The sequence below is a fragment of the Cervus canadensis genome, chromosome 29, assembly GCF_019320065.1.
Source record: "Cervus canadensis isolate Bull #8, Minnesota chromosome 29, ASM1932006v1, whole genome shotgun sequence".
Classification (NCBI taxonomy): domain Eukaryota; kingdom Metazoa; phylum Chordata; class Mammalia; order Artiodactyla; family Cervidae; genus Cervus; species Cervus canadensis.
Window position 1 is genome coordinate 25,673,518 of NC_057414.1, and position 144,179 is coordinate 25,817,696.

The following is a 144,179-nucleotide window of genomic DNA, read 5'->3' on the forward strand; positions in this document are numbered from 1 at the left end:
CCCAGGAAAGGAATCAGTTTCCCCTGGATTGCATTTGGATTCTTTACCAGCTGGGCTACCAGGGAATCCCAATAAACTGGCCTATCAATGACACTTATAGGAAAAATGTTTCCTCTGAGATTTTCTAATCCATCAATTCTCTACACAGTCTAGAAAATAATTCTTATTAAAGGAGTAAAGGAACACTGGGTCTTCAGGTGAAAGCTTTCTTATAATTTAAAAGGTTCTGAAATAACAATTTTCTTCTATATCAGAACTTGAACAGTGCAAAAAACAGGTTTGTGAGTATCCTCACCATTTTTGGTTTCTACACCAGGGTAGAGTTTATAGTGAGACTGTATCTCAGCCTGTTCTATCGACCTCAGTGTGGCCTTTTTCTCACCTTACAAGGTGAAGAAAGTGCTCAGCAAGTTTTCAAATCTTTTTCAGATACGATCGTTTCATATATAGCTGTAGAATCACTGCATTCATGGAGGGAGGTGAGCTCAGGATCTTCCTATGTCACCATCTTGAACCATGTTCCCTAAAACTGGTCTTCTCTGATAGCTCAGTTGGTAAAGAATCTGCCTGCAATGCAGGAGACCCCAGTTCAATTCCTGGGTCAGCAAGATCTGCTGGAGAAGTGATAAGCTACTAACGCCAGTACCCTTTGGCTTCCCTTGTGGCTCAGCTGGTAAATACCCACCTGCAATGCAGGAGACCTGTGTTCGGTCCCTGGGTTGGGAAGATCCCCTGGTGAAGGGAAAGGCTACCCACTCCAGCATTCTGGCCTGGAGAATTCCATGGGCTGTATAGTCCCTGGGGTTGCAAAGAGTCGGACATGACTGATCAACTTTCACTTTCACTAAATGTATACAGTCAATTTTTTCTCAATAAAACTACAAAAGTATGAAAAAGTTACCAAATAAGATATTTTATTTTTAAATGACAGAAAATGTATGGCCATTGGACTTCCCTGTTGGTCCAGTAGTAAAGAATCCACCTGCCAATGCAGTAGACATGGGTACAATTCCTGATACAGGAAGATTTCACATGTCCTGGTACAACTAAGTCCATTCACCACAACTACTGAGCCCTCGGGCCAGAACAACTGAAGCCCATGCCCTAGAGTCCAAGTGCGGCAACTACTGAGCTCTCAAGCCACAGCTTGAGAGCAACCCTCACTCGCCACAACTAGAGACAGCCCAGATACATGTTTGGAACAACTTAAGTATGGGACTCTATCTCTTCAATTGTAAATTTAATGAAATCTAAACAGAGATCAAGTCCTCTTAATATTAAAAATTTGGTGCTACATTGATCTGGGCTGTTCTGAGAACACTTTGAAGGCTTAGCACAATAAAAGGTAAAAATGTCTTAATTTTTATATTGGTTGCATGATGAAGTGATAATATTTTGGGTCTATTGAGATACAGGAAACATTATTGTAATTAATGTCACATCTTTCTCTTTTATCTTTTTAATTTGGCTAACAGAAAATTTGAAATCACATATAAAAAGACTTGAAGTATATTTAAATTGGATATTGTTATAATCATACTTTTTTTTTTTATTTCCATCCCATTTACGTCACTACAGAGAATTGAATAGAGGTTTTTGTGCTATACAAGCAGTTCGCATTACTTATCTATATTATACATAGTAGTGTTTATATGTCGGTCCCAATATCCTAATCCATCCCACCTCCTCTTCTTTTTTTTGTTGTTGTTCAGTTTCCCAGTCTTGTCTGACACTTTGCGACCCCATGGACTATAGCACGCCAGGCTTCCCTAACCTTCACTATCTCCCAGAGTTTGCTCAAACTCATGTTCATTGAGTTGACGATGCCATCCAACCAGCTCATCCTCTATCGCCCCCTTGTCCCCCTGCCCTCAGTCTTTCCCAGCATCAGGGTCTTTTCTAATGAGCTCATTCTTTGCATCAAGTGGCCAAAGTTTTGGAGTTTCAGCTTCAGCATCAGTCCTTCCAATGAGTAGTCAGGGTTAATTTCCTTTAGGATTGAGTGGTTTCATCTCCTTTCTGTCCAAGGGATTCTCTGTGACCCCATGAGCTATAGCCCACCAGGTTCTTATGTCCATAGGGATTCTCCAGGCAAGAATACTGGAGTGGGTAGCCATTCCCTCTCCAGGGGATCTTCCCGACTCAGGGATAGAACCCAGGTCTTCCATGTTACAGGATGATTCCTTACCTGTCTGAGCCACCTGGGAAGCCTCTTCCCTTCTTAGTACCCATAAGTTTGTTCTCCACATCTGTGACTCTCTTTCTGCTTTACCATTTTAACTAATGATCATTAATCTCTACCATTTTTCAGGATGTAATTTAGGAACTTTCTGGTCTGTGATTCAGAGGACCATTTTTGTTAAAACTAGAAAACCAGAGTTTTCAGCTCTGTTTAGTACATAAGTACAGTCACATTCCATGGTTTACCTGATGGACTCTCAGTTGCGATAATTTCAACAGTTTCCCTTGTTACTCATCAGCTACATTCATGTACATTAAAAAAGCAAAAACAACTAAGAATAGCTATGCTGTGCAAGTAAAATACCCTAACTTGATTTCCCTCTTTTGAAAGAAGTACAAATAGATAGACACAGTACTTATTTCTAACTAAAATGTGTTCAAATTGCCCAACTCTCTGCTAAGTTATCTCGTTAGAAATGTCACCACTCTTTATTATAACAATTACTATTTAAATAATTTTATTAATTTTTTCCAATTAGTCAAAGACAAATTACTTTCAAGGAAACTTTCTGTTTTCTGTAAATAAAGCACATTTCATTTGCATTTTGATGTTCATGAAAGATTAGTAACTGGGTGTGGCCACCTCAAATTATGATAGAACATATAACCTAGTGGACACACCTCTGTGATGTCCACAGATTTCCAAATACCACTTGGATATTATTTATACCTGCTTATATATACTTTTCTTTCAGCAAAGAAAACAAGTTTTTCAAAATGAAGAGTAAGTAAAAGAAAGGGGAAAAAGCAGAAAGCTTCAGCCGAGATCAAATATTTCACATTATTAGAACTTGTGAAGTTAAAATAAATTGTGCTAATATTGGGATCAGGGGAAGGGAATGAGTGGTCTTTTTAAACTAAGAAAGGATTTAACAATCACAACACCCAAAAAACTAACAAACAAACCAGTTATGCTGAATTTTAAAAAAGTTGAACAGTGAGTGGAGACTAAGAATGTGGCAAATGGTGAATATCATCAAAGGCATCCTAGAAAATATTTAAATTCTCACTTGATACATTCAGTTGAGGATTTTTAGAGTTGCCTTTTTTAACCTTTTTTCCCCCAAAATGATAATAATTCAGGATTCCTTCCAGAAGTCATAGTCACACTTGGTTCATTCATCCAATATTTTTTTTTAATTTCTTTAATTTCTCATTGCTATACCAACTGGGGTTCAAGGTTTTCATACCTAAATATCCAAATGGGAATAGCATATGGAAGCCAACAAGAAGGTGCTATTTAGTCATTTCCAAGTCCTCCAGTCCTGTGGGTTTAGTTTATTTTTTCTTTTAATTCAAGTAAATTATGCTTTTATCATCCAAATAAATTATGTGACCTCCGCAATATATCTAGGGCCTTCCAGAATGGAGAAAGCAATAGGTAAGAGCTTCCATTATCTGCCATTCTTTGTTCTAAATTCCTTTTTCTTAAACTGAGTTCCAGTTATCCCTAGCTATTTTATCTCCTGGGGCTTCCCAGGTGGCTCAGTGGTAAAGAATCTGCCTGTCAGTGCGGGAGACAAAGGTTCAATCCCCAGGTTGGGAAGATCCCCTGGAGAAGGGAGTGGCTACCCACTCCAGTATTCTTGCCTGGAAAATCCCATGGACAAAGGTGCCTGGCAGGCTAGAGTCCATCGGTTCACAGAGTTGGATGTAACTTAAGCTATTGAACAATTTTATCTCCTGAAGAGCTGTCCTCTCTCAACCTGCTTCCCAAAACATGGCTATAACTTTTCCACCTTCATTTCCAAACACCAACAATTTATGGACATTGTGCATTATAATTTTATCAAGGCCTTACGGACACCAGAATGTATTTACAATACTCAGTGGGATATAAATTCAGATTGAAATTGTATCACGACCACTCCCAAAGGGGACCTCTTATTTACTGCCCATGTGTCTGTCTCGGTCCTGACATATTGCATGATTTAGGCTCCTTTTTCTAGCATTCTTTTTCTCACATACTGTTCCTGAATTACAGATAGTTGCAAACCTTCTAAATTCAATTCTTTAAATTTTTTTTTTCAGAAAAACTAACTTCCTTGTTTGAACCAATCTGCTCCCCAATATATTAACCCAAAAGTTTTCCTAGGTCCCAACAAAAGGAACAATCAAGCTATTTTTCTACAAAATAACTTTAAAAAGTGATAGCCACATTGAGAGAAATTCATTTATCATCTTGGGACAAGGCAGAGTCACTTTTGAAATTAGCAGTGTTTCCTCATATTCTACTATTACTGAAATAAAAGTAATATAAGAAAGTAACAGCAAAATAGATTACAAAGAAGCAAACTTGAAATCAGGTTTTTTTTGTAAAGTTAGGTGACTGAAGTAAATCTAACCACTCTAAACTTAACTTTTCCATGCATACAATAAATATAGTTTGATGAACTGTTATGCCTATGCTTGACTGTACAAAGGTTAAAAAAAAAAAAAACTCTTTGCCAAAAGAAGCTTGAAGCATAACATTTATATATGTAAAATGGATTATCCTTGATAGTCACCACAGAACCTTTAAACTCTGGCGTTCTTGAAAAGAGCATGAAAAGAGTAGAAATATTTAATTCATGCTTTTAATAGCAAGTGGTAGATAAAAACACCCTCGATGATACAAAGTCACTCTGTTGTTATAGAATGCCATTATTTGTAAACCATGCATAATGTTCCAAAGGAAAAAAAAAGAGTTCCGAAGTGACAATAAAAAGACGGAGATAATGTTATGATTTAATTAATGCTATTACTAAACAGGAACAAAAAGGGCAGAGAAGATATTTTGGTAATTGTGAGAAAAAAAGACCTACTCCAAAAAGACTAGAAATTACTTATTAAAAAAGACTCAAATTTCCTTTATCAAGTTAAGGAAAAAACAGGATTAAAAGGCTGCCATAAATAATATATAATTGCAGCACAGAATCTCCTCGTCATATAACCAACTGCACAGACAGATACTTTTGATCAAAACTCTCTCGTACTCAGGGTTTTTTCCAGAGCAAGTATAATGTCTTTGTTCCTCAAGCTATAAATTAAGCACTACAGCAAGGGAATGGTATTGATATAAAAGATAGAAGAAATTTTTCCCTCACCCTTCGGCCCAGCAGATGGTTTGAGATTCACAAATGCACCTGATCCAAAGAACAGGGAAACAGCAATTATGTGGGAACTGCAGGTGCTGAGGGCTTTGGATCTTCCTTCCATGGGCTTGATGTGGAGGATGCTGGAGAAGATGAGACCATAAGAGACAAAGATGATATTGATGCCCACCACAATGGAAAGTACCAGCTCATTGACAGGAGTACTTATGCAAAAGAGCTGGAGAAGAGGGAGCATGTCACAGAAAAAAAGGCTAATGATATTTGCATCACAGAAAGTCAGTGTCAACATAGAGTGTGAGCCATGGCACCAGAAAATGCCATCAAGTAGGAACCAAGGAAAAGGCTGGAACACACTTTAGGGGACATGATAACATTCTACAAAATAACATGATAACATTTTTCATAACCCACAAAAGTGGGTTACAGATGGCCACATAGTGGTCATAGGCCATTGATGTCAGTACATAGATTTCAGAAATAGCAAAAAAACACAAGTAAAGTTGTGTCATGCACCCCATGTAAGAAATAATGTTATTCTTTGACATGAAGGCAACCAGCATTTTTGGTGTAAACACAGAAGAATAACAGAGATCTATGAAGGACAAGTTAAAGAGGAAAAAGCACATGGGGGTGTGTAGATGTGAATTCATCCCAATTAAAGTTATCATGCCCAAGTTTCCCAACACAGTGACTGTTACATGTTAATAGGAACAGGAAGAACAAGAGGAGTTGGAGATCTGGTTGGTCTGTTAATCCCAATAGAAGGAAATCGGTCCCAAATGAACCATTTCCAGAAGCCATTCTTCTCTAAGAGAATCTGTGGACAGAGGAGAAAGAATTACGCAGAGAAAAATTCAACTTTCCCACAACATTTGTTCTCAAAAGAATGTTGCATGCACTGGCAAGATCTGAGATCTGACCAATGTGGACCATGGTCTATTTTATCATTATCATGAAACTGAGTGACATGGGCATTCCCTTGTTAGTCTTTATGAGCTATATGAGCAAAAAGTATCAAAACTTAGCCTGCAGCATGAAGCACTTTGCTTTCCTATGCAAACGACTGCTGTAAAAACCACAGGATTGTGGAGAAGTTTGGACCAGGACATAGTCACCCTTCTCTCTTTCATCAATTCTTCTTTCACATGACCCCTCTCTTCACCAGTAAAACTGGAGGCAGCAACCCCACCAACTTGGTACTGACCTCCAACACAGATTAGACTTGGTGGAGGGGCAATCAAGAAGATTTTCTAAACCAAAACTAAGGGACCAGAATCTAGGAGGGATTAACTTACTGCTCCATGTCACAAAGTAGAAACCATAAATACAGAAGAGTGAGATGTCCATGATGGAACTGATTGAGATAATGCATTCTCTGAGCGAAATAATGTCTTTAAACTTTCCCAGCACCCGTCTTTTAATGTCTTCTTTTGTCAGTTTCACTGAATCACAGGACTACAAAAATGAAAAAGAAAGTCATCTGTCTTAGCTCCCTGAACACTCATCACAAAAGGAGGGTATTAATATAAGTGAAATTCAGAAACTCACCTTCCTTAGGCCATCAAACCATGAAACTTCCTTATCTGAGTTCTTACCCCCATGTCTTGGAAGAGCAACTTCAGGCTCTGAGACTTTCTTTCCTTTGCTTCTAAGAGGATGTAGCCTACACTTAATTTCTGATATGTACCATAAATCTTTCAGAACTACAGCTCATAATTTTTGAGCAAAATTGAGTTTTTATTATTGTCATCTTTGCCACTTGGTAAGCCACAGAACTCGATGAACATGGGCTTGAGTAAACTCCAGGAGTTGGTGATGGACAGGGAGGCCTGGCGTGTTGTGATTCATGGGGTCACAAAGAGCCAGACACGACTGAGCGACTGAACTGAACTGAACTGAACTGAACTGAAGCCACAGAAGACTTAATGTGAGTGTAATGATGTCATACACCCAATTATCCCAGGGCAGAAGCTTGATCAGACACTTCCTCAGGACAACATTCTAGGTGTAATAGGGACCTGAAGGGATTTTATTTGCAAAAATGACCATTATGTGTTTTTCGTCACTTAGGGATTCAAATGTTTACTCAAGTTTTCCCTTCACTGACTTCCCTGGCAGTCCAGTCGTTAAGACTCTGAGCTTCCAATGCAGGGGGCCGAGTTCGATCCCTGGTCGGGGAACTAAGATCCCACATGCCACATGGTGCAGACAAAATATATTTTGAGTTTCCCTGGTGGCTCAGCTGGTAAAGAATTTGTCTGCAGTGTGGGAGACCTGGGTTCAATCCCTGGGTTGGGAAGATCACCTGGAGAAAGGAATGGATACCCATTCCAGTATTCTGCCCTGGAGAATTCCATGGACTGTATAGTCCATGGGGTTGAAAAGAGTCAGACACAACTGAGTGAGTTTCACTTTCATAGAGATTATACATCCACCAAGGAAAAGCTGAAAATAAATTCCTATTACCTATTCAGCAAGATGACAGAAAAGGAAGCCATAGAACCATCTAACCGCCCCCCCACACCACCCCACCCCATGAACACACTGATTCAGAAACATTTCAGGTACAGATTTCCTTTGTAAGACATCCAGAGAGTCATTAAAAAGGTCCAGCTCCTAGTAATATGTGAAACCAGTTATACAGAAACTGTTAGAGAAATTCAGAAAATCCTCTTTTCAAAGTACTTATTCTTCCAAAGAACCTTCAGGTTGGGACCAGCTCCCCAGTTCTAGCTTCTCCCTGGGGAAGGAAAGGTATGCACTATGTGTCCAATGCCCCAAGTCCAGAAGACAGGCTTCATTCAAGACTGTGTCAGAAAGCATAGGGGACACAGGATACAGAATTCTGTGGCTATCCTGGGTGAGAGAGAACCACCCAGGGCTGGAAGTCACTATAGCTCCCCCTCACCAGATCAGCATAGAACAAAATATTGAAAACCCCTCTCTTATAGCTTTTCCCTGGAGAGGAAAGAAGTGCACCATGCATCTCAGGACACAGCATATCTGGGGGCTGCATGTAGACTTGGCTTCCGTCTTGCTTGTTTTAGAGCACTGAGGGAACCACGCATACTTGGAATACCTGGAAGCCCACTAAGAACAAAGAGAGAAGACTGAACTGACACAGAGGTTGAGCGGTCCACACTGGCCAGGCTTATTAGTGTTTTCTCCAGCACAAGGTCAACCCATGAAAATCAGGACAGGTGGGTGTTCCATGTAACATGCAGACACCAAAGCAGAGAGTCAATGAAGATGAAAACTAGTTGAAATATTTTCCAAAAGAGATTAAGATAAAGCACTCCAAACTGACTTTAATAGAATGGATATGTAAATTACCTGACATAGAATTCAAAAATGTATCACGCTTACTGTAATCAGAGAATAATACATAAACAAAGTGAGAATTTCACAAAGATACAGAAAACTTAAAAATACTAAGCAGAAATCATGGAGCTAAAGAACAGAATAGAGAGAACAGTCACTCAGTTCTGTCCAACTCTTTGTGACCCCATTGACTATAGTCTGCCAGGCTCCTCTGTCCATGGAATTCTCCAGGCAAGAATAATGGAACGGGTTTCTCCTTCTCCAGGGTATCTTAACAACCTAGGGATTGAACCCACACCTCTTTCACTGCAGGAGGATTCTTTACTGTCTGAGCCACGAGGGAAGCCTAAAGAATACATGCACATTTATTTACACACACACATCGTCTGAGCCACCAAGGAAGCCTAAAGAATACATACACATTTATTTACACACACACATCGTCTGAGCCACCAAGGAAGCCTAACGAATACATACACATTTATTTATATACACACACATATTTAGTAGGGCTACCCTAGTGGCTCAGTGGCAAGGATCCAACTACAAAGGAAATGTGGGTTCAATCCCAGGGTCAGGAAGATACGCTGGAGCAGAAACTGGCAACCCACTCCAGCATTCTTTCCTGGGAAATCCCATGGACAGAGGAGTCTGCTGGGCTACAGTCCATGGGGTCACAGAAGAGTCAGACACATCTTAGCAAATAAACAACATTTATAGGGAAAAACAGTATCATTTTTACCTATATAGCAGGGTCCCCTTAGTAGTAAAAGAAAGTACCAGACTCTCTGAAATTTGTCAAACTGCACAGAATAAGAAGTGCTCACAATTCAAAACCCAGAACAATGACCTGTGCTACCACAATTATGGGATATTTTTTGCAAGGCAACTCTAAAGGGAGAAATATTGAAAAGGTTAAAAGACATTGTATGAAATAAATAAAAAATATAATAAAATAAATCTGGGGCTTCCCTGATGGCTTAGATGTTAAAGTATCTGCCTATAATGCAGGAAACCCAGGTTCGAGCCCTGGGTTGAGAGGATCCCCTGGAGAAAGGAATATCAACCCACTCCAGTATTCTCACCTGGAGAATTCCATGGGAATTCAGGACAGAGTAGCCTGGTGGTTCCAGCCCACAGGATGGCAAAGAGTCAGACATGATTGAGAACTAACACACACACACACACACACACACAGTAAAATCTACAGATTGGGGTACTTATAAAAAACCCAAGTGTATTTCTCAAAGTTCTGGATCCAAGGAAGTCCATGATCAAGGGGTTGGAAGATTCAGAGTCTGGTGAGGTCCCTCTGCCTGGTTCACGGCCTGCCATTTCTTGCTATATCCTCTCAGGACCAAAGAGAAAGGAGACCTCTCTGCTGTCTCTTTTATAAAAGCACTGATCCCATCCATGAGAGCTCTATCCTTATAATGTGATCAACTACCACAGTTCTCACCTCCTAAGGCCACCACGTTGAGGATTAGGTTTCAACATATGAATTTCAGGAGGACACAAACATTCAGTCTATAGTAATCTTCACTCAAAGATTACACATTTTGACATTTTAATTTTAGGTTTCACTTTGAATTTTTTCCTTCATTCTTTGTATCTACAACCTAAGATCTATGTTTAGGATCATTACAGTATATCACATCAGATTTTGAAAATGCTATCCTCACACAGTTAGGTAGAATTGGGAAAATCATGATGTAGCATTTTGGAAAAGAATCCAAATAAATAGAAAATTATTAATTATGTGAATTGCTATTAGATATCCTGCTAGGAAACTCCAGAAATGTTTAGTCCATGGCTGATTCATGTCAATGTATGGCAAAAACCACTACAATATTGTAAAGTAATTAGCCTCCAAGTAATAAAAATAAATGAAAAAAAAAGAGAGAGAGAGACAGAGACACCAGGCTCTCTTCACAAGAATCATTTTAACAACCAAAACTCCCCATTTCAAAGCAAGTAGCCATGATTGAGGGATATTCTTTTAGTCAAATCTTGTCATATTTTGAATTTTTAAACAAACAAAAAGAATAGAAATCCTGGCTGCAAAGGCAATGGATAATTGCATTTCTGGACAACAGAACTTAGAAATGTGTCCTAGCAAATCCCACAATGTTACCGTACATGTATTATTAGAAGAGAAGTGCAATTATCTGGGGTTTACCCTACTATGCGTATCAACAGTCCTATCAGTGACTTATAGGAAAAAGGTTTTCTCTTAGATTTACTAGTTCATATAGATAAATTGTCTACATAGTCTAAAACATAACTCTTGGCAAAGGAAAGAGAGAACCCTGGGTTTTAGGGGACAGGTTTCTTAAAATTTCAAGTATCCTAAAATAAGCTTTCCTTCTGTATCAGAACTACAACCTTGTGTGAAAAAAAATAATGTGCTAATTGTCCCTGTGTATTAAGGAATAGAGTTATGAGGTATGAAACAGTTCCTATCAGTGAAGAGAATTAGTCTCAGTTGGAAATTGTTTCAGCAATAATCTAAGTAAACAGCTCCCTCTGATGGGGACTTCTGTCTTAAATAATATTGGAACTAACTTAAAAGAAAAAAAATTGCTTTAAGAAATATACCAAGAGTATAGAAGAGATTTTCCTAGAAACACACAACCTACCAAAAATGAATCAAATAAAGATCTGTGGCAAACAAAAGAGTAAAATTGGACCATTATCTTACACCAAACACAAAAATTAATTCAAAATAGATTAAAGAATTAAGTGAAAGACATGAAACCATAAAATTTCTAGAAGAAAACACAGGCGGTAACCTCCAATCCTAGAAATGTTTTTTAATTAATTTATCAATTTTTAATGAAAGCATAGTTGATTTACATTGTTATATTAATCTCACATTAGTTATATTAACAGCATAGTTATTCATTCATTTAAATTGTTATATTTCATTTATAAGTGAAAAATGTAGAATTTATCTTTCTCTATATGACTTATTTCACTAAGCATAATAACTTCCCAAGTCCACCAGTCTTGCAAATAGCAAACTTTTTTTTGACTGATTAGTACCTACTGCATATATATTCCAAATCTACTTCATACCCATTCATTTACTAATGAACACAGGTTGCTTCCACATCTTGGCAGTTATAAATAATGCTGCTATGAACAATGGGGTTGGAATTAGTGTTTTCATTTTCTTCAGATATATACCCAGAGTAGGAATTGCTGGATCATACAGTGATTCTATTTTTACTCTTCTGAGGAACCTCCATAATGTTTCACATAATGACTGTATCAGTTTACATTCCAACCAGACTCCATGTGGATCTCTCTTTACAGCCTTGGGTGTGAACAGCTGTTCTGCTTGTCCCCAGGCTGATTTCAGCAAGAGTTGCTCTATATGTGGTTGTAGTCTGATATCTTCTTCAGGGAAGGTGAACCCACTGTCTTCCTACTGTGCTATCTTGATCTCCCTTTTTATATTTGTAGTTTTGATTGTTATAGGCAACCTCTGTGCTGAGGGTCAGGCTTAAGCAAAACAAGTTCTTCTCTGGTCTTTCTGAGCCTGCACTTCTCACTGTACATGCATGAAGACTTTCTAATTTTTTGTGTGTATGCTTCTTAAAAGTCCCAGTCTTTAATGTCTGGCTCCCAAAAGACCAAAAAAAAAAAAAAAATGAAGATGGGAGGGATACAAGGTACTGGTCTTTAAATTTCCTGGAACTCACTTCAGCTGGGCTGGGGAGGCAGGGAGGGAGGGGCAAAGTCATGGTGGGGAGATGCACCAATTATGGCTGCTCTTCTCTCTGCACCTCTGATTCAGAAGCAACAATCAATAATCAGAGAACAGACACTGGATATTTGTAGGAAAATGTCCTATTTACCACCTGGCTCCCATAAGAATTCTTACAAAGTTCAACTGGAACTTATGCAGGTGGGTTAGCCGTAGAGTTGTGTGGGGGCATGGGTAGTTGCACTGCAGTGAAATGACTGAAATCAACCATAATTAACTGTTCAAGTTTCCTGGAAGTTGTGAGGCTTCAATAGACTACACAACTCCAAAATAGTTCTATAAGAGATTCTGGCAGTGCAATTGTTTTTAAGTGGGGAAATATTTGCAGTGCTTCCTATTTGCCCTCTTCCCAGGATCCTCCTCCTTCCCCTTTTACATAGCAATCTGTTTCCTTTCACAGCTACCCTCCAGCTCATCAACCCAGTTACACATGTTTAAACCTGGCATACCCTCTCATATTTTCTTACTTGTTCTATATACTCAAATACATTGAGAGGGGCTATGTCCTTTATTTAAAAGAAATATCATTTGAAAGAGTATCTGACCTCTTGTTTTTGAAGAGCATTTCTGATCATTTAAAACAACTTCATCAAAACATCTTCAGTGTTCTATACTGTAAACATAATTTATCCAACCATCTCACATAGACAGATTTTTATATACTTCTAGTTTTTATCATCAAAAGCAATGACAAAATAAACACCAGTATACATACATCATTTTATGCCAGTTCTTTTACTTCAATAACATCCCAGAAGGTTGTCTTTCTGCGTGTTATATAAACCAAATATTTTTCTGAAGTGAGTCAGTCAGTCAGTTCAGTCACTAAGCCTTGGACTCTTTGGAACCCCATGGATGGCAGCACACCAGGCTTCCCTGTCCATCACCAGATCCCAGAGTTTGCTCAAACTCATGTCCACAGAGTCAATGATGCCATCCAACCATCCCATCCTCTGTGTCCCCTTCTCCTCCTGCCTTCAATCTTTCCCAACATCATGGTCTTTTCAAATGAGTCAGTCCTTCACATCAGGTGGCCAAAGTATTGGAGTTTCACCTTCAGTATCAGGCCCTTCCAATGGATATTCAGGACTAATTTCCTTTAGGATTGACTGGTTGGATCTCCTTGTCATCCAAGGGACTCTGAAGAGTCTTCAACACCACAGTTCAAAAGCATCAGTTCTTCAGCACTCAGCTTTCTTTATGGTCCAACTCTCACATCCATACATGATCACTGGAAAAATCACAGCTTTGACTAGACGGACATTTGTCGGCAATGTCTCTGCATTTTAATATGCTGTCTAGGTTGGTCATAGCTTTTCTTCCAAGGGGCAAGCATCTTTTAATTTCCATTAATTTTAATTAATGGCTGCAGTCACCATCTGCAGTGATTTTGGAGCCCAAAAAAATAAAGTCCATCACTGTTTCCAGTGTCTCCCCAATATTTGCCATGAACTGATGGGACTGGATGTCATGATCTTAGCTTTCTGAATGTTGAGGTGTTTTTTTTTTGTTTGTTTTTAATTTATTTCCAATTGAAGGATAATTGCTTTACAGAATTTTTTTTTTTTTTGCTTTACAGAATTTTGTTGTTTTCTGCCAAACCTCAACATGAATCAGCCATAGATATACATATATCCCCTCCCTTCTGAAACTCCCTCCCATCTCCCTCCTCATCCCAACCCTCTAGGTTGATTCAGAGCCCCTGTTTGAGTTTCCTGAGCCAAATTACCATTGGCTATCTATTTTATGTATGGTAATGTAAGTTTCCACATTACTCTTTCCATATATCTCACCCTCTCCTCCCCTCTCCCCATGTCCATAAGTCTATTCTCTATGTCTGTTTTTCCACTGCTGCCCTATAAATAAATTCTTCAGTACCATTTTTCTAGATTCCATATATATGTGTTAGAATACAATATTTCCCTTTCTCTTTCTGACTTACTTCACTCTGTATAATAGGCTCTAGGTTTCATCTCATTAGAACTGACTCAAATGTGTTCCTTTTTATGGCTGAGTAATATTCCATTGTGTATATGTACCACAACTTCTTTATCAATTCATCTGTCGATGGACATCTAGGTTGTTTCCATGTTCTAGCTACTGTAAATAGTGCTGTAATGAACAATGGGATACATGTGTCTTTTTCAATTTTGGTTTCTTCAGGGTATATGACTAGGAGCTGGGTAAGATGGTGGTTTTATTCCTAGTTTTTAAAAGAATCTCCATACTATCTTCCATAGTGGCTGTATCAATTTACATTCCCACCTACAGTTCTCCACATCCTCTCCAGACTTTTTGATGATGGTCATTCTGACTAATGTCAGGTGATATCTCATTGTAGTTTTGATTTGCATTTCTCTAATAATGAGAGATGTCGAGAATCTTTTCATGTGTTTGTTAGCCATCTGCATGTCTTCTTTGGAGAAATGTCTGTTTAGGTCTTTCCCCTATTTTTTGATTGGGTTGTTTGTTTTTCTGGTATTGAGTTGTATGAGCTGCTTGTATATTTTGGAAGTTAATATTTTGTCAGTTGTTTCATTTGCTATTATTTTCTCCCATTCTGAGGGTTGTCTTTTCACCTTGTGTATAGTTATGTCATCTTTGATTTCTTTCATCAGTGTCTTATAATTTTCTGTGTACAGTTCTTTTGTCTTCTTAGGTAAGTTTCTTCCTGGATATTTTATTCTTTTTGTTGCAATGGTGAATGGGATTGATTTCTTAATTTCTCTGATTTTTCATTGTTAGTATATAGAAATGCAGGTGATTTCTGTGTGTTGATTTTATGCCCTGCAAGTTTGTTTAATTCACTGATTAGCTCTAGTAATTTTCTGATACTATCTTTAGGGTTTTCTATGTACAGTACCATGTCATCTGCAAACACTGAGAGCTTTATGCCTTCTTTTTTGATCTGGACTCCTTTTATTTCTTTTTCTTCTCTGATTGCTGTAGCTATGACTTCCAGAAATGTGTTGAATAATAGTGGTGAAAGTGGGCACCCTTGTCTTGCTCCTTATCTTAGGGAGAATGTTTTCAGTTTTTAACCATTGAAAATAATGTTTGCTGTAGGCTTATCATATATGGCCTTTACTATGTTGAGATAGGTTCCTTCTATGGCCATTTTTGAAGTTTTAATCATAAGTGTGTGCTGAATATTGTCAAAGGCTTTTTCTGCCTCTATTGAGATCATCATATGGTTTTTATCTTTCACTTTGTTAATAATATGGTGTATCACATTGACTGATTTGTGTATATTGAAGAATGCTTGCGTTTCTGGAAAAAAACCAAACTTGATCATGGCGTATGAGCTTTGTGATGTGCTGCTGAATTCTGTTTGCTAAAATTTTGTTGAAGATTTTTGCATCAGTGTTAAAAAGTGATATTGGCCGGTAGTTTTCTTTTTTCGTGGTGTCTTTTTCTGGTTTTGGTATCAGGATGGTGGTGGACTCATAGAATGAGTTTGGAAGTGTTCCTTTCTCTGAAATTTTTTGAAAGAGTTTTAGAAGGATAGGCATTAGATCTTCTCTAAATGTTTGATAGAATTCTATGAAGCCCTCTGGTCCTAGGCTTTTGTTTTTTGGAACATTTTGATCACAGCTTCAATTTCAGTGCTTGGAATTGGCTTGCTCATAATTTCTATTTCTTCCTGATTCAGTCTCGAAAGATTGAACTTTTCTAAGGATCTGTCCATTTCTTCCAGGCTATACATTTTATTGCCATATAGTTTTCCATAGTAGTCTCATAATTCTTTGTATTTCTGCATTGTCTCTTGTAACCTCTCCTTTTTCATTTTTAATTTTGTTGATTTGATTCTTCTTTTTTTCTTGATGAGTCTGGCTAAATGTTTGTTAATTTTGTTTATTTTCTCAAAGAATCAGCTTTTAGTTCTATTAATCTTTACTATTGTTTCTTTCATTTATTTTTTAATTATTTCTGCTCTGATAATTATGATTACTTTCCATCTACTAATTTTGGGGCTTCTTCTTTTTCCAGTTGTTTTAGGTGTAAAGTTAGGTAGTCTACTTGATGTTTTTCTTGCTTTTTGAGGTATGATTGCATTGATATAAACTTCCTACTTAGATCTGTTTTGCTGCATCCCATAGGTTTTGAGTTATCATGTTTCATTGTCATTTGTTTCTAGAAACTTTTTGAGTTCCCTTTTGATTTCTTCAGTAACTTGTTGGCTATTTAGAAATGTATTCTTTAATCTCCATGTGTGTGTGTTTTTGCAATTTTTTTTTCTTGTAATCAATATATAGTCTCATAGCTTTGTAGTCAGAGAAGATAGTTGATACAATTTCAATTTTTTTAAATTTACTGAGGTTTGATTTGTGACCCATAATGTGGTCTATCCTGGAGAATGTTTAATGTGCACTTGAGAAAAAGGCGTATTCTTCTGCATTTGGATGTATGTCCTGAAGATATCAATAAAATCCATCTCATTTAATGTATCATTTAAGACTTGTGTTTCCTTAGTAATGTTCTGTTTTTATTATATGTCCATTGGTGTGAGTGGGGTGTTAAAATCTCCTACTATCATTGTGTTACTGCCAATTACTCCTTTTATGTCTGTTAGTGTTTGTTTTATGTGTTGAGATGCTTCTATATGGGTGCATACATATTTACAATTCTTATGTCTTCCTCTTGGATTGAGCCCCTGATCATTATGAAGAGTCCTTCCTTATCTCTTACAATACTCTTTATTTTAAGGTCTATTTTGTCTGACATGAGTATTGCTACTCCAACTTTCTTTTGCTTCCCATTTGAATGGAATAAATTTTTCTATCCTCTCACTTTTAGTCTACATGTGTCTTTAGGTCTGAAGTGGGTTTCTTGTAGACAGCATATATATGGGTCTTATTTTTTTATCCATTCAGCCAGTCTGTGTCTTTTGGTTGGATCATTTAATCCATTTATATTTAAAGTAATTATTGATATGCATATTCTTATTGCCATTTTCTTAATTGTCTGGGGTTGATTTTGTAGATCCTTTTCTTCTCTTGTATTTCTTGACTATATAAGTTCATTTAGCATTTGTTGTGAAGCTGGTTTGGTGGTACTGAATTCTCTTAACTTTTGCTTGTCTGAAAAGTTTTTTATTTCTCCATCAATTTTGAATGAGATCCTTTCCAGGTGCAGTAATTTTGGTTGTAGATTTTTCACTTTCAATACTTTAAATATATCCTGACATTCCCTTCTGGCCCACAGAGTTTCTGCTGAAAGATCAGTTGTTAAACCTATGGGGTTTACCCTGTATGTTAATTGTTTCTTTTCCCTTGCTGTTTTTTAAAATATTTTTTTCTTTCTGTTCAGTCTTTTTAGTTTGAATAGTATGTGTCTTGGCATGTTTCTCCTTGGGTTTATCCTCTATGGGACCCTTTGTGCCACTTGGACTTGATTGACTATTTCCTTTTCCATGTTGGGGAAATTTTCAACTACAGTCTCTTCAAAAATATTCTCATACTTTTTCTTTTTCTCTTCTTCTGGGGCCCCTATAATTCGAATGTTGGTGCATTAGATAATGTTGCAGAAATCTCTGAGACTATTCTCAGTTCTTTTCATTCTTTTTACTTTTTCTGCTCTTCAGAAATTATTTCCACCATTTTATCTTCCAGCTCACTGATTCATTCTTCTGCTTCAGATATTCTGCTATTGATTCCTTCTAGAGTATTTTTATTTTCAGTGATTGTGTTGTTTGTCTCTGTATGTTTATTATTTGATTCTTCTAGGTCTTTGTTCATTGATTTTTCATTTTCTCCATTCTGTTTTCAAGGTTTTGATCATCCTTACTATCATTATTCTGAATTATTTTTCAAGTAGTTTGCCAAGTCCTCTTCGTTTATTTGAACTTCTGTGTTTCTAGTTTTTTCCTTCATTTGTGTTGTATTTCTCTGCATTTTCTTTATTTTTTTTTTTAACTTATTATGTTTGAGGTCTCTTTTTCCCATGCTTCAAGGCTGAATTTTTTTCTTTCTTTTGGTTTCTGTCCTCCTAAGGTTGGCCCAGTGGTTTGTGTAAGCTTTGTATAGGTTTCTGTTGAGTTTCCCCACCGCCGCCGCACCTCTCCCCCCCACCATGGGCAAGGCTGAGTGAGGTGATAATCCTGTCTGCTGATCATTGGGTTTGTATTATTGTTTTGTTTAGTGTTTAGATGAGGCATCCCACACAAGGTGCTACTGGTGGTTGGGTGATGCCAGGTCTTGTATTCAACTGGTTTCCTTTGTGTGAGTTCTTACTTGATACTCCCTAGGGTTATACTCTCTCTGGCAGTCTAGGGTCTTGGAGTCAGTGCTCCCACTCCAAAGGTTCAGGGCTTGATATCTGGTCAGGAATGAAGATTCCACTAGTGGTTTGCTGTGGCATTAAGTGAGATTAAAACAAACAACCAAAAATGAATAACCAAAGACAAACTCCAGACAAGTGGCAGTTACAAACTCAGGCAAATAATAATTTTTTTTAAATATATGAAACACTTCACAACTTTGCATGCCATCCTAGCACAGTGGCCATACTATCTTCTCTGTAAGGTTCCAATTATAGTATATGTGCTGCCGAAGCAAGCAATGAAGTTTGTGTTTTAAGTAATCTTTTAAACTCTCCTTTTTCAATTTCATCAACAGTCTCTTTAGTTCTCTTTTGCTTTCTGCCTTAACGTTGGTGTCATCTGCATATCTGAGGTTATTGATATTTCTCCTGGCAATCTTGATTCCAGCTTGTGCTTCCTCCCACCCAGCATTTCGCATGATGTAGTCTAAATAGAAGTTAAATAAGCAGGGTGATAATATACAGCCTTAACGTACTCTTTTCCTGATTTGGAACCAGTCTATTGTTTCATGGCCAGTTCTAACTGTTGCTTCTTGACCTGCAGACAGATTTCTCAGGAGGCAGGTTACATGGTATGGTATTCTCATCTCCTTAAGAATTTTCCACAGTTTGTTGTGATCCACAAACAAAGGACTTGGCATAGTCCATGAAGCAGAAGTACATGCTTTTCTGGAACTCTCTTGCTTTCTGATGATCCAACAGATGTTGTAATTTGATCTCTGGTTCCTCTGCCTTTTCTAAATCCAGCTTGAACATCTGGAAGTTCATAGTTCACATACAGTTGAAGCCTGGCTTGGAGAATTTTAAGCATTACTTTACTAGCGTGTGAGATGAGTTCAATTGCACAGTAGTTTGGACATTCTTTGGCATTGCCTTTCTTTGGGATTGGAATGAAAACACATTTTCCAGTCCTGTGGCCACTGCTGAGTCTTCAGAATTTGCTGGCATACTGAGTGCAGCACTTTCATAGCATCATTTTTTAGGATTTGAAACACCTCAACTGGAATTTCATCACCTCCACTAGCTTTGTTCATCGTGAAGCTTCCTAAAGGCCACTTGACTTTGCATTCCAGGATGTCTGGCTCTAGGTGAGTGATCATGAAGATCTTTTTGTATAGTTCCTTTGTGTATTCTTGCTACCTCTTCTTAATATCTTCTGCTTCTGTTAGGTCCATACAGTTTCTATCCTCTATTGTGCCCATCCATGCATGAAATTTTCCCTTAGTATCTCGAATCTTCTTGAAGATATCTCTGGTCTTTTCCATTCTATTGTTTTCCTCTATCTCTTTGCACTGATCACTGAGGAAGACTTTCTTATCTCTCCTTGATATTCTTTGGAACTATGCATTCAGATGCTTATATCTTTCCTTTTCTCCTTTGCCTTTAGCTACTCTTCTTTTCTCAGCTATTTGAAAGGACTCCTCAGACAACCATTTTACCTTTTTGCATTTCTTTTTCTTAGGGATTTTTTTGTTTTTTGATCACTGCCTCTTGTTCAATGTCACAAACCTCTGTCCAAAGTTCTTCAGGCACTCTGTGTATCAGATCTAATCCCTTGAAATGATTTGTCACTTCCACTGTACAATCATAAGGGATTTGATTCAGGTCATACCTGAATGGCCTAGTGGTTTTCCATACTTTTTTTCAATTTAAGTCTGAATTTGACAATAAGGAGTCATGATCTGAGTCACAGTAGGCTCCTGGTCTTGTTTCTGCTGACTGTATAGAGCCTCTCCATCTTTGGCTGTAAATATAATCAATCTGACTTTTATATTGACCATCTGGTGATGTCCAAGTGTAGAGTCTTCTCTTGTGTTGTTGAAAGAGGGTGTTTGCTATGACCAGTGCATTCTTTTGGCAAATCTCCATTAGCGTTGGCTCTGCTTCATTCTGTACTCCAAGGCCAAATTTGCCTGTTACTCCAGGAGTTTCTTGACTTCCTACTTTTGCATTCCAGTCCCCATTATAATGAAAAGGACATCTTTTGGGGGTGTTAGTTCTAGAAGGTCCTGTAGGTCTTCATAGAACCATTCAACTTCAGCTTCTCCAACATTACTGGTTGGGGCATGACATGGAATATTGTGATGTTGAGTGGTTTGCCTTGGAAACGAACAGAGATCATTCCGTCATTTTTGAGATTGTACCAAGTACTGCATTTTGGACTCTTTTTATGACTATGAGGGCTATTCCATTTCTTGTAAGGGATTCTTGCCCACAGTAGTAGATATAATGGTCATCCGAGTTAAATTCATCCATTCCAGTCTATTTTACTTCTCTGATTCCTAAAATGTCTACGTTTACTCTTGCCATCTCCTGTTTGACCACTGCCAATTTACCTTGATTCATGGACCCAACATTCCAGGTTCCTCTGCAAAATTGTTCTTTACAGCATCGAACTTTACTTCCATCACCAGTCACATCCACAACTGGGCATTGTTTTGACTTTGACTCCATCTCTTCATTCTTTCTGGAGTTATTTCCCCACTGATCTCCAGTAGCACATTGAGCACCTATTGACCTGGGGTGTTCATCTTAAAGTGTCCTATCTTTTTCCTTTTCATACTGTTCATGGGTTTCTCAAGGCAAGAATACTGAAGTGGTTTGCCTTTCCCTTCTGCCATGAACCACATTTTGTCAGAACTCTCCACCATTTTCTCAAAGGCTATAACAATTCCTATTCTCACAGGGAATAAATGAAACTTGCCATTCTTCCCCAAACATTTCTAAATTACATTCCTCTATTATTCAACTTGAGAATCTTTTCATTAACTTCTAAATTGTTTGAATTTGCTTTACTGTGACTTACACTTATGTCCTCCCACCATTTTCCATGAGGTCAATTCTCATTTGTTGCTCAGTTACAGAGTACAATGGATAGTAATCCTATACTTGTTACTTGCAGTTAAATTCAATTTTTTTCCTAATCTATTATTGTCCACTGATTTACTTAGGGTATATTTTGACCAAAAAAAATTAAATTTAACTCAGTAAAACATGACTATATTTATATTTATTTTATATATATACATAAAATTAGACTTAGACAGTAAAGAATCTGCCTGCAAAGTGGGAGACCCAGGTTCGATCCCCTGGAGAAGGGATAGGCTACCCACTCCAGTGTTCTTGGGGCTTCCCTGGTGGCTCAGATGGTAAAGAGTCCACCTGCAATGTGGAAGACCTGAGTTTGATCCCTAGATTGGGAAGATGCCCTGGAGAAGGGAATAGCTACCCACTCCAGTATATTTGCCTGGAGAATTCCATGGACAGAGGAGCCTGGCGGGCTACAGTCCATGGAGTTGCAGAGAGTCAGACAGGAATGAATGACTAACACAACATTTACACAACAACATCATCCTGTATATCACATCTATGACACCACCAACTTGATTTGAGAACCATAGTCTGTTACTATTACTAGTGCTACTACAAACCTCTCCTAAGTAGATCTCTCATTTATTCATTGCCTTCTACAGTTTATTACTCCCATTAGAATCATGCTTAAAAACCTTAAATCAATTTACTTTTAATGTTCTGGACTCCATTTCACTCAAAGAAAAAGTTCGATTTTCACAGTAACCCATAAGATTCAAGGTGATCTTCCTCTTGTTACATCCCTGTCCTCATCTCCTTTAACTCTCTCCTTTACTCCATCTTTCAGTACAGTAGCCCTTATTATTTTTCAAACACATAAAAGCTCACCTTAGCGGTTTTGTATTGGCTATTAATCCCTCCAAAACTATTTTTGCAAATATCCACTTTAAACATCACTTTCTCAATGGGAAACAAGATTTATGTCTAATTTATCTTTGTATATTGATCTTTAACACATTTTGTTATCTAGGGGTTGTGATATAGTTGGATAAGTTTTCCTTCTTTCACATCACCTAAGCAGGGGTGGGGTTACTGTGAGGATCTCTTGAAATGCAAGGTTAATTTGACTGGCTTTAAAATATTCTGAAGTGAGTGAAAATATTCTAGTAGAATAATTCCTTTAACAGCCTTTAATAATTCATTTTTAAATTAATGACAAATTTTTCTAACAACCTTTAACAATTCCTAATAATTAATTAATTAATAATTCCTTTTTAAATTAATACATATTTTTATTTTGAAATTTGAGGAAAATGTATGTCATTTTTGTTGTTCAGTCGCTCAGTCATATCCAGCTCTTCACAACATCACGGACTGTAGCACATCAGACTTCCCTATCCTTCACTAGTTCCTGGAGCTTGCTCAAACTCACGTTCATTGAGTGGATGATACCATCCAACAGTCTCATCCTCTGTTGCCCCCTCTCCACCTGCCCTCAATCTTGCCCAGGATCAGGGTTTTTTCCAATGAGTTGGCTCTTCACTTCAGGTGGCCAAAGTATTGGAACTTCAGGTTCAGGATCAGTCCTTCCAAGGAATATTCAGGGTTGATTTCCTTTATGATTGACTGGTTTGACCTTGCTGTCCAAGGGTCTCTGGTCATAAAACAGATAGTCAAAAGTCAGGAGCAATGCTGATTATATAAGGTGAATTTTAGAATTCATTTCTGTGTAAGATATTATTTTATTGTGTTGCATTATCAAAATCTGTCATTTATCAGTCTCTTACATCATCATCTTAATGTCTCAAATACAGCATATTGCAACACATTACCAGGGACTCAGTGGGTTTAAAAAAAAAAAAAAAAAGGTTGCTATTGTTGGGTTTTTAATCTAAGCAAATTAATGTCTGAAGCAATAACTATACCTTCTGGTTAGATTCAGCAAGTATTTCTCACTCAGTCTGGGAGCTGGAGCAGGAACCATCTACCTGAATGTGCTTGAAAACATTAAAAGTGGGCTCCACAGCATGCAATAATAGTGATGTCATCAAATACAAGACTTGAAGACACTGTGTGTGTGTGTGTATGTGTGTAATCCCTGTGAAGGAAAATAGAGGATGAAATTCAATATAGTGCAGTTTCAGGAAATAAACAGATAAAGAACTCAAAATTCCTTTTACTTCTCATTTCCATCAACCCTTAACCACAGTGATCCTCATCACACTCATTCCAAACTTGATCTTGAGTAATTAATATCAGCTCTCTCAGAGAACATTTATATTGAACAAATTTGGGATGTAACCAGGGAACGAACTTTCTGCTCTTTAACTTGGAGGACCATTTTCTGTGAAACTTCAAACAAAGTTTTCACACTGACTCAGACACAGTTCTGTCCTTTTACAGCAGCACAGGGGAATCCCACAGCTCACCCAATTGATTCTCAGCTGTGGTAACTTCATTAGAACCATTCTGAGAGGGTAACAGGCAGGAAGGCTGCTACTGCTGCTGCTGCTAAGTCGCTTCAGTCGTGTCCGACTCTGTGTGACCCCATAGACAGCAGCCCACCAGGCTCCTCCCTCCCTGGAATTCTCCAGGCAAAATACGGAGTGGGTTGCCATTTCCTTCTCCACTCTTAAGCGGCAGGAGGAAGCAAACTATAAATGTTAGATTTTTTTTTCCCCCTTCTCTATACAAATGTTTAAAAAGGTTCCTTTAAAGTTCTGTGTTGCCTTGAGGACACCTGGTTCCACCTGAACTTAACTTTTCTTAAACTTTGACTTAACCAATGTGTTTTTCTATGGAAATGTTTGTTTTAATCTATGTTAATGAACCATGTATTTACCCTAGACTCTGTTTTCAAGTCAGTTCACCTAAGACTCCAAACCTACTTGACAAATCAGTATGTTTTACTCATGCAAATGTTCTCTTTGTTAATGAGACTGTATTTGCTTGGAAACCTGCCTTTCTTCAAGATTCTTGTCAATCATTTTATGGCCTGGGACAACTCACCTTGTGCCAATGCTATCTCAAAATGCATGTTGTTGATGAGGGGCCTGGTGCTAGTCTCTGAGCTCTGAGACATTTCCTTTCTCCAATTAGCAGACTGCTAGGAGAAGGAAATGGCAACCCACTCCAGTATTCTTGCCTGGAGACTCCTGTGGATGCAGGAGCCTGGTGGGCTGCTGTCCATGGGGTCACACAGAGTCAGACACGACTGAAGCGACTTGGCATACATGCATGCAGTGGAGAAGAAAATGGCAACCCACTCCAGTGTTCTTGCCTGGAGAATCCCAGTGACAGAGGAGCCTGGTGGGCTGCCGTCTATTGGGTTGCAGAGAGTCAGACACGACTGAAGCGACTTAGCAGCAGCAGCAGTAGCTATATAACATCTGGCTACAGACTAGCAGGGGGGCACTCTTTCTGCCCCTTTCTGATGTCTATGTCAGAAGCTTTCTCTATATCTTTTATACTTTAATAAAACTTTATTAAACAAAAGCTCTGAGCCATCTAGCCTCATCCCTGGCCCCGGATTGAATTCTTCTCCTCTAGAGGCCAAGAATCCCAGCATCTTTCATGGCTCAGCAGCAACCTTTCAATTCCTTCCCTCAAAAGATGTCAGTGTCATTCATATAACTCAATAAAGCAAAAATGATTAAGAAAAACTATGCTGTGCATGTAAAATACTCTAACTTGATTTCCCTCCTTTTGAAGGAAATCCAAATGATAGACAGGCTTATTGTTAAATAAAAAGTGCTTAAACTGATCAGCTATCAGCAAACTTGCCTCTCTTAAATTTAAATTGCCACCCTTAACGATTATAAACTGGAATTTTAAATATATTTATTCATTTTTTTCAAATAAGTCAAATATAAAATTAACTGTGAAGACAGTTTACCTTCTCTGAAAATGAACACATTTTATCTGAATTTTTAGGCACATGAAATTAAACATTAGTGACCACACTAACCCACCCTTTGTTTTTGTTGTTGCTCAGTTGCTAAGTTGTGCCAACTGTTTTGCAACCACACAGACTGTAGCCCGCCAGGCTCCATGACATTCTTCAGGCAAGAATACTGGAGTGGTTTGCTATTTCTTCCTTCAGGAGATCTTCCCGACCGAGGGATTGAACTCGAGTCTCCTGCATTGTCAGGTGGTTTCTTTATACTGAGCCACCAGGGAAGCTGTACCCTTGGGAGACCTCAAATATTTATAAAATACATAACAGAGTGAGTGGATGGAGATATGAAACGTTTCCAAATGACTCGACACACGAACTTGTTTAGACACACATTTGTTATTACAGGGGAAACAAGCTAGAAACAGAAAGTAAAAAAACAAAAGGAAACTCCAACCAAGATCAACTATTTTAAATAAATATAACCTTTTCAGTGAAAAGGAAGCATGTTGATATTAGAGGTCAGGAGATGGGAGATGAGTGGTCATTTTAACCGTAAGATAGGGATTTAGCTATGCCAAACAACTAAAAACAAAAATAATTCAACAAATCATCTATGCGAAATTTCACAACACCCAAATATTGGGTGGAGATTAGGAAAATGATATATAGTAATATTGTTAAAGTATCTTGGAAATTATTTTCATTATATTTTCACATATCATATTGAGGATTTTTAAGGTAGTATTTTTTCTTTAAAAAAAATTTGACATGCTTTTCAGTAAAGTCAGTGCCAAAATTTAGTGTTTTCGCCAAAGTGTTTTTCAAGTTATCATTATACTACCAGCAGGACTTTGAGGCTTAGCACCATAAAATGCATATGGAAGTAGCATTTGGAAGTCCATAGAAACAGGAGTGATTTCGTTGTTCTCAGGTTCTCCAGTTCTGTTGATTTCACTGTTTCAAAAAGTCCAATAATTTTAGATTTCATCCTATCCAGAGAAACCCTGTGAGCTCCATAATATATCTAGGCCCTTCGAGGAAGGAGAGGGGAATCATAGGTATAGACTTTCTTTATCCATCATTTTTCTTCTCTAAATTCCTATTTCCTAACTGAGTTTCAAATGCTCTTAACAATTTTATTACTTGTACCTGCTGCCTTCTTCTTTCCTGGTTCCAAATGTGACCACAGCTTTTTCACCTTTATTTCCCAAAGCACTATTAATTTAAAGTCATGTACATCATAGCTTTATCAAAGATCTATAGACAGTTAAATACATTTATAGTCCTGTACAGAAAGAAAGCATACATATTCAGAACAATATTTGCCTCCTAATGCACATGAATACTTCCCACACAAGACCTCTTATTTATTGAACATGTGTCTTGTTGAGGTCTGTCATAATGACATGATTCTGGACTCTTTTCGCACCCATGTCATATTCTCTTAATTAAAAAAATCTCAAATTCAGTTTTCTTAATTTTGCAAAAAAAAAAACAAAAAACTCCCTATTTGAGTCAATCATCTCACCAATACACTAGCCCGAAAGGCCTTCTTTACCCACCCAAATAAACCATGAAACTCTTTGCCTAAACAAGCAAACAACAAAAAAGCAACAAACAGCATGAGAGAAATTCATGTATTTCCCTGGAATAAACAAAAGTTAAGCTTCAGATTTTAAATGTCTTCTCAATAATGATCATACTGAAGGAAATAGAGTAGAATGAAGTGGATTTAAGCAGATTACAGAAGTAGCAGACTTGAAATTAGAAGGCTAACATTTTAGTCTAGATCTTTTCTTTATTTATCTGTGACATTAAATCATTAACCATTCTGAGCTTCATTTCACCATCTATAAAATAAATATATTTATATGATCTGTCACTTGCTGGTTTCATTGAACAAAAGTAAAAAGAAAACACTTGCCCAAAGAAGCTTGGTGTAAAATATTTAGAGATGCAAAATAAATTTATAGTCAACATCTTAAGGAAGGCTCCAATCTCTGACATTTAAAAGAGACATAGTCTTCCTAATCAGATAATAGAAAAATTGGAGTAAAAACACTAAAAACATCTGATACATGCTTGTAAAGCATGTGGAGAATACACACAACTCCAATAAAACAATGCTACTCTAGTGGTATCCAGCTGATTTTCATCATTGCTGTCTCATTATATCAAAGGTATCTCAAATTTGATCACTTGGAGACAATTTTTTTCAGTAAAAATTAAAACTTTGAAATGAAGCTAGAAAATAACAGAGTTACATTTATAATTAATATTATTAGCTAAAAGGAAAACTGGAGGAGATAGTGTGCAAATCATTTGGGGAAAAAAGAAGTCCCAGCCAGACAAAAAAATTGTAAATACATTATTGAGAGAAGTCTTAAATTTTCTTAGGCATGTTATTTTAAAAAATAGAAAAATAAGGCCATGACTAAAAATATTTAATTGAACACACAGAATCTCCTTGTCCTGTAACTATATGCACAGACAGATAATGTCTCTAATCAAAACTCTGCCACACGTAGAGTTTTTCTCAAAGCAAGTTTAACATCTTTGTTCCTCAAGCTGTATATTAAGGGATTCATCATGGAAATCACATTGGTGTAAAAGACAGAGGATATTTTTCCATCATCCGCAGACACAGAAGATGGTTTGAGATACACAAATGCACTTGATCCAAAGAACAGAGAAACAGCAATGATGTGGGAACTGCAGGTGCTGAAGGCTTTGGACCTGCCCTCTGTGGACTTGATGTGGAGGATGTTGGTGAGGATGAGGCCATAAGAGATGAAGATGGTGAGACTGGGCACAGTGATATTGATGCCTGACACAATGATAACTTCCAGTTCAATGATGTAGGTACCCGTGCAGGAGAGCTGGAGCAGAGGGTAGATGTCACACAAATAATGGTTGATGGTGTTTGCATCACAGAAGATCAGTCTCACCATGCATCCAATGAGGGTTGTTGCCTCAAAAAATGCCATCAAGTAGGAACCAAACATAAGGCTGAAACATACTTTAGGCGACATGGCAATGTTATACAATAGTGGGTTACAGATGGCCACATAGCGATCATAGGCCATTGATGTCAGCACATAACTTTCAGAAATACCAAAAAAACACAAAAAGTAAAGCTGGGTCATGCACCCCATGTAGGAGATAATCTTCTTCTCTGATATGATGTTGATCAGCATTTTAGGTGTAAAAACAGAAGAATAGCAGAGATCTATGAAGGACAAATTAAAGAGTAAAAAGTACATAGGTGTGTGCAGGTGTGAACTCAGCCCAATTAGGATGATCAAGCTCAAATTTCCCATCACAGTGACCATATACATTACTAGAAACAGGAGAAACAGGGGGAGTTGAAGAACTGATTGGTCTGTTAACCCCGCTAAAATGAACTGAGTCATGAAAGAGTCATTCCCTGGAGCCATTCTTCACTAAGGGTATCTGTGAAAACAGGGGAGAAGGGTCTCATAGAAGAAAAAGAGTATTTCTCACATCTCCTCACATAAGTGATATATGCACTGGGAATGACTTTGGGTAGTCCGAACTGAACCCATAGAATTTACTTACTGTTACCACGGAAATGAGTGACAAGAATTTCCTTTATAAATGCTTTATAAACTAAGTAGCAAAAAGCATCAAAATTTAGCTTTTTATCCAAAAGGATAATGGAAAAGAAGTTTGAACCAGGACAGAATCTTCATTCTCACATCTCACCATTATGTCATTCACTTGGACCTTCTTCTTACTTCTCCTCTTCTTTTGGCAGCAACCCCCGAAGCCTGGCTTTTGCCTCTAGTGCAGATAAGAATTTACAAGGTAGGAACCAAGAATATTGCTTCTAATTAAAAAAAAAGAAAAAGAAAGAAAGAAAAAGAAACACAAGAGCAACCAAAGTCTAGGAAAGGATAAGTCACTCCATGTATCACAGAATAAAAGCTATAAAAGTAGAAGAAAGAGTGTTCTATCTGTGGAAAGGGAACTTAGTAAGAAACTGTATCACCTTTATTCTTTAATATTTCTGAACATTCCCTGCTCTCCCTTCAAACAGTTTTCTCTGCAAGATTCAGTTGAATCTCAGGACGGCACAAATAGGAAATGAACTGTCATATCTGAGTCTCAATTGGGTCATATCTCAGTCTTCATCTTGGATAAGGAAAACATGAATATAAATGTAATTCGGAAACTCACTCTCTTAAGCCAGAATATCCCAGGCCTTTCTTCTTAGTGATTTTACCCCCATGGTCCTAGAAGGGCAATTTTAGGTTCTCAGGCTTTGGTTTCATTTTTTCTAAGAAAATGTCACCTGTAAATAATTTCTTTGGTTTCATTTTTTCTAAGAAAATGTCACCTGTAAATAATTTCTGATATACCTTAGAAATTTTGCAGAATTATAGATCATAATTTTGGTTATGATTTTTGTCCTATCCAGCAGCAGAAAACAATAAATGAACTCTAAAATCATTTTTGGTGCATACTAAGTCACAGAGGATTTTAGTGTGCATGTAATGATACAACGCACTCGGTTTTAGACATGGAAGCAGCTTGTTCAGTCTCTTCCCTAGGGAACAATTTCTAGGTGTAATAGGGAACTAAGGGGTTTGTCTTTACAGTCTGTCTTTAGTCCCTTTTAGCTTCAATATTTTACACAATTTTATCCTTCACTATCAGGATAGTGCATCCCCCAAGGAACAGCCAAAATTAACAACAATTTCCCATCAACAAGATTGCAGTACAGCAAGCCCTAGAATCTCCTTCCTGGCATGAACACACTGACTCAAAAACAATTTATGTCAGATTCTCTCTGTAAGAAATCCAAAACTTAGTTAAAAGGATCCTGAGCACAGTTCAATCATAGTACCAGTTATGTTGAAGCTGTTAAGATAATTCAAGATATGTCTTCCATATACCTATGGAGGTCCAAAACCATGTGACTGGGACAAAATCGCCATTTCCCAGGTTCTCCCTGGGAAGAGAAAGAGATGCACAATACATCCAAAGCTCCAGCTTTTCTAGGGGCCATCCAGGAGACTGGTTTCTGTATAGCCTGTGTCAGAAAGCAGGACAGGGACAGGAAATGACATAATCTAGCTGCCTGAGGTGAGAGAAGAGAGACAGCGGTTTATGCTAAAACTCCCTGTAGCCACCCTCCTCAACTTTGCTTTAACACAGCTAGAAGTAGAAAATACTTCTACAGCACCTCCTTACATAGGAAAAGGGGCCCTGTGCAGCCATTAACACAGCTTACCTAGGGGCTGCCAGAGGAATTGACTTTACTCTCCCACGTTAAGGGTGTGATGGAATTCTGACATTCTCCTGACTCCAGGGACCTACTAAAAACTAGGAAAGTGGATTGTACTATGACAAGATTGAGAGGTCTGCCTTTTATAACCAGGCTTATTAATAGGGTCAGGCCAGTTCATGAGGATTAAAATAGTTTGCTATTTTTGTCTGTGTGCAGATATGAGTGCAGAAAGTCAAGGAAAAATAAAGAAAAGTTCAATTACATTTAAAAAAGAAACATTCCAAGAAAATAAGCATACAAAGTGGACCTAAAGAAATGGAGATATATTACTTAAGTGACAGAGAATTCCTTTAACTGTCATAAAGATGCTCAATGTAGTCACAGAACAATGCATGAACAAAGTGTGACTTTTTTCTTCAAAGAGTACCAAACAGAAGTCATGAAGTCAAAAACATGATAATTTAACTGAAAAATTCAGTAGAAGGTCAAAACTACAGACTAAACAGACAAAGCAAAGGATTATAGAATTTGGGGAAAAAAGGACAATTCAAACAATTCAGTAAATGGAGTGAATAGATAAAAGAATGAAAAATAATGTCAAAAGTCTAAGATTTATGGAATGTATTACATCACATGACACACATGCATTACAGGGATCACCAAAAGAGAAAAATGTGAGTAATAGTCTAAAAGATTTCCCAAAGAAAAACTAGCTGAAAAAAAATCCCCAAATCTGTGCAAGGAACTGGACATCCCGAATGAGGAAACAAAAATATTCCAAATCCCAAAGAAATCCACTACAAGGGACATTACAATTATCAGAAGTCAAAGAAAGATTTTTTATTGAAGTATATTTGATTTAAATACTATGTCAATTTTAGGTGTACAACATAGTGATTCAATATTTTTATAGATTATAGTTCACTTAAAGCTATATAAAAATATTGGCTGTATTCATTGCATATCCTTCTTCTTTATATATTTTATATACAATGGTCTGTATATCTTAATGCCCTCCTCCTATATTTTCATTTACCCCATCCCTCTCCTCATTGATAACCACCAGTTTGGTCTCTATATCTGTGAGAATGTTTCTGTTCTGTTATATTCATTTTTTTCTTGTATTTTTTTATATTACACATATGACTAATAACATACCATACTGATCTTTGTGTTAGTTCCTTGAATATACTATTCTCTAGGACCAGATACATGACTGCAAATGGCAAGATTTCATTCTTTTCATGACGAATATAACATATATATTATTGAGCCATTAAATGTATGTGTATGATGTATGTACATATATCCATATATATATATATATATATATATATATATATATATATATATAATTAATCTGTTGATACACATTTAGGTGGCTTCCACATCTTTGCTATTGAAAATAATGCTGCTGTGAACACTGGTCGCATGTATTTGTTCACATTACTGTTTTTGTTTTCTTCAGATATATACTGATTGTTATTTTTAGTTTTGTGATGTACCTCTGTACCTTTTTCCAAGGGCTTCCCTGGTGGCTCAGAAGATAAAGAATCTACCCACAATGCAGGAGACCTGGGTTCAATCCCTGGTTCAAGAAGACCCCTGGAGAAGGGAATGGCTACCCACACCAGTATTCTTACCTGGAGAATCCCAGAGACAAAAGAACCTGGCTGGCTACAGTCCATGAGGTCACAGAAAGTCGGACCCGACTGAAGCAACATAAGTATATTAGGTCCATATACATTTCTGAACATTATATTCTCTTCTTGCATTGATCCTTTTAATGTCCTTCTTTGTCTTTTACTATTGACTTTGTTGTAATGACTTCTTTGTCTGATATGGGTATTGAATTCCCCAATTTCTTTTTTTCCACTTGACTTGAATATCTTTTACTATCCCTCATTTTAGTCTGTGTGTCTCTTTAGATCTGAAGTGAATCTCTTGTAGGCAGAGAAGGCTCTTTTTTTGTTTGTTTGTTTTGGTTTTTTTAATCCATTTAGCCACCCTATGTCTTCCTATTGGAGCATTTAGTCTATTGACACTTAAATATGTATCTACTTACTATCTTTTATTATTTGTTTTCTAGATGTTTCTGAATGTCTTCTCTGCTCTTTTTCTATTGGTCTCTTCCTTTGTGGTTTGATGATTTCTGTAGTGTTATGTTTGTGCTCCTTTCTCTCTAGTTTTTATAATATCTACTGCAGGTTGTTTATTATGATTACCACCAGTTTCATATATGTTGGCCTATATCTATAGCCACTCATTTTAAAATGCTAGTGATTTAAGTTCAAACAAATTCTAGTATGTTTACATTTTTACTTGCTTCCCCCACATTTTGTGTTTTAGATGTTGTATTTTACATTTTTATGTCTATCCCGTTTGTTGTAGTTATGACTGAATTTATAATTTTCACCTTTTTATGGAGGTTGATATCTAGCTACAATATTACATTAAGTTTCAGGTGTACAACAGAGTGATTCAAATTTTAAAGGTTATTTCTTTTATATTTATTATACACATTGGTTATAGTCCCTGTGTGTACAGGATATTCTTATGGCTTATTTACTTTATACATACTAGCTATATCTCTTAGTCCCCTACCCTTTTCTTACTCCTCCATCTTCTAATTCCTCATTGGTAACCATTAGTTTGTTTGCTATATCTATGAGTCTGATTCATTTTTATATTTACTAGTTTGCTGTATTTTTTAGATTAAAATATAAATGATATTATGTAGTGTTTGTCTTTCTCAGTGACATTTCATTTAGTATAATATCCTCCAAGTCCATTCAGTTATTGCTAATGGCAAAACTTCATTCTATTTAACAGCTGAGCAGTATTCCATTGTGTGTATTTACCACATCTTCATCCATTTGGTCTTTCATGGACATTTAGGTTTTTTCCATATCTTGGCATGATTTTACAACTTTCATTTTTAACCACTATATTAGCTTAAAGTGGTTGATCCACAGCCATTACTATATACTTGCCTTTACCAATAGAAATTTCCCTTCCTCTAATTTCTTATTCTTCTTGTAGTCTTTTTCAATAAAGAGATTTTTAACATTTCTTCTATAGTTGGTTTAGTATTGGTGAACCCTTTTAGTGCTTGCTGTCGGAGATGCTCTTTATTTTTACTTCAATTCTGAATGATAGACTTGGCTTGGAAGAGCATCCTAGGCTGCAGGGTTTTTTGGTTTGTTTTTGGTTTTGCTTTTCCCTTCAGCACTTTAAATATTGTGCTACTTCCTTCTGTCCTGCAGAAGCCCTTCAGAAAAATCAATTTATAATAGATTTATGTGGGTTATCACAAATGAGATTCTTTGTTTTCCTATTGCTGCCTTTAAAATTCTATTTTGATCTTTAACTTTTGCCATTTTAACTATGATATGCCACAGTGTATTTCACTTTGGGTTCATCTTGTTTGAGACTCTCCATAATTCCCAAACCTTGATAGCTGTTTACTTCAAATGTTTAGTGAAAATTTCATTAAATACATCTTTTACATGTTCTCTTTTTTCCTGCTGCTTCCACTAGAACATGAATGTTAATAAGCCTGATGTTGTCACAGAGGTCCATTAAACTACTCATATTTTTTAAATCTGTTGTTCTTTTTTGCTATTCTCATTGCGTGATTTCCATTATTCTGTCATCCATATCATTTAAGAATTCTTCTTTATCACTAAAATGCTGCTAATTCCTGCTAGTGTATTTTTCACTACAGTTATTGTACACTTGATCTATAACTGTTTTTTTCTAGTTCCTTGTTAAAATACTCATGGTGTTCATCTATTATTTCCCCCGGTTTCATTAGCATTCTTATTACTATTGCTTTAAATTCTTTATCAGGTAAATTAGTTATCTACTTTTCATTAGGGTTTTAATAAGGATTTTACTTGTTCTCATTCTTTGGTCTGAAACAAATTCTTATAACTTCTTATTTTTCTTAACTTTTTCTGTCTCTCTGACATTCAGTTCAATTCAGTTCAGTTCAGTCGCTCAGTCATGTCTGATTCTTTGCAATCCCATGAATCGCAGCACACCAGGCCTCCCTGTCCATCACCAACTCCCGGAGATTACTCAAACTCATGTCCATCGAGTTGGTGATGCCATCCAGCTATCTCATCCTCTGTTGTCCCCTTCTCCTCCTGACCCCAATCCCTCCCAGCATCAGGGTCTTTCCCAATGAGTCAACTCTTCGCATGAGGTGGCCAAAGTATTGGAATTTCAGCTTCAGCATCAGTCCTTCCAATGAATACCCAGGACTGATCTCCTTTAGGAATGGACTGGTTGGATCTCCTTGTAGACATTAGGTAACGCAATTACATATTCCAGTCTTGAAAGTGGTTTCTTGTATGGGAGTGTCCCTATGAAGTCTATGTATGTCCAATGGCTTTGGTGGGGGAACTGGATCTGAAGTAAGCATGTACTGTATCTTCCCCTGGGGTGTGATGGCAGCTATTGCATTGGTAGGATGTAGGGCTGGAGTTGGTGGGACCAGAGCCAGAGCCATGTGTGAGCAAGGGCTTCCCAGTTCTCAATGGTTTTCACCACCTTATCAGGGGATAGGCATGTGGGCGGAGGAGCTGGAACAAGAGCCTTAAGAAAGGGGCTTTTTCCTGTATGTGATGGCAGTTTCTGAATTATTCCAGGCCATGATCAAGGTATGAGAGCGTGGGGTTGCACTTCTGGGCTGGTTTTGCTTTTTTCGTAGTGTGCTAAAGGCTTCCTTGGTGGTTCAGTGGTTAAAAAAAAAAAAAAAGAAAAAGAAAAGTCTACCAGGGGCAGGAGACCCAGGTTTGACTCCTGGGTCAGGAAGGTCCTCTGAAGCAGGAAATGGAAACCCACTCCGGTATTCTTGCCTGGGAAATCCCATGAACAGAGGAGCCTTGTGGGCTACAGTCCATGGGGCCACAAAAGAGTCGGACACGACTTAACAACTAAATATCAACAACATCACCTAAGTTCGTGGCTAGGTAGTGGTGAGGGGTTGGTGCCACAGCACAGAGCTGACCCTGCCCCCTCCCAATATGGACAGGAATGTGCACTCTGCTGACAGTGTTCTCTCCCCTGGACCTAACGTCCCTCCTCCTGGAGTGCCTGCAGAGACTTGAGCTGACAGTGGCTCAGTTGCAGCCTCAGTGTCCAAGTCACCTCCCACCCCTCCAAGGCTGCACACTTTTGTTAGCAATGGAATCCATCCTCCCCTTTAGTGGGCAGCAACCGCAGGAACATGAGAGGTTGGGGCAGGAGCTCAGTTAGAGCTGGGGAAGAGGGGATGCTGGGGTAGTCCTTGCCAGCTGGCCGGAGTCCCAGACAGTTTTCAATCTGCTGCCTCCATGCTGTGATTGGGAGTGAGCAGGTCTGGCACATGCTCTTCAAGAGCAGGGTCTCAGTTACTTGCAGTACTCAGGTAAATCTCCACTGGTTTTCAAGCCAGAAAGGGGGCTTACTTCCTGTTTTTAAACCCCAGGGCTGGTGTGCCTAAACTCTGGCCCCAAATCCTTGCTCCTCCAGGAGTATTTCACAGCTTGTGACATCCCCTTCCTCTTCTCTGTCCCAGGTGAGAAGTATAGGTCCCAACCTTATCGCTTCTCTCCCCTTCCTGGCAGATTCCATACGAATCATTCTTTACAACCTTGGTTGTAGAAGAGCTGTTCTGCTCTTGCCCAGGTGGATTTCAGCAAGAGGTCTGTATATGTAGTGGTAATGTGATGTGTTCCTGAGGAGGGGTGAGCTTAGCATCCTACCAACCTGCCATCTAGAACTCCCTCCTCATTTTTGTAGTTTAGATTATTATAGGCAATCTCCGTGCAGAGGATCAGGCTCAGGAGAAAATTTAAATTATTTACTGGTCTTTTTGAGCATGTATCATTCAAGTACATGCACGGGGACATTCTCATTATCTCTATATAGGCTTCTTGCTTTTTAAAAGTCCTATCTTTAACATCTGGCTCGTGAAAGACCAAAAAGAGAAAATAATGATGACAGGGTAAAAGTGTGCTGGCCTTTAAATTCCCTGGAAGTCACTTCAGCTGGATTAGGAGCAGCTTGTAGCCACAGTGGAGAGGTGCACCAACAGTGGCTGCTCCCCCGGTGTCTGCACATCTGGTTCGGAAGCAACAATTAGAAATCAGAGTACAGACACTGGATATTGGAGGGGGAAAGGTCCTACTTTCCCAGCTTGGGTTCCATAAGCTCTATGGAAGCTTCTCATGGACATTTGCATGCCTGACATCCATGGAGAAAATATTTAAATTTTCCCTTGCCATATCATATTGAGGATTTTTAAGGTAGCACTTTTGCCTTTTAAAAAAAATTAAAAAGCAACATCTTTTCCAGTAAAGACAGTGAAAAAATTTGTGTATTCACAAAATATTTCCTTCAAGATGTCATTATACTGTCAGCTGCACTTTGAGGTTTAGTAATTTAAAATCTGTATGGAAGTACTAGGGGCTTTCCTGGTGGCTGAGACAGTAAAGAATCCACCTACAATGCAGGTTTGATCCCTGGGTCAGGAAGATCCTCTGGAGAAGGGAATCGCAACCCACTCCAGTATTCTTGCCTGGAGAATTCCATGGAAAGAGGAGTCTGGTGGGCTACAGTCCATGAAGTTGCAAAGAGTCAGACATGACTGAGCGACTAAGCACACACAAGGAAATATAAATAGATATGAAGGTCCACAAGAACAAAAATGATTTAGTTATTCCCAGGTTCTCGAGCTCTGTTGGTTTAACTGACAAAAATCAAATAACTTAAATTTGTGTCCTATCCAATGAAACACCGCTGAGCATCATAATATTTCTAGGGTCCTATAAAAAGAAGAGCGATGTCATAGGTAGGATCTTTCATTATCCATCAATTTACTCTCTAAATTTCTTCTTCCTAACTTGAGTTTCAAATGCCTGTAGTTATTTTATCACCTCCTTCCCTCTTTCTCCCATGTTCCAAATGTGACCATAGCAAATATGGCCATAGCATTTTCATCATTTCCCAATGCACTACTACTTTACAGTCATGCACATTACAACTTTATCAAAGATTCATGGACCATGAAATACACATACAGTTCTGTGTAGATGGACAGAATTTCAGAATAAAATTTGTTTCCTAAATCTCATGGCCACTTTCCACAAACAACCTCTTATTTGTTGTCTGTGCCTTGCTGAAGTATCTCCTAATGACATGATTCTGGATTCCTTTCTCACCCATATCCTGTCCTTTTAATTAAAAAGAAAAAAGAAACACTTTCAAACACCCCAAATTCAGTTCTTTTAATTTTTCAGAATTAGTAACTCCCTATTTGAATCAATCATCTCAACAATATACTAGTCCAAAAAGCATTCCTTTTCCCCCCAAAGAAAACCATGAAACACTTTGCCTAAACTAAAAAACATCAAAAGCAACACATAGTGTGAAGGAAATTCATATATCCCCCTTGAAAAAATAGCAGTCAATTTTCAAATTAAAAATATTTTCTCATAGTATGGTCTTAATGAAACAAATAGAATAGAGCAAAGTGAATATAAGTACAAAAGTCATAGACTTGAAATTAGAAGGCTAACAGTTAAGTCTAGATTTTTTTTTTATGAAGCTGTGAATTTAAATCATTAACCATTGTGAACTTCATTTTACCATTTATGAAATAAATATATTTATATGATCTGACATGTAATAGTTTCACTGTAAATAGTAAAAGGAAAACACTTGCCAAAAGCTAGATGCAAATATTTAGAGATGCAAACTGAATTATAATCTAAGCCTTTATAGAAACTTCAATCTCTGGCATTTAAAGGAGACATAGTCTTCCCAGTCAGAAAATGGAAAGACAGGAGTGAAACAGTATCTAATTCATGCTTCTGACAGCAAGTGGAGAATAAGCACAACTCCAATAGAATAACGTTACAATAGTGCTATCCAGCGGAGAAGGCAATGGCACCCCACTCCAGTACTCTCGCCTGGAGAATCCCATGGACGGAGGAGCCTGGTAGGCTGCAGTCCATGGGGTCGCTAAGAGTCAGCCACGACTGAGCGACTTCACTTTCCCTTTTCACTTTCATGCACTGGAGAAGGAAACGGAAACCCACTCCAGTGTTCTTACCTGGAGAATCCCAGGGACGGGGGAGCCTGGCGGGCTGCCGTGTATGGAGTCGCACAGAGTCGGACACGACTGAAGCCACGCGGCAGCAGCAGCAGCACCAGTGCTATCCAGTTCACTTTGATCACTGATCTCTTAGTATATCACAGGTATCTCAAATTTGATCACTTGGAGACCATTTTCTTTCAAAAACTTTTTTTTTAAGTTGGAAATGACAATAAAAAATAAGAGAGATATTACATATATCTTTTAAAGTTATCAAAAAACAGTTTAAAAATGTGAAAAAAGATAGTATGCAAATAGGGAAAAAGAAATCCCAGACTAAAAAACTGGAGAAAACTCTCAAATTTTCTTAATCATATTAAAAGAAAATATTCATAGGAATAAGGCTGAAACTAAAAGCAAGTAATCACACTGAATCTCCTTGTCCTGTAACTATATGCACAAACATCATTTCTGATCAAAACTTTCTCATCCTCAAAGTTTTTCTCAGAGCAAGCTTAACATCTTTGTTCCTCAAGCTGTAAATTAAGGGATTCATCATGGGAATCACATTGGTATAAAAGACAGAGGATATTTTCCCATCATCCACAGACACAGAAGATGGTCTGAGATACATAAATGCACTTGATCCAAAGAACAGAGAGACAGCAATGATGTGGGAACTGCAGGTGCTGAAGGCTTTGGACCTGCCCTCTGTGGACTTGATGTGGAAGATGCTGGTGAGGATGAGACCGTAAGAGACAAAGATGGTGAGACTGGGCACAATGATGTTGATGCCTCCCACAATGAACACTTCCAGTTCAATGATGTGGGTACTTGTGCATGAGAGCTGGAGCAGAGGGTGGATGTCACACAAATAATGGTTGATGGTGTTTGCATCACAGAAGGTCAGTCTCAGCATGCATGTAATAAGGGTCGTGGCATCCAAAACTGCCATCAAGTATGAACCAAGCATAAGGCTGGAACACACTTTAGGGGACATGGCAGCATTATACAAGAGTGGATCACAGATGGCCACATAGCGGTCATAGGCCATTGACGTCAGCACATAGCATTCAGAAATACCAAAAAAACTGAAAAAGTAAAGCTGGGTCATGCACCCCATGTAAGAGATAATCTTCTTCTTTGATATGATGTTAATCAGCATTTTGGGTGTAAACACAGAAGAATAACAGAGATCTACGAAGGACAAGTTAAAGAGGAAAAAGTACATGGGGGTGTGTAGGTGTGAACTCAGCCCAATAAGGATGATCAAGCCCAAATTTCCCATCACAGTGACCACATACATTGCTAGAAAGAGGAAGAAGAGCGGGAGCTGGAGATCTGGTTGGTCTGTCAATCCCATCAAAATAAACTGAGTCATGAAAGAACCATTCCCCAGAGCCATTCTTCCCTAAAGGAATCTGAGAGCACAGGAGAAAAGGGTCACAAAGAGGAAAAACAGGGTTTTGTATAACATCTCCTATACAAGACAGTGTATGTGCTGGGATGACTATGATAGCCTACCCTGCACTCATGGAACTTCCTTATCATTATCATGGAAATTAGTTTCAGGAACTTTCCCTTATAAACCCTTTTTTAACTAAGTAGCTAAAAGCATTAAAAGTTAGCCAATAGAGTGAAAGGAACTGCATATGCAAAGATAAGTATTGGAAAAAACCGAAGGATCATGAAAAAGAATTTTGAATGAGAACAGAATTTTTATTGCCTCTTCTCACAATTTCTTCATTCACTTGGTCTTCCCCTCACCAGTAAATTTAGAGGGAGTCATCCCAAAAGCCTAGTACTCACCTGCAGTGTAGATAAGATTTTAAAGGTAGGAACCAAGAAGATTATCTCTACATTAAAAAAAAAAAAAAAAAGGCGGTGGTGGGGGGAAGGGACCACAGTCTAAGAGAGGTTAAGTTAACTCACCATGTCACAAAATAAAACTTATAAATCTAGAAGAATGAATGTTCTATCCATGGAAAGGGAATTTACTGAGAAACTGCATCACCTGTGTCCCTTAGTAATTCTAACATTCCCTGCTCTCTCTTCAAACACATTTCCCTGCAAAATTCAGCTGAATCTTAGGACAGCAAAAACAGGAAATGAACTGTCATACTGTAGGTCCTCATTCTCCATCTCCAACAAAGGAAACATGGATATAAATAGAATTCAGAAACTCACCCTCTTTTAAGTCAGAATATCCCCAGGGTTTATTCTTTTTTTTTTTTTTTTTCCAGGGTTTATTCTTATTGTGTATAATCCCCCTGGTCCTTAAAGGGTAATTTCAGGTTCTGAGGCTTTAATTTCTTTGATTCTAACAAAATGTCACCTGTAACTAATTTCTGATATGCCCTCAAAAGCTTTCCTGAACTACAGATCATAATCATGATTATGACTTTGAGTCCTATCAAACTGCAAAAAACAATAAACAGCCTCTATTATTATCATTTTAGCCACACAGTAAGCCATAAAAGATTTAATTTGAGTGTAATGGTATAAGGCACTCCGTTATAGATGGCAGCAGCTTGTTCAGTCTCTTCCCCAGGGAACAGTTTCTACATGTAATAGGAACTAAGGGGACTGTATTTAAAATCTGTCTTTTAGTTCCTTATAGACTCAATCTTTTACTCAAGTTTTCCCTTCACTGTAGAGATTTTCATCATCCAAGGAAGAGCCAAAATTAACTCCCATTTCCTATCAGCAAGATGGCAGAACAGGAAATGCTAGAATCTCCTTCTCTGCATGAATACATGGACTCAAAAGCAATTTATGTACAGATTCCCTTGTAAGAAATCCAAAATTTGTTTAAGAGGATCTTGCACACAGTTCAAGTATGATACCAGTCATGTTGAATCTATTAAAAAAATTCAACATACATCTTGCCATATAGCTATGGTGGTTCAGAACCATGTGACTGGGACGAAATCACCAGTTCCCAGATTCTCCTCAGGAAGAGAAAGAGGTGCACAATGCATCCAAAACCCCAGCTTTCCTGGGGCCATTCACAAGATTGACTTCTGTATAGCCTGTGTCAGAAAACTGAAGGGACGTGGGATACGGCAGACTTTAGCTACCTGAGGTAAGGGAGAAGAGAGAGAGCAGTTTGGTCTAGAATTCATCACTATGAACCCTCCCCCTGACTTAACACAGCCAGCAGTAGGAAACGCTTTTCCGACAGCTTCTCCTTGGTGAAGGAAAAGACGCACTGTGCTCACCTGGACGCTGCCTGAGGAATTGATTCTAGTCTCCTTTTAGGAGCCTGACGGGACCCTGACATTCTCCAGATACCTGGAAGCTTCTAAGAACAAGGCAAGTGGATTGTACTATCGCCAGATTGAGAGGCCCACTTTTTCCAGTCAGGCTTATTAATGTTGGTCTTCTCCAGTACAAGGCCAGTTCATGAAGAGTAAAATATGTTGCTAGTTTGCCTATGTGCAGACACAAACACAGAAAGTCAAGGAAACATGAAAGAAAGTCCAATTAACACAAGCCCTCCGCTTTACAAGAAAGTGACACTACAAAGTGGCCCTAATGAAATTAAGATATATGATTTACCTGACAAAGGGCTCGTTTAATCATCATAAAGATGCTCACTCTAGTCTCCTGTAATGCAGGAGACACAGGTTCAATTTCTGGGTTGGGAAGATCCCCTAGAGAAGGAAATGGCAGCCCACTCCACTATTCTTGCCTGGAGAACCCCATGGACAGAGGAGCCTGGCAGGCTACAGTCAATGGGATAGCAAGAGTTAGGCATGACTTAGTGACTAAAGCATCACCTAGTCACAGAACAATACATGAACAAAGTGAGAATTTCAGCTTGAAAGAGTAACACATATAGCTGATTCAAGTCAATGTATGACAAAAACCACTGCAATGTTGTAAAGTAATTAGCCTCTAACTAATAAAAATAAATGGAAAAAAAAAAAGAGTACCACACAGAAATAATGAATCAAAAAGCACAATAACTGCACTGAAAAATTCACTAGATGGTCAAAGCAGCAGATTAAATAAAGGAAAGGATTATATAATTTGAAAAAAAGACATTTGAAATAATTTATTAAATGGAGCAAAAAGAAAAAAAATAAAATATACTGTTGAAATTCTAAGGAATTTATGGAAGTATCACATGGACCATATAGGCACTACAGAGACCCTAAAAGGACAAAAATATGAGAAATGATCCAAAAGTTTTCTCAAAGAAAAACTGACTGAAAAGTCCCCAAATCTGTCAAAGGATATGGACATCCAGAACCAGGAAACAGTAAAGATATCAAATACAGTAACTCCAAAGAAATCCACAGCAAGACACATTACAATCAAGTTACCAGAAGTCAGACAGAATTTCTTCCTGAAATACAGTTGATTTGCAGTATTATATTAATTTCAGGTATACAAATATAATGATTCAATTATTTTATAGATTATTCTCCACTTGAAACTACTATAAAACACTGGCTACATTCTTCACCTGCATAATATATCCTGGTTGTTTATTCATTTTATACATACCGGTCTGTATCTCTTTAATCACCTGCTCCTGCATTGACCCTCACTGCTTTCCTCTCCCCACCAGTATCAATACTTTGGGCTCTGTATCTGTGAGATTGTTTCTGTTTTGTTATATTCATTTTTCTTTTATTTTTTATATTCCATATAGTATTCATCTTTCTTTGTCTTATTTCACTAAATATAATATTCTCTGCTGCTGCTGCTAAGTTGTGTCCAATTCTGTGCTATCCCATAGACGGCAGCCCACCAGGCTCCCCCGTCTCTGGGATTCTCCAGGCAAGAATACTGGAGTGGGTTGCCATTGCCTTCTCCAATGCATGAAAGTGAAAAATGAAAGCAAAGTCGCTCAGTCGTGTCCGACTCTTAGCGACCCCATGTATAATATTCTCTAGGAACAACCATGTATTTGCAAATGGCAGAATTCCATTCTTTTTAATGGCCAGGTACTATAGTGTACCTGGGATTCCCAGGTGGTGCTAGTGGCAAGCAACCTGCCTTTCAGTGCAGGAAACATAAGAGACATGGGCTTGATCCCCAGGTTGGGAAGATACCTTGGAGCAGGGCATAGCAACCCACTCCAGTATTCTTGCCTGGAGAATCCCATGTACAGTGGAGACAGTCAGGCTACAGTTCACAGGGTTGCAAAGAGATGGACATGACTGAAGCAACTTTGCACCCACACATGCAATATACTGAACATATCACTGACCATTAAATATTACATATTTTTAATCTATTTAATCTTTGTTACTGAAAATAATTTTGCTATGAACACTCAGTGGCATTAATCTTTTCTGACTACTCTTTTCACTTTCTTCAGATATATACCCAACTGTTGGGTCATATGGTAGTTTTATTTTTAGTTTATTGAGGAACCTCTGTACTTCTTTCCATAGTGGTTTCACCTTTATATTCCTTCCAACAGTGTACGGGGGGGGGTTTCCTTTTCTCCACATTCTAACAACATCTGATATTTGTGGGGGTTTTTTGATGACTGCCATTCTAAAAAGTATGAAGTAATATCTCATTGTTCTGATTTGCATTTCTCTAATAATCACTGATGGTTGAGCATCTTCTCATGTGTCTGTTGTTACCTGTGTATATTCTTTGGAAAATTGTCTATTCAGTTCCTTTGTCCATTTTTTGATTGGGTTGTTTGGGTTTTTTGATACTGAGTTGTATGAGCTGTTTATCTATTTTGGATATTAACTCCCTTTGGTTATATCATTTGCAAATTTATCTCCCATCCAGTAAGATAGCTTTTTCATTTTGTTGATGATCTTTATGGTGCAAAACCTTTTAACTTTAATTAGGTCCCATTCATTCATTTTTGCTTTTCTTTCTTTTGCCTTAGAAGACCGATTCAAAAAAAAAAAAAAGGTTTATGCAGAAAGAGATTTCCCTATGTTATCTAGGAGTTTTGTGGTTTTAGATCTTACACTGAGGTATTTAAATAATTTTGAGTATATCTTTCTATGTAGTGTGAGGAAATGTTCATATCTCATTGTTTTATATGCACCTGTCCACTTCTCCCAGAACCACTTGCTGAAGAGACTGTCTTATCTTCACTGTATATTTTTATCTCCTTTGTCATAGATTAATTGGTCAAAGGAATGTGGGTTTATTTCTGAATTACTTATTCTGTTCCACTTATCTATGTATTTATTTTTTGTGCCTGGGCCATGCTGTTTTGATTGTAGCTTTATAGTATAATCTGAAGTCTGGGCATGTGATACATCCACCTGTGTTATTTTTTTCTCAATATTGTTTTGGATAATTGGGGTCTCCTGTGATTCCATATAAATTTTAGGATTATGAGTTCTACTTTTGTTGGAAATGCCATGGGTATTTTCTTAGGAATTGCGTTAAAACTGTAGATTACTACAGACTTCTAACAATAGTGATTCTTCCAATCCATAAACACAGAATATCTTTCCATTTAATTGTTTTAAAATTTTCAGAGTATAGGTTTTTCACTTATTTTACTAAGTTTATTCTTAGGTATTTTATTCTTTTTGATGCATCGTTAAACAGGACTGTTTTCCTGCTGTCTCTTCCTGATAGTTCATTTTTACTGTACAGAAAAATAACAGATTTTAGTATATCAATCTTGTATCCTTCAACTTTACTGAATTCATTTATTAGTTCTAATAGTTTTTTTGGTGGAGATATTAGGTTTTTTTATATATAGTATTATGTCAATCCACAAACAGAGACAGTGTTACTTCTTCCCTTCCAATTTGGGTGATTTTATTTCTTTTTCTCGTATGATTGCTGTGGCTAGGATCTCCAATACCATGTAAAATAGAAGTGGTGAAAGTGGGCATCCATATCTTGTTCCTGACTTTAAAGGAAAGTCTTTCAGTTTTTCACTGTTGAATACGATTGTTATCTGTGAGTTTATCATACATGGCATTTACTAAGTTATATTTTCTCTATACAAACATTGATAAGAAATTTTATCATGATTGGATGTTAAATTTCATCAAAAATTTTTGCGTCTGTGTAGATATCATTTGATTTTTATTCTTCCTTTTATTAATGTAGTGTATCTCATTGATTGATTTCTGGATATTGAATCATCCTTGCAGTCCTAGAATTAATCCCACTTGGTCATGATTTATGACCCATCACTTTAGTTTAAGAATCATTTGTTGAATATTTTTTACATCTATATTACTCAGACATATTGGCCTGTAATGTTCTTTTTTTGGTAGTGTCTTCCTGTGGTTTTGGAATGGGGAGGTGCTGGCCTTGTTGAATGAACCTGGGCATGTTCCCTGTTCTTCAATATTTTGGAATAGTTTGAGAAGTTAGGTATTAGCTCTTCTTTCTATGCTTGGTAGAACTCCCATTTGAATCTGTCCAATCCTAAACTTTTTTCCTTTGCTGGGATTTTTTTTTTAATTACAAATTCAAAATTAGTGATCAGTTGGTTCAGATTGCCTCTTACTTCCTGATTCAGTCTCCAGAGTTTCTATGCTTCAAAACGTTGTCCATTTTTCTAGGTTGCCAAATTGCTAGCATATAACTGCTTTTTGTATATATACCTTTATGATTTTTGGTATCTCTGCTGTTGGTTGTTATTTCTATTTCATTTTTTCATTTTACTTGGGTGCTCTCTGGGTAAAGATTTATTGAATTTTTTTTATCTTTTAAAAAAGCAGCTCTTGGTTTCATTGCTTTTTATACATTTTTAATCTCTAATTTATTTAGTCTCTGAATTTTATTATTTCCTTCCTTCCACTGACTTTGAACTTTATTTGTTCTTTTTTTATAATTTCTAGGTTATTTGAGATTCTTCTTCATTTTAAGGCATACCTGTACAGCTATAAAAATACCTCTTAGAACTGAAAAAAAAAAAAAAAAAGTTGCATTTTTATTTGCATTTGTCTTAAAGCATTTTCTGATTTCCTATTTAATTTCTTCTTTGACCCATTAGGTTTTTTAGTAGCAGGTTGTTTAGTCTGCATGTGTTTGTGGTTTTCCCATTTTTCTTCCTGTAGTTTCATACTGGAGTGCCCGAAATAGGTGTTTAATATAATTTTTATCCTCTTAAATTTGTTAAGATTAGTCCTGAGGCCTAGTATGTGATGTATCCTGGAGAAAGTTCCATCGCTACTTGAAGCTAGGGTGTGACTTCCCCTGAAGTGTGATGGCAGTCACTGCATTGGTGGGATGTAGGGCTGGAGTTGGTGGAGTTAGAGCGATCCAGGGGTGAGCAAGAGCTTCAATTCTCAGTGGCTTTCACCACCTTATCAGGGGTAGGGTGCAGCCTAGGTGCTGGAACAAGAGTCTTGAGAAACTGGGTTTCTCCTGTCTGTAACGGCAGTCTGATTTTTTCTGGGACAGGACCAAGGCCTGAGAGCTTGGGGTGGTGCTTCTGGGCTGGTTTCTCTTTTTCCCCGGTGTGTATGTCTCAGTGAGAATCTGGGCAGGACTGGAGGGTTGGGGCCATACCACTGAACTGGCCCTGCTCCCTCCTAAGTTCACAGAGGGATGTACGCTCTGTTGATAATGTTCTCCTCTCTGGAGCTAACTTCACTCCTCCTGGAGTGTGTGCAGAGACATATGAGCTGACAATGGCTCAGTTGCAAGCTCAGTGTCCAAGTCACCTCTGTTTTGTCCAAGAGTGCACACTTTCTTTGGCAATGGTGGCCTCCCCTTAGCAGGCAGCAGCCACAGGGACAAGAGGGACTGAGCAGAAGCTCAGTTAAGGCTTGGTGGGAGTGTTGGAGTGGCCCCTACCAGCTGCCCAGAGTCCCAGGCAGTTTTCAGTCTGCTGTCTCCGTGCTATGACTGGGAGTGAGCAGTGCTGGCAGAGGCCCTTCAAGAGCAGGGTCTCCGTTTCTTACAAACTCAGGTAAACCTCCACTGGTTGTCAAACCAGATATGGCGGCTCATCTTCCTGTTGTTAAACCCCAGGGCTGGTGTGCCTGAAATCTGGACGGAAATCTTCCCTCCTCGGGGAGGACTCCCTAGCCTGTGATATCCCCTTCCTCTTCTCTGTCCCAGGCTAGGGGTATGTGTTCTGACCTGATGACTTCCCTCCCCTTCCTGCAGATTCCATGTGGATCATTCATTACAGCCTTGGTTGTAGAACAGCTGTTCTGCTAGTGCCCAGGTTAATATCAGCAAGAGTTGCTCCATATGTAGTTGTACTTTGAGGTGTTCCCGAAGAGGGGTGAGCTTAGCATCCTGCCACTCTGCCATTTTGATCTCCTTTCTTATTTTCTGTAGTTTCAATTGTTATAGGCTACCTCTGTGTGGAAGATCAGGCTTAGGTAAAAATTTAAGTTCTTCCCTGGTCTTTCCGAGCCTGCATTATGTACAAGCATGGGGACTTTCTAATTACCTCTGGATGTGCTTCTTGCTTTTCAAAAGCCTTGGTCTTTGTGTCTGACTCCCACAAGACAAAAAAGAGAAAAACAAAGATGAGAAGGATAAAGGGTACTGGCCTTTAAAGCCCCTGGAAATCACTTCAGCTGTATCAGGCGGGGATTATAGCCATGGTGGGGAGGTGCACCAACAGTGGCTGTTCCCCCTGTGTCTGCATGTGTGATTCAGAAGCAACAACTAGTAATCAGGGGACAGACATGGGATATTTGAGGGGAAAAGCCCTACTTTCTCACTTTGGCTACCATTAAGCTTTGTGGAAGTTTCTCCTGAACATGTGCATGCCGGCCAGCCATGCAGAAAATATTTACATTATCCTTTGACACATTATACTGAGGACTTTTAAGGTAGAATATTTAACTAAGAAAAATAATAGTTCAGCATCCTTTTCAGTAAAGACAGGGCCAAAATTTGTGTATTCACAAAATATTTCTTTTAAGATGTCATTATACTGCCAGCTGCACTTTGCAGTTTAGTAACTTAAAATATTTATGGAAGCACACAAAATCAAGAGTGATTTAGTTGTTCCTAGGGCCTTAAGCTCTGTTGGCTTAACTTTGTTAAGTATCAAATAACAAGCTGGTGTCCTATCCAGAGAAACTCTGTGATAATGGAATAGGTAGTCATTCCCTTCTCAAGGGGATCTTCTCAAACCAGGGACTGAAGCCTAGTCTCTTGCATTGGCAGGCAGATTTTTTACCCTCTGAGCTATCAGGGAAGCTTGAAACCCCATGAGCTCTGAATGTTTCTAGGACCTTCCAGAAAGAAGAGGAGAGTAACAGGTAGGGGCTTTAATTATCCATCATTTTACTCTAAATTTCATCTTTCTAACTTGAATTCAAATTATTCTTAACTATTTTACTAGTTTATTTATTATTTTATTACTGCTGCCTTCTTTCTATGTGGTTCCAAATGTAACCACGGTGTTTTTCACCTTCATTTTCCCAAAGCGGTACTAATTTATGGTCATGTATTTTGTAGTTTTACCAAAAATTTAAAGACATTTACAGTCCTGTACAGAAAGGATACAGTTTCAAAATAAAATGTTTCCTGAGCCTCATGAACACTTCTCACACACGGTCTCTTTTTTGTTGACCATGTGCCTTGCTGAGGAGGTCTGTCCTAATGACATGATTCTGGGCACCTTTCTCACCCAGATCCTATTCTTTTAGTAACAGACACTTCCAAACATCCCAAATTCAGTTTTCTTAATTTTGCAGAAAAAGTAACCTCCCAATTTGAATCAATCATTTCACCAATAGTTGAGCCCAAAAAGCCTTCCTTTCCTAACTAAAGAAACCAATGAAACTCTTTGCTAAACAAGCAAGCATCAACAAAAAAGGTAACACGTGGCATGAGAGAAATTCTGTAATAAATAATAGTCAAGCTACAAGTTAAAAATATTTTCTCAAAGTACAGTCTTACTGAAACAAATAGAACAGAATTAATTTGATATAAGCAGTTTACAAATTAGTAGACTTGAAATTAGAAGGTTAACAGTTTAGTCTAAATTTTTTCTTTAAAGCTGTGACTTTAAATCATTAACCGTTCTGAACTTCATTTTACTATTGATGAAATAAATATATTTATATGATGTGCATGTACTGGTTTCACTGCACAAGGGTAAAAAGAAAATACTTGCTGAAAGCAAGATTTAAAATATTTACAGATGCAAAATGAATCATACTCAAAGCCATTTTAGAAACTTCAGTATCTAGCATTTAAAGGAAACATTTTTTCATAGTCAGAGAATGGATACATGGGAGTAGAAATAAGAGATTATGATGCATGCTTCTAAAAGTAAGTGGGTAGATAAGCACAACTCCAATGAAACAGTGTTACTCTAGTGTTATCTAGGTGATTTCCTTCATTGGTTGCTCATTATATCAGAGGTGTTTCAAATTTGATCACTTGAAGACCATTTTCTTTTTCCAGTAAAAACTAAAAGTTTGAAATCACAAAAAAACATAGATGACATTTCTAATTTAATGTTATTACTAAATAGGAAAAATGGAAGGATACAATATTATAGAAAAAAGAAGTTCCAGATAGAAAAATTGGAAGTAAATTATTGAGAAAAGGCACACATTTTCTTAATCATGTTATGAAAAAAACAGGATAAGAAGGCTGCAACTAAAAATATTTAATTAATTTTTAATTAACACAGAATCTCCTTGTCATATCAATAACTGCACAGAAGCATACTCTCTGGTCAAAAACATCTAGGCAGGGTTTTTCTCAGAGCAAGTTTAACATCTTTGTTCCTCAAACTGTAGATTAAGGGGTTCAGCAAAGGAACCGTATTGGTGTAAAAAACAGAAGAGATTTTTCCTTCATCCATAGACACAGCAGAAGATGGTTTGAGATACACAAATGAAATTGATCCAAAGAAGAGAGAAACAGCAATGACGTGAGAACTGCAGGTGCCAAAGGCTTTGGATCTGCCCTCTTTGGAGCTGATTTGAAGGATGTTGGAGAGGATGAAAACATAAGAGACAAAGATGGTGATACTGGGCACAGTGACATTGAACCCTGCTATAATGGAATCTACCAGCTCATTGACATAGGTGCTCGTGCAGGAGAGCTTGAGCAGGGGCATGATATCACACATAAAATGGTTGATGGTGTTTGCCTCACAGAAGGTCAGTCTCAGCATGCATGCAGTGAGAACCATGGCACCGGCAAAGGCCATGAAGTATGAACCAAGCATAAGGCTGGAACACACTTTAGGGGTCATGGCAACATTATACAAAAGTGGCTTACAGATGGCCACATAGCGGTCATAGGCCATTGATGTCAGCACATAGATTTCAGAAATCACAAAAAAAATGAGAAAATAGAGCTGGGTCATGCACCCCATGTAAGATATAAACTTCTTTGATATGAAGTTAATCAGCATTTTGGGTGTAAACACAGAAGAATAACAGAGATCTATGAAGGACAAGTTAAAGAGGAAAAAGTACATGGGCGTATGTAGGTGTGAAGTCAGCCCAATAAGGATTAACAAGCCCAAATTTCCCATCACAGTGACCATATACATTACTAGAAAGAGGAAGAAGAGCGGGAGCTGGAGATCTGGTTGGTCTGTCAATCCCAACAAAATGAACTGAGTCACGGAAGAGCCATTTCCTGGAGCCATTCTTCTCTAAGTAAACCTGTGAGCACAGGAGAAAAGGTTTACATAGAGGAATCTCACAGCAGCTCCTCTCACATAGTGATGTATGCACAGGGAATGACCAGAACTATCCAAAACTTGACCCATAGAAATTTTTTTACCATTACCATGGAGATGCGAGACAAGAGTTTTCCCTTTCAAGGCGTTATAAACTAAGCAGCAAAAAATCACCAAAGTTTAACCTACAGAGTGAAGGGAACAGCTGCCATATGCAAACATAACTGTTGGGGGGTGGGGGGGAAGGAAAAGGAAAAGAAGTTTGAACTAGGACAGAATTTTCCTTCTCTCATCTCACCATTTCTTCTTCATGCATTGGACCCACCCCTCACCAGTAAATTGAACCCTGTGGACCATAACCCACTAGGCTCCTCTGTCCATGGGGATTCTCCAGGCAAGAATACTGGAGTGGGTTGCCATTCCCTCCTTCAGGGGATCTTCCCGGCCCAGGGATCGAAACTGTATCTCTCGGTCTCCTGCATTGGCAGGCAGGTTCTTCACCACTAATGCCACCTGGGAAGCCCAAAATTGAAGGCAGCAACCCTCAGAGCCTGATGCTTTTCTCTAATGCAGATTAGACCTGATGGAGTAGGAGTCAAAGAAACTGTCATATATATATATATAAGATCCTTGGTCTCCATCTCAAACAAGCAAAACACAAAAATAAATGGAATTCAGAAATTCACCCTCCATAGCCAGAAAATCCAAATTCTTTCTTCTTATTATGGCTATATCCCTGATCCAGGAAGGTCAGTTTCAGATTCATAGGCTTTGGTTTCTTTGATTCTAAGAAAATACCACCTGCAATTAATCTCTGATATTCCCTGGAAAGTATATTCAGAATTATAGATCATCATCTTGAGTATGACTTTTCACTCTATCAAGGAGCAGATAGCAATAAACAGTCTCTGTTAATATCATTCTTGCTACACAGTAAGTCACAAAAGATATACTGTGAGTGTAATGGTATAATGTACTCAGATATAAAAAGGGCAGCCGCTTCCTCAGTCTCTTCCCCAGGGAACAGTTTCTGGGTGTAATAGGTAACTAAGGGGATTGTATTTACACCTAGACCACAATATGTCTTTTGTTCCTTATGCAATTAATATTTCATTCAAGTTTTTCCTTCACTGCAGGGACTGTTAACCCTCCAAGGACAAGCCAAAATTAACAACCATTTCCCATTAGCAACATGCAGAAGGCCCCAAGCCCTAGAATCTCCTCCTCTGTATGACCACACTGATTCAAAAACAATTTCTGTACAAATTCCCTTTGTGAGAAACCCAAAACTTAGTTAAAAGGATCCTGCCCACAGTTTGAGCACGATACCAGTTATGTTGAAGTTGTTAAGAAATTTCAAAATAAACTCTTGCCATATACCTATGGTGGTCCAGAACCACGTGACTGGAACAAACTTCCCCCAGTTCCCAGATTCTTCCTGGAGAGATAAAGAGATGTACAACACATACAAAGCCCCAACTTTTCTAGGGGCTATCCTGAAGACTGGCTTCAGTATAGCCTGTGCCAGAAAGCGGAGGGGACATAGGGTATGGCATAGGTTAGCTGCCTGAGGTGAGAGAAAGAACTGAGATAGCAGTCAGGGCTAGAATTCACCTCCCCTTGGCTTAACACAGCTAGCTGTAGAAAATACTTTTCCTACAGCTTCTCCTTGATTAAGGGAAATGTGCACTGTGCATCCAATGACCTGATTTATCTAGGGGCTGCTTGAGGAATTGGCTTTAGTCTCCTTTGTTTTAGGAGCCTGATGTGATACTAACATGATCCAAATACTTGAGAGCTACTAAAAACAAAGTGGATTGTACTTTTACAAGGTTAAAGATGTTTGCTTTTTCTAGCCAGGCTTAATGATGTGGGTCTTCTCCAGTACAAAACCAATTCATGAGGACTAAAATAGGTTGCTATTTTGTCTATATACAGACACAAATGCAGAAAGTCAAGGTAAAATGAAGGAAAGTTCAATTACATTTTTAAAAAAAAAAAAGCCTTTCCAAAAGACCCTAAAAAGGTCCTAATGAAATGGATACATGATTTACATGACAGAGATTTCATTTAACTGCCATAAAGATGCTCAATGTAGTCACAGAACAATACATGAATAAAGTGATAATTTTAGCTTTATGAATACCAAGTAGAAATCATGAATCCAAAGAACCCAATAATTGAATGGAATGATTCACTAAAAATTCAAAACAACAGACTAAACAAATAGAGGAAAGAAGCCTAAAATTTGGAGAGGAAAAGACATTTGAAACAATTCAGTAAATGGAGGAAAAATAAAAAAGAATTTAAAATAGTGGGTAAAGTTTAAGGGATTTATGAAAAATGTCACCTGGACCATATAGGCATTATAGAGATTCAGAAGAAGAATGTGAGAAATGAAGCAAAATATTTCTTGAAGATAAACTGGCTGAAAAATCCCTGAATCTGTGCAAGGAAACGGATATCCAGAACCAGGAAACAAAAAGGATCCCAAAGAAATCAACAGAAAAAGACACTTTACAATCAAGTTATAAGAAGTCAAAGACAGAATTTTTTTTTATTGAAGTGTAGTTGATTTACAGTATGTTGTAAGTTTCAGATGCACAATATAGTGATTCAATATTTTTATAGATTATACTCCATTTAAAGCTATATTAAAATACTGACTGTATTCTCCATCCATATATCTTTATTTTCTACATACTGATCTGTGTCTCTTAATCCCCTTCTTCCTTGACTGTCTCTCACCTCTTCCGTCTCCCCACTGATAACCACTACGTTGATCTCAGTATCTGTGAGATTGTTACTGTCCTATTATATATTAACTTTTTCCTTTTTATTTTTTATATTCCATACATAAGTGGTGACACAATATTGGTAATTCTCTGTCTGCCCTATTTCACTAAAAAATATTCTCTAGGACCAACCACATTATTGCAAATGGCAGGATTATTTTTATTGGCTGAGTTATATATTATACATATTAATATATACATATATTATATAGCCTGGCCTTAAAAATATTATATATGATACTTAGTCATTAAATATATATGTGTGTGTACATATATACAAATACATGTATAGGATTATATATACATTTTTGCTGTTATTCAGTCACTAAGGGCATGTCTGACTGTTTGCAACCCCATGGACTGCAACACACCAGGTTTCCCTGTACTTCACTATCTCACAGAGTTTACTTAAACTCATGTCCATTGAATCAATTATGCCATCCAACCATCTCATCCTCTGTCACTCACTTCTTCTGCCCTCAATCTTTTCTAGCATCAGGGTCTTTTCCAATGAGTGGGTTCTTCGCATTGGGTAGCCAAAGTACTGGAGCTTCAGCTTCAGCACGTCCTTCCAATGAATATTCTGGGTTCATTTTCTTTAGGATCAACTGGTTTGATCTCCTTGCTGTCCAAGGGACCCTCAAGAGTCTTCTCCATTACCACAATTCAAAAGCACTGGTAAGACCCAGAGGGATGGGGTGGGGAGGGAGGCGGGAGGGGGGATCGGGATGGGGAATATATGTAAATCCATGGCTGACTCATGTCAATGTATGGCAAAAACCACTACAATATTGTAAAGTAATTAGCCTCCAACTAATAAAAATAAATGGAAAAAAATAAAATAAAATTTTAAAAAAGCATCAATTCTCCTAGATCACTACCATTAAAGCTCATCACTTACTTTAGGTTCTCTTTTGATGTATATTATATGGGTTTGAACAAATTTATAATGACATATATCCACCATTATAGTATCATACAGAGTAGTTTCATTGCCTAAGAATTAATCTGTGCTCTGCCTATGGATCCTTCTCTCCCCTGGCAACTAATGATCTTTTTACTGTCTCAATAGTTTTGCTTTTTTCAAAATGGTATGTAGTTGGAGTCATATAGTATGTAGCCTTTTCAGATTGACTTCTTTCATTTAGTAATATGAATTAAGTTTCCTCCAGTCTTTTCACAGCGTGATGGCTCATTTCTTTATAGTGCTGTATGATATAACTGTCTGGATGTGTCACAGTTTATTTATCCACTCACCTTCTGAGGGGTATTTTATTAGCTTCTAGGTTTAAGTGATTATGAATAAATTCTGCTATAAAGATCCATGTGCAGGTTTTTATGTGGATGTAAGTTTTCCACTCATTTGGGTAAATTCCAAGAAGTGTAATTGCTGGATCTCATGGTAAGAGTAGGATTAGTTTTGTAAGAAATTACCAAACTGACTTCCAAAGTGGCTGTACCATTCAGACAGAATTCCCATCACCCATGAAAAAGAGTTCCTGTAGCTCCACATTCTCTCCAGGACTTCATGTTGTTTATATTCCAGATTTCAGCCATTCTAACATGGTGTAGTAGTATCTCATTTTTTTAAAAAGTATCTCATTTTATTAAATCGTGGTTGATTTACAATGCTCTGTTAATTTCTGTTGAATAGCAAAGTGACTCAGTTATACATATCTATATATATATTCTTTTTCATGTTCTTTTCCATTATAGTTTATTATAGGATAGCAACTGTAGTTCCCTGAGCTATACAGTAGGACCTTGTCTATTCATTTCCTATATAATAGATTGCACATGCTAATCCCAAACTTCCAATCTATCCTTCTCCAACCACCATTCCCTTCCCCTTGCAACCATGAATTTGTTCTCTATGTCTGTGTGGTTCTATTTCATTGTTGCTTTCATTTGCAGTTTCTTGATGCCATATGATGTTGAGCAACTTTTCACGTGCTTATTTATCAATTGTATATCTTTTTGGTTAGATATCTGTTAAGGTCTCTGACTCATTTATAAATAATCTTGCTTTCTATTGTATAGCACACGGAACTCTGCTTAATGTTATGTGCCACCAGGATGGGAGGGGTGCTTGGGGGAGAATGGGAGCATGTATATATATGACTGAGTCCCTTGGCCGTTCACCTGAAACTACCACAACACTGTTAACCAGCTATACGTCAATACAAAATAAAAAATTTGAAAAAAATAAAGAAAGCATCAGTACTTGGAAAGATCTAGAGAATTTTATAATTAGTGAAATATGTCATATAGAAACAGAGTATAAGATACCAGTTATATAGGAATCTAAAGTATAAAACAATCAAATGTATACATCAAAACAGAAAGAGGCTCACAAACAAAGGAAAAAAACTATAGGTGACCAGCAGGGAGAGGGGCAAGAGGCGGGTACAGGATTAAGAAATAAAAATTACTATGTATAAAGCAGATAAGCAACAAGGAGTTATTTTATAGCACAGGGAATTATACAATTATCTTGCAATAATTTTAATGGAGTATAATCTGTAAAAACACTGAAAAACTATGCTGTGCACCTGAAAATAATGTTGTAATTCAACTATATTCCAATAAAAAATGCATTTAAAAAATAAATTTCAGCATGAAAAGGTGTTTGTAGTTAAAAAATTATAAAAAAAAGAGTCTTGGACAAACCAAAAGGAGTTAATACTATGTTTTGAATGGCCTGATGTAAGATTTCAGGCATAGGAATCAAGGGAGGTAAATTGAACTGGCAAGAGAAAATTTAGAATGAAAGACCTATGTAGCTATCTAATCTTATCTAAATAATTTATTTCCAAAATGTTTTATATACAATATTTACATGATTCTGTGTTAAAGTATGTCTACCAAGTAATTAATTAAGAAAACCAGCAAGAATTCACAAAGCTATATATCATCACAGTTTTTAATTATAAATAGGTCTATTTATACAAATAATCCTCCAAATAAAAAGACAATCAGCAAAATCAATGACAGCACCAAATTCACTCACACAAATTTGACTAAATAAGCTCTTTTAAAACTTACCTATCTCATAGCATTTAGCTAGATTTTTGACAACAAATACACATGGGGGGAAATATAGCTATAAGTACTGAATCAATTATGTTGGAAATACTTTATGAACTTGGTAGATATTAAATTGAATGTTTAATTGTTTATTAAACCATGAATGAATGTTCAGTGAACATCTAGCATGTCTGTTATGCTTGATGATAAAGAAAAATAGGTATTTTCAACCTTTATCATATTAACATAAATTATCTAAAAACTGAAAATATTCTCATATTTAAAGATGAATTATGATGATTTTATCTACTCGAAAACATTTCCAAATAAAATCATCAAAATTCTAATGTAAAAGTGTGCTTGTTTGTGGAATGTAATTTTTCTGTCATGTTTTATTAATGAAATATCAATTACCAATCAAAAATTCTCTTTTTACTTATTGTATTGAAGTACAGTCTATGTACAATATTATATGAGTTACAGGTGTACAATATAGTAATTCATAATTCTTAGAGATTATATTCCATTTATAGTTATTATAAAAATACTGGTTATATCTCCTGTGTTGTACAATATATCCTTAAAGCTTATTTTATACATAATAGTTTATACCTCTTAATCACTGATCCTTTTTTTTTCATTTATTTTTATTAGTTGGAGGCTAATTACTTTACAATATTGTAGTGGTTTTTGTCATACATTGACATGAAGCAGCCATGGATTTACATTTATTCCCCATCCCGATCCCCCCTCCCACCTCCCTCTCCACCCAATTCCTCTGGGTCTTCCCAGTGCACCAGGCCTGAGCACTTGTCTCATGCATCCAGCCTGGGCTGGTGATCTGTCTCACCATAGATAGTATACATGTTTTGATGCTGTCCTCTCGAAACATCCCACCCTCGCCTTCTCCCACAGAGTTCAAAAGTCTGTTCTGTACATCTGTGTCTCTTTTTCTGTTTTGCATATAGGGTTATCGTTACCATCTTTCTAAATTCCATATATATGTGTTAGTATACTGTAATGTTTCTTTATCTCTGGCTTACTTCACTCTGTATAATGGGCTCCAGTTTCATCCATCTCATTAGAACTGATTCAAATGTTCTTTTTAATGGCTGGAGATAAGTATTCGCATGGTGTAATATGTACCACAGCTTCCTTATACCATTGTCTGCTGATTGGCATCTAGGTTGCTTTCCATGTCCGGCTATGATAGAATAGTGCTCCGATGAACATTGGGGTTGCACGTGTCTCTTTCAGATCTGGTTTACCTCAGTGTTGTCAATGCCCAGAAGTGGGAATTGCTGGGTCATAATGGCAGTTCTAATTTCCGGTTTTTAAAGAAATTCTCCCATAAAAAAAAACACTGTTCTCGCATGCGGCTATGCTAGTTTTGCATTCCCACCAACAGTGTAAAGAGGGTTCCCTATCTTTCTCCACACCCCTCTCCAGCATTATGCTTGTAGCTTTTGGATAGCAGCCATACTGCTGCGTGTAAATGGTACCCTCATTGTGGTTTGGAATTTGCCCATTTCTCTGATAATGAGTGATGTTGAACATCTTTTCATGTGTTTGTTAGCCATCTGTATGTCTTCTTTGGAGAAATGTCTGTTTAGTTCTTTGGCCCATTTTTTGATTGGGTCATTTATTTTTTCTGGAATTGAGCTTCAGGAGTTGCTTGTATATTTTTGAGATTAATCCTTTGTCTGTTTCTTCATTTGTTATTATTTTCTCCCAATCTGAGGGCTGTCTTTTCACCTTGCTTATAGTTTCCTTTGTTGTGCAAAAGCTTTTAAGTTTCATTAGGTCCCATTTATTTTTGCTTTTATTTCCAATATTCTGGGAGGTGGGTCATAGAGGATCCTGCTGTGATTTATGTCGGAAGTGTTTTGCTATGTTCCTCCTCCTAGGAGTTTTATAGTTTCTGGTCTTACTTTAAAGAATCTTTAATCCATTTTCAGTTTTTATTTTTTGGTGTATGGTGTTAAGAAAGGTTCTAGTTTCATGTCCCTTTACAAGTGGTTGAAACCAGTTTTTCCCCAAGCACCACTTGTTAAAGGAGGTTTGTCTTTTTTCCAATTGATATCCTTGCCTCCTTTGTCGAGATAAGGTGTCCAATAGTTTCACTAGAATTATCTCTGGGCTTTCTATTCTGTTCCTTGATCTTCATAATTTCTGTGCCTGTGTGCCAGTCCATACTGTCTTGATGACTGTGGCTTTGTAGTATGAGTCTGAGTCAGAGCAGGTTGATTCCTCAGTTCCATTCTCCTTTCTCAAATTAACTTGGCTATTTCGAGTTTTTTTGTATTTCCTACAAATTTGTGACATTATTGTTCTGTTCTGTGAAAAAATACCATTGGTACTTGATAGGGATTGCATTGAATCTATAGATTGCTTTGGGTAGTAATAGATCATTTTGACAATATTGATTCTTCCAATCCATGAACACGGTAAATTTCTCCATCTGTGTGCTCTTTGATTTCTTTCATCAGTGTTTTATAGTTTTCTATGTATAGGTCTTTTGTTTCTTTAGGTAGATATACTCCTAAGTATTTTATTCTTTTTGTTGCAATGGTGAATGGTATTATTTCCTTAATTTCTCTTTCTGTTTTCTCATTGTTAGTGTATAGGAATGCAAGGGATTTCTGCGTGTTAATTTTATATCCTACAACTTTACTATATTCGTTGATTAGCTCTAGTAATTTTCTGGTAGAGTCTTTAGTCACCTATCCTTTTATTGCCTCTTCCCACTTCCTTTTCCCCACAGATTAACATAAATTTGTTCTCTACATCAGTGAGTCTATATCTCTTTTGCTGTATTCACTAACTTTTTACAGTTTTCTGATTTCACATATAAGTAATATCATCTTTGTCTTTTTTTGCCTGACTTATTCCCTTAGCGTAATACCCTCCAAGTCCATTGATGTTGCTGTAAATGGGAAATTTTCATTCTTTTGATGGATGAGTAATATTCCATTGTATATATTTGCCACATCTTATCTCTTCAATCTGTTGATGGAGTTTAGGATACTCCCATATCATGGCAATTATAAATAATGCTGCACTGAATATTGGGGTACAAATATCTTTTTGAATTAGTATTTTCATATTTTTCAGGTATATACACAGGAGTGGAATTACTGGACATATTGTATTTCTATTTCTAGTTTTCTGAGATAACTCCACACTGGAAAATTCCCACTTTCAAGCTCATTCAGAAACAACTCTCCAGAAGTTCTATCTGTCCCTTCACAGTTCTTTCTTTCCTTCCATTTTTTTTCACAAGATGAATAGTGGCTGCAAAAACTGGTCTCTGAAATTTTAGCTGTGTGATTCTGAGCAAGTCACAGAACTATTTCCTCAGCAAAAAATCAGATAAGGAGATTTATCTTTTAGACCATTTATAAAATTCTAGAACACATTATTTTCTACAGATTTAAATTTTTCTCTAATAGAGGGAAGGAGTCAAATTTATGAACTAAAAGAAAAAAATATCAACAAGACAATGTTTCTGCCAAATACTTTTGTTTTCTTTCAAAAAGTGGGAAACACATCTTTCTTTGCAAAGGGAAAGCCCCCTTACATTGTTAAACAATGAACCCTACCTTATGTTTGATAACATATTCCACAGTCGAATATACCACTGTGCAACTTTTAATCACAATTACAATCCACTGATAGGCAAGTTGATAACAATTTCAACTATATTTATGCCAAAATATCAATTGACCAATAAACTAAAAACAGGCATTTTTACTGGTGTGGATTGAGAAAGGTAGGTAGAATAGTTTAGCTTATTCATTCTCAAGTACCCTCAAGAATAAAAGAATCATGGTTCAACAAATTATTCAATTGCTTTACCTATGTGGCACCTAAAATACAGAACAGGAGCTATTATTAAAAGAAACTCCAGAAAATTTTTGGAAATTTTTACATCTTTACCATGTCCACTTTTTGGGGATTACTTCTCTGTGTTAATGAGTGGTAAGTAATGACAGAACTGATACAGGAAAGGGCTCTATGTAATGAAAGCAAGAAAGAAAAAAATTGGTCAAACAGCATACTACCTTATGGCATACCTTGGATGAGTTGACACACAAGGGAAATAGTGGTGTTATCATCAGATGGGAAAGGTTATTGGTCCCTACTCTCCAAATGCTATGGGATCACTTAGGGCTGAGGAAGATTCTCCAGTCAAATAGGCCCACAGTGTTACATTATGTGCAAGAGAAGAATAGGCATCAGACATTAGAAATGAAATCCTGTCAAGAAGACATAAGGAAGACAAAGGAAGATGTGAAAAAAGAACGAGAGGAAGAGGATAAAGTCGGGCAGGAATAAAAAAAAAGACAACAAAGAAAAGGTGGCATAAGTGGTTTAGTTCAGTCTGTAATTCTCTTCAGGATTTTCTTCACAGAAATTTTGACATCCTTGTTCCTGAGGTTATATGAGAGGGTTTGGCATGGGTACCACATTTGTGGAAAAGAGTGAGAAAAAGTTCCCTCTTCTACAAACCCAGAAGATGATGGTCTGACATGAGTGTGCAGCCCAAATCCATAAAATAGACCAACTGTTGTAAAATGGGACAAACAGGTGCCCAAGGCTTTGGATCAACCTTTAGATGAAGGTATATGAAGAATACTGAAAAGAATCAAAGTGGAAGAAATAAAGATAACAAAGCTAGATACTATTACAACTGTCCCCACCACAGCAGAAGCTACAATCCTATTGGCATAAATGCTGCCGCAGGTGAGCTGGAGGAGGGGGAAGATGTCACACATGAAATGGTTGATGATGTTGGAATCACAAAAGTTCAGCCTCATCATACACCCTGTGTGGACCATGGCTCCAGGAAACCCCATCACATATGAACCAGACAGCAGCAGAGAACACACCTGAGGGGACATGGCCGTTGTGTACAGCAAGGCCTTACAGATGGCCACATAGCAATCATAGGCCATGGCTGTCAACACATAGCACTCAGAGCTGACAAAAAAGCAGAAGAAAAATACCTGAGATATACATCCTGTAAAGGAGATAGCATATTTCTCAAAAAATAAAGATCATTAGCATTTTGGGGGTAAAGACAGATGAGTAACAAAGGCCAATAAAAGAGAGATTGAAGAGAAAAAAGTACATGGGGGTGTGCAGGTGTGAATTTAGACAAATTAGATTCATTAAGCACAAATTGCCCACCACAATGATCATGTAGTTCAGCAGAAAGAAGAAAAACAGAGGTAGCTGGAGTTTAGGTTGGTCTGTCAATCCCATAAGGATAAACTCAGTCACAGAGGAGGCATTTTCCATATTCATTTACTACACAGTTGTGATCTGTAGGAACAGGGACAGAAACTCAGATTCACAATGGACCTTCATGGACTTTCCCTCTGTTTCCCGAGTGAGAGCTGGATCTCTTCGTTTATAACCACAGCCTTGTCTAAAGACACTCATCAAAGCATCCAAAATACAAGACTTGTAATGATTATTCCCACAGACTCCTCATTTTTGTCTTTCTGTCCTTATTCCTCTTGTTTGTCTCTGTGCTTAAAAAAACCTGGTAGACTCCCAGTGTCTCCGCACATCATTTTTCCTTCTCTCCAAGCTCTGTTCAGGATCAGGGCTGAAAAGGACAATAAATATGTGGTTTTCCTCAGAACCCTCAATATATATAATCTGAGATTTGAAAGGAATTGAGACAAAGGTGATTCAACCCTCACCTTCTTTTTCCTCAATGCCTCACTGACACTGAACCTTAGGACTCCTTCTACTCTACGGTCCTTAGAAGGTCAGTTTCTGACAAGGAAGAAGACAGTATCCATCACTGTGGTCATCAGTCCTTGACATACTAAGGGAACAGGCCACAATTTTTATATGAGAATTCTCCCAGAAGGTTTTCTTCACTTGCAAGGACAACATCCACCTTCAGTTCAGTTCAGTTCAGTCACTAAGTCGGGTCCGACTCCTTGCGACCCCATGAACCGCAGCATGCCAGGCCTCCCTGCCCATCACCAACTCCCATAGTTTACCCAAACTCATGTCCATTGAGTCGGTGATGCCATACAACCATCTCATCCTCTGTCATCCCCTTCTCCTCCTGCCCTCAATCTTCCCCAGCATCAGGGTCTTTTCAAATGAGTCAGCTCTTCACATCAGGTGGCCAAAGTATTGGAGTTTCAGCTTCAACATTGGTCCCTCCAATGAACACCCAGGACTGATCGCCTTTAGGATGGACTGGTTGGATCTCCTTGCAGTCCAAGGGACTCTCAAGAGTCTTCTCCAACACGACAGTTCAAAAGCATCAGTTCTTCGGCACTCAGCTTTCTTTACAGTCCAACTCTCACACCCATATATGACTACTGGAAAAACCATAGCCATGATTAGATGGACCTTTGTTGGCAATCTCTCTGCTTTTTGACATGCTATCTACGTTGGTCATAACTTTCCTTCCAAGGAGTAAACGTCTTTTAATTTCATGGCTGCAATCACCATCTGAGGTGATTTTGGAGCCCCAAAAAATAAAGTCTGACACTGTTTCCCTGTTTATTTGCCATGAAGTGATGGGACCGGATGCCATGATCTTAGTTTTCTGAATATTGAGCTTAATGCCAACTTTTTCACTCTCCTCTTTCACTTTCATCAAGAGGCTCTTTAGTTCTTCACTTTCTGCCAGGGTGTAGGGTGGTATCATCTGCACATCTGATGTTATTGATATTTCTCCCGGCAATCTTGATTTCAGCTCGAGCTTCATCCAGCCCAGCGTTTCTCAAGACATACTCTGCATCTAAGTTAAATAAACACGATGACAGTATGCCTTGACGTACTCCTTTTCCTATTTGGAACCAGTCTGTTGTTCCATGGCCAGTTCTAACTGTTGCTTCCTGACCTGCATACAGATTTCTCAAGAGGCAGGTCAGGGGGTCTGGTATTCCCATCTCTTTCAGAATTTTCCACAGTTTATTGTGATCCACACAGTCAAAGGTTTTGGCATAGTCAAGAAAGCAGAAATAGATGTTTTTCTGGAACTCTCCTGCTTTTTCGATGATCCAGAGGATATTGGCAATTTGATCTCTGGTTCCTCTGCCTTTTCTAAAACCAGCTTGAACATCTGGAAGTTCACAGCTCACGTATTGCTGAAGCCTGACTTGGAGAATTTTGAGCATTACTTTACTAGCGTGTGAGATGAGTGCAATTGTGCAGTAGTTTGAGCATTCTTTGGCATTGCCTTTCTTAGGAATTAGAATGAAAACTGACCTTTTCCAGTCCCGTGGCCACTGCTGAGTTTTCCAAATTTGCTGACATATTGAGTGCAGCACTTTCATAGAACCATTTTTTAGGATTTGAAATAGCTCAACTGCAATTCCATCACATCCACTAGCTTTGTTCATAGTGATGCTTCCTAAGGCCCACTTGACTTCACATTCAAGGATGTCTGGATCTAGGTGAGTGATCACCCCATTGTGGTTATCTGGGTCGTGATGATCTTTTTTGTACAGTTCTGTGTATTCTTGCCACCTCTTCTTAATATCTTCTGCTTCTGTTAGGTCCATACCGTTTCTATCCTTTATTGAGCCCATCTTTGCATAAAATGTTCCCTTGGTATCTCTAATTTTCTTGAAGAGATCTCTAGTCCTTCCCATTCTATTATTTTCCTCTATTTCTTTGCACTGATCACTGAGGAAGGCTTTCTTATCTCTCCTTGCAATTCTTTGAAACTCTGCATTGAAATAGGTATGTCTTTCCTTTTCTCCTCTGCTTTTCACTTCTTTTCTTTTCACAGCTATTTGTAAGGCCTCCTCAGACAGCCATTTTGCTTTTTTGCATTTCTTTTTCTTGGGGATGGTCATGATCCCTGTCTCCTGTACAATGTCATGAACCTCCATCCATAGTTCATCAGGTACTCTGTCTATCAGATCTAGGCCCTTAAATCTATTTCTCACTTTCACTGTATAGTCATAAGGGATTTGATTTAGGTCGTATCTGAGTGGTCTAGTGGTTTTCCCTACTTGCTTCAATTTAAGTCTGAATTTGGCAATAAGGAGTTCATGATCTGAGCCACAGTCGGCTCCTGGTCTTGTTTTTGCGGACTGTATAGAGCTTCTCCATCTTTGGCTGCAAAGAATATAATCAATCTGATTTCGGTACTGGCCACCTGGTGATGTCCATGTGTAGAGTCTTCTCTTGTGTTTTCAGAAGAGAGTGTTTGCTATGACCAGTGCCTTCTCTGGGCAAAACTCTGTTAGCCTTTGCCCTGCTTCATTCTGTACTTGAGGCCAAATTTGCCTGTTACTTTAGGTGTTTCTTGACTTCCTGATTTTACATTCCAGGCCCTTATAATGAAAAGGACATCTTTTTTGGGTGTTAGTTCTAAGAGGTTTTTTGGTTGGGTTGTCTATTTTTCTGAGAGTGAGTTGTATGAGTTGCTTGTGCATTTTGAAGATTATAATCTTTTGTCGGTTGTCTTATTTGCAATATTTTCTCCCATTCTGAGGGTTGTCTTTTCATTTTGTTTAGTTTTATTTGCTGTGCAAAAGCTTTTGCATGCTTAGCTACTCAGTCATCTCTGACTCTTTGTAACCCCACAGACTATAGCCTGGTCTGGAGCCTCCCAGGCTCCTCTCCATGGGACTTTCCAGGCAAGAATACCAGAGTGCAGTGCCATTTCCTTCTCCAGGGGTCTTCCTGACACAGGGATCGATCCTGCAATTTCTTCCATGTCTCCTGCATTGTAGGCAGGTTCTTTACCTGCTGAGCCATCCGGGAAGCCCTAGTTTAATTAAATCCCATTTTTTTATTTTTGTTTTTATTTCCATTATTCTAGGTGGTGGGTCAAAGAGGATCTTACTGTGATTTATGTCACAGTGTTCTGCCTACATTTTCCGAGTTTTATAGTTTCTGACCTTACATTTAGGTCTTTGAGTTTATTTTTGTGTGGTGTTAGGAAGTGTTCTAATTTCATTTTTACATGTAGCTGTCCAGTTTTCCCAGCAGCACTTATTGAAGAAACTGTCTTTTCTCCACTGTATAGTATATTCTTGCCTCTTTTGTCAAAAATAAGGTGCCCATAGGTGTGTCAATTTATCTCTGGGCTTTCTATCTTGATCCACTGGTCTATATTTCTCTTTTTGTGCCAGTACCATACTGTCTTGATTACTCTGGTTTTGTAGTATGTTATGAAGGCAAGAAGGTTGATTCCTCCAGTTCTATTTTTCTTTCTTGATATTACTTTGGCTATTTGCAGTCTTTTGTGTTCCCATAAACTTGTGAAATTTTTTGTCGTAGTTCTGTGAAAAATGTCATTGGTAATTTGTTAGGATTGCATTGACTCTATAGACTGCTTTAGGTGGTATATTAATTTCCACAATATTGACTCTTCCAATCCAAGAACATGATACATCTCTTCATCTGCTTTGTGTCCTCTTTCATTGGTATCTTGTAGTTTTCTGCATACAGGTCTTTTGTCTCCTTAGGTAAGTTTATTCCGAGGTATTTTATTCTTTTTGTTGCAATGGTGAGTGGGATTTTTTTCACTAATTTTTCTTTATGATTTTTTGTTATTAATGTATAGTAATGCAAGGAATTTTTGTGTATTGATTTTGCATCCTGTGACTTTACTAAATTTATTAGTATTAGTACTAGATTAGTACTAAATTTATTATTGATTAGCTCTAGTAATCTTCTGATGGTATCTTTAGGGTTTTCTATGTACAGTGTATCACCTGCAAAGAGTGAGAGTTTTACTTCTTCTTTTCCAATGTAGATTTCTTTTATTTATTTTTCTTCTCCGATTTCCATGGGTAGACTTCCAAAACTTTGTTGAATAACAGTGGGGAAAGTGGCTATTAATTGTAATTGTCTTGTCTTGTTCTTGATCTTAGAAGAAATGTTTTCAGTTTTTTACCATTGAGAATAATGTTTGCTGTTTTTTACATATTACTTTTTAAAGAACTTTATGAAGTCATTTTAACAGAGAAAAACAAATCAAAGGGAAAATCCATCATCCCACCACCACCACCAAAAAAAGAAAAGAAAAACCCTCAACACTAAAATAATCATTGCATATATATTATTAGATATTCCAGATATAACAGAAGCATTTGGGAAAGTCCCCAGTTTCAAAAGTTGTTTACTAGTAAGCAAACCCTGCTGGATCTTCCTTATTGGCTCTTTCAGATCCCCACTCAATCCTTCTGCAACTTTCTCTGGACCCCTCCCTGAAGGTTGGCTTTTATCGGCTACATCAGTGGTTCCCTGGTTACCTGGTGTCTACTTGGGAATTATCAGGGGAGGCACTAGCTGAGAGGGAAGGAGGGAGAGGCAAATTACACGCATGGGACTAAGACATACAAACTACCAGGCAAAACAGATAAGCAACAAGAATATATTGTATAGTAATTATGACTATTAATTGTAATAATTTATAACAGAGTACAGCATATGAAAGTATCAACATACCAGGCTGTACACATGAAATTAATATGAATATGTAAATCAACTATACATCAATAGAAAAGATAGGGGCAGAGTTTGGGCAATGAATTGAGGGAAGACAGAATAATTGCTAAAGGACTATTGTCCAGCTACTGAGTATACATCTAAGGGGCTGCACTGAGTTAAGCATATTTCCATGTGCTTATTGGCCATTTACACATGCCATTTACACACATGGATGTGTCTTTCAAATGATCTGCAAATATATGAAACTGTATTTTATCATTGAAATATATTTTAGTTATTAAATTGCTAGAATGTACTTTGGCTAGAATAAATTGATCAAATCTATGTACTGCACATATTTTCCTAGTATATGGTTTGCTTATGAATATTTTTGATAGGTATTCTAATTTGAAAGAATTCTATCTTTTTTTTCTTCTTTGGGATCTCCTGTTTAAGAAATGTCTAAGAAATCTATGCCTACAGGAAGACATTTTCCTATGTTTTCTTTTAGAAGACACATTTAAGTTTTGTGTTTATTGTTTTGATACACTTTAATTTTTGTGTATGCTGTTAAATAGAGATCAAATTTAATAGTTTTCTCATGAAAAGTTAGTATTTCCAAGCATCAGGTTCTTAGTTTTTCTTTCTCTCTGGAATTGTCTTATTACTTGGTTAAAAAAAACAATTAACTGTATAGATGAGGATCTTTTTCTGAATATTCTATTTTATCTGTTATTCATTTGTCTGTTTTATAACAAAAAACTCAATCTTTATTTGAACATTACACTAAGCTTTAAAATCAGTAAGTTCTTTGTGTCACTTAAAGTTCTCCAAGAAGCAAATGCCAAGAAATATCAGACTTGCAAGACATTTATTACTTCCCTGATAGCTCAGTTGGTAAAGAATCTGCCTGCAAGGCAGGATACCCTGGTTTGATTCCTGGGTCCAGAAGATCCACTGGAGAAGGATAGGCTACCTACTCCCATATTCTTGAGCTTCCCTTGTTGCTCAGCTGATAAAGAATGTGACTGGAATGTGGGAGACCTGGGTTCGATCCCTGGGCTGGGAAGGTCCCCTGGAGAAGGGAGCAGTTACCCACTCCAGCATTCTGGCCTGGAGAATTCCAGGGACTGTATAGTTCATGGGGTCGCAAAGAGTTGGACACGACTGAGGGACGTTCACTATCTTTCACTTTTAAGACACTTACTATAAAAAAGTCTATGAAGGCTAAAATAGGGGGCTAAAAGTCCATGAGAAAGGCCTTCAGACCTCAATGAAAATCTGACATCTAAGAAGGGGACGACAGAGGATGAGATGGCTGGATGGCATCACCGACTCGATGGACATGAGTTTGAGTAAACTCCGGGAGTTGGTGATGGACAGGGAGGCCTGGCGTGCTGCGATTCTTGGGGTTGCAAAGAGTCAGACACGACTGAGCGAATGAACTGAACTGAGCTGAACTGAAGAAAAGAGAGAGAGAAGGGAAATCCCAGGCCACAGTGCAGTTCTATAATTCTCATTAATAATGATAGAAAGTCCCTAACCAAAGACTGTCTATCAGGAGATGCATGTATAATATACAACATATAAAATGGCCAGCTCCTGTGTGACCCACCAGGCCAAACTGTTGGCTGAGGACATCTCAGAGTAAGCATGGACTCTGCCTGAACACTATGGTGGATCCAGAGCAGTATAAGCTACAGACAGTGACTGATGCTCCCCACAGATACTTATCTTGCCTGGGAGCTGAGCAGCATGTCTAGAGCTGCGAAAGTCCACCCTCAAAGAAATAAATGATACCCCAAAGTTCTTTCTGATTTATTTATTTACTAGTATTTGTATTTACTATAATATTCCCTTTATTATTTATAGCAATAAAATTTATTATTGTTGTTACTCAAACAAGATAACACAATTTAACAAGTATTTCTTATCCTCCAAATACACCTGATATTCCAAATATACAAGCTGAAAAGGCACTGGAGAAATAGAAAACTTACAGAAAACAGCAACTACTTTAAATCTGTAAATTACCTTATCAGTGAGACAAGGTGCTACAATCAAATGTTGAAATCCTAACCCCCTCAATGATAATGATATTAGAAGGGACCCTCAGGAGGTTCTTAAGTCATGAAGATGGAACCCTCACAATTGAGATTAGTGCACTGAAAAAGACATTTCACAGAATCACTAGCCCCTTCCACCAAGTAAGCATATAATGAGAAGGGTGTAGCCCAGAAAAGTGCCCTCACTCATCTATGCTGGTATCCTGATCCTAGACTTCCAACCTTCAGAACTGTGAGAAATAAATTTCTGTTGTTTATAAGTCATTGAGTTTGTGGTATTTTGTTACACTAGCCTGAATGCACTGAAACAGGTTTAAATAAGCTCAAGAACCATTGAAAGGAATATAGTTTATCATTAGCATATGACTTTTTTCATGATAAATCTCATTAGATGAATAAAACAATGTCTAACATATTTCTCCTAACTGAATGTGCAATATTTTCCTTTACAGTGATAAATAACAAACTACAGTAAGAACTATATGCTCTTTTTCGAAACATTTTATATCATTTTATATAATAACAAATGCAAGTTCTATAATAAAGCAGCCAGTCCCCTTACTGGGATCCTAAGGTACATGTGTATTATTCCTTTAATTGTATTCTGTTAATGCCATCTTTGGCAATAAAAGATGAAACTACATATATTCTCTTTAGTATTACATGACCTGGGCTGATGGAGGCTCTCAAAAACAGGTGATACTATGGTACAAATTTTGCAATTTGCCAAGGGAATAAGAAAGGAGAAAACTAAAAAGTAAGCTGATAAGAAACATAGAACAAAAGGAACAGATCAGAGAATATGATAGCACTTTAAGCTATATACTAGTTTGTATTAAGACAATTTATTGAATCCTGTTGCCTATACCAGCAATATTATCAACAAGCATGAGAATGCTTCTATAGTATTTGGCACTTCTGTATTTAGATAGGCAAAGTGTAATTTTAAATTTCTATGATTTATACTTCATCACATTTGTACAGAGTAGGAATAACACAGAAGATAGAAGTATTAAAAATTATATTTAAAAAGGTCAGCATATTTGTTCTTTTTATAAACAAGTTGCTATTCAGTAAACTGATATGAGGTACAAGAAATACAGGGGACAAATATGAGATAAGACCAGAAGTAACAAGACAAGTCTATTATTCCAAATATAACACAATATGTGGAAGTAACATGGTGATAAACAAAGACTCTTCTTGAAAAATACCAATAAAAACTAATAAAAACTTGAATTGCTTTACAATATTGCCTCTTCAAATTAGAACATAGTTCTCCTCTGGGTTTTAAACAGGAATTTCCTCAGTGTCACTTTGATATCCTTGTTCCTCAAACTGTAAATCAAAGGATTGAGCATGGGCACCACATTAGTATAGAAGACAGAAGAAATTTTTCCCTGCTCCATAGATCCAGGAGAAGAATATTTAAGGTACATGAATGCTGCTGAACCAAAAAAAAGAGAAAGAGCAATCATGTGGGAGCTACAGGTACTGAAGGCTTTTGATCTTCCTTGAGAAGATTTGATATGAAGAATACTAGTGAGGATGAAGATGTAAGAAATTAGGATGGTGAAACTGGGTACTGTGATGTTAATACCCACGACAAGGAGAACTACCACCTCATTGACATAGGTGCTGGTACAAGAGAGTTGGAGGAGTGGGAGGATGTCACACAAGTAATGGTTGATGACATTAACATTGCAGAAGGTTAGTCTAAGCATGCACCCTGTGTGGGCAGATGCTCCAGCAAACCCCATCACATATGCAGCCAGAGACAACACCAAACAGACCTGATGGGACATGGAGACCTTATACAGCAAGGGATTACAGATGGCCACATAGCGATCATAGGCCATTGAGGTCAACATGTAGCACTCAGAGATGACAAAAAAGAGAAAGAAAAACAGCTGAGTCATGCACCCCACATAAGAGATGGTATTCTCCCTGAATACAAAGTTCATCAGCATCTTGGGGGTGAAAACAGAAGAGTAACAGAGATCAATGAAGGACAGGTTGAAGAGGAAATAGTACATGGGGGTGTGGAGGTGAGAGTTTAGACCAATAAGAAGGATCAAGCCCAGGTTGCCCACCATTGTGACAACATAGATCATTAGAAACAGGTAAAAGAGGGGTTGCTGGAGCTCTGGACGGTCTGTTAATCCAGCAAGAATAAATTCAGTCACTAAGGAGTCATTTCTAGCCAGCACTCTATTCTCAACTTCAGAAATCTGTGAGAACAGAAGAAAATTTCATTAGTAGGGAACACAGCTCTATCCTTACAAAATCACTTTTATATGAGTTTTATTTATGAGACAGAGTCTCAGACTGGCAGAAATCATGTACGTCCTCCCCTGCTTCATAGTGTTTGGAGGCACGCACATCTCAACATTTAAGTCACTCTTTTTTTATCATATTTATTTATTTTTAATTGAAGGATAATTACTTTTCAATATTGCATTGTTATCTACCAAGCATCAACATGAATCAGCCATAGGTTTACCTATGTCCCCTCCCATGTCTTTTGCTTTCATAAGTTGTATGGGACAAATCATGGCTCTAACTTTATTTTTACTAAAAGATAAAGGGATGGGGCAGCTGAGAAACAAATCTACCTGTTGACAAGTTTCAGTGGTGGGAATGTATACCCATCTCTCTAACCTACTCATCTGACCAGTCACTTTTTCATTTCTATTCAAGTTTCCATCACTCTGCTAGATATCTCAGTTTCCCTATGATGACCTTCAAGAAAGAGAGAATTCCTATAGAGCAGAGGTCACACCAATATTCTGCTTCCTGGAAGGAAGTTGTTAACAGTCTATAGGAGTTACAGACACTTTACAACAAGATATCATGAAGTCAATAATTGGTAACAGGTATGGAGGAGAACCTTGGTGGCCTAAACATATACTCCATTTTTCTACACATTCTCCTGCTCTATTCCATCCTAGAAGAACAGAGGATGAATAAAACAAGGTGGATGTACTTTACCATGTTTTGTAGGATAGCATGAAAGAGAAATAAATTAATTTGGGTGCTGATTAAGTTAGGTGTTAAGTTAGTGAAAACAAACCAAGCTGTATTCTTATAATAACATGTAAAGCTGTATAATACATATATTTCAACAAAAAAAATTTTAGGAGAAAAATATTTTCTTCCTCTGATATTGCTATGTTCTGTATTTGTCACTTGGAACTGCTATAGTTCCCCTGCTACCAGAATGAGGACAAAGCCAACACAGAGGATATGCTCAGAACAATACAAGCAGTTGAGTCAGAGATCCAGACCTTGGAGTTTCTTGTTATTCAATATAAATACTTTTCCTCATTTTTTAGCAACAGAGAAAAAAAGAAACTTGGTTAGTTCACATTCCTTCCATTGAGGAAACTCAGTGCCAAGGGAACTTCATATGTATTTCACCTCCACTGTTCTGGAAGAACTGGCTTTGGAGATATCGACACTGAGCAGATGCAGTCACAGAATCTTCTCCCTGTGTTGGCAAGAGTCAGAGCATTGATACAGCAGTCTGAATGTTACGGAAGTTAGTCTAAGGTTCAGATTAAAGTTGTAGCTATAAATCTATTAGGAGACTGTAAAGGGAAACCACAGACTAGGCAGCTACAGCTATGTTGTAGATTTCATGGCATTTGCTTAAGGCTTGTAATTTTTTTTATACCTGATTAGAAATCCAGGACTAAGTCTCCCCTAAGACCTTCCCATTGTGATAAGCTCTGCAGGCAAGAAATTGGTGTCTATTTTTACACCCTAATCATGACAGTAAATGTTAGTTTTCCTTCAGGGAACGTACATCTCCTGGGACATAGAAAAAGATCCTCTCTGTTCTTCATAAAAATGAAAATAACTAATGTCACTGAAAATTTCATTAACTGTCATTCCAGGTAACATATTAATTTTTGTAGAAATTTATAAACCCTTCAGTAAAGGTTATTTATTTGCTTTGTAAGATAGTTTGAGTATCTTTAAATATTTATGAACATTTTATAGACATATAGTAAAAGGATATTTTTATTGCTTTTAGACATTATTATTGCATTTAGACATTATTGTTTCAGTAAAATGCTATTAGGTATAATTCTAATCCAATATTCCATGAAAATTTAGTTTGGGCTGTTCTGACTCAATATGTCTTTGCTTTTAATAAATTAAGTCTATAAGAAAATCAGGCGCTTCCCTGGTAGATCAGCTGGTAAAGAATCCGCTGGAATCCAAGAGACCCTGTCTCAATTCCTGGGTCAGAAAGATCCCCTGGAGAAGGGATAGGCTACCCACTCCAGTATTCTTGGGCTTCCTTGGTGGCTCAGACAATAAAGAATCCACCTGCAATGTGGGAGACCTGGGTTCAATTCCTGAGTTGGGAAAATCCCCTGGAGGAGGGCATGGCAACCCACTCCAATATTCTTGCTTGGAGAATCCCCATGGACAGAGCAGCCTGGAGGGCTACAGTCCATGGAGTCGCAAAGAGTCGGACATGACTGAGTGACTAAGCATAGAGCATATAAGAAAATCACTGTTCAAAGACTTCTATTTCAAGAAAATATGACTTTAGAATTCCTAGATATGTATTAACTTCTATTCATGCTTATGAGCAGCTAACATTTATTTTGAAATAAGTATAGATCCACAGGGAGTTGCTAAAATAATATAGAGTCCCTTGAACGCCATCTAGCTTCCTATCATGATGACATCTTTCACAATTGTTGTGTAACAGTAAAACCAGGTAATGGACACTGGTTTAGTAATGGTAACAAGACTTCAGGACTGCAGACAGTGAGATTTTAGCAGTTTTATATGCACTGAGTGTTTACACTGTGTGTGTGTACATGTGTGTAGATCTACACAATTTGATTCTTTGTATATATTCATGTAACAACACCAAGACAGGATACAGAACTGTTTTACTACCTTTAGAAATTCTTATACTACTCTTTTATAGTCACACCCATCCCCTTCCACCTTCATTTCTGTTTTCTCCATCTCTATCTCTTTCATCTCCACCTCCATAGTCAAGTCATTTGGAGGATAATAAATGAAATCAAACAATATGCAATCTCTGAGATTGGCTTTTTTCACTAGCCATGATGCCTTTAATGTTCATCCCATTTGTTGCATGTATCAATAGCCATTTCCCTTACTATTGAGTAGCATTCCATTTTTTACAATTTAAGTTTATTCCACCTTCAGCAGTAATTTAAATATTACTGTATTCTTGTATTTATACAAAAGTAAATCTGTTTTATTTATGGAAAATGTTTCAGGGGCAGAGGCTAGAAATCACAGTTGAAGCTGGTTCTTCTCTGAATCCCCTTTAAGCCAATCTGAGTCAAGGCTCTCCTTCTTCTTTCTCTATGAATAAAGACTGAGACATCCAGATTTTTAGCAGGTTTTTAATAACCGGTCAAAGACAAGGGGAAAGCAAGGAATGCCCTACCCCTGCACTTTGTGAGCGTGTACAGCATCATTACCAGTCACAAGCAAATTAGTCAGGAAAAGGCATTTGGTTATAACAAAATTTCTATTATCTAAATTTATTATCATTCATTCAATCCCAGTACACATGTGATAGTTTCAGAACTGCAAATCAATACCAGTGTTTGAGAAATACATTTACTGTCTGGTGTACATTGCTTGTATACAGTTTATTTTTCCCCCTTTTCTCCTTACAATGTATAGTCAAATAAGTAGGTAACACCATCAAAGAAAGAATTTACAGATACACAAAAGGGAAAGTCTACCATGAATCCTATGATGCTAGATTAGAGTCAGAGATAACATGTTTCTATCAAATATATATTAAGATTCATTGTTATTCGGTCACTAAGTCATATCTGATCTTTGAAACCCCAAAGATTTGCAGCACACCCTAAGAGCCACAGTTTTAGGGAATGGCCACACTTTCTTGGATTTTACCTCCAAAACACCCCAGCAGGTTCTCACAGTGAAGATCTGAGAAAGAACCACCTTGGCTTTCACAGGGGAGGGAAAGAGTAATATTTGTAACAATTATTAGTAACAAATAGTACTAATTATTGGTAACAAATACTATTAACTACTAGTAACAAATAGTACTAACAAATAGTACAAAAAAATTTCACTTAGAACACCCTTTTCCTCAAAGTCTTACTCAGTGCAACTTGGACATCTTTGTTCCTCAAACTGTAGATGAAAGGATTCACCATTGGCCCCACAATGGTGTAAAAAATTGTGCACACTTTATCTTCATCCAGAGACCCAGCAGGGAAAGGCTTGAGATACATGAACGCAGATGATCCAAAGAAAATAGAAACCACGATTATGTGGGAGCTGCAGGTACTGAAGGCTTTGGACCTGCCCTCTGCAGAACGGATGTGGAGGATGTTGGAGAGGATCAAGATGTAAGAAACGGAGATGGTGACACTGGGCACTATGACATTGACGCCCACCACAATGAAAACCACCAGCTCATTGATGGAGGTGCTTGTGCAGGAGAGCTGGAGGAGAGGAGGAATGTCACACATGTAGTGATTGATGATGTTTCCATCGCAGAAGGAGAGTCGCAGCATGCACCCAGTGTGGGCCACGGCACCCACAAGCCCCATCGCGTACACACCCACCGTCAGCATGAGGCAGACCTGATGGGACATGGAGACCTTGTAGAGCAGGGGCTTACAGATGGCCACGTATCGGTCATAGGCCATTGACGTCAAAACACAGCACTCATCAATAACAAAGAAGGAGAAGAAGCAGAGCTGAGTCATGCACTCTGCATAAGAGATGATGTTCTGGCTCACAAAACTCATCAGCATTTTAGGGGTAATAACAGAGGAGTGGCAGAGATCAATGAAAGAGAGGTTGAAGAGAAAGTAGTACATGGGAGTGTGCAGGTGAGGGTTCAGAGCAATAAGAATAATCAAGCCAACGTTCCCACCACAGTGACCACATAAATTGCCAAGAAAATGAAAAAGAGAGGCAGCTGGAGTTCTGGCTTCTGTGTTAAACCCAGCAGGATAAACTCAGTCACTGAAGAATCATTCTCTGGGGCCATTCTTCCCTAGGACACACCTGGAGAACAGGACAGAGGGTAACGTTAAAATAAGTACCCCGCTCTCTCCACCCAACCCCACTCTAATGAGAGAGACCCAGAATGCAAGAAGGAACCCCAGCCCACCCCCTCTGTGCCTTTGTTTTCTCTTCTGTATAAAGGCTGAGGGAATTTTTAAAGATGTGTATCAAAAACACTAATGAGCAAGTTCTACAGGGATAAGATTCAGTGACCCTGAACCTCATGACAACAGCCTCTCTGCTCCGCTTCTGCTCTGACAGTTACCAGGCCCACCCGATGATCAGTGATCATCTCAGCAGAGAGAAGATGTGTCATTTCAGGGAGTCCCAGGCTTCCACAGATGAGGTGTGGAAGATGAGTAACAGGACAGATAAAATTCAACACTCACCTCATGAGGACCTCAGTCCTGCTGGGTTAATTGAGCTCAGAGAAATAAAGTCACTTTCACCCTTCCCGAATGTCAGGTAAAGGACTTCTACAAGCTCTCAGAAAGGTCCTAATGTCTCTCCTTGCTAAATTCAGCACAGAATCAGATCCAAAGTCAGATTTGGATCAGTTTTGGAAGCTTCTAAATGACAAAATCAAGGTCAGCTCACCTTATTAATTAACTCTTCTCCATTATTTGCATGGAAGGGCAAGTGGCTTTGATGAATTTTGAGGGAGAACAACCTAAAACAGAGTTTTCTGTTGTTTTGTTTTCAGTGAGTTTTAGACTGATGAAGCCAGAGCAGACCTCAGTAGCTCTGGCTCTGAGATGCCACGAGTTACAGGTCATGATTCCTGATGGTGGCTCTGCAAGAGTGTCCTCTCCAGACTAGGGGGTGTAAATAGCATCTGCTGGTGCCCAGGGAGCCACCTGCTAATTTGACCCACGGGTTTTTATGAATTGGGAAATCCTAGGAACCTGATTAAAAATTAAAAGACCTATGTTTTCTTAGTGTTTTCCCCAGAGGTCAGACTTTGAGGCAAAAAGAAATTACGTACTTTGCATATTCAGCCTAGTTCATGATAACAACACTGACTTTTTGGAAGTATACCACTTTACAGACCTTTTAGTTTCTTACAAAACAGGACACATCCCCAAATAGAAAAGCAGAATCTCCCCTCCATCCACGTGGTTTCTTTCTAGCATCTATCACTATATGAAATACTATACATTTATTTGTTCCCTGCATGTTCCCACCACACATAAACACACATTTATGTACTCACAAACGTTTGAATCTAAGCTATATTTTTATTTTCTTCAGAGTTATTTCTGCAGCACCTCAGAGCAATACTTGGCACATAATAGGCACCCAGTAAGTATTTGTATAATAAAAGAATAAAGAAATGAGGATCCCTTTCCCATCTTTCCTGGAACCTATGTTGGACACTACAGCAAAATTCTTACCCTGCAGGCAAAGGCTTATGTAGTGCTGGTGTTTTTCTTGGCAGACCTAAGTGTAAGACAGGAAAGACATCAGTAAGGCACGTAAGGTCACTGCTAAACTCTTAGATCTCATCTAAGAGCACTCCAGATCAAAGCTGCTGAATTCAGAGAAAATAATGTAATTTCCATCTTCCCTGAGTGTCACAAAGAGGATTTCTACAAATTCTCAGAAATGTCTCAATGTCTCTCCCTGACAGCATAGATCAAAAGGCAGATTTGGGTCAATAGAAGAAGCTTTCAAATGCCAAAATCAAGGTCAGCTCACTATCGGAAGCCATTAGGAACCATTCGAGATTTTTATTTCTTTTTTTGACATGGCATTGAAATCATCTAAGTGCAAGCTTAGAAAGATTAATATGGCAACAGATGGTAGAATGGCCTGGCATAAGAGAGACTGGAGACAAGGTGACTCACAAGAGGCAATGAAAATGGTCAATGAATGATAAAAATGCCCTGAATTAACTGTGCTACTGTGAATAATTCCAAGAAACAAACACATGCAAGAGATACTTTAATCGCAGCACTGTTTATAATAGCCAGGACATGGAAGCAACCTAGATGCCCATCAGCAGACGAATGGATAAGGAAGCTGTGGTACATATACACCATGGAATATTACTCAGCCATTAAAAAGAATTCATTTGAATCAGTTCTAATGAGATGGATGAAACTGGAGCCCATTATACAGACTGAAGTAAGCCAGAAAGATAAAGAACATTACAGCATACTAACGCATATATATGGAATTTAGAAAGATGGTAATGATAACCCTATATGCAAAACAGAAAAAGAGACACGGATGTACAGAACAGACTTTTGGACTCTGTGGGAGAAGGCGAGGGTGGGATGTTTCGAGAGGACAGCATCAAAACATGTATACTATCTATGGTGAGACAGATCACCAGCCCAGGCTGGATGCATGAGACAAGTGCTCAGGCCTGGTGCACTGGGAAGACCCAGAGGAATCGGGTGGAGAGGAGGTGGGAGGGGGGATCGGGATGAGGAATACATGTAACTCCATGGCTGATTCATGTCAATGTATGACAAAACCCACTGCAATGTTGTGAAGTAATTAGCCTCCAACTAATAAAAATAAATGAAAAAAAAATAAAATTTAAAAAAAAAAGAGAGATACTGAAAGGAAAGTCAGTAGAGCTTCTCACAAATGGGATAGAAATAGACAAAAATCCCAAAGATATTAGCCTAGGTGCCAGGTTAAACTATGATGTTACTACAAACAGAAAATTCAGAAAGAATAGGAATGTTCATAAACATTATGCATTCAGTTGTGAACATGCTGATCTTCAGTTTCCAGCTGGACAAGCAAGTAGAAGTATGGGAACCCACTGCAGTATTTTTGCCTGAAAAATCCCATGAACAGAGAAGCCTGGTGGGTTTCATAGTCCATGGGGTCACAAAGAGTTGGACACAACTGAGCAACTAAAAAGAAGTATACAACCCAAGCAAGGCTAAATAATGCTCAAGAGGAAGACAATCTGATAAAAAAAGATCTGGGGACCATTTCCACAGAGGTTAAAGTCATGGAGTCAGGGGAACTCAATGAGAAAGTATAAAGAGAGCAGAGACACAAGAAAAACATTTGTAAAATCTTTCGTATGGATTATACATAGGACATTTGAAAACCCAATCATTACTAAAATGAGTCCCAACTATTATTACCAGATCCTTAGAAATAACAAGAGTACCAAAAATTACTCAGGACAAACTTGAAATGTGTCCCACAAGATAGACATTTTTGGGCTTAGTCTTGATGAGGACCTTAGAGATTCATTAAAACATGTGTTTTCTATGAAAATGTTAGAAGTCTTATTTACATTATGCAGGAAACAGAAACACTCCCTCCAAGTTTATATTACATGAAGTCACATTACAAGAAAGTTTATGGCAAAGTGCTAAGCTAAAGTTAAAGGTCATTCTTTCATCTTTAATACAACCAGTGTAAATACAGGCAGAGAAATGACTGTAGAGATACTCAGCTTATTCCTAACATTGCAAAACTAACTCATTACCCTCCTTTCTTCTATCTATATAATGGTCACAGTAGCCTGATTTAGTTATAATAAAATGTGTCAAACAGTTATCCTTTTCACTGAGCTGTTTCTTTTGCTAATTCCTGGTTCCTTTTTTTAACTCAAGCCCAATATGTTCTAACTTAACAAAGTCAGCAGTAGATTAAGTTTCATACTAGTGAAAGAAGAGAGTGAAAAAGTTGGCTTAACGCTCAACATTCAGAAAACTAACATCATGGCATCTGGTCCCATCACCTCATGGGAAATAGATGGGGAAACAGTGGAAATAGTGGCTGACTATTTTGGGGGGCTCCAAAATCACTGCAGATGGTGACTGCAGCCATGAAATTAAAAGATGCTTACTCCTTGGAAGGAAAGTTATGACCAACCTAGATAGCATATTAAAAAGCAGAGGCATTACTTTGCCAACAAAGGTCCGTCTAGTTAAGGCTATGGTTTTTCCAGTGGTCATGTATGGATGTGAGAGTTGGACTGTGAAGAAAGCTGAGAGCTGAAAAATTGATGCTTTTGAACTGTGGTGTTGGAGAAGATTCTTGAGAGTCCCTTGGACTGCAAGGAGATCCAACCAGTCCATCCTAAAGGAGATCAGTCCTGGGTGTTCATTGGAAGGACTGATGCTGAAGCTGAAACTCCAATACTTTGGTCACCTCATGCGAAGGGTTGACTCATTGGAAAAGACCCTGATGCTGGGAGGGATTGGGGACAGGAGGAGAAGGGTGAGATGGATGAGGATGAGATGGATGGATGGCATCACCGACTCGATGGACACGAGTTTGAGTAATCTTTGGGAGTTGGTGATGGACAGGGAGGCCTGGTGTGCCTCGATTCATGGGATCACAAAGAGTCGGACACGACTGAGCAACTGAACTGAACTGATACTATCATAAAGGTGCATAAAATGTAAATATTTATTAACTAAATAGGATTTTAATTTGCAGTACTATGTCACACTGAGCTACTGCAAACATCCAGAATCATTGGCTAATATATTTTTAAATGTAACTCTGTAATAAAAAGAAAATTAAATCTACAATGCCAGAAAGGAAATGGGAAGGCAGAATCTAACTCAGCAGATCTAAGGTGGGGTTCTAGATTCTTATTTTTTTAAAAAAGATGTAAAGTCTAGTCTAAATTCATGTTTTTGCATAGGGACATTTGGTCTTTCTAGCACCAATTGTTATGAAGACTATCATTTCTCCATTGATTGCTTTTGCTCTTTTATCAAAGATTAGTTGACTATATTATGTAGGTCTACTTCTAGATTCTCTCTTTTAATCCACTGTCTTTTCCTTCAACACCACACTGACTTGTTGTCTATAGTTTTATAGGGAGTCTTGGGCTTCCCAGGTGGCGCTAGTGGTAAAGAACCCGACTGCCAATGCAGGAGACATAACAGACGCAGGTTCATTCCCTGGGTGGGGAAGATGCCCAGTAGGATGGCATGGCAACCCACTCCAGTATTCTTGCCTGGAAAATTCCATGTACAGAGGGGCTTGGTGGTCCGCGATCCATAGGGTCGCAAAGAGTCTGACACAGCTGAACTAACATGCACACACACATAGAATCTTAAGGTTGGACAGTCTCTCTCCTGTAACTCTCTTCTCCTTCAGTACTGTATTTGACATTCTGGGTCTTTTGCCTTTCTATATAAACTTTAGAATCAGTTCCTTTTTTTATTTCTTGATTTTATTTATTTGGTTGCTCCAGGTCTTAGTTGCTGCATTATTGTTGTTTAGTTGATAAGTCATGTCCAATCCTTTTGTGACCCCATGCACTGTACCCCACCAGGCTCCTCTGTTCATGGGATTTCCCAGGCAAGAGTACTGGCGAGGGTTGCCATTTCCTTCTCCAGAGGAGCTTTCCATCCAGGAAGCAAACCCACATCACCTGCATTGCAGGCGGATTCTTTACCACTGAGTTCATTTGTTTGTTTGGTAGTTCTTGCTGTCAATTTTGAGGGACTGTCTACAGAGATAATCATATCATCTAAGAACACAGGCAGCTGTATTTCTTTTTTTTCCAGTATGTATTTAAAAACTGTTTAAAGTTATCATTCCAAGATACAGGCTCAAATATTAATATGTTTGAAAAAATGTACCTCAGCATCCTTTGTCCCAAGGAAAATCAAATCAAAATTATAATGAGATACCACTGCATATACACCGGAATGGCTAAAATTAATAAGACTGTCTACACCAAGTGTATATTTGGATGTGGCACTCCTGGAGCTTTCATACACTGCTGTTGGAAGAGAAAAATTGGATTGTTACTTTAGAAAGCAAACTGGTATTTTCTAATAAAGTTGCATACATAGGTAGCATCTGATCCAGACATTCCACCACTGTTATACATCATCCAGAAAAATTAGTGCATGTAAAAAAAATACTTGTACAAGAATGTTTACTGAGGTTTTACTTTAATAGCCTAATTTCCATCAAGACGAGAATATAATAGATAATAAAATTGTAGAAAATACATTCAATGAGCTATTTCTCAGAAAAAAAAAAAAATGCCCTATCACATGTGCCAATGTGCTTGAAATACAAAAATCATTATGCTGAACAAAGACAGAAGACCCAAAAAGATTATAAACAGTATGATTTTATTCATAAGATTTTTAGGAACAGGAAAAATTACTCTGGAGTGACAGAAATCACAGCAATTGTTACCTCAACTGGTGCATGGGAGCTGGCTATTGATTAGAAAGTGACATAAGGGAAATTTCTGGGGTCATGGAAATGTTCCATATCTTTTTCTGGGTGATGATTAAATAACTTTATACTTAGGCAAAAAGTCTAATCTGTATATCTCATATTTTTATGTTTTATTATATATAAATTAGACCTCATAAATTACAATTTGAAATGTTTTTGAAAAACTTAGTAAAATTTGTGTAAAAACTTATGGAGCTTAATATTTTAAACAATATATTGTTCAGTAGACCACTAAGTAATTATTATGGAAGACTAGTCTGTGTTTCAGTAATACGTCTCTAATCTCTAACATCAGTATGAGGTAGACCCATCTACTCCTTTCCATTCCACCCTTAGAGACACTGCTGTACCAGATGGGTCAGTAGTCTTACACGGGATTTGACTTGGGTGTTTCCATAAAGGATATTCTGACTTATATTGAATCCATGTCCCAAACCTGAGGAAATTCAATGAAGTTGACATAAAGAAAGAAACCCTGGAAAAAGAAATAATCAGAATCAACTGGGACATTTAAGCTTGTGCTCCATGAGCTCTGCCAATTGTCATAGTTTGTTTGCATTTCTATCACCAAGAGTGACAGTCAAGCTTGTCTCTTTAAAAAAAAAAAAAATTTACAAATAATTTTAGTTTAAAAATATGGCAACCTTCATGTTTAACAGGAAATCTAACTGAAAACTAGCTTAAAACCAAGTGTGCAAAAAGCAGGAAAACTCAATCCAATGAGGAAAAACCTCAATCTGTAGAAACATGCTAAAAATAACACATATTTTAAAGTTAATAGACAAGAAAAAAGAGCTGTTATTAATATATGCTATACATTCAAGGAAAAATTTTCATGTTAAGGAAAGACAAAAAAAATGCTGATTTCTATGATCTGAAAAATACAATCTATGAAATGGAAAAATGTTCCAAATCCAAAAAAAATACATAATCCCAAAATAATCATGAGAGAAACACTAGAAATCCCAATTGAGGGATATTCTACAAAATGTTGCTGTTGTTATTTAGTCGCTCAGTCTTGTCTTGACTCTTTAGTGACCCCGTGGACTGTAGCTCGCCAGACTTCTCTGTCCATGGGATTTTCCAGGCAAGAATACTGGAGTGGGTTGCCATTTCCTTCTCCAGGGGATCTTCCTGACCTAGAGATGGAACCTACATCTCCTGCCCATGTCTCCTGCATTGCAGGCAAGTTCTTTTACTGCTGAGCCACCAGGGAAGCCCATTCTACAAAATACCTAATACTCTTCAAAAAACTGTCAAACTCATCCAAAATACAGGAGGTCTGAGCAAACGTGACAGCCAAGAGGACTCCAAGGAGACATAATTAATCAATGCACTGCAGTATTCTGAATGGGATCTTAGGATGGAAAAAGAACATTAGATAAAAACTAAGAAAATTGGGATAAAGTATGGACTTTAATAATAATGTGTCACTACTGGTTCATTAACTGATGAATGTATCACACTGCTAAGCCATTAGGGAAGCCTGATGTAAGACAGCAAGAGGAACCAGACTCTGTACTACATTAACGATTTTTCTGCAAATTTAAAACTATTCCAAAATAAAAAAAAAAATGTCTGTAAAAATAAACGTGTTGAATGCAGTTAACACCACATCAGAAGAAATGATGAGCTGATGGGTAAACTTAAAGAAGAGCAATAGAAACTACCCAAAATGAAATCCAGAGAGAAAAAAAGAACAACAAAAATATCAACACAATTTTATGGGACTGGCATTCCATAGAGTATATTTGGAAAGTGTGGAATGGTAAACCTGGTCCCGTCCCAAGGAATCTCTCTGCATGTGGAATAAACTCAGTGGCCTTAGCCAGCTTATCTGATGGTTTTATTAGCTAGCTTGTCTCTCATTTAATTGAACCAAGTCAAGCCTTAGAAATGCAGTTCATTAGCCTGTCCTAATGGATACAGATTGGATTGTTCTCTCTTTAAGAGCCTAAAGCCTTCCAGAGCATCTGGTCACATTCTATAGAATACAAAGCACCCTAGGCATCTCTGAACCAGTGGATTTTCTGTTTTCTTCCTCATTTAAAGAAACACTGCCCATGTATTGCTCAATATGTATTTAAGGCAATGAAGCCACAGAAAGAACAGGGATACACGTTATCATTGCTTTCAAAATGGTGTTGCTTCTCTAAGTTGAAATGACCAGGGTTGTCTATGTAAATATCTACATACGTAGAGACGTATAAATATAGGTGCAATACTGATGTAGATTTGCAGGGTTCAAAAAGCAGTTTTCATTGACTGGGATGGACTTTGTATCCTGTATCATATTGAATAAATCATTAATATTTCTTAAAAAAAAAAAATATCAACACAGCATCAATGAGTCCTAAGACATCAAGCAACCTCATATGTATGTAATTGGAGTTTCAGACCACAGGGAGGAGGAGTGGGAGAAAATTACTTGAAGACGTTAACAACTGAAGACATTCACCTAAAGTATACAGTGAATACCCCCTAACCACCTAATCTAATTTGAGAACAAAGTTGACTAAATAAGCTATTTAACAATTGTCATTTCTGGTATTGTTGGGCTAGGTTATTGGATCTGCCACCTACTCAAAACCAGCTAAAAATACTGAAAAAAATATTCTATTTTATGACTGGCTTTTGATCACGTAAATTTTGTATTATTTATTAATTGTAAATGCATGTTTTAGGAACTATTTAGGGTCATATTTGATGGTAAAATCAGAAAAGTCGGTATATTCATTATATGCTATAGTAACGTAAATTAATCAAAAAACCAAAAACATCTCTTATATGATTTTTTATTAAATAAGAAACCCAAATAAAATATATTCATAATTCTAAATAAAAATCTGTACTTGCTTTCAGAATATAATTTTTTTGTATCAGGCTTTGTACTTGAAATAGTCATTTGCAATTCTTGACCAGTAATTTTTAATTTCTTTTATAAACATCTATGAGAAACTTTATATGTGTAAGATACAGAGTTTAAATCATTCTTATCACCATTGAAAACTTTGCTGTCAAAATCATATTTAAATAATGAGTTATTTTCTTTTTGCTTACAAATTTAATGTTCAACAAATTTAGAACTAATTTCATTTTTTCATTTCCAATATTTCAAAATAACAAGTCTAATTTTCAGAAGGCTATGCATTCTTAGAGCAATCACACTGCATCTAGTTTGCTGCTGCTGCTGCTGCTAAGTCGCTTCAGTCGTGTCCGACTCTGTGCGACCCCATAGACGGCAGCCCACCAGGCTCCGCCATCCCTGGGATTCTCCAGGCAAGAACACTGGAGTGGGCTGCCATTTCCTTACATGCCATTAAAAGGACAAATTGGCTAGAGATAGATGGAAGTATCTGACATGGGAGACAGAGACTGGGGCACCTACTTGGAGACGGAATCCCAAGCATCAGGATTCCCTGCCCAGCCTCCCACCACCATAAGCTGAGCACCACAAGTCTGAGCACCTGAAACAAACACCCCCAGCAGCTCTGTGGAACTCCTGACCACAGTAGGCACTGCCCCCTTTGTGTGTGACTGTCCTAGCTGGTGACCAGGTGGTGGAGTACCTCTTTGGTTGAGCTGTTGAAATAGAGCAGAGAATGCCTCACTTGGCTAACCACGCTTGTCGCTGACCAGAGTATGGTATATGCCATCACATCAGACACACTCTATTGTTACCCTTCTGAGAGCATCTATCTAGCATACACTTTAGGCTCTGTTCATCTAGGAATTCCACATGAATAAAACAAACTTTTTTTTCCCAAAAAAAATAGTATGCATGAAGCATATACAGAAGGACAATAAAGTCATATATGACATTACCTGTATCTTCAAGAAATTCATCAATTTACAGGCATGATACTTCCAAATATCCTAAATGCTTAATATATTGAAATAATTTTTGCATCAAATTCTATAGTAATAATTATTTCTAAAACACTACATTTAAAGCCTTAAGCATTTTAGTTTTATATGAATTGTGATTTTAATATTTTTAAATGATCATTTTGGACAGGTTGATCTACAGAATATAAAATCATCCTGCAAAATAAGCCTGCTGATTCACAGACCGGGCCAGGCATTTGCTGACTCATACTTCCAGCAGCGTGTTCTGGGTACTTGGATATCACATTCAGACTCCAAGCCATGTGTCATGCCTGCAACTATATTTTGCCTAGATAAACCAACATACTCCCCAAAAGTATGTGAAACTGGTAAGCCACAAATATACATGGCCTTTTATTTGGTTGGACAGGGCCAGCCACTCATGGAGGTGTGTCTCTCCCCCCATGTTCTATTTGCTTGGTTCTACTACAACCTCAGCTAATCTCTCCCATGCAGTGAAAATAGGACTACCAGAATACTTAGATTTAATCTTACCAATTCAGCAGCTACAAAGACAAAAGCCTGTTTAAACAACTTTGGCAGAAAAGACTATAGCCAAATAACTGTTCCTGACTAATCACTGTCATCAAAGTTAGACTGGATATGCTTTGTGAGAGGGTCAAGTCAGTCCAACACAATCACATAAAATGTATTCCCTGTATCAAATTCCAGTCAAAAAAAAAAATAGCATACTACGTACTTCCTACAGAGGACATTTTTTAAAAAGAGAACTGGATCTATAGACACAGAGTATAGTAAGCAGCAGGGGAAAATATAAAGACTAATATCCTATTAAAAAATAGCTACTACTTCCAGGACTGATGGAACAAAAAGAAAGACTAAGAAGCATTACCAAATTCTAGAATCTCAAAGGAGAAGCTCTACAGGATTGCTGCTTGGATTAATGGAGGGTTTGAAGATGCCCCACAGCTGGTGCCTGGACCTCTGAAATAGAGACTCCACCAAGAGGTTGCAAGGTCTAACATGGAGGGAGACCCTGAAGAAGACCTGACAAGTGCTTGAACCACTCAAGGGGAAAAGTCTGGACAATGATGTGAGGGAGCATAGTACAGCTGGTAAGGGACTGTTGAACAGCTATCTATCATACCTAAGGGGTGCACCAAGTTAAGCACATTTCCATGTGCTTATTGGCCATTTACACATTCCTTTAGAATGCGTCTTTCAAATCATTTGAAAATATATGATATGGTCTTTTTATCACTGAGATAAACTTTAATTAAGTTGTTACATATCCTAGATATAATAACTTTATCACATATACGTATTATAAATATTCTTCCAATCTGTGGCCTGCCTCTAAATATTTTTTGATACATAGATGCTCTAATTTAAACGAAACTCATTTTATTTTTTTTTCTTTTAGGTTTAGTGTTTTCCAGAATATGTCTAAGAAATCTGTGCCTATATTAACATATTTTCTATGCTTTCTTCTAGAAGCTTCATGACAGTTTTATGTATATACTTTTGATCCATTTAAAATTAATTTTGTGTATGATGTGAGGTAGAAATCAAAGTTTACTTTTCCTCGTGATTAATTAGCATTTTCAGCATCAATTGCTTAGATTTTTCTTTACCTCCAGATTAACATAGTTGCTTGGTTAAAAATCAACAAACTATGTAAGTAGGGATCTGTTTCTAAATATTCTGTTGTGTCCCATGGATTTATTTGTCTATATTTATAACAAAACCAATCTGTTTTGATTACCATATCCTAAGACTAAGTTTTAAAATCAGTTAGTGTTATGTTATTTTGAGTTCTCCAAGAAACAGATGCTAAGAAATGATTAGACTTCCAAGACATTTACTGTTGTAAGTGCCTGTGAAAGATAAAATGGGAAGGAGTGGGTGTCAGTGAAAAAGCTTTCAGACCAGGATGAAAGTGTGACACCTACGAAAGGAGAGAGAGAAGGAAGAATTTGGTAGAAAAACCTCAGATTACAGTGTAGTTCAAAAAGAAAAATCTCAAATAGTATGATAAGTCCCTAAGCAAAGACTGCCTATCAGAAAAGATCTATGTTACAAAGATAATGGCCAGCTCTGTTATGACCAAGCTAAGTCAATGGTTGAGGACATCTTAGAGGAAACATGGACTCTGCCTAAACAGTATGTTGGATCCAAGGGAATATCAGTTATAGTCAGTGATGCTCCCCACAAATGGTTCTACTGAAAAGGGGTGAGCAGCACCTATCCATGGCTGCCACATTTCACTTCCCAAAAGAAATTATACCCCAAAGTTCTTTCTGATTTCTTATTATTGTAATTTATTATTATATTCTATTATTATTTATAGCATTAAATTTACTATTGTTATCCAAACAAGATAATCCAATTAACAAGAATTTTGTGACCTACCACTACGTATGATACTCTAAATATATGAATGGGAAAACATTGTAGAAAAAAACTATAGGGAGCAACATAAAGGTAAATGTATTTATTATCTCATTGGTGAAACAATGTTTAAGTAATTTCAGAAAATGTTGATATGGTTTATTGTATTAATACACACCTTTGATGATACTTCAGTGGATAAGTGAGACATGGCTAAAATGTTTCTCCTAACACTATGTGTAGTATTTTCCTAATGTGATGATGAAATTTACAGTAAAACCATATGCCTTTTTCAAAATATTTTGTGTCAAGTAGATAGTAATAAATACAAATTTGATAACAAACTGCCCATCATACTTATTGGGATCCTGAGATACACATGTATTATTCCTCTAATCACCCTCTCTTAATGCTACGTTTGGAAATCAGTGGTAGAATTATATGTATCCTCTTGAGTACTAAATGTATTTGCCTGATAGAGATTCTCAGAAGCAGGTGGCAGGTGAAACAGATTTTTGTCATTTTAAAAGAGAACAAGAAAAGCAAGATCAAACGAAGTGTTACAAAAAATAGAACAAAATGACAACATCAGGTGGATCTGTTTCTACATTAATCTGTTTCTACATTAATTTGCAATGAAGACATTTCTTTAAATCCCTCTATCAGTTCAGCCACTCAGACATGTCCAACTCTTTGTGACCCCATGGACTGCAGCACACCAGGCTTCCCTGTCCATCACCAACTCCCGGGCTTGCTCAAACTCATGTCCATTGAGTCGGTGATGTCATCCAGCCATCTCATCCTCTGTTGTCCCCTTCTCCTCCTGCCTTCAATCTTGCCCAGCATCAGGGTCTTTTCTAATGAGTCAGTCCTTCACATCAGTTGGCCTAAGTATTGGAGTTTCAGCTTCAGCATCAGTCCTTCCAATGAATATTCAGGACTGATTTCCTTTAGGATTCACTGGTTTGAATTGCTTGCAGTCCAAGGAACTCAAGAGTCTTCTCCAACACCACAGTTCAAAAGCAAAAATTCTTTGGTGCTCAGCTTTCTTTATACTACAACTCTCACATCCACACATGAGTATGGGAAAAACCATAGCTTTGACAAGATGGACCTTTGTCAGCAAAGTAATGTCTGCTTTTTAATATACTGTCTAGGTTGGTCATAGCTTTTCTTCCAAGGAGCAAGTATCTTTTAATTTCATGGCTTCAGTCACCATCTGCAGTGATTTGGGACCCCAAGAAAATAGTCTGTCACTGTTTCCATTGTTTCCCCATCTATTTGTCAAGAAGTGACGGAACCCATAGCCATGATCTTATTTTTTTGAATGTTGAGTTTTAAGCCAGCTTTTTCACTCACCTTTTTCACTTTTGTCAAGAGGCTCTTTAGTTCCTCTTCGCTTTCTGTCATAAAGGTGGTGTCAATTACATATCTGACGTTATTGGTATTTCTCCCAGCAATCTTGATTCCAGCTTGTGCTTCATGCAGCCTGGCATTAAGCTTGATGTACTCTGCACAGAAGGTAAATAAGCAGGGTAACAATATACAGCCTTGACATACTCCTTTCCCAATTTGGAACCAGTCCATTGTTCCATGTCCGGTTCTAACTATTGCTTCTTGACCTGCAGACAGATTTCTCAGGAGGCAGGTCAGGTGGTCTGGTATTTCCATCTTTTGAAAAATTTTCCACAGTTTGTTGTGATCGACATAGTCAATGGTTTGGGGATAGTCAATGAAACAGAAGTAAATGCTTTTCTGGAACTCTCTTACTTTTTCTGTGATCCAATGGATGTTGGCAATTTGATCTCTGGTTCCTCTGCCTTTTCTAAATCCAGCTTGAATATCTGGGAGTTCTCAGTTCATGTACTGTTGAAGCCCAGCTTGGGGAATTTTGAGCCTTACTTTACTAGCGTGTGAGATGAGTGCAATAGTGTGGTAGTTTGAACATTCTTTGGCATTGCCTTTCTTTGGGATTGAAATGAAAACTGACCTTTTCCCTCCTGTGGCCACTGCTGAGTTTTCCAAATTTTCTGACATATTAAGTGCAGCACTTTTAACAGCATCATCTTTTAGGATTTAAAATAGCTCAGCTGGAATTCCAACACCTCCACTAGCTTTGTAGTGATGCTTCCTAAGGCCCACTTGACTTCTCATTCCATGATGTCTGGTTCTAGGTGAGTGATTACACCATTGTGGTTATCTGGGTCATGAAGATCTTTTTTGTACAGTTTTTCTGTGTATTCTTGCCACTTCTTAATATCTTCTGCTTCTGTTATATCCATACCATTTCTGTTCTTTATTGAGCCCATCTTTGTATGAAATGTTCCCTTGGTATCTCTAATTTTCTTGAAGAGATTTCTAGTCTTTCCCACTCTATTGTTTTCCTGTATTTCTTTGCACTGATCACTGAAGAAGGCCTTCTGACTATACCAGTAACAATATTGTTTCATAAGAGAATTATTCTGTAGTGTTTGGCACTTTTGTGTCTAGATCAGCAAACTCTAATTTTATCTTTATGTATTTAATAAACACCACACTTGTTCAATTTGGAATAGCCCAAAAGTTAAAGGTAGTTTTAAAAAAATCAATTCATATTTTCCTTTTATAAAGATCCCATTAGTTGTTTACTAAAACTGTTACAAGTTACAAGAGATATGTAGGAAAAATGAGACAAGAAGAGCTACAAGAGAAATGATAACACAAGTCTATTATACCACACATAATATAATCCATAGAAGTAATGAAATTTTGAACAAATCTCATCATGATAGATAATAAAAATTAAGTACAAAATTGAATGTCTTTACATTATTGCTGTTACTAATTAGAACATGTTTCTCCTCTGGATTTCAAATACAGATCTCCTCAGTGCAATTTTGACATCCTTGTTTCTCAAACTGTAAATCAAAGGATTGAGCATGGGCACCACATTAGTATAGAAGACAGAAGAAATTTTTCCCTGCTCCATAGATCCAGGAGAATATTTAAGGTACATGAATGCCGCTGAACCAAAAAAAAGAGAAAGAGCAATCATGTGGGAGCTACAGGTACTGAAGGCTTTTGACCTTCCTTGAGAAGATTTGATATGAAGAATACTAGTGAGGATGAAGATGTAAGAAATTAGGATGGTGAAACTTGGTACTGTGATGTTAATACCCACGACAAGGAGAACTACCACCTCATTGACATGGGTGCTGGTACAAGAGAGTTGGAGGAGTGGGAGGATGTCACACAAGTAATGGTTGATGACATTAACCTTGCAGAAGGTTAGTCTAAGCATGCACCCTGTGTGGGCAGACGCTCCAGCAAACCCCATCACATATGCAGCCAGAGACAACACCAAACAGACCTGATGGGACATGGAGACCTTATACAGCAAGGGATTACAGATGGCCACATAGCGATCATAGGCCATTGAGGTCAACACATAGCACTCAGAGATGACAAAAAAGAGAAAGAAATACAGCTGAGTCATGCACCCCACATAAGAGATGGTATTCTCCCTGAATACAAAGTTCATCAGCATCTTGGGGGTGAAAACAGAAGAGTAACAGAGATCAGTGAAGGACAGGTTGAAGAGGAAATAGTACATGGGGGTGTGGAGGTGAGAGTTTAGACCAATAAGAAGGATCAAACCCAGGTTGCCCACCACGGTGACAACATAGATCGCTAGAAACAGGTAAAAGAGGGGTTGCTGGAGCTCTGGACGGTCTGTTAATCCAGCAAGAATAAATTCAGTCACTAAGGAGTCATTTCTAGCCAGCATTCTCAACTTCAAAATCTGTGAGAACAGAAGAAAATTTCATTAGTAGGGAACACAGCTCTGTCCTTTACAAACTCGCTTTTATATGAGCTTTATTTATGAAAAAGAATCTCAGTCTGGCAGAAATCATGTAAAAACTTCTTTGCCTTATAGTGTCTTGAAGGCACACACTTAACATTTAAATCACTGTCTTTTGAACAAACTGCATATGACAAACAACTGTGCTCTATCTTCACTAGAAAATAGGGGGATACACTAGCTGAGGAACAAGCTTACTTGCTGATGGGCTTTAGGAGCGGGAAGGTATGCCCAGTTCTCTCCATACTCATCTGATTTACCACTTCCTATTTTCAACTCATGTTTCCATCATCCTACTACATACTGCAGGTTCCTTCAAGAAGAGATTCCTACAGGGAAGAGACCACATAGTATTCTGCAACCAGGAAGTCTCTTATAGTCTCTAAAGTTTCAGATAATTCAAGAATCCAGGAAGTCAATAATTGATAACAGATATTGAGGTGAACCTTGATATCTTAAATTTTATACTTAACCATACATTTCAGGGTTTCCACACACTGCCCTCCTCTGTTCTATCCTAGTTGCACAGAGAATGAATAAAGGAACATGGGTGTGCTTTCCTAGGTTTTGTAGGATGACAAGAATGAGAAATAGAATTCATTTGAGTGCTGATTAAGTGAGTCGTTAAGTTTGTGAAAACATTTCAAGCTGTATACTTATTAGCAAAAGATACCTTGTTATAATTCAGTGCAAAGGATAACTGCTTGACACATTTTGTTATAACTAAATCAGGCTACTGTGACTATTACATAGATAGGAGAAAGGAAGGTAATGAGTTAGTTTTGCAATGTAAGAATAAACTGAGCATCTCTACACTCAATCTCTGCCTGTATTTATACTGGTTGTATTAAAGATGAAAGAATGACCTTTAACTCTAGCTTAGTACCTTGCCATAAACTTTCTTGTAATGTTGACTCCATGTAACATAAACTTAGAGGGAGTGTTTTTGTTTCCTGTATCACCTAAATAAGAGTTCTTAACATTTTCACAGAAAACACATGTTTTAATGAATCTCTAAGGTCCTCATCAAGACTAAGCCCAAGAATGTCAACTTATTATGTGTACTATGTGTATTTCCTATGTGTATAACTGTTGTTGTTCAGTCACCAAGTCATGTCTGACTTTTTGTGTATAGTGCATCTCAATAAAAATTTTTTTAGAAAAAAACCCAAATCTCTTCTGATATTGCTATGTTCTGGATTCGTCACTTGGAATTGCTATAGTTCCCTTTCTACCAGAATGAAGATAATGCCAACACAGAGGGTATGCTGAGAACAATATAGGCAGTAGAGTCAGAGGTCCTGACTTTGGACTTTTCGGTTATTCAATATAAATACTTTCCTCATTTTTGGCAACAGAGGAATTTAGCAAAATACAGAAACTTGGTTAACTCACTCTCCATCCATTTAAAGAACTCAGTGCTGACCCTTTATGCATGTTTCACCTCCACTGTCCTGGAAGAAGAACTGGCCTAGGGGATATCAAAGCCAAGCAGATGTACCCACAGAATCTTCTTCCTTCACAGGCAAAGAATCATAGCATAAATCTCACAGTCTCAATGTTCCAAGAGTCAATGATTTAGATCAAATTTGTAGCTATAAATTTACCAAGAGATTGTGAAAGGAAACCAGAGGCAGACATCAGAACCACCAGGTCATAGAGCACATAGAATTTGCATAAGGTTTATAATTCTTTTGAACCTGATTAGAAATCCAGGTACAGGTGCCCCCAAGGACCTTCCCATCATGATAAACTCTGCAGGGAAGAAATCAGTGTGTATGTTTACACTCTATCTGTGACAGTAAATGTTAATTTCCCATCACAGATTATACATTCCCCAGAGCATAAAAGAAATGATTCTCTGCCCTCCCTTATAAAGATGCAAATAATTAATGTCATTGAAAATTCACTAATTATAATTCTAGGTAACATCAGTTTTAAGAATTTTAGTTCATAAAGATATACAAACATTTAAGGAAAGATTACTTACTATGGCCCTTTACAAACTCCCTGGTGGCTCAGCTGGTAAAGAATCTGCCCGCAATGTGGGAGACCTGGGTTCGATCCCCAGGTTGGGAAGATCCCCTGGAGAAGGGAAGGGCTACCCACTCCAGAATTCTGGCCTGGAGAATTCCACAGACTGTAGAGTCCATGGAGTCGCAAAGAGTCAGACATGACTGAGCCACTAATAATTGAGTCTCTTTAAATAATCAGTTGATGAAAATTTTATAGACATAAACCAAAGGATTTTTTAATTGATTTCAGAGGTTATTGTTTAATAAAACATTATTTACTATAAGAATAATCCTATGGAAATTTACTTTAAGGTATTCTGACTCAATATGTGTTTGCTTTTAATAGATTAAAATTAAATCTATGAGAAAAATCCCTGTAAATAAGCCTCATTATAAAGTATGACTAAAATTCTTAAGTATGTATTAGCTTACATTTATGCTTGTGAGACCCAGAAGAAGGAAATGGCAATCCACTCCAGTATTCTTGCCTGGAGAATCCCATGGGCAGAGGAGCCTGGTGGGCTACAATCCATGGGGTCACAAAGAGTCTGACACGACTAAGCAACTAAAACACACATACACACACACACACTTGTGAAAAGAAATCTAATTTTTTATTTAGAAATTATTATAGAGTCCCAAGAAATTGAAAAAATAATGGATAGATTTCTTTGAAGTCCACCCAGCTTCCTACCCCTATACTGCAGTATAAAAGCAAAACTATAGGCTCTATTTAGCTTTGAGCAATTTTATATGCAGTACGTGTTTCTGTCTGACCTTTTATAGATTCATGTAGCTACCACCACAATCATACACAGAACTCATTTACTAACATAAAGGAACTCCCTTAAACTACGCTTTTACAGTCACACCTATCCCCTCCCACCTTCATCTCTGTCTTCCGATAACCACTAACTTACTTGTTCTTCATCTCTATGGTTGGGTTGTTAAAACAACAAATGAAACTATACAACATATAACTTCTGATATTGGCCTTTTCCCCTAAGCACGATGCTCTTAAGTCCATCCTAATAATTGTATCAACAGCCTGTCCTTTTACTGCTGAGTGGTGTTCCATTTTATACAACCCACATTTATTCAAACTTCTGTAGTAAGTTAAAAATTACTAGGCTCTGGTTTAATAGAAAACTAAATCTGTTTTATTTATGGAAAATGTTTCAGGGGCAGGGGATATAAGATGTTCAGACTGGTTCTTCTTGTAATATTCTTTTTTTAATCAGTTTTATGGTGGAATAATTTAGATACAATAACACGCTCTCATTTTAAGAATACAGTTCAATGACTTTCAAAAGAATACAGTCACATTAAGGACGACCATGGTCAAGATCTAGAGCATTTCCATCACTCCCAAAAGTTCCCTTATCCCCCTTAACAATCCATCCCCTGTCATTTTTTAATCATGAAAGAATGTTGAAATTTCTCAAATGTTTTTGCTACAGCTATTGAAATATTATATGATTTTTATCTTTCATTCTATTAATCTGATATAGCACATTTATTGATTAGTGTATGTTGAACCACTCTTGCATTCCATGGTTAAATCCCACTTGATCATAGTGCATGATTTTTTAATGTGCTATTGAACTGGTCTGTCAGAATTCTGTTGAGAATTTTTGCATCTATATTCATCAGAGACATTGGCTTGTAGTTTTCTTTTCTTATAGTGTCTTTACCTGGTGTTGGTGAGAGGGTAATTCTGGTTGTAAAATGATTTTTAGAGTGTTCTTTCTTACACTTGGGAAAAGTTTGAGAAGTTGTGGCATTTATTCTTATTTAAATGTTTGACAGGATTCACCAGTAACACCATCTAGTTTCTGGTCCTGGGGTTTTCTTTGTTGGGAGGTCTCTGATTATTGATTCAATCTCCTTACTTGTTATTGATCTGTTTAGATTTTTTCTGTTTCTTTGTAATTCAGTCTTAGTAGACGGTTTCTAAGAATTTATCCATGACTTCTAGGCTATTCAATTTGTCTGACTATAACTGTTCATAATAATCTGATCCTTTGTATTATTGTGGTATCAGCTGTAATGTTTCCTCTTCATCATGGTATCATTACCATCTCTGTCTCATTACAATTGTTGAGCTAAACTTTATTGTGTCTGATATAAGTATGGTTACTGCTATTGTTTTCTGGTTTCCACTTGCATAGAACACCGTTTCTCATCCCCTCACTTTCAGTCTGTGTGTGTCCTTAACGCTAAAATAAGTCTCTTGTAGAAAGCACATAATTGGGTCTGGTTTTTTGTTTTGTTTTAATCCATCCAGCAACTCTACTTCTTTTGATTGGAGAGTTTAAATCACTTACACTTAAAATAATGATTGACAGGTAAGGAATAATGCCCTCCTAATTGTTCTCTGGCTGTTTTGTAACTCCCTTGTTCTTTTCTTTCTCTCTTGCTGTCTTCTTTTATGATTTGATGATTTTCTATAACGGTGTGTTTCTATTCCCTTCTCTTTATTCTTTTGTATTAATGTAGGCTTTTGCTTTGTGATTACCGTGAGACTTACATAAGATAACCTAAGTATTATCTTAATGTGGTAAGTGTTATCTTAAGGTGATAACATTTTGGTAACACACAAAAACACTATGATGTTACTCCTTTCCCACATTTTATGTTTTGATATCACAATTTACCTCTTTTTATATTGTGTATCCATTAGCAAGTTACTGTTGTTATAGCTATTTTTAAATAGTTCTGTCCTTTAATCCTTACTAGAGTTGACTGGTTAACACATCACCATCCTACAGTATGTATTCTGAATTTGACTTTATTTTTATACTTGCCAATATTTTGTATACTTTATGTTTCATGTTACTAATTAGTGTCCTTTTGTTTCAGCTTGAAGCACTCCTTTCAGTAAATCTTGTGAAGTCAAGTGCTAATTCTCTCAGTTGTTCTTTGGGAAAGTCTTTACCTCACCTTCATCTTTGAAAGATAACTTTGATTGGCAGGGCAGTTTTTTCTTTCAACACTTTGAGTATATTGTCTCACCCTATCCTAGGCTGCAAGGTTTCCCTTGAGAAATCTCCTGGCAGTCTAATGAGGGCTCCTTTGTTTTTCCTCTGGATTTTCTTAAATTCTTTAATATCAGACTGCTTAATTATGCGTCTTAGAGAATACCATTTTGAAATATTGGGGTAACCTATTAACTTTATAAGTTGGATGTCCAAATATCTCCCCATATTTGGGAAGTTCTTAGTCATTATTCCTTTAAGAATGCTTTCCATTCTCCATTCTTCTCCCTCTGGGACTCTAATACTGTCTCTAATATTCCTCTTGATGGCATCCCACATTTCACATAAACTTTCTTCACTCTTCTTCATTTTTTTTTTCTTTGTTCTCTACTTACTGCATAATTTCAAATGTCCTATCCTCTCCCTCACAGACCTTCTGCTTGATCTAATCTGCTGCTGCTCTTATCACATTTTTTCACTTCATTCACTGCATTATTAAGCTCCAGGATTTATTTCTTTCTTATGATTTCTATCAGTACCTCTTTATTAAGCTTTTCATTTTGTTTTCTGTTTCCAAGATTTCACTGCACTGTCTTTCTCTGTTTTCCTGTAGTTCACTAAGCTTCCTTAAAACAGCTATTTTGAATTCTTCATCAGGCAAATCACCTATCTTCACTTCCTTGGACTTTGTCTCTAGAAAATTACTGTGACCTTTGTTGATGTCATGTTATATTGATTTTTCAAATTCCTTTAATATTTTGTTACTATCTTTGAAACTGAACAGTCACATCCCTCTGGTCCTTCTGACTAGCTTCATGAGAGAATCACCTTCTGGCAGTCCTGCTAGTAAGTCTGAAGCTTTCTCAGATCTTTTTTACATGACACCTGCTGTACATTTCTCATTTCAATTTATAGCAGAATTCTTAAGCTTGTATGCTTTCTTTCAACCCTGCAAAGCTCGTTCAGTTGCTGATAGCCTCCTTTGTGCTTTCCCTAGGGTGGTGCTGCATGCTCAAGTCTATGGTTTTTCCCAGACCTGCACAGTTGGGCCAGAATTTGAGTTGGTCTCATAATTAGTCAAAGACAGGATATGCCCCCTTATTAACTTTCTGTAAAAATGCACATCATCACTTGTGTGTGTGTGCACTATGTTAACAACAAAATGGGCAGAATCACAGTTTAGGAGATGTCTTATGATGCAAGATGTAGAAAGATGCAGACAAGAGGCTCTCAAGACCTTGACTGGGCTCCAAGTAAATGGCCTCTCCATGGGCAGAATGCTCCACTACCTGTTACAGTTCTCCCTTAGCAACAGGTCTGGAATGGTCTGCTCAAAACAGTGACACACCAGGCTACATGAAAACAAACTGGCAGGAAGTATATTAAGGTCAAAAAACACTCAAGTTCATCTAGCACCCAGTGAGCTTTCCCACCTGAACAAAACCCCCTGCTGCCACCACTCAGTGGGCAGTGGCACTGGTGAACAAAGAGCTGTCAGAGAGCAAAAGTGCCCCCCAAGTCCCACCACTTTCCCTCCTCCATGCTGGGAGACGGAACTGTGGCTTTGGCTCAGTGGCCTTGTTTCTTAACTTTTCTTTCTTGAGATTTCTTATAACTAAAATTAAAAAAAAATCTATTTATAATGAAATAGAAGAAACTGTATTTTCACAGTGCTAGCACCTACATGGCTGCAGTTGGGGCGGGGGGGAGGCGGTTCTAAACATTTGGTACCAAAAGGTATCATTCCAAATCAAAGTTATTCTCTGGAGGTGGAAAAAAAAAAAAACGCAAGAAAGGTAAGAGGACAGATTTTGTAAGTTGGTAACAAAGAGGAAAGGTTCCAAAAACAGGGTGGAGTTGGGATCTGCCAGGCACCTGTTAAAGCAAGGACCATTCCCACCTCATGGGGTGCCAGGACCCCTCCTAGCAGTGTGCTGGGGCTCAGCAGCCATCATTCTCTGCCTTCACCTATTCAACAACAAGCGCTCCACATTCAGCCCCTTTCCAGGCATGGCTGGGGGTGGTATCTGTGTGTCTGTGGGGCATGCCAGGGACTCTTCATGGGCTGGGACATCACCTATGCAGACCAGGTTTGATTGTGTGCAAAGCCTGATGCATCCACTCCTCACAACATACTAGCCAGAGCCTCTGGGGAGGAGCCAACCAGGTTTCTTCATTTGGCCTGGGCAGGGCAACCCCTTAATGAGCCCCTACTCCCTTGCCAAAGACCAGTTCTATTGTAATTCCCAAGAAAGACATTTTCTAGTCTGGCTCCACCCCTCCCTCACAAACTGCCTGAAACAAGCTCTGCTTCCTCACAGCAAAAGAATAAGCCATCAGGAAAGGAAATTAGAAACAACTGCTTCTAGGCAGGAACACTATGACAAACCTAGACAGTGTGTTAAAAAGCAAAGACATCACTTTCCCAACAAAGTTCTGTATAGTCAAGGCTATGGTCTTTCCAGTAGGCATGAATGATTTTGAGAGCTGGACCATAAAGAAGGCAGAGAAAGAAAGCACCAAGAATTGATGCTTTCAAACTAGCTAGAGAAAACTCTCATTCAGAGTCCCTTGAATAACAAGGAGATAAAACCAATCAATCTTAAAGGAAATCAACCCTGACTACTTATTGGAAGGACTGATGCTGAAACCAATACTTTGGCCACCTGATGTGAAGAGCAGACTCACTGGAAAAACCCTGACGCTGGGAAAGATTGAAGGCAGAAGGAGAAATGGGTGACAGAGACGGCTGGATGGCATCACTGATGCAATGGACATAAACTTGAGCAAACTCCAAGAGATGCTGGGGGACAGTGAAGCTTTGCGTGCTGCAGTCCATGGGGTCACAGAAGAGTCAGACACGACTTGGCAACTGAACAACAGGCAGGAAAGGTGCCTGCACTCAGGCTGTAGACAGTGAGGAAATGGGAACACAAGCAAAACAGGAAGTGAGTCCTCAGCTGCCAAAGATGCAAGTGGGAGAGAAAGGGCCTGAGGAGGTGTGAGGTCTCAACACAGAGGATGGTGGCTGCTAGAGACAACAAAAACGCTAAGAAGAGTGAAGAAGCTGCAGAGCCAGTAAGTCCTGAGCACAGGGAAACCTGAGAACACACAAACCTCAAGAAAGGCGGCCTTGAGAGAATGGGGGACTGAAGTACAGAAAGGTGACCCGTACAAAATGGCGGACTGAGACACAAAGAGATGGGATCCTGAAGTGAAAGACGGCCCAAAAGGTGGCCTGAAGCCCAAAGATATGGTGGAGGCACACGCGTGAGAATGGGAGGCTGAGAGCCCAGACACTGGGGTGTGAAAAGAGCCCAGAGCTGGGGCAGCAAGGCCTGGGGCAGTGAGGCTCAGACCCACCAGACCAGAGAGGCCAAGACCGAGGGCACGGCATCCACTGGGGGGGCCCCAGGGGGAGCCGCGGTCTGGCCGTGCTCAGCGGCTTCCAGGATCTTACGTGTGAACTCACTCACCTTAGGGTCCCTCGTGTCCTCCTCAGCCATGTCCTCTGGCCGGCCTGGGCCTTGCGCCTCCATTTTGCAGAATCCCCCAGATGGCTGTGGGCGGGCTTCTCGTGCGCATGCTCCGTTCGACACCACATGGGGGTCCTCCCAGCTGGGCAGCCATGGGCAGCTCAGCTGGCCTGGGATCCCCAGGCTCCACAGCATAAGATGCACCTTTGTCCCTGTGAAACAAGTCAGGGGCCAGGCTGCCAGCAGCTGGTGGGCGGTCTAGCTTGAGGCTGCTGTCGGCCATGGCGGATGGCGCTGGCTGCTGATCTGCCCGAGTCGCTTCTGTGCCGTCCATCTCGCAGTTGCTGCCGTACAAGGCCTCGGTGGTGGCCCAGGTCACGGGCGCCCATAGGCCCCCACTCATCTCCTTTTGAAGATTTATTGGGGTCACCCCGTCCAGCTGGCCACCCGGAGCCCTCAGGCTGCTTCCTTTAGGGCCCAGCCCATGCCAGAGACCAGGGAGCTCTCACTCAGGACTGAGCCAGGCCTCCAGCTGCTTCCTGCACCGTCCAGGTCTTCGGAGACTCTCCAGAGAAGATAAGAGTGAGGCTGCCCCAGTGCTAAGACACAGGTCTCCGGGGGAGGCTGCGGTGGGGCCTTGGGACTGCTTCTTGAGTTTTGGGAGGTTGCGATGTAGCCTCCTTGGCTCTCGCGCCGTGTCGAGCTGCGCCGAACCTAAAGCTGAAGCAGCGGTGGTGACTGGTGGGTGGAGTCGGGCGGATGGAGCATGTGTCCCTTACTTCCCGTGATATTATTCATCATAAGTGAATCAGCCGGGAAAAGACATTTGAGTACAACGAGATTTTTATTATCTATCATTTATTATTGTTCCGTCAATCCCAGTACATATGGAATAAGGTTTCAGATTTGCAAACACTGTGAGAAACGAATTCAGCAACTAGAGTACAGTATCTAAACACAGTTCTTTTTATCTTTAACCTTAAAATATCCAGTCAAAATTTGGCATTGGGAGGAGTCTTTTGTAAAATATCACAGACTCCCTTTATTCTTACATGAACTTAAACACTTTTTGATGCATCAGCATTTCTTAGATTGTTGTGTGCATTGGTTGATTTCCAAAATGTTGGAATCATTATTAATGTTTGCCAATTTTGTCCAAGTTTATAGATATGCTGTGGAGATTTGCTGACCTGCCCACTAAGCTATAACTGGACATTCCACTGAAGAAGGTCCTTTTGATTTGACTTACATATCGTTTTCAAAAAATATAAACTGTGCTTGGAACTTCTGATATTTTTTGGTGGAAAAATCCAAATTCATTTGTTACATGAAACAGAACTTTTGGGGAAAACCACTAGTGACATTGTTTGCCAAAGAAGAGCCTTCTCTTTTGAGAAGTGAGGTACGAAGATTACACAAATTTCAGTGATTGATTAACTGAGAATTAAAACTCCCAAAAATCTTATATTTTCATATTAGAAATATTTCTAATATTTCTAATATTCATATTAGAAATATTTCTAATATTTCTAATATTCATATTAGAAATATTCATATTTCTAACTTCAAATTTAACCCATTTGATAGCTAAGTGTTTTGTCAGTTCATATTTTGGCTTGTATATGTGAGGAAAAAATATTGTATGAGTTTATGTGGATAAACAATAGAAAGTGACTCTTAATTCACTACTGTATGTCAACTATATCTCAACAGTAGAAAAAAATTACGAGCTCTTTTAAATAGAGTTAATTAAAAGAAGATGGGAATTCAGATAATTGGTTTGAGATTATAAAACCAGGATTGGAGGACAAAGCATCTTACAGATGTGGACACCAGGTTGGTAGACAGAGGTTCTGCAAGTGTGGGGCAAGCCAAAGGACTAGCAGCTGTACTGCTGCTGACAAAGGATTTCACCCAGTTCTGAGCAGTTGGCCACAGTTACATCATGTAGTGTAGTTGGGAATATGTTTTGCCCTCACTGTCAGGAGAACAAAGGGAGTCAATGGTTCTACTCTCTGAAGTTTTCACTTGTGGGAAAGCATTTAAAGGTAGAGACTGTCAAGTCAGATGGTCTGAAATTTAAATCCAGACTGAGTCTCCACTTTCTAATTGTGAGATTTTGGACAATTTATGTGACCTCTTTCACCCTTGGTATCCACATCTGTAACATGAGAGTAATTGTCCTTTGCATTAAATGACTTACTACATGTAAAATAATGAAACACTGCCTGAGTCATAGAAAGAGTCTGACAAGTATTTGCTCTCCTTCTGCTCATTCATATTCACCAGTATGTATCACCTGAACCTGTCCCCCACCTGCCTCCTGAACAATTCTGTTTTATGTCTATTTCTGTGCCTCAAGTGAAAGTGCCCCAAACTGCATTCAACATTTACTTGTGATTCTCAATGCTGCTCCTACTCTGGTCATCATTTTCTAAGCTTTTTTCACCCCTAGGCAACAAACTAAATTCATAAACTAAATGTAAACATATTCGTCTCACTCAACTTTATCCAGCCTCCAGTCCCAGAGAACGTATTTCTTTGAAACCCTGGTCTGGCCTTCCCTCTCAGTTACATTGATTTGATAAGCTTCTTGTCTCAAGTTTAAATTACTCTAATAGGGATAGGCTACCCACTCCAGTGTTCTTGGGTTTCCCTAGTGGCTGAGACAGTAAAAAATCCGCCTGCGATGTGGGAGACCTCGGTTTGATCCCTGGCCTGAGAAGATCCCCTGGAGAAGGAAATGGCAACCCATTTCAATATTCTTGCCTGGAGAATCCCCATGGACAGAGGAGCCTGGTGGGCTACAGTCCACAAGGTCGCAAAGAGTCGAACACAACACGACTGAACGACTAAACCACACAATAGTTTCCAGTGTGAGTTCCTATGGAATCTTTTTCACCTCACTCTCACCACACACACACACCCACACTCTCTTTACTGCAACATGGTTATAACTAAATTTTTAGGTAAATATTGGCAGTTAACATTATTAAGACAATTTTAAACACTATATACAGAGGTACATCAAATACAATTATTACTTTCATTTGATTTGTTGTTTTCCTTGAAGGGAATATTTTTAGATGCTTTCATTTGCTTAATATTCTACAGATTTCTCTGATTTATCCCTTTTGTACAGCTCTCCTTTCAGTATATTCAGCTGCAGCTATATGATGTTAGCTGCTGTTCTTAAAATGTTGCCTTCCTTAAGAAGTCTTTCTAAGAAATTTATAATCCACTTGAGTGTTGATAGACTGTCCTCTTACTCTAGTGAAAATCTAACATCTTGAGATCCCTGTTCACCATCTTTCTGAGGATTCTCTTCACCTCTTATGTATGTTAGATCCTCTGTTTTCTGGATCCCATATTTTCCTGTTTCTTGGTTTCTTCATTTTTTAAATGAACTTTATTTTTTAGGACAGTTTTAGATTTATAGAAAAAATTGAGAGCATAATACAAAGAATTCCCATATACTGCAAACTATTTCCCCCATTATTAACATTAACATCTTACAATGTGTTTGTTACAATTAGCAAGCCAGTGTTGTTATATTATCATTAGCTAAAGTCCATACTATACACAGATTTCCTTATTATTTACTTAATGTCCTTTTTCAGTTCCAGGATCTCATCAAAGTTATGTTACATTTAGTTGGTATGCCTCTTTAGACTCTTCTTGACTATGTCAGTTTTTTTCCTCATTTTTGGTAGCACAAATGCTCCATTAATTTCCTTAGAAAGGGTGCATGGAATGCAAACTTTAGAGATATTGCATTTCTGAAATTTCTTTAATTTTGGCTTCCTATTTTTTTCATAGTTTAGTAAGGTATGAAATTCTAGTTTAAATGTAACTTTTTCTCAGCATTTTGAAGCCATTGAACCCCTGTGTTTATTTGGAATGCATTGAGTTTCTAGATCTGTTTTGAGGGAAATGGAAATGTTAACAATATCAGATCTTCCAGTCCACAAACATGGTGTATCTCTCTTTATTTGTAACCTTTTTATTTCTCTGATCAAGGTTCTTAAGTTTTCAGTTTAGAGGTTTGCACATCTGTCATTAAATTTATTCCTAAGTGATTTTAGTTTGATGCTACTGTAAATGGTATTTTTATTAATTTCATTTTCCAAATATTTGTTGCTAGCATTTAGAAATGCAGTTAATTTATGTTTAATGACTTTGTATCTTGAAATCTTGGTATATCTGCTTATTCTAATATTTTTATTTTGTGGATTTTCTACATTAATAATCATATTTTCTAAGAATAATGCTAATTTATCTTCTTTTTCAGTCTGATGTTATTTTATTTTATTTTCATATCTAATTTCAATAACTAAGCTCTTCACCAAATATAGAGAAAAGAGGACATTCTTCACTCATTTCCAATCTTATAGGGAAAGCTTTTAATTTAACCATTGATTATGTTAGATTTTTTAATAAATTCCCTTTGCTAAATTCAGAGAATTCTTTTCTGTTCCTGTTTTTCTGAGATTTTTATGATAAATGGATATTTTTTATCATATGTTTTTTCAGTATCTACTTATCTGATGATACTGTTTTCTCCTTTATACTGTTAATACTGTGAATTACATTGAATGGTTTTCAGAGGTATAACCAACCTTGATTTCCTGTGCTGAACCCCACTTAATTATAAAGCATTATCATTTTTATAGAACACTATATTAGATTAGTAATATTGTATAAGTGTTTTTGCACTTATGTTTATGAGGAATATTGGTATATATTTTCCTTGTAATTCTATGTTTTATTTGGATATCCAGGTTATGCTGCCTCATAAAATATGTTTGAAAAATGTTTTCTCTTTATCTCTTTTCTGAAAGAATTTGCATACACTTGGTATTATTTCTTCTTTTCATGTATGATAGAATTAACCAGTGAAGCCATTAGGCTTGTGAGCACAAGATGTGAGCACATGTGTGTGAAGGATTGCTTACTAATTCAACTTTTTTAATAGATAAAGGATTTTTCACATAATCTATTTTGACCTAGTAATCCTTTACATTCTTTCAGCTTTTCAATTTTATAAGGAAAAAGTCTATATTTTGTATGACAATATAGTTATTTCCAACAAGATGGTTGGCTTGAATAAACTAGCCACCATATTTCCAGTAACAGATCTAGTAATCTTCTGAATATTTACTTTTTCTGAAATAACACAAATCTAAATGATGAATGGCGTTTTTAACAAACTAAAATGAAAAAAGTATTTTTGAGTTCACTGAGAAGTGAATCACCTCTGCCATGCCATGTCATGCTAAGTCGCTTTAGTTGTGTCCGACTTTGTGCGACCCTATGAACAGTAGCCCACCAGGTTCCTCTAACCATGGGATTCTCCAGGCAAGAATACTGGAGTGGATTGCCATTCCCTTCCCCAATACATGTATCTATTCTCCCCCAAACTCTCCTCCTATCCAGGCTGCCACATCTCTTAATCAATACAATATACCTTTTTAAAATATGCAAATATCTTAAAAATATTATTTTTGAGAAGACTTTCAGGAAACCAAAAAAAAAAAAAAAAAAAAAATAGCAAATGCCTAGACCTGCACCTCCCAATAATTCTGGTAAGAGCAATACAGAACAATAAGAACAAGTAAAACTCCATAAAAAACAATATTCACAGCATAATCCAAAGACAAAGAAAATGCTCACACTTCAAAATAACTGTAAATTAAAAAATAAAAAGCAAATCCCAGGGAGCAATTTCTCTCACTTCTACAGTGGAAGCTTCAAACTTTTGCAATGAACAAGAGCAGGTGGAAAATGCTGTTGGGAAGATGAAAGAGTTTTGGTTGTGGTGGATCTAATTTGATCCAAAGCCACAGTCAGAAAGAATAAGTTCACACTAAATGTGAAAAGAAAAATGTGTCATGAGAGATCACAGCAAGATATACAGGAAGGGAATAGAAAGGATATGCAATTCGAAGTGTCACCTCTTGGTACCTCAAGAGAAGAAAAAATTAAAATTATGAAAATAATGTGTGTGGAGTAAAGAATAAAAGACACATAGCGTAGAGGTCAAATGCAGAATAAAATCTGTTATAATGGTCTTAAAAATAAAAATCTTAAAGACTGAAATAAGGAAAATAAGAAACAGAAGCAAAATCAAGCAAGGAATGAGATTCTTCACTAGGTTGGTTTCTCTTCAATCACTTTGTGAGAACGATACTCTCTTGAAATCTCACCCAGAATTATGCAGTTGAGGGTGAGATCATTATCTTGGCATTGGTCATGTTTGAAAGATGCATCTCTTTTAACAGAACACTAAAATTAAAACTATGGATAGTGAGCAGCAGATAGTGAGTCTTTTCCTTTCTTTTTATTTCTTCTCCTCATTTTGGACTTTAAAAGCTCAAAATATCTGTTGGGTAATCTTGGGTAAAGGGCAATAATGTTCATGCTTGCCATATGTTGGCACTGGAAGTTATCAAAGTAGATAGCTAGATAAGAGCTACATAATTTCATGTGATCTGAGCATATGGTGGAAAATATAGGCAGAACACTGTTTGACATAAATTGTTGCAGTTTCTTCTTCAATCCGTCTCCCAGAGCAGTGGAAATAAAAACAAAAATAAACAAATGGGACCTACTTAAACTCAAAAACCTTTGCACAGTAGAGGAAACAATAAACAAAATGAAAAGACAACACAGAGATAGTGAGAAAATATTTGTAAATGATGTGACTGAGGAGGGATTAGTCTCCAAAATTAATAAACAGCTCACGATGCTTAAAAGCACCAAAACAAACAACCCAGTCAACAAAGGACAGAAGATCTAAATGGACATTTCTCCAAAGAAGACATACAGAAGGTCAAGAGTCACATGAAAGAATGCTCAACGTCAACTCATTATTGTTGTTGTTGCTCAGTTGCTCAGCCGTGTCTGACTCTTTGCGACCCGATGGACTGCAGCGCGCCAGGCTTCCCTGTCCATCACCAACTCCTGGAGTTTGCTCAAACTCATGCCCATTGAGTCAGTGCTGCCATCCAATCATTTTGTCCTCTGTCGGCCCCTTCTCCTCCTGCCTTCAATTTTGCCCAGCGTCAGGGTCTTTTCCAATGAGTCAGTTCTTCACCTCAAGTGGCCAAAGTATTGGAGCTTCAGCATCAGCCTTTCCAATGAATATTCAGGATTGATTTCTTTTAGGATTGACTGGTTTGATCTTGCAGTCCAAGGAACTCTGATGAGTCTTCTCCAACAACACAGTTCAAAAGCATCAATCATCGCTCAGCCTTCTTTATGGTCCACCTCTCACATCCATACATGCTTACTGGAAAAACCACAGCTTTGACTATACAGATCTTTGTTGGCAAAGTAATGTCTCTGCTTTTTGATATGCTGTCTAGGTTGGTCATAGCTTTTCTTCCAAGGAGCAAGCATGTTTTAATTTCATGGTTTCAGTCACCATCTGCAGTGACTTTGGAGCCCAAAAAATAAAGTCTGTCACTGTTTCCATTGTTTCCCTATCTATTTGCAAAGAAGTGATGGGACCAGATGCTATGATCTTCTTTTTTTGAATGTTGAGTTTTAAGCCAACTTTTTTTACTCTCCTCTTTCACCTTCATCAAGAGGCTCATTAGTTCCTCTTTACTTTCTGCCATAAGGGTGGTATCAGCTATGTATCTGAGGTTATTGATATTTCTCCTGGCTACCTTGATTCCAGCTTGTGCTTCATGCAGCCCAGCATTTCTTATGATGTACTCTGCATAGAAGTTAAATAAGCAGGGTGACAATATTCAGCCTCGATGTACTCCTTTCCCAGTTTGTAACCAGCCTGTTGTTCCATGTCTGGTTTTAACTGTTGCTTCTTGACCTGCATACAGATTTCTCAGGAGGCAGGTGAGATGGTCTGGTATTCCCATCTCTTTCAGAATTTTCCATAGTTTGTTATGATCCACACAGTCAAAAGCTTTAGCATAGTCAATGAAGCAGAAGTAGATGTTTTTCTGATACTCTCTTGCTTTTTCTATGATCCAACAGATGTTGGCAATTGATCTCTGGTTCCTCTGCCTTTTCTAAATCCAGATTGAACATCTGGGTGTTTTGGTTCACATACTGTTGAAGCCTAGCTTGGAGAATTTTGAGCATTACTTTGCTAGCATGTGAAATGAGTGCAATTGTGTGGTAGTTTGAACATTCTTCAGCTCTGCCTTTCTTTGGATTGGAATGAAAACTGACCTTTTCCTGTCCTGTGGCCACTGCTGAGTTTTCCAAATTTGCTTGCATATTGAGTGCAGCAATTCAACATCATCATCTTTTAGGAATTGAAATAGCTCAGTTGGAATTTCATCACCTCCACTAGCTTTGTTTGTAGTGATGCTTCCTAAGACCCACTTGACTTCAAATCAAAACTACAATCAGAATGGCCATCATCAAAAAGGCTACAAACAATAAATGCTATAGAGGGTGTGGAGAGAAAAGAACTCTCCACTGTTGGAGGGAATGTAAATTGGTGCAATCACTATGGAAAATAGTATGGAAGTTCCATAAGAAACTAAAAATAGATATACCATATGATTCAACAATCCCACTCCTGGGCATATATCCAGAGAAAAACATAGTTTTTGATATGATACACGTACCCCAGTGTTCATCGCAGCACAGTTCACAGTAGCCAAGACATGGAAGCAACTTAATTGTCCATTGACAGAGGAATGGATCAAGAAGATGTGATACATATATACAACAGAATATTACTCAGCCATAAAGAAGAATGAAATAATGCCATTTGCAGCAACATCAATGGACCTGAAGATTATCATATTAAGTGAAGTAAGCCAGACAGAAAAAGACAGATATCATATGATGTTGCTTATAGGCAGAATCTAAAAACAAATGATACATACAAACTTACTTACAAAATGGAAAGAAACTCATAGACTTAGAGAATGAACTTATGGTTACCAAGAAGGAAGGGCTGGAGGGAGGGACAGATTGGAAGCTTGGGGCTAACATTTAAACACTGCTACATTTAAAATAGATAACCAACAAGAACCTACTGTATAGTGCAGGGAACTCTGCTCACTACTCTGTAATAACCTGAATGGGAAAAGAATTCTAAAAAGAATAGATGCATGTATATGTATAACTGAATCACTCTGCTATACACCTGAAAGTAACATTGTTAGTCAACTATACTTTATCTTTGGAGGAAAAGGTGGAGAGGACCAGGCACTTTTTACTTGATATATGTGTCAATCATCTATGGCTTCAAAAATAAGCACATATTACTTTTTTAATTAAGGCATCAATAAAAGTAGTAAAAGTTAATTTCAAGATGTTCCTATGATACTGTTTCTCAAATGTATCTAAATAAATTTAAATATGTCTCAATTAAATTTTTAAAAAGGATTCAGTGTTCCATTTACTGCCAGATTGAAGACAAGAGGGCCACATGATGATAAATGCAGGCAGCCTCTACAAACTGAGAGTGACCCCAGCTGACAGTCAGCAAGAAAATGAAGCTCTCAGTTCTGAAACCCCAGAAACTGAGTTCTTCCAACAACCTGAATGAGTTTGGGAAAAAATTCTTCCCCTGAGCCCCCAGAAGAAAATGTGAAGCTTGCCCACACCCTGATTTTAGCCTGAGCAGAGAATCCAGCCATGCCATACCAGACTTCTAATTTATGGAATAACTGGGTATTTAATTTACTATGTTTATGGTAATTTATCATACATCAATAAATTTTTAATGTGAACTGATACTTGGAGAAGAACATTGAATCCCAAAAGTATCAATATCATCTTATTGATGAAGTATGTAAACACAGGCTCAATAATTTTTTCCCTAAGGAGCCTGATCAAACTTTGATCCTAAATGAGGCTCATTTTCCAAGCTTCCAAACAGGTTGCTGAGATCCACAGAGAATGAGATGCATTCACATTATCAGCCAGATGATGGTTTGGAGACAGAAAGCAGTTGCATTTGCCTGGCCCTGAAGACATTATATGCAAATCCACAAATAGATGGGTGTTGCGTCCTTCATTGTCAGAACATTTATATCCTTCAGACCAGGGAAAGGAAAAGAACAAAGGCCTAGGGGACCTCCGGGTAGAAGGAAATTGGACGAGTCTTCTCTGCTCTGATGTTTTCATTCCCACCACTACAGCAGTGGAGAGGTGTGGGAAGCCACCTGCCCTTCTTAAACAATTCATTGTGATTTTGAGGTAAGACTGGATAAAGGGAATAGGTAAGAGAAATGCAGATTCATATGGGGACAGTCTCAGCATGTTCACTAAGTCTGGTGCTGACTTTCTAAAAGGTAAGAGGGAGAGACCCTGATGCTGGGAGAGGCTGAAGACAAAAGGAAAAGGGGGTGACAGAGGATGACATGGTTAGACAATATCACCAACTCATTGGAGATGAATTTGAGCAAACTCCGGGATGTAGTGTTGGATAGAGGAGCCTAGTGTGCTGCGGTCCATGGAGTCGCAAACAGTCAGAGACAACTTGGCAGCTGAACAACAAACAAACATCAAGAGGGAGAGAGTGAGTGGAGCCGTGAGCACAGTGGGTATCACACGGACTTCTTTGTGCAAGCTTCAGGAATTTCCATAGGGACTGGTCCCAAGCACCACCCTGGACTCCTTTCCTCTCTTGCTGCATGGCTTTGGCCATCCTAGTCATCTCTTCAAAATATTATTTCTTTGTCTCTCAAATGTGAACATTGTTTTAGGTCCCTGCTAGTCAGTCCAGAGGGGGTGAGGAGTTACAGCTGAGATTTGAAAACATGAAAAGACAGTTGCAGGAAGAAAGTTGAAAGATAGGGAGTCATCACTCACTGTCCCAACAGTCACACTTGAGCCTCAGTGGAACAAGTCTTCAGCCTAGAAACAAAGGATCTGAATCCCTCCCTGATGTAACATTCTTTTCTTATTTCCACACAGATCACACCACTGTCGATAATGGCTGTGGAAAATGACTCTTCAGTAACTGAGTTCATCCTAGTGGGATTTACAGACCTCACTCAACTCCAGTTACCCCTCTTCTTACTCTTCTTAATGAACTATATGGTCACTGTGGTAGGGAATTTGAGTTTAATTAATCTGATATACCTGAATGCTCATCTTCATACTCCCATGTATTTCTTCATCTTCAATCTATCTTTCATAGATCTCTGCCACTCCTTGGTCATTACCCCTAAACTGCTGATGAGCTTTGTGTCAGAGAACACCATCTCCTTTGAAGGATGCATGGCTCAACTGTTTTTTTTCTGTTTCTTTGTCCATTCTGAGTGCTATGTGTTGACAGCCATGGCCTATGATCGCTATGTGGCCATCTGTAAGCCCCTTTCGTACACAGTCACTATGTCCCCTCAGGTCTGTTCTCTGCTCATGTTTGGTTCATACGCAATGGGGTTTGCTGGTGCCATGGTCCACACGGGGGACATGGTTAGGTTGTCCTTTTGTGATTCCAGCATCATCAATCATTACATGTGTGACATCTTCCCCCTCCTCCAGCTGTCTTGCAGCCACACTGATGCCAGTGAGCTGGTGGATTCCATTGTTGTGAGCACAGTTGTAATAATATCTAGCTTCATCATTTTTGTTTCTTATGCTTTGATCCTCTCCAATATCCTCCACATCTCATCAGCTCAGGGTTGGTCCAAAGCCTTCAGTACTTGTGGCTCCCACATAATAACTATTGCCCTCTTCTATGGCTCTGGGTTGTTCACACATCTCAAGACCTCTTCAGATGGTTCCATCGGCCAGCAGAAGTTCTTATCAGTATTTTATACCAATATAGTCCCCATGTTGAACCCCCTCATCTATAGTCTAAGGAATAAGGATGTCAGACTTGCAGTGAAGAAAACCCTGAAGAGAGTTGCAAACTAAGCAGAACCAGGTGTGTGTGTGTGTACCCGTGTTTTGTGTATGTGTGAATGTGTTTTTCCATAATTTTCTTCAGAACAAGGTTGTTGCCTGAGATCCTTTTTGCTCTCTAATCATGCATTTAAACATGCAAATATTATTCAGTCTCATGATTGTTCTCAGATCCGTGCTTGCTCACTGAATGAGCTTTATCCTTAACAGTGGGCTCAGTTTGATTCCTCCTCTTTTTTAGACCACCTTGCACTTTGCCTTTCCATGTACTTTTCATATATCAGCATGAATGTGGAATGCTGACTGATGAGGCCACCCCTCTTTGTTTTCCCTGAAAACAATATGGACCTTTCTGTTTTTATCCATTTTAGGGATTTCTACTGTATAAGTTATAAATTTTCTAGAATTTCAGAGCTCTTTTAGTCATGTTTTCTATAATACTGCCTTTCCAGACTCAGCAAAGCTTCAGTGGCATCTGTGAAATATTTATGATTAGTCAACAGGGATCACAAGTATACACTTATAAGGTTAAGTATGAAATGTGTTAGTACCAAGTAGGAACTGAGAGGAATGAACCTAGTTACTTTAAAATTAACTTAGTCTGACTTATTATAATAGTAATAGCCTCAAGGATATGGTATATATGTATATATGCATGTACTGTGCATGCTCAGTCTCTGTATCTGATTCATAATTTTGTTTACATCTCTACCTCATCAAATATAATTTGACCATCTATTGTTTATTCCTTTCTCCTGCACGTGGTTAGACTAGAATCTGACAAAAATAAATATTGATGAAATTAATAGCTTGAACTTGTTTGATACAGGTTTTCTCTAAAGCAAACTGGGAATTTCCCTGGTAGTGCAGTGGTTAAGATTCTGTGTTTCTACTCCAGAGGGTGCAGGTTTGATCCCTCGTTAGGGAACAAAGATCCCTCATGCTGTGTGAAGCAGACTAAAAGTTTATGTTTGTAAAAACTTTCCTTTTTTTCCAGAAATGAGTTTTCTTAAAATCTGTGGCTATAAATCTTCAAAATTGAAAAAAGGGTGTGTTTTGATACAATAGAAAGAAATGCCATTCTTTTGTCAGTTTGAAGTGCAGCCTGTTGCATTTCTCATGAAGCAGGTCTAGTGATGATGGACTCCCTCAGCTTTTGCTTACTCCTGAGTCTCTTGTAACATAGGTGTCTTTCAAACTGACTAATGCTTCAAGTAATCAGCACTCCTGTTTGGAAAGTAACATGTTCCTCCTGAAGAATTTAGATTCCTTCTGGAAAAAAGAACTGCTTGGTTTGGTTGCAACATAAATTAGGTAAAGCATGCAATTTTACCTTCAGAAACTTTAGATAAAATAAGGATGTGTTGCGCTACTTGTTTTATACATGAAATTTAAAACCTGTCTCCAAAATGTAACCTACGCCTACATTAGTTGTTGTTGTTTAGTCATCGCGTCGTAGCCCACCAGGCTCCTCTGTCCTTGGGATTTCCCAGGCAAGAATACTGGAATGGTTTGCCATTTCCTTCTCTAGAGGATCTTCCCTACACAGGGATAGAACCACGTCTCCTGCATTGGCAGGCAGATTCTTTACCACTGAGCCACCAGGAAAGACACCTGCCTAAGTTAGTAGAAGATAATGAAACCAAGTAAATAAATTAGCTGTGCCTGCAAGGCGACTGTGACATTTTAGAACACAGAATATATTGGTAAGTGGAGAAAACCCTCCTATACCACTCTTCCAGTCTGAAATGTTTGCTTTTAGGCTAACTGCACAGTTGTCATCCTGTGAATTTACTAGTCTTCTGAATTTACTCTTTCCTAAATCCTAAGGCTTACCATTCTCTGGTTGTGTCTCAGGAAATGGTACATGTAAGATAAAAAGCAGATTAAATCAGAGTGCACATAGAATGCTACCATCTCTGTAAAATCAATGGGGTAATATATATAGCATATATACAGTATTAATTTTTAATATGCCTATGTAAAAATTTTTGTACAAATATCCGAAAATGTATTTGATCAGTCTCTTTCTGATAGATAACTAGGTTGATCCAAATCTTTTGTTCTTACCCCCTAAAATTGAAATTAATAAACCAATACATAAATTGTTAGTCATGTGTAAAAATTTTTACAGTGCATTTATTAAGCCTAAGAATACATATACACATACACGCATGTATATATATGACTATTTAATGACTATTATCCAGTTGCCCTAATGGAATATATTTCTTTTAGTGTATTAAATTGCTTCTTGGTACAAATATCTCCTTCTGTACTTTTTTTCATGATGCTGGGGCTAAGCCTCTGGATATTATTTTCCTACTTTGCCAGCTGGCTTACTGTTTGGTTCCACCAGTACCCAATGCTGCTGCCAGAGATAAAAAGCATCTTGAAAATATGAAGACAGATTGAAACAAGTTAAAGGAAAATGACCTGAATTTTCTTGGCATCAATTTAATCACATGCAAGGAAAAAAACAGCAAGTGTTCCACTCCCAAATGTCATATTGAATATTATGTAAATAAACTACTAGCTGGAGTTGAAAATATAAGTTCACTGCTTCAATAAACATGAGAAAACAAATGTGTAGGCATGTATCTTGGAGGATAAGCTTTCATTCACTGTCATGTTGATAATTTTCACTGCCCAGCTTCCTACTATTGAATCCATGTAGGAGAGAAACACCACCCCTGTGTCTTTAGGCTCACAGGAAGGAGACACACTGACCTAGTTGCTTGCTTCCACCTGACAAATTAATCTGAATGGGAATGATGTGAATGCAGTGAGCCAGTTGGGAACCATTTTGGTGGCTGCAGCAGTATCCAGGGCCCATGTCAGTTGTAAAGAGCAGGGGTGTGGCATTGTGTCAAGACTGTTTCTGCTGAAATATGCCCTGCTCCTGGCCTCTGGGTTGCCTTGGTTCTGCCTTTTCTCCAAGTGTAGTTTTACAGTCTCACACCAACTGCCTGCAACCTCAGTGTTCTTTTTATAAATTCCTAGGGTCACTTGCTTATCAACATAAACCCTGAGAATGGTATTTTCCCCTGCATCCATATATGCCAAATCATGGAAAAGCTGGCAAAAAGTAAGTACAGTATATGAAAAGTTAAACATTGTGAAAACTGGCTTTAAGGTGTTCTGATTCATAAGTAATAATCAGAAGTGATAGTTTTTATAACCTCCTCTGTACCTCACATCAAAAGAGAAACTTCCAGCTTTCTTCTCTGGCAAATAATAAGATTATCAGCTTTCCCAATAATGAGTCTTTTTCATGTAACATAAACCTCATCTGCTACTGTTAGAGATGAGTTACATGCAAATTTTGCTTATATTAAAAACTGGGAGGAAGCGAGTATCAAAAAGACTTAGTTCACCTGGATTGTCTAATTTAAGCTACTTTCAAATCACATTCTCAGGATGTTTGGTGATAGCACTGTGGCAGTTTGGTGCTCAGTGAAATTCAGCATAATATTGACTTAACTCCCTATGGACTGTGGAGCCCACGATGTTTATTTAGGATTAAATGTAGAATAGAAGAGAATCAACAAAACAGCAAGAACTCATTGCTCATTGGCTCTCAGCTCCACACTCTTCTCTCCTGTATATTTCCCGGGTTAGAAACTTGTTGCATACATATCAAAAACACCCCCGACATCTTGATACAATGGCAAATAATTTAAACATGTCCCTTGCCCTGAAAGATCTGATAGTCTGTGGTGGAACCTGACAAATACTTATACCCACAGGATAATAGGTACATTGGTACCCAAGCATTTAAGATTGGCTTAAGAGGCTGGGAGACTTAATGGACAAAGTAATGTTTAAACAGAGAACAGAAGAAGGAAATGAGTTAACGGAACAAAAGTAGAAGTGTGTATTGTTGGATGAAAAGTGTGGGAGCAGGACAAGGAGAGCATACTCAAAAAGGAAAAGCATGAAGATGACAAAGTATGACAAAGTATGAAGCACTCCAGGGACAGCATAAGCATGAAGTGGAATTTGTATGTCAATTACAAATTAGGGTTGAAAGGAAATACAATAAAACGTTAACAGCAATTCATTTTGGATGATGTCTAAGGTGTGGCCTAGAATTTAGGGTAAGGATCTACTCAGTTGCAGCAGAAGCTGTAATATAGTCAGGTGTCCAAAACTAAGGCTGGGCATCAATAGAAGAAGCTAGGGGAGATTGCAGCAGGCCAAAGAGGATGAAGACTCAGAGATTTAACATATACCCCCCAAATATTGAGTTTAAATATCTCTGATTGATGGGCATAAATATCCATATTGCCCATTTTGGTTTACTTTCAGCTCAGAAGCTGAAACCAACCTGGATGAGATGAGGTCAGGGTGTGTGTCATACCCAAGCTCATAGCCCCTATTGAGGAAGAGGAATTTCTTCACAGAGCCGGACAGCTAGCAGTGACCACTTGAGGCTTGTAGTGAGGAAGGAGAGTTTATTGAAAAGAAATAAACAGACTTCTGACATAGACATCAGAAGGGGGTAAAAAAATACTGCCATTCCCCCTGCTGCAGTCATGGTTAACTTGAGCAGAGCTTTAGATACCTTCTAGTCAGCTACCAACAATAGACTAAAAGAATACTTCAAGGTTGTAAAAGTTTTACCAGACCCCTTTCCCGGGGGCATACATCTTGAGATAACATCAGCATAAGATTGACCAAAAGGAGCAATTTCCTGTTAAGGAGGAAAGAACATGCCTTTGAGCAAGGGGTATTATAAATAGCACAAGGTCTGCTACAGAATGGATACCTCCCTAAGGGCCTTGGACTACTTATCAACCTGCCTAAAGAATGCTATCTATCAAAATGAGTATAGATGAACCAGCAGAACACAAACCTCAGAACTTGAGACTGTGTATTATAGGAAAGCATAGAGAGATGCCTCCCTCTCCAGGGTTACTAGCCTGAAAGACTCATGCTCTCTTCTCTATACCTCTATTATTTAGAAATAGAACACTAAATGAATTCACCGCTCTGATCTTTCTTGCAGGGATGACTCTCCTAAATAATTAGTGGTAATACTCATTGATTGATTAATCCAATCATTCTACAAAAAATTTTTGAACACCTATCATAGTAGATGCTACATGTGGGATATCATACAGATCAAAACAGTTCCCTACATTCATGAACTCACACTATAGTGAGGAATTGTAGTTATGAAATATCCTGTTTCTCTAATTATATCAAACAGAAAATAGATCAAAATATGATTAAGAAAATTCAATCCATGAAGAGAGCAATTTGGTTTCACTCAGATAAAAGTGACCCTTTTTCATTTGTGATTAATATTGCTTCTTTTTTAAAGGAGAGAAAGTTTTGTGTTTTTTGTTTCTTTGGGTTGTTGTTTTTTTTTTTTTTTTTTGGTATCATCTAATCTTTCCCAAGTATCATCAGAATTACAATTGTAATCAACAAATGAAAAGCACCAAATAATTTATTTCATTATGAAAGTTAATGATAATGGGTGTTTGCCTTATGGAGTTTACAGTGGGATTTACTCTGACTCACAGTCTCCTAATAACCATAGAAGAGGGAAAGTAAACTCTTAGCTAAGATCACCAAGAAAACCTGCTTGGAAGATTTTGATCTTACAGCACCTATTTCTGAAACTTTTTCTTCTAAGTAAAATAGACAGTTGGAGGTTAAGACAAAAACCCAATAATATTAAATTCATTTAACTGGCTTAAAGAACACAGATGAGGGGGAAGCCTTTAGAATCTAGGGCTAAGCATAGATTTTCAAGACTTGGCATCAAAAGCACAGTCTATAAAAGGAAAAATTTGCAAATTTAAACTCACCAAAGTTAAATGTTTTGGCTCAATCAAATACCCTGTTCAAAAGATAAAAAGAAAGGGAGCTAGAGATAAAATATTTGCAAGCATAAAATCTCACAAAAATGTCAAGATTATATATATAAAAAACCTCTCAAAACATGAAGAAGTAGAAAATGTGAAAAAGATATGAATAGACATTTCACTGAAGGTGAGGAGGGTCTTAAAGATGTTCAGCGTTATCAGGGAAATACAGTTAAAACCACAATGAAATAACATTGCATATTTATTGGAATGACTAAAATGAAAAACAGTGACAGCACCAAATGCTGACAGTGATACAGAAAAACTAGAACAATCATAAATTCGGGGTGGGAATATAAAATGTTAAAATCACTCTGGAAAACAATTTGTTAGTTCCTTCTAAAACTGAACATGTGACTACCTAGCAGTTACAACCTTGGGCATGCACCCCAAAGCAAGGAAAACTTATCTTCACACAGATATGTGGATGAACTATTGATACAGGTAATAGTCGAGATGAATTTCAAGGGAATTACACTAAGTGAAAAGAGTCAGTCTCAAAATGTTACATATTGTTCCATTTATATGATATTAATTAAATGAAAAGTAATATAGATAGCAGACTAGTGGCTTAAGGACTAGAGTTAAAAGCTGGGAATGAAGTTTAAGGAGGAAGACAAACATAACAAATTAAGAATATCACAAGGGATCTTTGTGGTGATAAATCTGTATATTGAAATACTGAGGTATTGAACATACAAACCTATGTATGTGACAAAACTTGTATAGAACTATATATATACACATACATGAATGAATCAAAGTAAGACTGAGAAATCTGAATAAGATCAATTCATTGTATCAATGTCAATATCCTGGTTGTGCTGCTATATTATAGTCTTAAGGTGTTACCATTCAGGGAAGTTGAATAGAAGGTACACAGCATCCCTGTATTATTTTAATGTGTGTGTGAATCTACTATTTTAAAAGGTTTAATTTTTAAAAAGATAAAAGATACAGGGTTTTATATCAGAAATAGAAATTAAATCATTTAAGGGAATTTTTTAAATTATATTCTCCTTGAAACTAAAATCTTAAGATATCACCCATTTAGATTAATTTTTTTATTATCTTGAATTTAACTCGAGATGAACAATATCAATGTAATCAACATTGTAGGGCTCTCCTGGTAGCTCAGCTGATAAAGAATCTGCCTGCAATGCAGGAGACCCTTGTTTGATTCCTGGGTCAAGAAAATCCTCTGGAGAAGGGATAGGCTACCCACTCCAGTGTTCTTGGGGCTTCCCTGGTGGCTCAGATGGTAAAGAGTCCACCTGCAATGTGGAAGACCTGAGTTTGATCCCTGGGTTGGGAAGATGCCTGGAGAAGGGAATAGCTGCCCACTCCAGTATACTTGCTGAGAGAATTCCATGAACAGAGGAGCCTAGTAGGCTACAGTGACGTCACAAAGAGTCAGACATGACTGAGCAACTTTGACTTCACTCAGGCAACATTGTGCATACTAGAATAGCTTTCTTAAGTTTTAGTCTATCCTTCACACATATTGTTATGGGGCATCCTATGTGCATGCTGCTCCTATTTGAATAAATTTCCCCACTAATAAAGTTACCTAAATACACCAGGGGATTCTGAAGATTCAAGATGGGCCCACTGGGAAGGTGGCTGAGCAGCAAAATCACAACTATTGAACAACCATTGACAGGAAAACACTGAACCCACCAAAAAATAGCCCACATCCAAAGACGAAGGAGAAGCTGCAACAAGGCAATAGGAGGGATGTAATCATGATAAAATCAAATCCTGTACCTTCTGGGTCCAGCAGCCCACAAACAGAAGAACAATTATACCACCGGAGTTTCTCACTATTATGAAGGTCCTGAACCCCACATCAGATTTTCTCTTACATAGCCTCATCCACCAGAGGGCAGACAGCAGAAGCAAGAATTACAATCCTCCCACCACCAGAATGAAAACCGCAATCACAGAAAGTTAATCAAAATGAGAATGCAGAGGATTTGTCCCAGATGAAGGAACAAGATAAAACCCCAGAAAAACAAAATGAAGTGGAGATAGGCAACCTTCCAGAAAAGAATTCAGAGTAATGATAGTGAAGATCATCCATGATCTTGGAAAAAGAATGGAGGCAAAGATTGACAAGATGCAAGAAATATTTAATAAAGCCCTAGAAGAACTAAAGAGCAAAACAGACAGAGCTGAACAATACAATAACTGAATTGAAAACTACACTAGAAGGAATCACTAGCAGAATAACTGAGGCAGAAGAATGGATAAGTGACCTGGAAGACAGAATGGTGGAAATTACTGCCATGGAACAGAATAAAGAAAAACAATGAAAAGAACTGAAAACAACCTGAGAAACCTCTGGGAAAACACTAAATGGACCAACATTCACATTATAGGGGGTCTCAGAGGAAGAAGAGAGAGAGAAAGGACCAAGAAAATATTTTTAGTAATAATAGCTGAAAACTCCCCTAACATGGGGAAGGAAACAGTCAACCAAGTCCAGGAAGTGCAGAGAGTCCTAGGCAAGATAGACAAGGAAGAACATGTCAAGACACATAATAATCAAATTGGCAAAAATTTAAGACAAAGATAAAATATTAAAAGCAACAAGGGAAAAATAGCAAATAACATACAAGGGAACTCCTTAAGGTTAACAGCTGACTTCTCAGCAGAAATTCTGCAAGCCAGAAGGTAATGGCACAATATATATATTTAAAGTGATGAAAAGGAAGAACCTACAACCAAGAATACTCTATCCAGCAAGGCTTACATTCAAATTTGATGGAGAATTCAAAAGCTTTCCAGACAAGCAAAAGTTGAGAGAATTCAGCATCACCAGACCAGCTTTACAACAAATGCCAAGGGAACATCTATAGGCAGGAAATACAAGAGAAGGAAAAGATCTACAAAAACAAACCCAAAACAATTAAAGAGAGTGATAATAGGATCATACATATCAATAATTACCTTAAATGTAAATGGATTAAATGCACCAACCAAAAGACATAGACTGGCTGGATGGGTACAAAAACAAGACCTGTATATGTGCTGTCTACAAGAGACCCACCTCAGACCTAGGGACATACAGAGATTGAAAGTATGGGGATGGGAGAAGTTGTTCCACACAAATGGAAATCAAAACAAAGCTGTAATATCAATACTCATATCAGACAGACTTTAAAACAAAGACTGTTATAAGAGACAAAGAAGAACACTACATAATGATCAAGGGATCAATCCAAGAGAAGACATAACAATTGTAAATATATACATCTGACATAGGAGCACCTCAATATGTAAGGCAAATACTAACAACCATAATGGGACAAATTGATGATAACACAATAATATTGGGGGACTTTGACACCCCACTTTCATCAATGGACCGATCATCCAAACAGATAACTAATAAGGAAGCACAGGTTTTAAATGACCCTTTAGACAAGTTGGACTTAATTGATATTTATAGGTTGGATGCATGAGACAAGTGCTCAGGGCTGGTGCACTGTGAAGACCCAGAGGGATGGGATGGGGAGGGAGGTGGGAGGGGGGATTGGGATGGGGAACACATGTAAATCCATGGCTGATTCATGTCAAAGTATGGCAAAAACCACTACAATATTGTAAAGTAATTAGCTTCCAACTAATAAAAATAAATGAAAAAAAAAAATAGAGCATCTCATCCAAAAGCAGCAAACTACACATTCTTAAGTGCACATGGAACATTCTTCAGGATTGACAACATACTGGGCCACAGGCAAGCCTTGGTAAATTTAAGAAATTTGAAATCGTATCAAGCATCTTTTCTGATCACAACTCTATGAGATTAGAAATAAACTAAAAGAAAGAAAACTATAAGAACACAAACACGTTGCAGCCAATCAATATGCTACTAAACAACCAGTGGATCACTGAAGTAATCAAAGAGGAAATCAGAAAATACCTATCTGGGTTTTTTTGGTTGTTGTTGGAAAGTTGCAAAGGTCTAAAACCTATTGGTTGCAGCAAAAGCAGTTTTAAGTGGGAAGTTTATAGCAATACAATCTTATCTCAAGAAACAAGAAAAATCTCAAATAAACAACTTAAACTTACATATAAAACAACTAGAGAAAGAAGGAAAAACAAAACCTAAATTTAGTAGGAGGAAAGAAATTATAAGGATCAGAGCAGAAATAAATGAAAGAGACAAAAAAATAATTGCAAAGACCAATGAAACTAAAAGCTATTTCTTTGAAAAGAAATAAAATTGATAAACCTTTAGCCAGACTCATCAAGAAAAAATGGGAGAAGACACAAATCAATAAAATGAGAAATGAAAAAAGAGAAGTTACAAATGACCTTACAAAGGATCATGAGACTACTACAGCCAACTGTATGCCAAGCAAATGAACAACCTGGAATGAATAGACAAATTCTTTAAAAGGTACAGTCTCCTAGGACTGAACCAGGAAGAAATAGAAAATATGAACAGATCAATCACAAGCACTGAAAATGAAATGAATTAAAAAGCTCCCAACAAACAAGTCCAGGACCTGATGGCTTCACAGGTGAATTCTGTCAAACATTTTGGGGAAGAGTTAACCCCTATCCTTTCAAAACTGTTTCAGAAAATTGCAGAGGAAGAAAAACTTCCAAACTTATTCAAAAGGCCACCATCACCCTGATACCAAAACCAGACAGAGACATCACATGAAAAAAGATGCAGGCCAACAGAACTGATGAACATAAATGCAAAAATTCTCAACAAAATACCAGCAATCCGAATTCAACAATGCATTGGAAAGATTATATGTCATGATGAAATGGGATTCATCCCAAGGATGCAAGGATTTTTCAGTGTCCACAAATCAATCAGTGTGATACACCACATCAACAAATCGAAGAATTTGTTGGATATGTGAAAAAAGAAAAAAAAAAATTGAAAGTGGCCACCATCCAGAGCAGCAGATGAGTGTGGGGGATGGGAAACAAGGTACCAAGGAAGTGGAATTCTGTGTCAGGGGCTGGTAACAGCCTTGGAGAATGTGGCTGTGCTCCCATAGGTGGGTCTATGAGCTCTGGTGAGCGAAGACAGCAGAGAGAAGGTTGCAGGAAGGAGTAGTGTGCTGCCAGTGAGACCACTGGTTCCGGAGCACACCAAGACCTTTCCAGAGACTCCCTGAAGCTCTTGAGGAAATCTCACAGGAGTTGAGTTCCAGCATTAGCTAGTGGACGTACAAGTAGGTGAAAATGATCTCTTTTAATGAATCATTATTAGTTTTGCAATCTTAGAATTAGAGGTTGTCTAGTACAACTGGCCCCATTCATGGTAAAACACCTTTTAAGACATTTCTGGCAAATGGACATTCAGCTTCTTCCCAGTTATTTCTAGTCACAATCACTTGGAAGAAGAGCCAATCAGATTACAAATATCACGAATTTGACAAAATCCCAGACTCTATTAAATGAGTGCAAACCACCTGCAAAACCCACAAACCCTTTAAAATGTTGCAAAGCAGTAAAGCAATAATTACTTTTAATTTGCAGAATATTAAGTTCCTATAGGAAGAAAGATTATAATAAAAAAAAATTCATAACATTCTTCTTGCCCTCTGGAAATAAATTAACTTGGAGAGGAGACAGATATTCCAAACACATTGCTGTTAGAGGACCAATATGTACAGGATTTTTATGGCAAAACCACTACAATATTGTAAAGTAATTAGCCTCCAATTAAAATAAATAAATTTATATTAAAAAATTTATATTTGTTTTACAAAAAGTTGTATAAATTTTAATTATGTTTGTCATAAATTTCTTAGTGTGGTTTTTAAATACAAAAAAAGAAAAAGCCAAATCAATAAAAGAATGGAGACACAACTCACAAGAAAAACTTTCAAACACTGAACCAAGTAGTTCATTTAAGCAACCACCAGGTTGTGCTGGTGACTCAGTGAAGTTGTTTTTGAAAAAAGTAAATTTTGCTTAAAATCTATATTCTGCATCTTCTTAGGCCCTGGATGTATAACCAGAGATTTTACATAACTCCTTATATAAAATTTTCAGTTCATTATTAAAAGAAAAACTTTTTTAAATGATGTTTTTATAGAAAAATTAAAAAGTAAATTAAGCAGGTTGAATATATTCAATTTGCAAAACTTACTGGACACTTACTATGTTGTGTGGTAAAGAATGAATGGATGAGACATGATAATCACAATATAAATAACATACACAAATATTAACTAATTATTCCAGTGTAATAAATATCTAGAGTCTAAGCTCCAAGTAATTTTTGTTTTCTTTTGTTTACTGGTCTATCGCCAATACCTGGAATATAGTAGGAGTACAGTAAAAAGTTATATATAAAGCGTCATGAACATAAAAGCTAGTTTTAAATGTTCAGCAATATAATTTATGTTCTGTAAAGCAGTACTTGTAAACCATTTGACAAAAATTTAAATTTTACAAATCCCGAGACTCTAATATATACCTCTTAGTGAAAGTGTTTGTCACTCAGTCATTTCTGATTCTTTGAGACCCCATGGACTGTAGCCCCCCAGGCTCCACTGTCCACAGAATTCTCCAGGCAAGAAGACTGGAGTGGGTTGCCATTCCCTTCTCCAGGGGATCCTCCCGACACAGGGATCAAACCTGGGTCTTCTGCACAGCAGGCAGATTATTTACCATCTGAGCTACAGGGAAGACTATGAGGAGTAACCTTATTTGCCATTTTTTAGTATAAATGGTGTCAAGAGGATCAATTCTATCTTTTGTGTATTCTCACCAGAATATTTTATATCACTAAATTGTATTATGACATTATTTGTACGTATTTTACTTTCAGTATGCAAAATCATGTGACAATTTTTTTTTTTTTTTTTTTTTTTTTTACTATACACAATGTTCCTGAAGATTCTGACGTATTACCAGAATGAGGTTGACCCATCTTCCAAGAGAGTTATTGTTGAAAACAAAGCAAGGTTAAATGTTCTCTTGTAGCTGACTTTTTTCATCCAGCCCTGGAGACGAACTTTTTAAGAATATGTACAAGTTTCTACTTTGGAATCTAAACCAAAGTGAACTATATTTGGGGCACCAACACCGAGTCTATCCTCTTTTTCATGCTGACTTAGAACCATCTCTCCAGATTGTTCACTCTCTGTTCCTCTCATATTTCTCTATTTCATATTCCTATTTTTTTACATTCTTTTCTAGAAGGCAATGTGTATTGGTGCAGAAAAGCACAGGAGTTGGAGCCAAATAAAGTGGAGTTTAAAAATAGGATCTGCTACATTCTGGTGACCTTCAGCAGATTCTTAACTCTGAAATTCAGTTTACTCGTGTGTTTTAGCCAGGAGAATGCACATTATTTCTACCTCTGAAAAAGATAAAAACAAATGGAAGTTGCATGGAAAAGTACTCAGTTCACTGCTAGGAAGTTTCTCTGCCACATTTCTTTCATTTTTCAAAGAGGAATAAAAGATCTTCATTTGCACCAGGGAGCTGTTTTGCCCAATTAAGAAAACAAAGAAACTTCATGCTGCAGATAGCTCTTTGGTCCTTGAATAATATACTATGATTTTTGCTTTTAAAATTAGGGAACCCAGAATATATGTCCAGAACTTGGAAAAAGAAAATAAAAAGAACTATAAATTCAAGTCAATAAGACAGTGAAATGTTACATTTTACCTAATACAGCGTGAGATTCTCAGGGCCAGGAAAGAAATTTGACATATGCAATGTCTCTGTGAATTTAGTCCAAAGAGGGCAAACAGTTTGAAGAACATTAAGCTAGAAATAAAAGTAAGTGGAATACATCCAATAGGGTTCTTAGTCCTAGCTGAGAGAGAGACAGAGAGTGGTCCAAACTTCAGATTGCCTCTGTCAAGATCTGTTTTTTGAGGTGATTTTAGTCAACATTGTATGATGATGATTTTTTTAATAGATATCTTCTCAGCATCTACAGAGTTGATCATGAGTTTTCTCTTTAGTTCTATTAAGAAATATTAGTAGATTTCCTAATACTGAACCATCCATGCACCCATGTAAAAAAACTCTGCTTAGATATGATGAACCTTTGTTTTTTCTCTTGCAGAAATTATCTGCTAATATTTTATTTGGGATTTTTGTATTCATATTCAAAAATGAGGTTGGTCCTTTTTTTGTATGCAATTTTGTAGACTTTGGCATTGGTATTATACTTATAAACATAATTTTGAAATTGTTCTTTTTTTAGGCTTTAGGTTGGTTTAAATAGTATTGGAATTATTTGTTCTTTGGTGAATTCTTCTGTGAAACCACTTGTGAGTGGTAATTTTTGTAATATAACTTTTGACAAGTTTATTTTATGGAATTGGACTCTTCAGGTTTCCTATATGTTCCAGTATTATTTTCCTGGAAAATGGACTATTTTATCCAAGCCTTTTAATCCATTTGACTAGAACAAAGCAAAAGTTTGAATTTTTATTTCCTCTTTTTCTATTTCTCCAATATTTCTTAAATTTAGTATTTGCCCTCCCTTTTTTTTCTGAATTTAGAATAAATAGTAGTAGATGTATCAATTTTGCAAAGAAAAGCTATTTATTTATTGATTCATTTTCTATTAATAATTCAATATTTTTAACTATTTTCCTACCCTCTATTTTTATTAATTTTATGATTTTTTTCCTGATTAAGTGCTTAGTTTATTCTCATTGTTCCATTTATTATCCAGTATTTAAAGTTACATGTTATATTCCTGCTTTAGCAGTACACATATCCCATGAGTTGTGAAATGTTGCAAAGTTTCATATCCATTTTCTAGATGTTTTGTCATTCTGCATTTTTCTCTTACCTAAAAGTACTTTTAAAGATAGCTTTTAACATTCAAGTAGTAGAGAACTTTTGTTTTCTTAATTACTTAAGTAATTAAGCTTTATTACACAGTTGGAGAAGGAAATGGCAACCCACTCCAGTATTCTTGCCTGGAGAACCCCATGGATGGAGGAACCTCGTAGGCTACAGTCCATGGGGTTGCAAAGAGTCGGACATGACTGAGCAACTTCACTTCACTAGAGGATATTATCTGGACTCTTTCTAACACATAACATATTATTGAGGTTTGCTTTTGTGACCAAATACCTATTCATTTATGTGGCTGTCTTGACTTCTTAATAAGAAGGTGTGGTTCTAGTTTCTTGGAAATAGAACTACACATACATGTACACATACACATGTTTTATATATTTATCATGTTTTTTCTGTTTTTCAGTAAATTTGTTTTATCATGAACTGAGAAAGGTAACTACAGCAAATGAAGCAACAGACAAAGGATTAATCTCAAAAATATACAAGCAACTCCTGAAGCTCAATTCCAGAAAAATAAATGACCCAATCAATAAATGGGCCAAAGAACTAAACAGACATTTCTCCAAAGAAGACATACAGATGGCTAACAAACACATGAAAAGATGCTCAACATCACTCATTATCAGAGAAATGCAAATCAAAACCACAATGAGGTACCATTACACACCAGTCAGGATGGCTGCTATCCAAAAGTCTACAAGCAATAAATGCTGGAGAGGGTGTGGAGAAAAGGGAACCCTCTTACACTGTTGGTGGGAATGCAAACTAGTTCAGCCGCTATGGAGAACAGTGTGAGGATTCCTTAAAAAACTGGAAATAGAACTGCCATATGACCCAGCAATCCCACTTCTGGGCATACACACTGAGGAAACCAGATCTGAAAGAGACACGTGCACCCCAATGTTCATCGCAGCACTGTTTATAATAGCCAGGACATGGAAGCAACCTAGATGCCCATCAGCAGATGAATGGATAAGGAAGCTGTGGTACATATACACAATGGAATATTACTCAGCCATTAAAAAGAATACATTTGAATCAGTTCTAATGAGATGGATGAAACTGGAGCCCATTATACAGAGTGAAGTAAGCCAGAAAGATAAAGACCATTACAGTATACTAACACATATATATGGAATTTAGAAAGATGGTAATGATAACCCTATATGCAAAACAGAAAAAGAGACACAGAAATACAGAACAGACTTTTGAACTCTGTGGGAGAAGGCAAGGGTGGGATGTTCAGAGAGAACAGCATTGAAACAAGTATACTATCAAGGGTGAAACAGATCACCAGCCCAGGTGGGATGCATGAGACAAGTGCTCAGGGCTGGTGCCCTGGGAAGACCCAGAGGGATGGGATGGGGAGGGAGGTGGGAGGGGGGGGTCGGGATGGGGAACACATGTAACTCCATGGCTGATTCATGTCAATGTATGACAAAACCCACTTCAATATTGTAAAGTAATTAGCCTCCAACTAATAAAAATAAATGAAAAAAAAAAAGTTTCCCTCCATTAGTGTGTTTATTTCTTCTTACCAGTACTGCTGTTTTTTTATTTAGGACATAGAGAGTCACAACTCTCACATACACATTGTAAACTTTACCCTTAACATTATTAAGGGTGCTTACTAGTTTTGGCCTGACTTCCATTCTAACTGATACCCATACTATTTGTTCATTTGTTTGCTTTTACTTAATATATCTTTGGCTACTGTCTTATTTTCCATCTTTCTGAATCACTTGGTTTTAGCTAGGTTTTTGTATGTAACATGGATTTGTATTTTAATTTATGATTCAGCTTAATACTTTTTTTAACTAATAAAGAGGTTAGGACATTTACATTTATGTATATATGTTTGCTTTAGTTCTGTCCATAATATTTTATGTTATGATATCTCATTTTTTACTTACATTAAGTAACTATATGATTTGCCTTTCTTCTTCCTTATGTGTATGAAATTTTGATACTTAGAAAAGCTCGTATTTTGTGATGGTGCATGCTTTTATAATAACTATAAAATTCCCTTACTGTGTCTGTTAATTCCCCATTATAATTAATGATGCAACTAATACATTTCCTCTTCTTTTCCCTTCTGCTCCTTTTCCTCCATCATCAAGTTTTAGCTAAAAATAAATACTCTTTAATGTCTGTTTTACACTATTAAATATACTTATTCTTTACTGATTGTCAGCTTGTTAAGTACTCTTGTCCTGCCTCCAAGGAGATGTCAGATTGTTCTAATTAGGGATATGTTCTAATTAGGATTCTCAGTTTTCAGAAAGGAGTATCAATCAAACCCTCCTTAGCATATTTATTAATCAGGGCATGCAGTTGTACATATTAATGGGGGAAAAAAAGATAGTTTCAAGTCCTAATGATCCCATTTAAGTGAAATCTTGAATTCTCCACCTGTAACTTAGTGAGAATTTAGTGGATATATGTTGAACCCATAACTGTTTGGATGAATCTTAAAAGGTAAGCAAGTCTTCTTGCTTTTCTGTGAATTACAGATTTCCTAGTCTAATTTTTCTTGTCATATTTCCCTGTGCTGTGCTTGGTCACTCAGTTGTGTCCAACTCTTTGCGAACCCATGGACTGTAGCCTGCCAGGCTCCTCTGTCCATGGGATTTTCCAGGCAAGAATGCTGGAGTGGGTAGCCTATCCCTCCTCCAGGGCATCTTCCCAACCCAGGAATCGAACCAGGGGTCTCCTGCATTGCAGGTGGATTCTTTACCAGCTGAGCTACCAGGGAAACTGGTCATATTTCCCTATTAGCTGTCAGTGAGTGCCTCTAACCATGCCCCTATTTGAGTTGCATTTTCATGTACTCTCAGCAACTTAGTTCTTAGTATGGTTTTGAATGGCAGCAGAATATATACTACCCAAATATGTCATACTGGTATTAAGGATTATTTTAAACTGAAGACTATTGAGAAAAAGTAGACATAAAAAAATCTCTCCCTCTTTACCTAAAATCAGGACATAAATGTGTAAATATGTTCCTTTCCCTTGTTTCCCAGAAGAGACAGAAATTAATCACTGGAGAAAACTCTAAACTCTTCTAAGCCCAAAGACCTCACCAGCAGAACCTGCATTAAAAACATTACTTAATAGACCTTGTCTTCCATTAGTTTTCCTCATATATTTTTCAATACCTTCCCACAGTTTACCACCCCAGAAGCTCAAAGCCCTTTTCCTTTATCTTGTAACTTCTCTACAAATTTATTATTCTTTGTTAAAATACTATTTAAGCCCAAGTTCTAACCACCCTTTGGAGTTAGTTACTCATCCTTGAGTACCCCTGTGTGTGTGCCCAGCACACATGTTCATGTTAATTCATTTCTGTTCATTTTTCTCTTGTTAATCTCTCTTTCATCATTCTAATTTTAGTGTGCTAGTCAATGAACCTGAGATGGATAGAAAAAAGTTTATATTCCTCCCCTACAGTTTCTAATAACCATGCAAGTCAAGAGGGAGTGTCTCAGAGCATAAGAAAATAAGAGCTTCAGTTACCAGAAGTCCCTTTATACTAAAAGCACAAAGATAATCACAATGCAAGTGATTAGCAATATTAATAACTCAATCTCTTCCCATATGAAATCTTACTATTGAGGTCAAGTACAAGGAGCCAAAGGAGGATCAAAATACCATTACATCTTTATTAATAGCAAAACTGATTAAGGAAATCAGTGTCAGGACTCACACCTGCCTCCCAAAACCTAGACCCTAGCTTCACCCAGTAAAGGACAGGAGGAGAAGGTGGAAATGAAATATCACATATCTGGCTTGTACTTTCTAAGCATTTGCCTTAAGTACAAACAAGACAGTGATGAAGAGATACTGGGTACTGTTCCCTCAGTGACCAACTCATCAGCCTTTTTCAGTCTTATCTCTCAAGTTAATCTGTTGTTTTCTCATAGAGTGAGCTAAGTAAGGAAGCAATAATAGGAATGGAAAGTGCTCACTTCTGAACTGCTCCCTCCTGGCAAGTGGCAGAGATTGCTGACTGCCTACCCAGTAGCCATTTGCTCTCTTAATTAATAAAAAATAATCCTAATTTTTTTCCCTAGGTGGCAATTTTCTGAATTGAATGCCAAGTTTCCCAGTTTGCCACGCAAGTAGGTGTGGTTTGTGAGATGTCAGTAAAAGCACCCTTTGCCCTCCTTTGCCCCTTTTTCTTCTTGCTGCTTGGGCTGTGGACAAAACCATATGAGGCCTAGCAGCCATATGGAAACCATGATGCACCCACTAGAATGAAGTCACTACTAAGAAGAGAAGAAAGAGACACTAAGTCCTTGATGACTCACTCCACCATATCTGCCCTGAACTGCCTACCTCGAGATGCCTTTTATGTTAGAGAAAAATAAACCCTCACATGCTTAAACCACTGCAGTCAGACTTAAGTTATCAGTAGCTGAAGCAGTTAGTAAATGATGGATTTCCTTTACGGACATATGAGGGGAGAGAGGGCGATGTTTATCTAATACATAGGCTGGGGCTTAGCACTATTCTGTCATCACTGCCCCACAGAGCAGAGCAGTGCCTTTCATTCCCAGCCTCCACCTGGAAGTTCTTCCTGGACTTGGCATCAGTCACTCACCTCTGTGTTTTCCTACTTGTTTAGAATGTAGGAGAATGTGTAGATACCAAGAACGGTTTATTCTTCTCTGTTCTCCAAAACTGGCACTACCTAATCGTTACCTAATGCTGTTTGGTATTTGACAATACTTTTATATTTCCAACTACAATTAGTTATAGGTTATAAACATATATCTAAACCAGAGTTACAGATTTAGGACCAAGCATGTGGTTGTTGGAACCATGGGAGCTGGAAAGATGTCCAAGGAAGAACCCAAGAGAGTAGACCAAAGAGTGAACCCAGAGGAATCCTGACTTTAATAATGTTTCCTAAAGAGAAAATTTTACTTGCTGAAAGTCAAGCTGTCATGATGTCATGAGGTGACAGAATTTTGGTATTGTGGCAGAGGGACATCCTTTAGGACACCTATCAGAGCATTAAGTCATATTTTTCACTTACTGTAAAGTGAAAGTTCCCAAACTTGTTCCTGTTTGTTGACCATTTAAGAACCAACAGTTCCTCATCACCAGCCTGAAAGGATATGCAAAATGACCTATCCTTAGTTTGTGAGAGAAGTGAATATTTTCATCATTTATAAAATGTTGTTTTTTCTGGGGGAGCAATAAATGGCTCGTACTGGCTGTTATAGAAATGAGGAAAAGTGCCTCTGAGTTTTTTTGTCATTTCAGAACTTCAGTGACAAAGGAATCCAAGCCAGTGTCTCATTAAGTACTTATATCTTCCCCTTCAGTCACCTGCAAATATGGGATGCATGTAAAGAAAATTATTCTTAGGCTTTAATGAACTTATTTCCTAAATACCCCTTTCCACTCACATCCTTATGGTTCTGATATATTCCTTATTTCCACTCATTTATAACAATGGTAATTTTTTCCTTAATGCATATCAAATTATATTTATTCTTATCCTTCCTTATTCTTGACTCTTACTAATATATACCCAGGTCTCCACATAACTAAATGTAGACAGTCCTCAGCTAAGTCCAGAAGACTGACTAAAAGTCAGTCCTGGGCATTAACACAATTTCAGTGAGTTAAAATATGTTGTTGTCATTCAGTAAAGTCATGTTCAACTCTTTACGATCCCGTGGGTTAAAGCACACCAACCTCCTCTTTCCTCCACTATCTCCCAGATTTTCTTCAAATTCATATCCATTGAGTCGGTGATGATATATAACCATCTTATCTGCTGCCACGATCTTCTCCTTTTGCCTTCAATCTCTCCTAGTGTCAGCATATTTTCCAATGAGTCAGCTCTTCAAATCAGGTGGCCAAAGAAGCAGAGCTTCAGCTTCAGCGATCATCCTTCCAATGAATATCTAGGGTTGATTTCTGTCAAGATTGACTGGCTTGATCTCCTCACAGTCCAAAGAATAGCAATACCAAAGAATGTTCAAACTACTGTACAACTGTGCTCATTTCACATGATAGCAAAGTTATGCTCAAAATCCTTCAAGCTAGGCTTGAGTAGTACATGAACCAAGAACTTCTAGACATAAAAACTAGGTTTAAAAAAGACAGAGGAACCAGAGATCAAATTGCCAATATTTGTTGGATCATAGAGAAAGGAGTTCCAGAAAAAACATCTTTTTCTGCTTCATTGACTCTGTTAAAACCTTTGATTATGTGATTCACAACAAACTATGGAAAATCCTTAAAAAGTTGGGAGTACCAGACCACCTTACCTGTCTCCTGAGAAACCTGTATGCAGAACAAGAAGCAACAGTTAGAACCAAACATGGAACTTGCTCATAATTGGAAAAGGAGAACATCAAGGCTGTACATTGTCACCCTGCTTATTTAACTTATATGCAGAGTACATCACATGAAATGCTGGGCTGGATGAAGCTCAAGCTGGAATCAAAATTGCCTGGAGAAATAACAATCTCAGATATGCAGATGATGCCATTCTATTGGCAGAAAGTGAAGAGGAACTAAAAAGTCTGTTGATAAGGGTGAAAGAAGAGAGTGAAAAGACTGGCTTGAAACTCAACATTCAAAAACTAAGATCATGGCATCTGATCCCATCACTCCATGGCAAATAGAAGAGGAAAAATTGGAAGCAGTGACAGACTTTATTTTCTTGGGCTCCAAAATAACTGAAATGGTGACTGCAGCCATGAAATTAAAAGACTTTTGCTCCTTGGAAGGAAAGTAATGACAAATCTAGACAGCATAATAAAAAGAAGAGACATCACTTTGCCAACAAATGTCTGTATGGATAAAGCTGTGGTTTTTCCAGTAGGAATATGTGTGAAGGCTTTCCTGGTGGCTCAGATGGTAAAGAATCTGCCTGTAATGCAGGAGACTCTGCCAGCAAGGCAAGAGACCTAGGTTCAATCCCTGGGTTGGGAAGATCCCCTGGAGGAGGGCATGGCAACCCACTTCAGTATTCTTGTCCTGGAGATTCCCCATGGACAGAGGATCCTGGTGGGCCACAGTCCATGGGGTCCCAAAGAGTTGGACATGACTGAGCAACTAGTTCAGTTCAGTTCAGTTGCTCAGTCGTGTCTGACTCTTTGCAACACCATGGACTGCAACACACCAGGCTTCCCTGTCCATGACCAACTCCCAGAGCTTGCTCAAACTCATGCCCATCAAGTTGATGATGCCATCCAACCATCTCATCCTCTGTCATCCCCTTCTCCTCCTGCCTTCAGTCTTTCCCAGTATCAGGGTCTTTTCCAACGAGTCAGTTCTTCACATCAGGAGGCCAAAGTATTGGAGCTTCAGCTTCAGCATCAGTCCTTCCAATGCATATTCAGGACTGATTTCCTTTAGGATTGGCTGATTTGATCTCCTTTCAATCCAAGGGATTCCCAAGAGTCTTCTCCAATACCACAGTCCAAAAGCATCAGTTTTTCAGTACTCAGCTTTATTTATGGTCCAACTCTCATATCCATACATGACTACTGGAAAAACCATGGCTTTGACTAGACGGACCTTTGTTGGCAAAGTAATGTCTCTGCTTCTTAAAGCTGTCTAGGTTGGTCATAGCTTTTCTTCTAAGGAGCAGTAGTCTTTTAATTTCATGGCTGCAGTCACTATCTGCAGTGATTTGGGAGCTCAAAAAAAAAATAAAATCTCTCACTGTTTCCATTGTTTCCCCATCTATTTGCCATGAAGTGATGGGACCAGATGCCATGATCTTAGTTTTCTGAATGTTGAGTTTCAAGCCAACTTTTTCACTCTCCTCTTTCACTTTCATCAAGAGGTTCTTTAGTTCTTCTTCACTTTCTGCCATAAGGGTGGTGTCATATCTAATGTTACTGATACTTCTCCTGGCAATTTTGATACCAGCTTGTGCTTCCTCTAGCCCAGCATTTCACATGATGTTCTCTGCATGGAAGTTAAATAAGCAGGGTGACAATATACAGCCTTGATGTACTCCTTTCCCACTTTGGAACCAGTCTGTTGTTCCATGTCTGGTTCTAACTGTTTCTTCTTGACCTGCATACAGATTTCTCAGGGGGCAGGTCAGGCAGTCTAGTATTCCCATCTCTTTCAGAATTTTCCACAGTTTATTGTGATCCACACAGTCAAAGGCTTTGGCGTAGTCAGTAAAGAAGAAGTAGATATTTTTCTGGAACTCTCTTTCTTTTTCAATGATCCAACTGATGTTGGCAATTTGATCTCTGGTTCCTCTGCCTTTTCTAAATCCAGTTTGAACATCTGGAAGTTCACTGTTCACGTACTTTTGAAACCTAGCTTGGAAAATTTTGAGCATTACTTTGCTAGGATGTGAGATGAGTGCAATTGTATGGTAGTTTGAACATTCTTTGGCATTGCCTTTCTTAGGGATTGGAAAGAAGACTGACCTTTTCCAGTCCTGTGGCCATTACTGAGTTTTCCAAATTTGCTGGCATATTGAGTGCAACACTTTCACAGTGTCATCTTTTAGGATTTGAAATAGCTGAACTGGAATTCCATCACCCCCACTTGCTTTTTTCGTAGTGATGCCTCCTGAGGCCCACTTGACTTCACATTCCATGATGTCTAGCTCTAGGTGAGTGATCACACCATTGTGGTTATCTGGGTCAGAAAGATCTTTTTTGTATAGTTCTTCTGTGTATTCTTGCCACCTCTTCTTAATATCTTCTGCTTCTGTTAGGTCCATACCATTTTGTCCTTTATTGTGTCCATCTTTGCATGAAATGTTCCTTTGGTTTCTTTAATTTTCTTGAAGAGATCTCTAGTCTTTCCCATTCTATTGTTTTCCTCTATTTCTTTGCACTGATCACTGAGAAAGGCTTTCTTATCTCTCCTTGCTATTCTTTGGAACTCTGCATTCAAATGGGTATATCTTTCCTTTTCTCCTTTGCCTTTAGCTTCTCTTCTTTTCTCAGTTATTTGTAAGGCCTCCTCAGACAACCATTTTGCTTTTGCATTTTTTTTTCCTGGGGATGGTCTTGATCACTGCCTCCTGTACAATTTCATGAACCTCCATCCATAGTTCTTTAGGCGCTCTGTCTATCAGATCTAATCCCTTGAATTTATTTGTAACTTCCACTGTATAATGGTAAGGGGTTTGATTCAGGTCATACCTAAATGGTCTAGTGGTGTTCCCTACTTTCTTCAATTTAAGTCTGAAAATTGCAGTAAGGAGTTTATGATGTGAGCCACAGTCAACTCCCAGTCTTGTTTTTGCTGACTGCATAGAGCTTCTCCATCTTTGACTGCAGAGAATATAATCAATCTGATTTCGATATTGACCTCTGTTTATGTCCATGTGCACAGTATGTGTAAAGCATCTTAAATAGTGGCCAGACATGGAAAAAATTAGTTCTATTTCACATCTCCTCCTGAGTTTCATGCTGCAGGTGCTTCTCTTTGCTGTTCTTGGCTCCATCTCAGAATGCCTTGACCTAGAACACTTGAGCTATCTTTCTTCTTAGTATGATGCTGCCACTGTAACAGGTGTCAGCAGAGAAGTAAATGTGAGGAAGGTCTTGTTTCTCTTTGTTTACTCATTTCTCATGCCGCTATACACTGTGCAACTATCCAGTTTTTTGGATGAGTTGGAACATTATGAGCAAAGCCACATATCTAGGCTGAGCACTTTATGTGGCACTCCCCACTTCCAAAAGTACCAAGTGCTCTTTGCAGACAGTCTCCTCATGGACACCCCAAGTTCCAGACTACACAGAGAGGATCCCGTTCTTCTGACCCCGCCACAAGTCTCGGTCCTCTAGCCTCCCCATGTGGGTTAGTTTGACCCTAAGTTTAGCTTCATTCCAACACACAAGGAACTTTATGAAGGTGTACTCATCACAACCTGAACTATCCATTATAGAATAGGGGAGTCTTCAACAGAGTAGGACAGAGCACTCTTTGGCACTCAAAACTGGGGTCCCTTTCAAGTCTTCCTGCAAGTGGAAAGTGTAATGTGACTCCTCTTTCTTCCTGATTCTTTAGTAATTAACTGTAACACACGTACATACACACACACACACACACACAGAGTTTCAGAGGCAATAAAATCTAAATCTACTGTAAAGAAAAAAAGAATTGTCCTAAATGTCTATAACATGCACTATACCTTCAGGGCAGGATAGAGGTTAGCAGTTAATAACCTGTTGTAAATCCATGGAATTTCTCTCATTGTTTTGCTTTCAGACTTAGACCCCAGAACCCAAGAATTTGGCCCAGTTATAAACCACCCACCCCATGGTTATTAATCCATGGCCTAAGAGTTTTGAAACTTTGAAAAGAAAGATTTAGGTTTGATTTATCTTACATTTCAGGTCATATAAACAGCTCTTAGACAAGGCTTTCTCTTATACAGATGTGGATGTATATGAAAGAGATGATTTACATTTCTCCTAGCCAAGCAAACCTTTCTAGGAGTTGGAAGGCTATCTTACTTAATGGCCCAAGTTATAGCTACCTTTCATCTTTGGTAAGCCTGTTCTCGTAACTGAAGAAAAATAAATTCATTCTCCAGGATTTTTGTATGACCACCTGCCCCATCTCCCAGCCAGAAAAGTTGCTTGAACAAACCCATTTAGCCTACCGAGAAAAGGATGGAAGGCATAGAGTCTCATCTTACTCATCTCTTGGACCTAGTATAGAGTCCAATAAACAATAGGCACCTAATAGATGCTAACTTGCATGCAGTGAACCAGTTGAAATAGTATAAACCTCAAAAAGAATTCAAGTAAGAGATTTGCAATTTTTTTAAGTAGAGAGAAGACCTCATTTAAAAAAGAAAGACTAAAAGTCTTCCACATGTAGATAAAATATTCTTGAGCATGCTGCTTACCAATAAGTGACTGATGCAATCAGAACCATTTCAGAAGAGAACTGTCTTCAGGGTTTTTCTTAGAGCAAGTTTAACATCCTTATTCCTCAGACTGTAGATCAAAGGGTTAAGCATGGGAACCACATTGGTGTAGAAGACTGAGGCAAATTTACCCTGGTCCTTTGATCCAGGAAAAGAGTTTGTTAAATAGGTGAATGCCCCTGACCCAAAGAACAGAGCCACAGCAACTACATGGGAGCCACATGTGCTGAAGGCTTTGGACCTACCCTCAGCGGAAGGAATACGGAGGATACTGGAGAGAATCAGAGCATATGAGATGAAGATACAGATACTGGATATTGTGATGACCACTCCAACAACAATAAAAAACACCAGCTCATTGATGTGAGTGCTGGTGCAGGAGAGCTGCAAGAGGGGGAGAACTTCACACAGATAGTGGTCGATGATGTTGGAATCACAGAAGGTCAGTCTCAACATGCTTCCGGTGTGGGCCATGGCCCCAGCAAACCCTATCACATATGAACCAAGCATCATCAGAGAACAGACCTGAGGGGACATGGTGACCGTGTACAGCAGAGGATTGCAAATAGCCACAAAGCGATCATAAGCCATCGATACCAACACGTAGCACTCAGAATTGACAAAGAAACAGAAGAAAAATAGTTGTGTCATGCATCCCACATAAGAAATGATATTTTCTGATACAAAGTCAATTAGCATTTTGGGGGTAAACACACAGGAATACCAGAAATCTATAAAAGACAAGTTGAAGAGGAAAAAGTACATTGGAGTGTGAAGGCTAGAATTCAGCACAATTAAGGTGATCAAGCCCAAGTTGCCCACCACTGTGAACACATAGATCCCTGAGAACAGGAGGAAGAGGGGGAGCTGAAGCTCTGATCGTTCTGATAATCCCACGAGGATGAACTCAGTCACCGAGGAGCTGTTTACCAGAGCCATTCTCTTCTGGGAAGCTGTCTGTGGAAACAAGGGACAAAATGTTTCAATTGATTATAAGCACAAGCATAGCTGATGGAAAAAAGTCTAGAAGATGAGCCAGTGCATGAATGCCCTCCTTTTTGCTTTTCTTCTCTCATCTATATGCCCTCCCTCCACCTGAGCCCTGCCAAGCTATTGACAATGTGTCAATGTCTCAATGTGACTACATCTTAGCTCTCCTGGGCTGATCATGAATCCAGGCTAGAGTCTGTTAGCATGGGCAGCAAGAATTCTGTCTGCACTCGGGAGATGAGGAGATGGAGCACCTGAATTGACTGCCCAGTAGCTCTCAGAAAGACCTTCCAAGAGCCCGGAGTACAACCTGAACCGACTGCGCCTCAGACTCTGAGAGACAGGCTCTCCTGTCCCACATTGTCTCCATTCACCCTGCCGCCCCCTCCCAACCAGATAAGAGGTCCGCACCCTGAGAGAAAGCCAAGAGTGGTCCCCTCTGTCTGCACCTCCTGCCTTGCTCATTTTAGTCCCTTCACTACATTTGACACCAGAATCAGTTTCAAGAGTAAAGAGGGGATCGGTACCTCTCAGACTGCTTGATTGTGAATTTAAAAGAAAGTCATAAGGAGAAATGGGAGTCACATTCACCTTCCTCCTCCCTGCCCTTCAGTCCTGGGCATTAAGCAATCTCTTTTTCCATTAGCTCAAAGGAGAAAATGGTGTTAGTGCATAGAGCAGACAGCATCAAGTTTTAGCTCTTCTGATTCCCTTGGTGCTGAGAATCAGAGCTTTTACAGACCCCAGTCTCCAAGGTGCTGTGGGACTAGGCCAAGATTTCTGTTGGTGGATTTTCCCAGATGGTATATGTCAACTTTAGGAGAAAAAAAAGAGCAACCCTCCTTTTCACCAGAACCCCAGCTGGTATATCATGGAGAACTTAGGGCTACTTGATGATCTCAGGGATCTGATTAGATACAGTCTCAATCCCTAGGTAATTTCTCAGTTATGTCCCTACAGGGAAGAAATTGGACTGTCTTTGTTTACAACCTGGATGATGATGTTACCTAGCATCTTGGGACTCAGGTGTTCACACAGACTTCTCCTAAACTCTGAGGATTTCATGTTGTTGAGTGATGAATTGAGATGGGGGGTAGGGCTCAGGTTTCCTCTCCTTTATTAAATCTTGGTACTTACACTTGACATTAAGGGAGGATGATCCCATACTTATTTTAACCACTATTTCCAAATTTGTAAAGGGAGCTTTGAGAATAGGACCAAAAAAAGTTAGGTCGGACTTGTAGGTGGTATGAAGAGCACCTCTGACAAAATGTTTCTAGCACCATAAGCTGCTCAGAACAGTGGAGACATTCCACCACCACCACAATCACAAGCACCACCTACCCTCAGTTCTACCAAGGGCTATAGACTGGCTTTTACTATAAATGAGATTAAGGTATCACTTATGCAAAGCAGCACTCACACATGTGCTCACACACACACACACACACACACACACACACACACCCCTTCACAAACTTACTGTATGGATGTGTGCAGGCCAAGGTATTAACAGGAGATGTACCTAAAGGTTTTAAATTCTGTAATCTTTCAGATGGCAAAATTGTTCTCCATGTCATCTGCTACATGAATATTCTAAGAAATTTTCAAAGATATGTGAGCAACTGCATTTGTAAGTTTCCACCGAGGATGCCTAAAATAATCCTAGATTGCTTGGAACATTCCTGATTTACATCCATTATCCCTGTATAATTATTAATAGCAAACCTTCTCACTCTCAAAAGTGTCTGGATTTGGGTAACAAATTATATGGTCACCCTACTAAAAAGAGCATAAGCAACTATTCAAATCCTCCTGCTCCTGCTGTCTCCTACTGACTTCTCTCCACTTTCTGACTAAGACAGTCTCTGTCTTTCACCCTCTCTTACCCTAAGAGTTCTCTTTCACTGAACCTGCTCTTCCTGGCCAACCAGTACTTTCTTGTCGGTAGATTTTGGCTTAAAAATGGGGAGGGCATTAACTGCAAGCTATTTCTGATTTATACCTAGCCCAAACTATACAACTTTACAGTGTGCATGTGTGGCAGGTTATTCTTTCCAAAGATGGCATTATAGCACATGCACACTTGCACACATGTGCACACACACACCTATACATACATCTTACATCCCACATGCTCTTAATACAAGGGAAGGAAAGCTGTCCTTCAATAAAGACAACTCCCATGGTGCCTATGCTTTTTAACCTTGCATCTAGGCAGGGACTTGGGATTTCTCAAACCAAGAATATGGCAGAAGTGATGCTACGTGACTCAGCCATGGAAGAATACAGCTTTCACTTCGCTGTCTGTCCCTCTCTCTCCTTCCTCCTTCTCCTTTCCTCCATCCTTCCTCCTTCCGCCTTCCCTCTTCCTCTCTCCTTACTCTTATTCCTCTTTTGTCATCCCCAGCCTCTCACTCACATTGGAACATCTGGCTTTGTCTCCAGATAAACCAGAAGGCGGAAAGTTTATGGTCATTTATCAAGTGCTGAGGAGGAACAGAAGCCCTCTGGACTTCCCTGGTGGCTCAGATGGTGAAGAATCTGCCCACAGTGCGGCAGACCTGGGTTCAATCCCTAAATTGGGAAGATCCCTTGGAGAAGGGAAAGACAATCCACTCCAGTATTCTTGCCTGGAGAATTATATGAACAAAGGAACCTGGCAGGCTACAATCCATGGAGTCACAAAGAGCCAGACACCACTGGACAACTAACACTTTTTTTGTTTTTCAGAAGCCCTCTAGAGATTGCATGCTGCATCAGAATGCATACTCAAGGGAAATTGCCAGGACAGTTCCTAGTAAAGGACTGGATTCTGTTTCCCCTTCACTACTCAGAGAAACTTTTTTCCAGTTCCATATTTAGATGATGTTTCTGAGGTTTGTTTTTATGAAGAAAATAGGTATTTCTCTTTAGTACATAATTTCTTACCCACTGCATTTCTCCCTCTTAAATAACAGTTTTGCAGATATGTGGCAATGGCTCAGCAATGAATGAGGAAGCGATAAACATCTCTGTTCATCAGAGTAGCAGTCAGTGTATTCACTTATTCATCATCCAATACATTTTTATTAAGACTAGCTACTTCTTGCAATCTTGCAAACTTTATATTCAGAAAAATCTCTAATATGGCAAACTAAGAATTCAGAATAAAGTATAAAAGTCATCTATTTGTTGATATTTGAGGGAGCAGATACTAAGTGAATTCCTGTGAGAGCAAAAGAGAATAATCCAGGGGGGTGCACTGGACCTGGGGTTTGTCCTTGGGGAGCTAGTCTATTTCCTGTGGCCCAGATTTGGAGTTTAATTTGGTTGCCGATGCAGGACACAGGAGATAAAGCCAGGAAATCAAGCAGGCTGGGAGTTTGGTACCATTATTGACTCATAATACTGGGTCCCAAAGGGAAACATCTCCCATGGCTTAATTATAGAAAGAAAAAAGTTCACATAGGAAGAGGCAGAGATATGTATCTGTCCTGGCCTTGGCTCTAAAAGGGCAGAAAAAGAGAGAAAATATCCCCTGAAAAGTTCCAACCACCTCTGTGTTTTAGGCAGAAAATCTGTATTACATATATAACAACAACAACAACACATCTTTCTTGGGAAAATACAATTTAAATCAAAATATCAAAGGATTTCCCCTGATAAATACCCAAGGATCATAAACTCTTAATGAAAATTACTAAACAAACACATAATAAGCCACCAGGATGATAATGAAAAATCACAATCTACAGAACCAGATCTGCAAAATTATTATATTTATCAGGGACAGAATAAAAAATAAATATATTTGATGTATTCAAAGGGGAAAAAATGAAAGTATAATGAAGGAAAAATCACAATTGGCAAAGCATATTTTTAAAGAATTTAAACTCTATTTATTGACCACTCTGTGCAGCTTGTGGGATTTTAGTTCTCCAACCAGAGAATTCCCTCCAATAAAGCTTTTAGAAATAAAAACATGATTGTTGAAATGAGGAATTCTTTGAATATGTTAAACAGCCTGTTAGACACAGGTGAAGAAAAAATAAGTAACTTGGATAGTAGAACTTATCCAGAAGTCAGCATCAACTAGGGAGAAGGGGGGAATAGCTATCATTTAGAAATAAAACACAAGAAATGTAGAAATAAATACAGTCTGACGGATATATAGAGCACATCTACCACATTCTAGACATTGTGTTTGGCACTGAAAATAAAGCAATAGTGGAAACACATAGTCCCTTTTCTTTCAAATAGGTAATTTAGATGGAAAA

The 144,179-nt window shown here is 37.9% G+C and overlaps 7 protein-coding genes, 1 non-coding gene and 3 pseudogenes across 9 annotated transcripts in view; 1 reads left to right on the plus strand and 10 right to left on the minus strand.

Annotated features, from left to right (window-relative positions):
- Positions 1 to 5,199: 5,199 nt before the first annotated feature.
- Positions 5,200 to 6,137, minus strand: LOC122430501 (annotated as a pseudogene).
- A 12,747-nt stretch (positions 6,138 to 18,884) lies between these two features.
- On the minus strand, positions 18,885 to 18,990 carry LOC122431557. Its single transcript, XR_006266574.1, has one exon. It is a non-coding gene; the product is annotated as a U6 spliceosomal RNA (small nuclear RNA).
- An 8,976-nt stretch (positions 18,991 to 27,966) lies between these two features.
- LOC122431031 (olfactory receptor 8B3-like) lies at positions 27,967 to 28,896 on the minus strand. Its single transcript, XM_043452061.1, has one exon. The coding sequence runs from the start codon at positions 28,894 to 28,896 to the stop codon at positions 27,967 to 27,969; it is 930 nt and encodes a 309-aa protein (XP_043307996.1).
- Positions 28,897 to 39,274: 10,378 nt separating this feature from the next.
- On the minus strand, positions 39,275 to 40,204 carry LOC122431002 (olfactory receptor 8B3-like). The gene has a single exon (XM_043452014.1). The coding sequence runs from the start codon at positions 40,202 to 40,204 to the stop codon at positions 39,275 to 39,277; it is 930 nt and encodes a 309-aa protein (XP_043307949.1).
- Positions 40,205 to 50,422: 10,218 nt separating this feature from the next.
- Positions 50,423 to 51,349, minus strand: LOC122431013 (olfactory receptor 147-like). The gene has a single exon (XM_043452038.1). The coding sequence runs from the start codon at positions 51,347 to 51,349 to the stop codon at positions 50,423 to 50,425; it is 927 nt and encodes a 308-aa protein (XP_043307973.1).
- Positions 51,350 to 61,583: 10,234 nt separating this feature from the next.
- LOC122431290 lies at positions 61,584 to 62,514 on the minus strand (annotated as a pseudogene).
- An 8,445-nt stretch (positions 62,515 to 70,959) lies between these two features.
- On the minus strand, positions 70,960 to 72,556 carry LOC122430964 (olfactory receptor 8B3). 2 transcript variants are annotated; one of them, XM_043451953.1, is made up of 2 exons: positions 72,547 to 72,556; positions 70,967 to 71,910 (listed from the first exon to the last, which is right to left on the minus strand). In XM_043451953.1, exons 1-2 carry the CDS (start codon positions 72,554 to 72,556, stop codon positions 70,967 to 70,969), a joined length of 954 nt encoding a protein of 317 aa, XP_043307888.1. The 2 variants fall into 2 exon arrangements, with proteins under 2 accessions (XP_043307889.1, XP_043307888.1); XM_043451954.1 differs by lacking the exon at positions 72,547 to 72,556 and having other exon boundaries at positions 70,960 to 71,932.
- Positions 72,557 to 75,814: 3,258 nt separating this feature from the next.
- LOC122430897 lies at positions 75,815 to 101,574 on the minus strand (annotated as a pseudogene).
- Positions 92,023 to 92,976, minus strand: LOC122431376 (olfactory receptor 8B3-like). The gene has a single exon (XM_043452677.1). The coding sequence runs from the start codon at positions 92,962 to 92,964 to the stop codon at positions 92,023 to 92,025; it is 942 nt and encodes a 313-aa protein (XP_043308612.1). The 5' UTR covers positions 92,965 to 92,976.
- A 10,857-nt stretch (positions 101,575 to 112,431) lies between the features above and the next one.
- On the plus strand, positions 112,432 to 113,364 carry LOC122431110 (olfactory receptor 143-like). Its single transcript, XM_043452190.1, has one exon. The coding sequence runs from the start codon at positions 112,435 to 112,437 to the stop codon at positions 113,362 to 113,364; it is 930 nt and encodes a 309-aa protein (XP_043308125.1). The 5' UTR covers positions 112,432 to 112,434.
- Positions 113,365 to 138,936: 25,572 nt separating this feature from the next.
- LOC122431041 (olfactory receptor 8B4) overlaps positions 138,937 to 144,179 on the minus strand; it is an 11,558-nt gene continuing 6,315 nt past the window's right edge. The window contains exon 2 of the mRNA XM_043452082.1: positions 138,937 to 139,887. Within this exon, the coding sequence (XP_043308017.1) occupies positions 138,940 to 139,869 (930 nt within the window). The 5' untranslated portion in view covers positions 139,870 to 139,887 and the 3' untranslated portion in view covers positions 138,937 to 138,939. The remainder of the gene's footprint in view (positions 139,888 to 144,179) is intronic.

What these genes read in the sequence shown, in the direction of transcription:
- LOC122431031 (XM_043452061.1), bottom strand. Translation starts at nt 28,896, where the DNA reads ATGGCTCCAGGGAATGACTCTTTCATGACTCAGTTCATTTTAGCGGGG.
- LOC122431376 (XM_043452677.1), bottom strand. Translation starts at nt 92,964, where the DNA reads ATGCTGGCTAGAAATGACTCCTTAGTGACTGAATTTATTCTTGCTGGA.
- LOC122431110 (XM_043452190.1), top strand. Translation starts at nt 112,435, where the DNA reads ATGGCTGTGGAAAATGACTCTTCAGTAACTGAGTTCATCCTAGTGGGA.
- LOC122431002 (XM_043452014.1), bottom strand. Translation starts at nt 40,204, where the DNA reads ATGGCTCTGGGGAATGGTTCTTTCATGACTCAGTTTATTTTGATGGGA.
- LOC122431013 (XM_043452038.1), bottom strand. Translation starts at nt 51,349, where the DNA reads ATGGCTCCAGGAAATGGCTCTTCCGTGACTCAGTTCATTTTGTTGGGA.